We start from the raw sequence: 139,203 nt of genomic DNA, 5'->3' as shown, positions 1-139,203 counted from the left end.
GCACCTCTGTTAGCGACCCCGGGAATCTGGGGGCTCCACGGCCCCTCCTGGGATCCTGCCTGAGCTCCCTGTGAGCGCCTTTCCATCGGGGAACATTGGTAAAGTTACTGCTTTTCTGGGACTGGGCTTTCTTGTCCTGGAGGCTCTCGCCACCCGGCCTTAACCCGGCTCTTCGCAGGGGCCCCTCCCCCTTGGATGCTTTTATTTTTTCCCATCTTCCTACCTTGATAGATACCCGAACTCCTCTCACTGTAGCATTCCAGCTGTTCTCTCTTTAAATCTCAGGCCGAATTTTTAGGTTTTCAGGATGATTTGAAAGTTATCTAGGTAAGTTGGTGGGGACAGGTGACTTGGATCCTACTCTTCCGCAATCTTGCCCCACCTTCCTGAAAACTTCCTTAAACTGGAGAAGGCAATAGACATCCAACTCTAATTCAAACAAGATGAACCCAAAGGAGGTCCACATCACTGCACATAATATTTAAAATGCCAAAGGTTAAGGATAAAAAGAGAATCTAAAATCAGTAAGAGAAAAACAAAAAGTTACCTATGAGGGAAAACCTATAAGGTATCAGAAGAAACTTTGCAGGCCAGAAGAGAATGGCCTGATAATTTCAACGTGCTAAAAGGAAAAAGTCTACAATCAAGATTATTCTACCTAGCAAGTTTATCATTCAGATTCGAAAAAGAGATAAGAAGTTTCCCAGACAAATGAAAAATAAAGGAGTTTATCACCACCTAGCCAGTCTTATGAGAAATGTTAAAGGGACTTAAGTGGAGAAAAATGGCTATAATTAGGCATAAGAAAATCATGAATAAAAAGATGTAAAATATGAAAATATATATGTAAAGCATGGAGGAGGGAGTAAAAGATGGAAAAAGAGAAAGGAAAAAATAAAAATAAAGGTTTTTTCTTTCTTAGAAAATGTATTTGAACTTGAATGACCATTAAGCTAATACAGACTGCTACATAGGATATTATATATGAACCTTATGGTAACCACAAACCCAAAACCTATGATAGATACACAATAAAATAAAGAGAAAGAAAGCCAAACATAGCACTATAGAAACTCATCAATCACAAAGAAAAAGAGCAAAAGAAGAAGAAAGGAAGAACTATATAAATAACCAGAAAACAAATAACAAAATGGCGATAAGTATATACCTGTCAGTAATTACTGTAAATGTAAATGGCCTAAACGCTCCAATCAGAAGACACAAAATGATTGAATGGATAAAAAAAAACATGACTTATCCATATGCTGCCTACAAGAGGATCACCTTAGACCTACAGACATATACAGAATGAAAGCGAAAGGATGAAAAAACATTCACCATGCAAATGAAACTGAAAAAAAAAGCCAGGGTAGCAATACTTATATAAAAGAAAATCAACTTTAAAACAGACTATAACAAGACAAACAAGGACGCTACCCAATGATAAAGGGATAAATCTAACAAGGGGATGGAACAATTGTAATTATCAATGCATCCAACACTGGAGCACCTAAATACATAAATCAAATATTAACAGATATAAAGAGAGAAATTGATGGTAATACAATAATAGTAGAAGACATTAACACTCAATTTTAATCAATACATAGATCATCAAGGCGGAAAATCTATAAGGAAAAAATATATTTGAATAACACATTGAAACAGATGGACATAACACATATGTAAAGAACATTTCATCCCAAAACAATAGAACACACTTTCTATCAAGTGCACAGGGACTATGTTTCAGAATAGATCACATATTAGGTCACAAAACTGTCACCAACAAATTTAGGAAGATTGAAATCATACTATGCAACTTTACTTATCACAACAATATGAAACCAGAAGTAAATCACAAGACAAAACTGGAAAAAAAATGCAAACACTTGGAGACTAAACAACATGATACTAAACAACCAATGAGTCAACAAAACAATCAAAAAGAAATTTAAAAAATACCAAGACACAAGTGAAAATGAAAGTACCAATGGTCCAAAGTCTTTTTTATTTTTTCAAAATCTATTGGACACAGTAAAAGCAGTTCTTTTTTTAAATTTATTTTTATTGGTGTTCAATTTGCCAACATATAAAATAACACCCAGTGCTCATCCCATCAAGTGCCCCCCTCAGTGCCCGCCACCCAGTCACTCCCAACCCCCGCCCACCTCCCTTTCTACCACCCATAGTTCGTTTCCCAGAGATAGAAGTCTCTTATGTTCTGTCTCCCTTTCTGATATTTCACACTAATTTTTTCTCCTTTCCCCTTTATTCCCACTCACTATTTTTTATATTCCCCAAATGAATGAGACGATATAATGTTTGTCCTACTCTGATTGACTTATTTCACTCAGCATAATACCGTTCAGTTCCATCCACGTTGAAGCAAATGGTGGGTATTTGTCATTTCTAATGGCTGAGGAATATTCCATTGTATCCATAGATCACGTCTTCTTTATCCATTCATCTTTCGATGGACACCGAGGCTCCTTCCACAGTTGGGCTATTGTGGACATTGCTGCTAGAAACATCGGGGTGCAGGTGTCCCGGCGTTTCACTGCATCTGTATCTTTGGGGTAAATCCCCAGCAGTGCAATTACTGGGTCGTAGGGCAGACCTATTTTTAACTCTTTGAGGAACCTCCACACAGTTTTCCAGCGTGGCTGCCCCAGTTCACATTCCCACCAACAGTGCAAGAGGGTTCCCCTTTCTCCACATCCTCTCCAACATTTGTTGTTTCCTGCCTTGTTAATTTCCCCCATTCTCACTGGTGTGATGTGGTATCTCCTTGTGGTTTTGATTTGTATTTCCCTGATGGCCAGTGATGCGGAGCATTTTCTCATGTGCTTGTTGGCCTTGTCTATGTCTTCCTCTGTGAGATTTCTCTTCATGTCTTTTGCCCACTTCATGATTGTATTGTTTGTTTCTTTGGTGTTGAGTTTAATAAGTTCTTTATAGATCTTGGATACTAGCCCTTTATCTGATGGGTCATTTGCAAATATCTTCTCCCATTCTGTAGGTTGTCTTTTAGTTTTGTTGACTGTTTCTTTTGCTGTGCAGAAGCTTCTTATTTTGAGGAAGTCCCAATAGTTCATTTTTGCTTTTTTTTCTCTTGCCTTCATGGATGAATCTTGCAAGAAGTTACTGTGGCCAAGTTCAAAAAGGGCGTTGCCTGTGTTCTCCTCTGGGATTTTGATGGAATCTTGTCTCACATTAAGATCTTTCATCCATTTTGAGTTTATCTTTGTGTATGGTGCAAGAGAGTGGTCTAGTTTCATTCTTCTGCATGTGGATGTCCAATTTTCCCAGAACCCTTTATTGAAGAGACTGTCTTTTTTCCAGTGGATAGTCTTTCCTCCTTTGTTGAATATTAGTAGGCCATAAAGTTGAGGGTCGACTTCTGAATTCTCTATTCTGTTCCATTGATCTATGTGTCTGTTTTTGTGCCAGTACCACACTGTCTTGATGACCACAGCTTTGTAGTACAACCTGAAATCTGGCATTGTGATGCCCCCAGCTATGATTTTCTTTTTTAATATTCCCCTGGCTATTCGAGGTCTTTTCTGATTCCACACAAATCTTAAAATAATTTGTTCCAACTCTCTGAAGAAAGTCCATGGTATTTTGATACGGATTACATTAAATGTGTAAATTGCCCTGGTAACATTGACATTTTCTCAATATTAATTCATCCAATCCATGAACATGGAATATTTTTCCATCTCTTTGTGTCTTCCTCAATTTCTTTCAGAAGTGTTCTATAGTTTTTAGGGTATAGATCCTTTACTTCCTTGGTTAGGGTTATTCCTAGGTATCTTATGAGTAAAAGCAGTTCTAAAAGAGAAGTATATAGCAATACAGGCCTAAAAAGAAGGAAAAGCTCAAATAAACAAGGTAGCCATATATCTAAAGGAACTAGAAAAAGAAAAACAATCCCAAGATGAGTACAAGAAAGTAAATAATCTGGATCAGAGCAAAACTAAATGACACAGAGACTAAGAACAATAGAAAAAACCAATGATTCTTTGTGGAAGGGGAGGTGGGTGGGGGGATGGGGTAGCTGTGTGACAGGCACTGAGGAGGGCACTTGATGGGATGAGCACTGGGTGTTATACTATATGTTGGCAAATTGAATTTAAATTAATAATAATATGTATACAATGGAATATTACTCAGCCATTAGAAACGACAAATACCCACCATTTGCTTCAACGTGGATAGAACTGGAGGGTATTATGCTGAGTGAAATAAGTCAGTCGGAGAAGGACAAACATTATATGGTCTCATTCATTTGGGGAATATAAAAATAGTGAAAGGGAATAAAGGGGAAAGGAAAAAAATGAGTGGGAAATATCAGAAAGGGAGACAGAACATGAGAGACTCCTAACTTTGGGAAACGAACTAGGGGTGGTGAAAGGGGAGGTGGGCGGGGGGTGGGGGTGACTGGGTGGCGCGCACTCAGGGGGGCACTTGATGGGATGAGCACTGGGTGTTATTTTATATGTTGGCAAATTGAACACCAATACAAAATAAATTCATAAAAAAATAATTAATAATTATTATTATAATAAATTATCCATAAAAACTGAAAAGCTAAATAAAATTGACAAACTAGACTCATGAAGCAAAAAGGAGAAAGGGTCCACATAAAAGCATTCAGAAAAAAGAGAGAAGTAACAACTGACACCACAGAAAGACAAAGTGTTATAAGAGAATACTATGGGGATCCCTGGGTGGCACAGCAGTTTGGCGCCTGCCTTTGGCCCAGGGCGTGATCTTGGAGACCCGGGATCAGATCCCACGTCGGGCTCCCGGTGCATGGAGCCTGCTTCTCCCTCTGCCTATGTCTCTGCCTCTCTCTCTCTCTCTCTCTCTCTCTCTCTCTCTCTCTCTCTGTGTGTGTGTGTGTGTGACTATCATAAAAAATTTAAAAAAAAATAAAATAAAAAAATTAAAAAAAGAGAATACTATGAAAAATTATCTACCAAGAAATTGGACAACTTTGAAGAGATGGATAAATTCTAGAAACAGGGGATCCCTGGGTGGTGCAGCGGTTTGGCGCCTGCCTTTGGCCCAGGGCGCGATCCTGGAGACCCGGGATCGAGTCCCACGTCGGGCTCCCCGTGCATGGAGCCTGCTTCTCCCTCTGCCTGTGTCTCTGCCTCTCTCTCTCCTCTCTGTGTGTTCTCATGAATAAATAAATAAAATCTTTTAAAAAAAAGTTTAAAAAAAATTCTAGAAACACACAATCTCCCAAAACTGAACCAGGAAAAAATGGAAAATCTAAACAGACTGATTACAAGTAACATAATTTAATCAGTACTCAAAAAACCACCAAAAAAAATAAAAGTCCAGGATGAGAGAGATTCACAGATGAATTCTACCAAACATTTAAAGAAGAGTTAATACCTATTCTCCTCAAACTATTCCAAAAAATAGAAGAGGAAGGAAACATCCTAGGAGGCCAGCATTACCATGATACCAAAACCAAAGACACCACAAAAAAAGAGAACTACAGGCCAATATCTTGATGAACATAGATGCAAAAATCCTCAATAAAATATCAGCAAACCACATACAATACATTAAAAAGATCATTCACCACATTCAGATGGGATTTATTTCAGGGATGCAAGAGTGGTTCAAAATTTGAAAATCAGTCAATGTGATACACATAACAACAAAACCAAGGATAAAAATCACATGATCATCTCAATAGATGCAGAAAAAGCATTTGACAAAATATAGCATCTTTTCATGATAAAAACTCTAAACAAAGTGAAATCAGAAGGAATATATCTCAACATAATAAAGGCCACATATAAAATACCCACAGCTAACATCCTATTCAACAGTGTAAAACTGTGAGCTTCCCTATAAGATCAGAAATAAGACAAGGATGTCCACTCTCACCACTTTTATTCAACATAGTACTAGAAGTCCTAGTCACAGCAATCAGACAAGAAAAAGATATGAGAGGCATCCACATTGGTAAAGAAAAAGCTAATCTATCACTATTTATAGACCACATGATACTATATAGAGAAAATCCTACAGTCCACCAAAATACTATTAGAACTGATAAATGAATTCACTAAAGTTGTAGTATACAAAATTAATACCCAGAAATTGGTAGCATTTCTATATGCTAATAACAAAGTAGCAGAAAGGGAAATCAAGAAAACGATCCCATTTACAACAGCACAGTAAAAAATAAAATACCTAGGAATAAGTCTAACTAAAGATGTGAAAGACCTGTACTCCAAAAACTATAAAACAGTGATGAAAGAAATTGAAGATGATACAACAAATGGAAAGACATTCCATGCTTGTGGATTAGAAGAATTAATATTGTTAAAATGTCTATGCTATCTAAAGCAATCTACAGATTCAGTGCAATTCCTGTCAAAAATATCAACAGCAGGGATGCCTGGGTTGCCCAGTGGTTAAGCGCCTGCCTTCAGCTCAGGACGTGATCTTGGAGTCCCGAGATTGAGTCCCACATCAGGCTCCCTGTATGGAGTCTGATTCTTTCTCTGCCTATGTCATTGCCTCTGTGTGTGTGTGTGTCTCTCCTGAATAAATAAACAAAATCTTTAAAAAATATATATCAACAGCATTTTTCACAAAACCAAAACAAATAATACTAAAATTTGTATGGAACCACAGAAGACTCTAAATAACTGAAGCAATCCTGAGAAAGAACAAAGCCGGAGGTATCACAATCCCTGATTTCAAGATGTACTACAAAGGTATAGTAATCAAAAGAGTATAATACAGGCATAAAATAGAGACATAGATCACTGGAACAGGACAGAGAGCCCAGAAATAAACCCATACTTATATGGTCAATTAATCTATGACAAAATAAGCAAGAATATGCAATGGGGAAAAGAGTCTCTTCAATACATGGTGCTGGGAAAACTGGACGGCTACACATAAAAGAATGAAATTGGACTACTTTTTAACACCATATGCAAAAACAAACTCAAAATGGATTAAAGAACTAAATGTGAAACCTGAAACCATAAAACTCCTAGAAGATTATAGATATGTCTCCTAAGGCAAGGGAAAGAAAAACAAAATTAAACTATTGGGACTTCATCAAAATAAAAAGCTTGCACAGCACAACAAGATAATGTACTAAGTGGGGTTAATATCCAAAATACATAAAAAATATAAGGAACTTATACAACTCAATATTCCCTCAAAATAATGCAATTAAAAAACGGCCAGAAGACCCAAGTAGAAATTTTCCAAGGAAGACATACAGATGACCAACAGATGCATAACAATGTGCTTAACATGAGTATTCATCAGGGAAATGCAAATCAAAACCATAATCACCTTACCACCATATCACCTTACATCTGTCAGAGACAAAAAATGACAAATGTTAGCAAAAATGTGGTAAAAAGGGAACCCTCATGTATTGTTGGTGGAAATGTAAATTGGTACAATCTCTGGGGAAAACAGTATAGAGGCTCCTTAAATAAATAATTTAGGAAATTATTTAGGAAATTATAAATAAAGGAATAATTAAATAAAAAAATTTAGGAAATTATAAATAAAGGAATAATTAAATAAAAAATTTAGGAAATTATAAATAAAGGAATAATTAAGAGGTTCCTTAAATAAAAATACTAAAAATAGAAATACCACAGGATTCAAAAATTTCACTATTGGGTATTTGCCCAAAGAAAACAAAAACACTAATTCAAAGAGATATATGCTCCCTTATGTTTACTGCAAAATTATTTACAATAGCCAAGATATAGAACTAACCTGTGTGTGTGTGTGTGTCCATTAAAAAAGGATGAGATTGTGCCATTTGAGACAGGATGGATGGACTTAGGAAGTAGTCTGCTAAGCGAAAGTCAGTTTGAAAAAGACAAATACCAAATGATTCCATGCATAATTGGAATCTTTAAAAAAAAACAAATGAATGGATAAAATGTGGTTTATGTATACAATGGAATATTACTCAGCCATTAGAAACGACAAATACCCAGCATTTGCTTTGATGTGGAGGGACCTGGAGGGTATTATGCTGAGTGAAATAAGTCAGTCAGAGAAGGACAAACATTATATGGTCTCATTCATTTGGGGAATATAAGTAATAGTGAAAGGGAATAGAGGGGAAGGGAGAAGAAATGGGTAGGAAATATCAGAAAGGGAGACAGAACATGGAAGACTCCTAACTCTGAGAAACGAACTAGGGGTGGTGGAAGGGGAGGAGGGCAGGGGGTGGGGGTGAATGGGTGACGGGCACTGAGGGGGGCACTTGATGGGATGAGCACTGGGTGTTATTCTGTATGTTGGCAAATTGAACACCAATAAAAAATAAATTTATTATTAAAAAATAAATAATAAATAAATAAGCTAAAAATAAAAAAGAAAAAGAAAACAAATGAATAAACCAACAAAAAGGAGAATCAGACCTATAAATACAGAGGACAACTCGTCACTAGAGGACAGGGGGCGGGAGAATGGGCAAAATGGGTGAAAGGGAGTGGGAGATACAGGTTTCGTTATGGAATGAATATGTCATGGGACATCTCACACCTGTCAAAATGATGGCTGAGTAATATTTCATTATGTATATATAATGGCTAAAATCAACAACACAAGAAGCAGAGCGTACTGGCAAGGATATGGAGGAAAAGGAACCCTTGTGCATTGTTGGGAGTGCAAACTAGTGCAGTCACTCTGGAAAACAGTATGAAGTGTCCTCAAGAAGTTAAAAATAGAGCTACCTTACAGTCCAGAAATCCCACTGCTGGGTATTTACCCAAAGAATACAAAAACACTAATTCAAAGGGATACATACACCCCTATGTGTATAGCAGCATTATTTACAATTGCCAAATTATAAATGCCGAATTATGGAAGCAGTCCCAGTGTCCATCAGTTAATGCGTGGATAAAGAAAGTGTGATATATATACATAATGAAATATTACTCAGCCATCAAAAATAATGAAAAATTGCCATTTGCAAGGACATGGGTGGAACTAGAGCAAATAACGCTAAGCAAAATAAATAAGAGAAAGACAAATAGTCTATTATTTCACTCATATGTGAAATTTAAGGAACAAAACAAACGAGCATAGGGGAAAAAAGAGAGAGAGAGAAACCAAGAAATAGCCTCTTAACTACAGAGAACAAACTGATGTTACCAGAGGGAAGGTGGTGGGGGGAATGGGTGAGATAGGTGATGGAGATTAAGGAGTACACTTGTGATGAGCACTGGGTGATGTATGGAAGTTTCAATCACTCTGCTGTACACCTGAAACTAATATAACACTCTATAACTGGAATTTAAATAAAAACTTAAGAAAAATAAAAATCCCAAAACCAAAAAAAAAATGTTATGGAAATAAAAGGCGCAGTGTAAGGAATATATTCAATGATACTATAATAATGATGCAACAGGACAGATGGTAGCTACACTTGTGGGGAGCATAGCATAATGTATAAACTTGTCAGATCACTAGGTTGTACACCCGAAACTTACCTTACATGTGTGTCAACTATGCTCAAAAAATGCTTAAAATTATCATTACTAATTGGTTGCTTTCAAATTCATAAAATTGATAAAAAGAGCACTAAACAAAGTACAAATAGAAGTAAATATTAGTCTCTATGCCTTTCCCACTTCCCTTGAGCCTTACACATAGCCATGGGCTATCTAAGTCACCCTGACCTCCAGGCAGTCTCTGTGTCCATTTATATAGGATCCTGCCATTCACAACCATTTCATGTTCCCTGGAATTGTTGTGTATCACTGTGATGATAGACACCTTCCAGCTCCAAGACTCAGCTAAAGTGGCATTAATTAAGACTTTAATAATATGGTCCCTAGAGCAACACTTTTCCCTGGAGTGCTTCCTAAAAGAGTGAGGACCCTGTAACTCTATTTACTGCTGTCTTCCTTTGTGTATCTCACAAAATACTCACAGAGGAGTAAAGATTGATCTGACACCTCAGCTTCCCCTTCACTCTCTCTTGCAATTCCTCAGTCACAGGGAGATCCCCCAAATAAAAATCTTAGATCTGTGGATCAAAGCATGTTGTTGGTTGCCTCTCCAAGACTCCTAAGTCTTCTGTGACCATCTAATCTTTAACACTAGCTTATTATGTGTATATGGAATTTGTGGCTGACACTTGAAAAGTTAGACTTGGTACTGTACGGGCCTTGTATATCTGCTTTAACAAATTACCACAAACTGGGTTGTGTAAAACAAATTTATTCTACCACAGTTCTGGTGGACAGAAGTCTAAAATTAGTATCACTGGGATGAGTCAACATTGGCAAGTCTAAGCTCTCTCTGGAGGCTCCAGAGGAGGATCCTTCCTTGTCTCTTTCAGCATATGTTGGCTCCCAGCATTCCTTGGCTTCTGTTTACAATACTCCAATCTTGAAGGTCAGTATTTTCTAATCTCTCTCTATTCCTTTTTTAAAAATACCGTATTTATTTATTCATGAGAGACACAGAAAGAGGCAGAGACACAGGGAGAGGGAGAAGCAGGCTCCCTATGGGGATCCCGATGCAGAACTGGATCCTGGGACCCCAGGATCATGACCTGAGCCAAAGACAGACGCTCAACCACTGAGCCACCCAGGTGATCCTCTCTCTACTCCTTCACATCACTTTCTCCCTCCCCTCTCCGGTGTGTGTGTGTGTGTGTGTGTGTGTGTGTGTGTGTAAAAGAGAGAGAGAGAGAGAGAGATGCCTCTCTCTTATAAGGACAGCTGTGATTGGATTTAAGGCCCCCCTGGATAACCCACGATAATCTTTCCATCTCAAAATACTTAATCATACCTGCAAAATCCTTTTTTCAAAAAAAAGGTGATATCTACAAGTTCCAGGAATTAGAACCTGCTATCTTTTGAGGTCTTTATTCAGCCTGCTACAGGTTCCAAATTCATGCACTTGCTCTGGTCCAACCCACTAGGCCCACCACTCTTCTCCTGATATTTTTCTTGGAAAGTTCCCACAGATAATAAATCCACACAATCAAAGTCTTGGGTTTCTGGTTGAAAAATTACTGTTGACTTTTATATACCTCTCTAATCTGGGAGCTTACAATATTTGACTCCAGCTTGGTAGGGAAATGATTTCTACAGATGTCAGTCAGAGAGTCCTGCATAGGAGTGGGCTCAGGTTTTTCACATGCTTATTAGTGGCACACTTGCAAGTCAAACAAGCTTCTCTCTTATTCACATAGATCATGTCACATAACATCATCTCAATGTCATTCTTGATATAATTTATGCAGGAGTGAAAATGGAGAGGAAGAAAGCACATAAAGGAGACAAAGCCAAACCCTGCCATCTTCACCTCTGTATATATTTTGTCTACAGTTTTCATAGTTACATACCAAGCAATAGCAATTTTTGAGGAGAATACTGAAGTTCAGGAAAGGATCAAATAGATTCTTTTGCTTTTTGTTCAACTGTACCATTCGATGTCTACAACACTGAATAAATGTTTTGTTTGTCCAAGTTACAAAAAAGATAAATATATATGACTTACCATTCAAGAGGGAAAACAAGACACCAAACAGTACTTAATAGAATGATCCCACTTAAATAAAATAAAACCAAATTGTATTATGTATACATGTATATGTATAAATGTTAAGGGGTTCTGGAAGGATTCTCACTGAGAGATTGATAGTGCACACCTTTTCTGGAGGGAAGGGAATGGGAGTGGGAGTGTGTATATCTTCAATATGCCTCTTGTTTTTTTTTTTTTTAAGACATATGAATGGATATTTTATTTTTTTTTATTTTTTTTATTTTTTTTATAAATTAATTTTTATTGGTGTTCAATTTACCAACATACAGAATAACACCCAGTGCTCATCCCGTCAAGTGTCCCCCTCCGTGCCCGTCACCCATTCACCCCCACCCCCCGCCCTCCTCCCCTTCCACCACCCCTAGTTCATTTCCCAGAGTTAGAAGTCTTTATGTTCTGTGTCCCTTTCTGATATCTCCCACACATTTCTTCTCCCTTCCCTTATATTCCCCTTCACTATTATTCATATTCCCCAAATGAGTGAGAACATACACTGTTTGTCCTTCTCCGATTGACTTACTTCACTCAGCATAATACCCTCCAGTTCCATCCACGTTGAAGCAAATGGTGGGTATTTGTTGTTTCTAATGGCTGAGTAATATTCCATTGTATACATAAACCACATCTTCTTTATCCATTCATCTTTCGATGGGTACCGAGGCTCCTTCCACAGTTTGGCTATTGTGGACATGGCTGCTAGAAACATCGGGGTGCAGGTGCCCCGGCGTTTCATTGCATCTGAATCTTCGGGGTAAATCCCTAACAGTGCAATTGCTGGGTCGTAGGGCAGGTCTATTTTTAATTCTTTGAGGAACCTCCACACAGTTTTCCAGAGTGGCTGCACCAGTTCACATTCCCACCAACAGTGTAAGAGGGTTCCCTTTTCTCCGCATCCTCTCCAACATTTGTTGTTTCCTGCCTTATTAATTTTCCCCATTCTCACTGGTGTGAGGTGGTATCTCATTGTGCTACAAAGCTGTGGTCATCAAGACAGTGTGGTACTGGCACAAAAACAGACACATAGACCAATGGAACAGAATAGAGAATCCAGAAATGGACCCTGAACTTTATGGTCAACTAATATTCGACAAAGGAGGAAAGACGATCCACTGGAAGAAAGACAGTCTCTTCAATAAATGGTGCTGGGAAAATTGGTCATCCACATGCAGAAGAATGAAACTAGACCACTCTCTTGCACCATACACAAAGATAAACTCAAAATGGATGAAAGATTTAAATGTGAGACAAGACTCCATCAAAATCCTAGAGGAGAACACAGGCAACACCCTTTTTGAACTTGGCCACAGTAACTTCTTGCAAGATACATCCACGAAAACAAAAGAAACAAAAGCAAAAATGAACTATTGGGACTTCATCAAGATAAGAAGCTTTTGCACAGCAAAGGATACAGTCAATGCCTCTTGTTTTAATTCCTTACCATGAAAATATAGTCAGGGAACATGGTGGTTGATTTTATGTGCCAACTTGACTAAGAAATACTGCCCAGTTTCTTGGTGAAACAGCTATACAAATGCTGCTGTGAAGATATTTTTAGGTATGATTCACATTATATTAGTGGACTTTGAATAAAGCAGATTATTCTCCATAATCTGAGTGGACCACATCCAAATGGTTGAAGGCTTTAAGAGAGAAGACCGAGGTTCCTCAAAGAAGAAGAAAATTTTCTCCAAACTGCTTTAAGACTTCAGCTGCAACATTTACATTTCCTGGGTCTCCACCTTCACCACTTCTAAATGTGTTATTTAGCAATTACCCTAAATTTTACAGATTTCTGCTTATCTGTCAGTATAAACAAGAGAAATAATGGAAATGAAACAATAATTTGTATTACTGTGATGTAGTGCCTGGTACATTGAGCATTATCACAACTCAGCAAATGCCACTTGTTATTAACAATGTTATTTATTTTATGCTAAGAAAGCAGTAGGAAACAATTGAAGGTTTTTGAGCAGGGAAATAACATAATCTGATCTGTTTTTAAAAAATAATTCTGGCTGCTATATGAGGAATGCATAATAAGGAGGCAAAGTGGATGCAAGATCAATTTAGGAAGCTATTGCATTAACATATGGAAGTTATGGTTATAATTTGGACTAGGATGATGGTAGAAGAAATGAGGATAAGTGGTAGGGTAACCTATGACCAACAAATGTTCCTATAGAGAACAAGAAAATCACATTAAAATATCACTCATACTTACACCACAAAAAAAGAAATAATTACGTGGCATGATTGAGGTTTAGCCGAGGCTAAGGTGGTAACATATTGCAATATATAAATATATCAAATAAATGCTTTTTAAAATATTTATTTATTTATTTGTTTATTTATTTATTTATTTATTTGAGAAAGAGGGGGGGGCTCAAGCAGGAGGGGCAGGATGAGGGAGAGGGAACCTGAAGCAGATTCCTCACTGACCAATGCATGTCTGATGACACCAAGATCACAACCCAAGCTGAGACCAAGAGGTGGATGCTAAACTGACTGCACGACCTAGGTACCCTTCAAATCAACACTTTTTATACCTTACACTTACAAACTGAGTATATATATACCTTACACTTAACATGAGTCTTTAAAAATAACTGTAATGTAGGATAGTGACATGAATGCGGACTAGAACTGAATATAAATGAACAGGGCCAAGGGAGCTCCATACCTGAAGGTTACCTGCATGGTGGATTCATGGGTGTGTAGTCTTCCATTAGTCTTTAAAGTATATATATATGTTTCTTTTGTATATGTGCTATATTTAACCATAAAAACATTGTTTATTTTTAATTGAAGTATAATTTTCATGTGATACTATATTAGTTCTAGGTGTACAACATTTTGATTCAACAATTCTATACATTACACAGTGATCACCATAAGTGTAGTTACCATCTGTCACCATACAATGTTATTACCATTTTATTGGCTATATTTGCAGTGCTGTACTTTTTTTTAAGATTTTACTTATTTGAGGATCCCTGGGTGGCGCAGCGGTTTGGCGCCTGCCTTTGGCCCAGGGCGTGATCCTGGAAACCCGGGATCGAATCCCACATCGGGCTCCCGGTGCATGGAGCCTGCTTCTCCCTCTGCCTGTGTCTCTGCCTCTCTGTGTGTGTGTGTGTGACTATCACAAATAAATAAAATTTTTTAAAAAAGATTTTACTTATTTGAGAGAGAGAGAGAGAAAGATAGCAAGACAAAGCACAGGCAAAGGAGGGGGAGAGGGAGAGGAAGAAGTAGACTCCCTCCAAAGCGGGGAGCCAGACACAGGGCTCGATCCCAGGAATCTAGGATCATGACCTGAACCGAAGGCAGACACTTAACTGACTGAGCCACCCAGGTTTCCAGTATGCTGTACTTTTCATCCCCATGATTTATTTGTTTTATAAGTGGAATTTGATACCTCTTCATCCCCTTCAAAGCAATCTTGGGAAAGAACAGCAAAGCTGGAGGTATCACCATTCCAAATTTCAAACTATACTATGAAGCCTTAGTAATCATAACAGCATGGTGCTAGTACAAAGATAGATGAATAGATCACTGGAACAGAAAAGAGAGTCCAGTAATAAACCCATGTTTATATTACAAATTAATCTATGACAAAGGAGGATGAATATACAGTGGTGAAAAGACAGTCCCTTCAATAAATGGTGCTAGGAAAACTGGATGGCTATATGCAATAGAATATAATTGGATCATTTTCTAACACCATACACAAAAATTAACTCAAAATGGATTAAAGACCTAAATGTAAGACCTGAAACCACAAAAATCCTAAATTAAAACATAGGGAGCAAATTCTAGGGCATTGGCAACAGCAATATTTTTCTGGATCTGCCTCTTCAGGCAAGGGATAGAAAAGCAAAAATAAACAATTGGGACTACATCAAAATAATAGGCTTTGCACAATGAAGGAAACCAACCAACAAAACTTAAAAAAACCCTACTGAATGGGAGAAGATATCTGCAAATCATATATCAAATAGTTAACATCCAAAACTATATAAAGAACTCATACAACTCAATAGAAAACCAAACAATCTGATTTTAAAATGAGCAGAGGACCTGGTCATTTTCTCCAAAGAAGACATACAAATAGCCAACAGACAAATGAAAAAATATTCAACGTTATTAATCATCAGGGAGATGCATATCAAAATGTTACTTTAAGTAGTAAAAACAAAAAAGAACATGACAAAAAAGATCAGTTTAAAGCTGTTGGAGAGCTACTGAAGTTGTCAAAACTTAAGGGACCAACATGCAGGAGAGGAGAGCCATGGAAAGGTGAAGTGACAGTTTGCAACTTTTTTCCCTGAGGCATTTGCCAATTCTGGGTGCAGAGCAAGAGGCTGAGAACACAGGCTTCACTCAGGTAGATGACCACAGCTGAGAACCAAAAAACCAATAGAATTCTCAGCAGTCTCACTAGGCTAGAAAGACAAAATTGGAAACTTAAAAGGCTAAGATCTTGTTAAGTATTTATCTAAATTCTAGTTAGCTAATATACAGTGCAGTATTAGTTTCAAGTGTACAATATAGTGATTCAACACTTCCATACAACACCTGGTACTCGTTACAAGTGCACTCCTTAATCCCCATCACCTATTTCACCCATCTCCCCACCCACCTCTCCTCTGGTGACCAGTAATTTGTTTTCCATAGTTAGGAGTCTGTTTCTTGGTCTCTCTCTCTCTCTCTCTCTCTCTCTCTCTCTCTCTCTCCCCTATGACCAATTGTTTTGCTTCTTCAATTTCACATACGATTGAAATCATATGGTGTTTATCTCTCTGACTTATTTCACTTAGCATAATACACTCTAGCTCCATCCACAACATTGGAAATGGCAATATTTCATTCTTTTTGATGGCTGAGTAATATTTCATCATATATATGTGACACATCTTCTTTATCCATTCATCTATTGATGGACACTTGGGCTGTTTCCATAATCTGGCTATTGTAGATAATGCTGCTGCTATAAACACCGGGATGTGTGTATTCCTTTGAATTAGCATTTTTGTTTTCTTTGGTTAATACCTAGTAGTGCAATTGCTGGATCATAGGGTTAAAAAATCCAATACTGCAATGAGAAGATAGAGGCAGGTGACTGAGTCTGTCACACTGCAGAATTTCCCCATCAAGATCTCTGCTGAATTCTAAGGTTGTGTGCAATAAGAAGCCAAGGAGCTAAGGAGAAACCCTTTCTAAGACAGAGTAGTTGTTTACTGTGTCTCATGGTAAGAAAAAAAAATAAAAGGCATTCATTATTGGAAAAGAAGTTAAACTGTCTTTATCTGTAGACAACATTTCTATGTAGGAAATATCAGAATTGACCAAAAATAGCTATTCGAAATAATAAGTAAAGTTTAAAGTTTAAACACAAGGAGGGAGGGACTGGAAAGTAATATGAGAAAAGTCTGGGGGGATGGAGATGCTTCTTATCTTGATTGTGATGATGGTTTCATGGGTATATACATATCTCACCATTTGTCAAATTGTCTAATTGTTAAGTCTGTGCATCTGAAATATACCTCAATAAATTCAGTTAGATAAAAAGATCATGTGAAAAATAGGAGAGGTCTGACCCTTTGAAACCTAGAGGATACAATGTATGAAGGTCCTGAAGAGGTTAGAAAATGATCACAGTGGGTTGAGGATCTGTGTTCAGAGAGTGTGATGATTGAATCACTGATTTTCAAGGTGAGGTAGTTATAGGAGATGACAAAGCCTGGGGTGTGACAGTGGGAGAGAGTGGCTTAGGTCAAGGTCACTTTTGTGCTCATTGCATACTCTGTTCTTTCTGCCAGAGCATGACCTCCCTCACCTTTTGACAACTCCTACTCATTCTCCTGGTTTCACCATTTATGTTTCTTCACCGAAGGTGCCTCACCTGCCCTCATCTAACTTAGGTCCATCTCTAACACACTCTTGTATCCTTTGTAAGCAATTAACACAGTGATTACATATGCATTTGTATATTAAGCATTGATTGTACTTAAGCAATTCAAGGTATTATAACAGCAGGGACTACAAGCATCTGAAGCAAGGCATAGCTATTCAGTATTCATAGAATTTGTGGCAGAATATTACAGTGAATGTTGTCTATTTCCAGAGGATTTTAGCCCAAATGTGAGGACAGGAGGCCCTACGTCCCTGCAGTCTCCAGTCTCAGTGTAAACACAACACGATGCTTGGTATGTGAATTAGCCTAAGATAGTCTTTGTGTATTGGCTTCTAGGTATTTTTTATTACTTCACTGCCGTCTGAGACTTGACAGCTCAAAAGCCCACTGGTGCCAAATTCTAATTTTTACCCATTTAATTATTTTAGAAATAGTCCAAACAAGCAGATTTGTAGTTGATTAGGGCCTGCCTGCTTTGCATATTCCAGGATACCTTACCTCACATCTGCTATCCATTGATAAGGTGGAGGCTTGTGATTTTAAGACCCCAAACCACAGCTGCCCTTCAGAATTCTCTGATTCCAAAGACTATGTGTCATCACCAAGACACTTATGTCTCCTCTGTGATCCACTCTGCTTTGGAAGTTACCATAACTTCTTCCCTTTCTGGGTGGTGGCCCTCTAGACCACCCATAAGCTTCTGGATGGTCTTATGCTATGAAGCATGTGCAACCTTGTCTAAGTGCAACCCAGTAAAGCTTGTGTGTGAATGCCTCTCGTGGTAACATGTTTTCCTTTTTCAATCCCCAAATCCCTCAAATGAACCACCTATAGTGCTGAATTTACTAAAAAATGCCAAATCCACTTCAGTAGCATCCTATTAAGTCTAATTGTGAGAAGATCACATATTTCCAATGTAATTTTTAAAGGGAATTTTTAGAAAGAAAGAGTGTGTTGGTATTTCTCCTACTTTTTCCACGAAGGAAGAGAAGGAGGGGTTCTCTCTATCCCTTCCCAATCAAATGTGTCATTTTGGGTCCTCCAGAAAGCCAAAATGGTATTAGAAGTGCAAAAGATTTACTGATAAAGATAAAGGGGAGAGGGCACACGGGACAGCAGGAACAGCCTTAGAATCATAGTGAAGGTCTCACACCTGTGGAAGAAAAGGGAGATGTAAAAAGGACTGGAAGAAAGAACCTGAGACTGTGGTGATACTTAGAGAAAGTGTTTCTGGCCCAACTGGGAGATCTGGTGCAAAGACATAGTCATTCCTGAGGTGGACACAAGCCCTACCTTCACGAGAGGAGTGGCCTCAACGTGTACTTTTTTTTTAGAGAGAGAGAGAAAGCACCCACTCATGGGGTGGAAGGAGGGGCAGAGAGAGAGAGAGGGAGAGAATGTCAAGCAGGTTCCATGCCCAGGGGAAAGTCAGAGTGGGGATCAATCCCACAACCCAAGATCATGACCTGAGCCAAAATCAGTATCAGTGAGGGTGACAAAACATGAGAGACTCCTAACTCTGGGAAACGAACAAGGGGTAGTGGAAGGGGAGGTGGGCGGGGGGTGGGGGTGACTGGGTGATGGGCACCGAGGGGGGCACTTGGTGGGATGAGCACTGGGTGTTATTCTATATGTTGGCAAATTGAACTCCAATAATAATTTTAAAAAGGAGTCCAAGGCTTAACCCACTGAGCCCCCTGCGTTCCCCCAACATTTGCTTTTTATTTTTTCAAAGGTTTTATTTATCCATCTTATAGAGAGAGAGAGTGCAAGAAGGCGGGGGAGGAGAACAGAGGGGGAGGGAGAGAGAATCTCAAGCAAACTCCACGCTGAGCACAGAGCCCCACTGGGGACTCAATTCTACCACCAGGAGATCCCAACCTGAGGTTAAACCAAGAGCCCAACACTTAACGAAATGAGCCACCCAGGCATCCTGCAACATCTGCTTTTATGTTTCATTGTTTCAGTACCTAAGGCACTGGAACTACGAGTTGATGAAGTTGATGAAGTTTGCGATACTAAGTATAGAGTCATTCAGACTGGAAAAACAAAGGGAGATATGATGGGTACCCCACCCCCATATCCTTCAGAATTTAAGAGCAGCTCTAATCTCCACGATCCCTCTTGTGACACTGTTTGTAATTCACCTTCTTGCCTGTCTCTGTAGGGCGGGGAGGAGCAGTAGCATAGACTTTCACATGGCTTTTAACAATGTTGGTTTCTCAAGACAAAAATAGCACCCCACCACCACCATTAAACTTGCTTTGGATATTGAGACTGATGACACAACAAGAGGCTGAAAAGGGGGTTCATTACTTACATAATTGAGGAGCCCCTTTCTTTTTTTTTATAAATTTATTTTTTATTGGTGTTCAATTTGCCAACATACAGAATAACACCCAGTGCTCATCCCGTCAAGTGTCCCCCTCAGTGCCCGTCACCCATTCACCCCCACCCCCCGCCCTCCTCCCCTCCCACCACCCCTAGTTCGTTTCCCAGAGTTAGGAGTCTTTATGTTCTGTCTCCCTTTCTGATATTTCCTACCCACTTCTTCTCCCTTCCCTTCTATTCCCTTTCACTATTATTCATATTCCCCAAATGAATGAGAACATACACTGTTTGTCCTTCGAGGAGCCCCTTTCGGCTCCTAGCGGGCACCCAGCTCGCTCCCTCTCTCCCGCCTCCGCCGGGACTGCGGCGATGGTCCACACAGGGTGAGAGGGGCCTGCTGCAACCCCACGGTCGCTGGCACCACCACAGCTCACCAGGCCAGCGAGGTTCAGGGCAGCCAGAGCCCCAGGCAGCTCCAGACGGACGGTCCGGCCCATTTATGATCCTCGCGCGCCATCTAGCGGCCAGAACCAGCACGGCAGCAGGAGAAACTACACCGAGGCTGTTCTAGTCCCGGGCGGCCATTTCGCTTGAGGAAGGTCGCATTTCCCGATAGGCACTGCGATCTGAGCTCCGCGGTGCAGGAAATGGCGGTAGGCGCAGGCGCAACACAAGCTTCAGCGAGGGAGCTCCCGCCGAGCAGGCGCACAGAAGACGGTGTCGCGCGCAAATCAGGAGCGCCTGCGCAAAAATTAAGGTGTTTTCGCTCTCCTCCCCAGACCCTTGGAAGACTGGTGGAATCTCACCCATTTTTCTTTCCAGTTGAGAATCTAATGTTCATCCACAGTTTCTTGAAGCCTCTATCACAATAGTTGCAGAGACTGAATATATATGACAATAAACTGAGGAGCTATTAAATATATACCCAGGACTCCATCCTGCATATCCTTTGTCCTTCATTCACGGTCTTACCCACTTATTTCCAAGACGTTTCAGTTTATGCCCTACAGGCCCAGCGAGCCATTCTGCTCACACAACAAACTTCTGACTGGCAAAATGCAGCTTGCACAATCCTTCTGCGTGGTGACAAATCTTGCAAATGAGGCAACCCACATCACCTCTTGTACCTTGCCGTGACCATATGTGAAAGCCAACTCTGAGTAACAGGCAACTCTTGGCCCCACTCCGACTTCAGTAGACCATTCCGTCGATGAGCCACAGCCAAGACAAGACCTAGCTGAAACATTCAATGAAATTTATTGAAGAGAAAATGTACTGCGACCATAAAAGACAGTGAATGACAATAGAGAGAGGAACGTCTAACCGTCACTAGAGCCCATAGGTCACGGCCCTCCTCCTCTCAGGGACCTCTGCGTCCCCCACCACCACGGTCCTCCTGCCATAGTCTCTGACATACACGGGCGGGGGGCCCTTCTTCCACTTGGAACTGCTCACCCGTAGCTGGGGCGGCCTCCCACGCCTCGGCCTCGCGGATGAGCCGCAGCATCCCCAGGAAGCCGGGTGGTCTCCTCTCCAGCCGCATCCTCTTCAGCTTGTTCTGGAACATCTCGTTGGAGCGAGCCCGCATCAGCACCTGCCTGGCGCGAACCTGGTCCGCGATGATGGGATGGATGGCCCCCTTCTCCACGGCCGCCTGCAGCAGGCCTTCCAGGCGCATCACGTAGGCAAACAGAGTCTCCTGGGGCCGCTGGGCGCACGTCAGGAACTTCAGCCGTGCGGTCACGCAGGGATCCTTGTCTCCGAACACCTGCACCATTGCGGCCAGGCAATCCTGCGCAAGCATGTTGGGATTTTCGGCCAGGAGGCCGCACATGAACTCGAGCGCGAGGCCCCCCAAGCTTTCCATCAGCCACCGCCTCCTCTCCCCTTCTGGCACGTGGCGCCACATGAACAGCATGTCGTTGGCGTGCTCCAGCCAGACCTCAAAGGACTCTTGGTCTGGATCTTCCATCCCGGAGAAGGTTCTCAATTCCCCATAGGCCGCGTCTTCTGGCACAGGCTGCCAAGCCTGGCCCCACTGCTGGATCCAGGATCCTCCCTCATCTACGGCTCCTGCAGCTCCTTCCTCCTCTGCAGTGCCCGCCTCCCCTGCTGCTCCTGCCATACTCACAGATCCCGGCACACCTGCAATTCCTGTGTCACCTGCGGCTCCCTCCTCATCAGACACTGCCCCTTCATCTTCTGCTCCTGCCACACCGGCAGCTCCTGCCTCACCGGCAGCTCCTGCCTCACCGGCAACTCCTGCCTCACCGGCAACTCCTGCCACACCTGCTGCTCCTGCCTCACCTGCAGCTCCTGCCTCACCTACAGCTCCTGCCACACCTGCAGCTCCTGCCACACCTGCTGCTCCTGCCTCACCTGCAGCTCCTGCCACACCTGCAGCTCCTGCCTCACCTACAGCTCCTGCCACCTACAGCTCCTGCCACACCTGCAGCTCCTGCCACACCCACAGCTCCCTCTTCATCGAGTACTCCTCCATCTTCTCCTACCATACTCACAGCTCCTACCACATCTGCATCTCCTTCATCTAACACTATCCCTTCATTTTCAGTTCCTGCCTCACCTACAGTTCCTACCTCACCTACAGTTCCTTCCACACCTGCAGCTTTTTCCTCACTTTCATGTCCTTTATCACCAGCAGCCCCCACCTCACATGTAGCTTCTTCCTTACCTTTACACCCTTCCTCACCTGCAGCTCCCCCCTCACCTGCAGCTCCTGCCTCACCTGCAGCTCCTGCCTCACCTATAGCTCCATCCTGATCTTCACACCCTCCTTACTTGCAGCTCCTGTGACATCTGCAGCCCTTTCTTTACCTACAGCTCCTGCCTCACCTGCCTGGCCAGACCTTGCTTGCCTCTGGTGCTGGGCGAGGAAATTGGGTCTATCCTGTGACTCTAAATCAGGAGCCTGGGGCAGAAAGACCACAGGCCAGGGTCCTCCCTTGCCTGCTGTTTGTCGGAGGATCAAACTTTGGTTTAAATACTGAGCAAACTCCACTAAGGCGACCCTGGATCTGAGCTCCTTTCTGAACACTTTGCCCAGCACTTGGTATCTGCCCAGGGGCCACAGGGCAGTCTTCACGGCATTCTGGAATTCCTCTTCCTCGCAGTTATCCGGGATGCCCAGGATGAGCAGGAAATGGTGCGTGCTCTCACTTGCACCACTCACGCAGCATTGCCAGTGCCATCATGAATACCTGGCGGGGGAGGGAGCCCGATTGGACAGGGATGCGCACACTGCCGCAGCCTCTGCAGTGGTGGCCTGTGGGTGCAAAGAGGATAGAGGGACATTGGTGCCAGACAGCCCACCCTACCACCCCCCACAGCGACCTGGATCTCCTCCCTGGCCAGTTCACACCCTCCATGCCCTGGCTTAGAACCCCCACCATGTACCCCTCACCTCTGCAGTGAGGAGACCTCCTTTTGCCTTGGCCAACACACCTGATCTGGCCTACGTCCATGATCTGGCCACTGCAGCCAGAACCCCACCCACCATCATCTGCAACCCTGCAGCCAGGAACCCTCCCTTCCTGATCCCCGCAGCCAGGAGCCATCCCGTCCACTCTGACCTAGCACCTGATCCAGAGTGACCCTGGTCTGACCAAACAACCTTGAAACCGGCCCCTCACCCTCCACATCCTGAGTCAGAGCCCCGCCCTCTCCCACCAGCACCTGCCCCTCTGCAGCTGGAGCCTCCCTCCACAGCCAGGAGCCCTTCCCAGGTCCCATCCGAGTAAAGGCCTCGGTCTCCTGCTCACTGTCTCTGACTCTGCAGGCGCTGCCTGGTGTGAAAACACTGCCTGCGGGCTGCGGGGCGACTCTGGGGCCCACTTCAAAGCCCTGGAGTGAGAGAATCACAAGAACATACCTCAGCTCTGCAGTCCGGGGCTGCACAGTCCAAAGGGTCTCCCAAGTCCTCGGTGCTAAGGCCACATGGGCTTCCCAGTACTCCCAGAAGCCCCAAGTAGATGAAGGAGAAAGATCTCAGCATCTCTGTGTGGGGCAAACGTATGGATCAGGAGATCATGGGAGGAGGCATCAGTGTTGCCATGGCAATAAGACCTGCTTGGTATGACAAAGCTTCCAAAAGCAACAGGTATAACTATTGGCCGTCCAGCTACAAAATGGGAGTCCATGGGTGCCTCGGTGGCTCAGCCAATTAAGCATCTGCCTTCAGGTCAGGTCATGGTCCCAGAGTCCTAGGATAGAGTCCCACATCAGGCTCCCTGCTCAGCAGGGAGTCTAGTCTGCTTCTGCCCCTTCCCCTGCTTGTGCATTCCATCTCCCTAATTCTCTTTCAAATAAATAAAATATTTTTTAAAAAAAGAGAGTCCATGGTTAGCTGGGTGCCAATGTCCCTAGTGCCACTCTACATTTACAAGTCAACCCCATCATGCCGGAAATGTCAGTATCTGACACAGGATAGCTGTTCCTAACTCAAAGGCCTAATTACAACTGCTTATGTTGCAAAACCAGCCCTCATTTCTTGGGAAGGTGCTGCAGTGGAGATTGTGAGGTTTGGGATCAAGCAAAGTTGGATTCACCTAGCAGCTGGATGGCCTTGCACAAATTACTGACCATTTCTGTCCATAATCTGTAAATTGGATTATAAACGCTCTTCTTGCAGCATAGTCATGGAGCTTTACCTCCCACTGGACACTTGGTAAACTTTCAGTAATGGCCACAAGGACACAGGAATAAGAAGGATGTGATGAGGCAAGCATTGGTGTGAGTGTTGGAGGCTGGTTGTCGCAGCTAGCTCAGTGGTTCCAAGTCTGAGCCCTGAGGAAAAAGGGTAATATTGGAACTGTTTTCCTGAGGAACACAAAAATTGATTAAGGTGACAGAGTATGACTCTCTGCTTTTACAGACACCTCCCACTCTCCCACCCCCCCTCTACTAGAAACATTAATTTGATATATTATTATCTAACTATGTATTTTTTAAAAACCTATTGGGAGAATCCATAGATTGGGACAACTAGATATGCATTTGGGGTTTCTACAGATTTCACTCTGTCTATACAGGCCCCATAGTCATGACCAGATCTTTATCCCAGCAATTATTTAAGTCCATGACTAGCCCAGTCCTCTCAGTTCCAAGCCAATTCTCACAGGGAGGATAATAGCCACTGGTATGTGTTTGTCTTCTCCAGAATTTAGTTAGTTTAGACCTTATTACATCCAAAACTTTCAAGAATCCTTTAAAAATGTGTAACTTTCTTTTAATATCTGATTTTTTGTAGTTGTTACAGTGGGATTAATGATCTGTCAAGATCTACATTCTAACCAGAAGCCAGAACAAGCTTATTCCAGACCGTGAAAAAGGTACTTACCGCTCTTGAGACATTTTATTTTTATTTTTAAAAATATTTTATTTATTCTTGAGAGACACAGAGAGAGGCAGAGACACAGGCAGAGGGAGAAGAAAGCTCCATGCAGGGAGCCTAACACGGGACTCAATCCTGGGTCTCCAGGATCACACCCTGGGCCGAAGGCAGATACTCAACCGCTGAGCCACCCAGGTATCCCTCTTGAGACATTTTAAATAATATCTCTGAGGAGGGGCAAGATGGCGGGAGGAGGGGCAAGACGGCGGAAGAGCAGGGTCCCCAAATCACCTGTCCCCAACAAATTACCTAGATGACCTTCAAATCATGCTGAAAATCTACGAATTCGGCCTGAGATGTAAAGAGAGACCAGCTGGAACGCTGCAGTGAGAAGAGTTCGCGCTTCTATCAAGGGAGGAAGACGGGGAAAAAGAAATAAAGGAACAAAAGGCCTCCGAGGGGGAGGGGCCCCGCGAGGAGCCGGGCTGAGGCCGGGGCAAGTGTCCCCAGGACAGGAGAGCCCCGTCCCAGAGAAGCAGGAGCTGCACCAACCTTCCCAGGCGGAAAGGGGCCCGCAGAGAGTTAGAGCAGGACCCGGGAGGGCGGGGATGCCCTCGGGCTCCCGGGGACACTAACAGACACCTGCGCCCCGGGAGAGTGCGCCGAGCTCCCTAAGGGCTGCAGCGCGCACGGCGGGGCCGGAGCAGCTCGGAGGGGCTCGGGCGGCGGCTCCGCGGAGGGGGCTGCTGGGCGGGAGCGAGAATCCCACAGCGCAAGCCCCGAGCACAGGGCGCCGGGACACAGCCCAGGATCCGGCCTCCCCCGGGACAGGCAGAGGCCGGGAGGGCCCAGGACAACGAGGACGCTCCTGCCCCGAGCTGAGCAGATCAGCGGCCCCGCCCCGGAGCCTCCAGGCCCTGCGGACGGAGAGCCGAGAGCCCCGAGCCCCGTAGTTCCTGCGGAGGCTGAATCCAGGGCTTCAGAGTTGCCATAGCAACTGCGGCTGTTCCTCCTGGGGCCCCACGGGGTAAACAACCCCCGCTGAGCCCTGCAGCAGGCAGGGGCAGAGCAGCTCCCCCAAGTGCTAACACCTGAAAATCAGCACAACAGGCCCCTCCCCCAGAAGACCAGCTGGACGGACCAGTTCCAGGGGAAGTCAAGGGACTTAAAGTCTACAGATTCAGAAGATACTCCCCCGTGGTTTTTGTTTGTTTTTTTTTCTTTTTTTCTTTTTTCTTTTCTTTTTGATTTCTGATTGCTTCCCCCACCCCCTTTTTTTCACCTTTCTTTCTTTTTCTTTCTCTTTTTTTCTTCCTTTTTTCTTTTTCTCTTTTCTTTCCTTCTTTCTCTCCTCTCTTTTTCTCCTTTTCCCAATACAACTTGTTTTTGGCCACTCTGCACTGAACAAAATGGCTAGAAGGAAAACCTCACCTCAAAAGAAAGAATCAGGGATCCCTGGGTGGCGCAGCGGTTTGGCGCCTGCCTTTGGCTCAGGGCGCGATCCTGGAGACCCTGGATCGAATCCCATATCGGGTTCCCGGTGCATGGAGCCTGCTTCTCCCTCTGCCTGTGTCTCTGCCTCTCTCTCTCTCTCTGTGACTATCATAAATAAATAAATTAAAAAAAAAGAATCAGAAACAGTCCTCTCTCCCACAGAGTTACAAAATCTGGATTACAATTCAATGTCAGAAAGCCAATTCAGAAGCACTATTATACAGCTACTGGTGGCTCTAGAAAAAAGCATAAAGGACTCAAGAGACTTCATGACTGCAGAATTTAGATCTAATCAGGCAGAAATTAAAAATCAATTGAATGAGATGCAACCCAAACTAGAAGTCCTAACGACGAGGGTTAACGAGGTGGAAGAACGACTGAGTGACATAGAAGACAAGTTGATGGCAAAGAGGGAAACTGAGGAAAAAAGAGACAAACCATTAAAAGACCATGAAGATAGATTAAGGTAAATACACGACAGCCTGAGGAAGAAAAACCTACGTTTAATTGGGGCTCCCGAGGGCGCCAAAAGGGACAGAGGGCCAGAATATGTATTTGAACAATTCCTAGCTGAAAACTTTCCTAATGTGGGAAGGGAAACAGGCATTCAGATCCAGGAAATAGAGAGATTCCCCCCGCCCCAAATTCAATAAAAACCATTCAACACCTTGACTTTTAATAGTTAACCTTGCAAATTCCAAAGATAAAGAGAAGATCCTTAAAGCAGCAAGAGACAAGAAATCCCTGATTTTTATGGGGAGCAGTATTAGGGTAACAGCAGACCTCTCCACAGAGACCTGGCAGGCCAGAAAGGGCTGGCAGGATCTATTCAGGGTCCTAAATGAGAAGAACATGCAACCAAGAATACTTTATCCAGCAAGGCTCTCATTCAAAATGGAAGGAGAGAAAAGAGCTTCCAACACAGGCAGGAACTGAAAGAATATGTGGCCTCCAAACCAGCTCTGCAAGAAATTTTAAGGGGGACTCTTAAAATTCCCCTTTAAGAAGAAGTTCAGTGGAACAATCCACAAAAACAAGGACTGAATAGATATCATGATGACACTAAACTCATATCTGTCAATAGTAACTCTGAACGTGAACGGGCTTAATGACCCCATCAAAAGGCGCAGGGTTTCAGACTGGATAAAAAAGCAGGACCCATCTATTTGCTGTCTACAAGAGACTCGTTTTAGACAGGACACCTACAGCCTGAAAACAAAAGGTTGGAAAACCATTTACCATTCAAATGGTTCTCAAAAGAAAGCAGGGGTAGCCATCCTTATATCAGATAAACTAAAATTTACCCCGAAGACAGTAGTGAGAGACGAAGAGGGACACTATATCATACTTAAAGGATCTATCCAACAAGAGGACTTAACAATCCTCAATATATATGCCCCGAATGTGGGAGCTGCCAAATACTTAAACGAATTATTAACCAAAGTGAAGAAATACTTAGATAATAATACACTTATACTTGGTGACTTCAATCTAGCTCTTTCTACCCTCGATAGGTCTTCTAAGCACAACATCTCCAAAGAAACGAGAGCTTTAAATGATACACTGGACCAGATGGATTTCACAGATATCTACAGAACTTTACATCCAAACTCAACTGAATACACATTCTTCTCAAGTGCACATGGAACTTTCTCCAGAATAGACCACATACTGGGTCACAAATCGGGTCTGAACCGATACCAAAAGACTGGGATCGTCCCCTGCATATTCTCAGACCATAACGCCTTGAAATTAGAACTTAATCACAAGAAGAAGTTTGGAAGGACCTCAAACACGTGGAGGTTAAGGACCATCCTGCTAAAAGATAAAAGGGTCAACCAGGAAATTAAGGAAGAATTAAAAAGATTCATGGAAACTAATGAGAATGAAGATACAACTGTTCAAAATCTTTGGGATGCAGCAAAAGCAGTCCTGAGGGGGAAATACATCGCAATACAAGCATCCATTCAAAAACTGGAAAGAACTCAAATACAAAAGATAACCTTACACATAAAGGAGCTAGAGAAGAAGCAGCAAATCGACCCGACACCCAACAGAAGAAGAGAGTTAATAAAGATTCGAGCAGAACTCAATGAAATCAAGACCAGAAGAACTGTGGAACAGATCAACAAAACCAGGAGTTGGTTCTTTGAAAGAATTAATAAGATAGATAAACCATTAGCCAGCCTTATTAAAAAGAAGAGAGAGAAGACTCAAATTAATAAAATCATGAATGAGAAAGGAGAGATCACTACCAACACCAAGGAAATACAAACGATTTTAAAAACATATTATGAACAGCTCTACGCCAATAAATTAGGCAATCTGGAGGAAATAGATGCATTCCTGGAGAGCCACAAACTACCAAAACTGGAACAAGAAGAAATAGAAAACCTGAACAGGCCAATAACCAGGGAGGAAATTGAAGCAGTCATCAAAAACCTCCCAAGACACAAGAGTCCAGGGCCAGATGGCTTCCCAGGGGAATTCTATCAAACGTTTAAAGAAGAAATCATACCTATTCTACTAAAGCTGTTTGGAAAGATAGAAAGAGATGGAGTACTTCCAAATTCATTCTATGAGGCCAGCATCACCTTAATTCCAAAACCAGACAAAGACCCCACCAAAAAGGAGAATTACAGACCAATATCCCTGATGAACATGGATGCAAAAATTCTCAACAAGATACTAGCCAATAGGATCCAACAACACATTAAGAAAATTATTCAGCAAGACCAAGTAGGATTTATCCCCGGGACACAAGGCTGGTTCAACACTCGTAAAACAATCAATGTGATTCATCATATCAGCAAGAGAAAAACCAAGAACCATAGGATCCTCTCATTAGATGCAGAGAAAGCATTTGACAAAATACAGCATCCATTCCTGATCAAAACTCTTCAGAGTGTAGGGGTAGACGGAACTTTCCTCGACATCTGAAAAGCCATGTACGAAAAGCCCACAGCAAATATCATTCTCAATGGGGAAACACTGGGAGCCTTTCCCCTAAGATCAGGAACAAGACAGGGATGTCCACTCTCACCACTGCTATTCAACATAGTACTGGAAGTCCTAGCCTCAGCAATCAGACAACAAAAAGACATTAAAGGCATTCAAATTGGCAAAGAAGAAGTCAAACTCTCCCTCTTCGCCGACGACATGATACTCTACATAGAAAACCCAAAAGCCTCCACCCCAAGATTGCTAGAACTCATACAGCAATTTGGTAGTGTGGCAGGATCCAAAATCAATGCCCAGAAATCAATGGCATTCCTATACACTAACAATGAGACTGAAGAAAGAGAAATTAAGGAGTCAATCCCATTTACAATTGCACCCAAAAGCATAAGATACCTAGGAATAACCCTAACCAAAGACGTAAAGGATCTATACCCTAAAAACTATAGAACATTTCTGAAAGAAATTGAGGAAGACACAAAGAGATGGAAAAATATTCCATGCTCATGGATTGGCAGAATGAATATTGTGAAAATGTCAATGTTACCCAGGGCAATTTACACATTTAATACAATCCCTATCAAAATACCATGGACTTTCTTTAGAGAGTTAGAACAAATTATTTTAAGATTTGTGTGGAATCAGAAAAGACCCCGAATAGCCAGGGGAATTTTAAAAAAGAAAACCATAGCTGGGGGCATCACAATACCAGATTTCAGGCTGTACTACAAAGCTGTGGTCATCAAGACAGTGTGGTACTGGCACAAAAGAGATCAATGGAACAGAATAGAGAATCCAGAAGTGGACCCTCAACATCATGGTCAACTAGTATTTGACAAAGCAAGAAAGACTATCCACTGGAAGAAAGACAGTCTCTTCAATAAATGGTGCTGGGAAAATTGGACATCCACATGCAGAAGAATGAAACTAGACCACTCTCTTTCACCAGACACAAAGATAAACTCAAAACGGATGAAAGATCTAAATGTGAGACATATCATGGCTATTAGAAATTGTAAATAATGCTACAGTAAACATAAGGGTGCAAATATCTTTTTGAATTAATGTTTTCATTTTCTTTGCATAAATACCCAATAGTGGAATTACTGGGTAGTTTGGTATTTCTATTTTCAATTTTCTCAGGAACTTACATACTATTTTCCACAATGGCTGCACCAGCTTGCATTTCACCAAAAGTGCATGAAATTTCCTATTTCTTCACATCCTCACCAACACTTGTTATACTTTGTGCTTGTGATTTTAGCCTTTCTGACAGGTGTGAAGTGATCTCATTGTTTTGATTTGTACTTCCCTGATGATTAGTAATGTTGAGCACCTTTTCATGTGTTTGTTTCCCATCTATTTCCCATAATGTCTATTTATGTCCTCTGTCAATTTTTAATCAGATTATTTGATTTTTGTGGTGTTGAGTTGTATAAGTTCTTTACATATTTTGGATATTAACCCTTTATCAGATATATTACTTGCAAATATCTTCTCCCATTCATTAGGTTGTCTTTTGGGTTTTTTTAAAGACTTTATTTATTTATTTACAGAGACACAGAGAGAGGCAGAGACAGGCAGAGGAAGAAGCAGGCTCCCTGCGGGGAGCCTGGTGCAGAATTTGATCCCAGGACTCCAGAATCACGACCTGAGCTGAAAGCAGATGCTCAACCACTGAGCCACCCAGGTGTCCCGGATTGTCTTTTTGTTTTGTTGATGGTTTCCTTTGCTGTGCAAAAGCTTTTCATTTTGGTGTAGTCCCAATAATTTATTTTAGATAGATTGATAGTATCATGTCATCTTCTTTTGTTTGCCTTGTCTTAGGAGACCTATCTACAAAAATGTCGCTAGGGCTGTTGGCAAAGAAATTACCACCTATGTTTTCTTATAGGATTTTTATGGTTTCAAGTCTCATGTTTAGGTCTTTAATCCACTTTCAGTTTATTTTTGTGTATGGTGTAAGAAAGTGGTCTAGTTTCATTCTTTTGCATGTAACTATCCAGTTTTCCCAACACCATTTGTTGAAGAGATTATCTTTTTCCCATTGCATATTTTTGCCTTGTTATAGGTTAACTGACCATAAAAGTGTGGGTTTATTTCTGGACGCTGTTCTGTTCCATTGATCTATGTGTCTGTTTTTGTGCCAGTACCATACTGCTTTGATTACTATGGTTTTGTAGTATATCTTGAATGCTGGGGCTGTAATACTTCCAGTTTTGTTCTTCTTTTTATTTTTTATTATTTTTAAAAGATTTTATTTATTCATTGAGAGAGAGAGAACAAGAGTTCCAGGGATGAGAGGCAGAAAGAATCTCAAGCAGACTCTGTGCTGAGCACAGAGATGGATGCAGGGCTTGATCTCACAACCCTGAGATCCTGACCTGAGCCAAAACTAAGAGTTGGTCCCTTAACTGACTGAGCCACCCACGTGCCCCCTGGTTCTTTTTTAAGATTGCTTTGGCTATTCAGGGTCTTTTGTAGTTCCATATAAATTTTAGTATTATTTGTTCTAGTTCTGTGGAAAATACTGTTGGTATTTTGATAGGGATGGCATTGCATGGGGAGGTTGCTTTGGGTTGTATTGATATTTAACGATATTCGTTCTTACAATCCATGAGCATGGAATGTCTTTCCATTTCTTTATACCATCTTCAATTTCTTTGATCAGTGTTTTATAGTTTTTAGAGTACAGGTCTTTCATCTCTTTGTTTAGGTTTATTCCTAGGTATCTTATTATTTTGGGTGTAATTGTAACTGGTATTGTCTCCTTAATTTCTCTTTTTGCTACTTCATTATTAGTGTCTAGAGATGAAATAGATTTCTGTATTTAATTTTGTATCCTGTGACTTTACTTAATTCATTTTCACTTCTAGTAGTTTTTTGGTGGTATCTTTTTTATGCATGTAGTTTCATGTCATATGGAAATAGAAGTTGTACTTCTTCCTTACCAATTTTGATTCCTTTTATTTCTTTTTCTTGTCTAGTTGCTGTATCTGGAACTTCCAGTACTATATTCAATAAAAGTAGAAAGAATGGACATTCTGTTCCTGATCTTAGAGGAAAAACTCAGAGTTTTTCACCCTCAGTTGACTATAAATCTTTCATGTATTGCCTTTATCATGTTGAAGTATGTTCCCTCTAAACCTACTTTGTTGAGACCTTTTTTAAAATCATGAATGGATGTTGTATTTCATGAAATGCTTTTTCTGCATCTATTGAAATGTTCATATGATTTGTATCCTTTCTCTTGCTAATATATCAAGTTGATTGCTTTGCAAATATTGAAACACGCTTGCATATTGGAATAAATCTCACTTGATTGTGATAAATGAGTTTTTTAGTGTATTGTTGGATTTGGTTCACTAATATTTTTTTAAAGATTTTATTTATTCATTCATGAGAGACAGGGAGAGAGAGGGAGGGAGGGACGGAGAGAGAGAGAGAGAGAGAGAGAGAGAGGCAGAGGGAGAAGCAGGCTCCATGCAGGGAGCCCGACGTGGGACTCGATCCGAAGACTCCAGAATCACACCCCAAGCAGAAGGCAGACACCCAACCGCTAAGCCACCCAGGCATCCCTATTGCTTGGAATAATTTGAGGAGAATAAATATTAAGTCTTCTTGAAACGTTTAGTAGAATTCACCCATGAATCCATCTTGTTCTGGACTTCGTATGTTGGGAGTTTTTTTATTATTATTACTGATTCCATTTAACTGCCAGTAATCAGTCTGTTCAAGTTTTCTATTTCTTCTTGATTCAGTTTTGAAAGGTTATATGTTTCTAGAAGTTTTTTTTTCTTGTCCTATTTATTGGTATATAATTTTTCATAATATTCTCCTATAATCCTTTGTATTTCTGTGGTATTGGTAGTTACTTCACCTTCTTCATTTCTGATTTTATTTATTCTAATCTTCCCTATTTTCCAAAAAAACCAGGATTTATTTAGCTAAAGATTTATCAATTTTGTTGATTTTTTCAAATAACCAGCTCCTGGTTTCATTGATCTGTTCTATTTTTTTTAGCCTCTATTTCATTTATATCTGCTCTGATCTTTATGATTTCCATCCTTCTACTAGCTTTGAGCTTTGTTTATTCTTCTTCTAGCTTCTTTAAGTGTAAGGTAGTGAGATTTTTCTTGCTTCTGGACATGGCCTGATTGTTGTAATCTTCCCTCTTAGCACAGCTTTTGCTGTATCCCAAAGATTTTGGACTGTCATGTTTTCATTTTCATTTTTCAACATATATTTTTTCATGTCCTGTTTGATTTCTTGGTTGAGCCATTTATTGTTTAGTAGAATGTTATTTAGCTTCCATTTATTTGTGTTATTTCCAGATTTTTTTCTTACGACTGATTTCTTGTTTCATACTGTGGTTGGAAAAGATGCATGAAATCATTTCAATCTTTCTGAATTTGTTGAGACTCATTTTGTGGCCTAACATGATCCATTCTGGAGGATATTTCATGTGCACTTTAAAAGGATGTGTATTCCACTATTTTGGATGGAATGTTCTGAATGTATCTGTTAGATCCATCTGGTCCCATGTGTCATTCAAAGCCACTCTTTCCTTGTTGATTTTCTGTCTGGATTATCTATCCTTTGATGTAAGTGGGCTATTAAAGTCCCCTATTATTATTGTATTACTATAACTTTCTTCCTTTATGTCTGTCAATAGTTGCTTATTATAGTCTTTATTTTAAACTCTATTTTGTCCAATAGAGATATTGCTACCCCAGCTTTTTTGCTTCCATCTACATAATAAATATTTTTTATCCCCTCACTTTCAATCTGCAAGTGTCTTTATGTCTGAAGTGACATAAAGAATGTCTGAATGACTGTCTTTTCTAAACAGCATATAGATGGATCTTGCTTTTTTATCCATTCGATCACCCTATATCTTTTGATTGGAGAATTTAGTCATTTACATTCAAAGTAATTATTAATCAGGATGTACATATTGCAATTTTGTTACTTGTTGTATGGTTGTTTTGTAGTTCTTCTCTGTTCCTTTCTTCACTTGGTATCTTCCCTTGTGGTTTGATGGCTTACTTTGTGATATGCTTGGATTTCTTTCTTTTTATTTTTTGCATATGTATTATAGAGTTTTGACTTGTGGCTACCATTAGGTTGATACCAAACAACCTATATCTGTAGCAGCCTACATTACGTTGATGGTCACTTAAGTTTGAACCCATTCTAAAAGCACTAAATTTTTACTTCCCCTTGCCACATTTTATGTATATGATGTCATTGTTTATATTTTTTAGTTTGTAAATCCCTCAACTGACTTTTATAGATGTAATTGATTTTACTGCTTTTGTGCTTTAACCTTCATACTGGTTTTATTTTATTTTTTTAAAGATTTTTATTTATTTATTTATTCATGAGAGACACAGAGAGAGAGACACAGGCAGAGACATAGGCAGAGGGAGAAGCAGGCTTCCAGCAGGGACCCCAACTTGGGGCTCAATCCCGGGACTCCAGGTTCATGCCCTGGGCCGAAGGCGGGCACTAAACCGCTAAGCCACCTGGGCTGCCCTATACTGGTTTTAAAAAGTGATTACTCGGCCATTAGAAATGACAAATACCCACCATTTGCTTCAACGTGGATGGAACTGAGTCATAACTGAGTTATACTGAGTGAAATGAGTCAATCAGAGAAGGACAAACATTATATGTTCTCATTCATTTGGGGAATATAAATAATAGTGAAAGGGAATAGAAGGGAAGGGAGAAGAAATGGGTAGGAAATATCAGAAAGGGAGAAAGAACATGAAGACTCCTAACTCTGGGAAACGAACTAGGGGTGATGGAAGGGGAGGAGGGCGGGGGTGGGGGTGAATGGATGACGGGCACTGAGGGGGGCACTTGACAGGATGAGCCCTGAGTGTTATTCTGTATGTTGGCAAATTGAACACCAATAAAAAATAAATTTATTATTTAAAAAATAAAAAAAGTGATTAATCTAGTAGTTTTATTACATGTTTGCATTTACCTCTGAAAATTTTCCTTTCCTAATTTTCTCACTCCTGATTATAGCCTTTTCTTTCCATTCAAATAATTCCCTTTACCAATACTTCTAAGGCTGGTTTAGTAGTGATGAACTCTTTTAACTCCTATTTGTATGAGAAACTCTTTATCACTCCTTCTATTCTGAATGACAGACTTGGTGGATAAAATACTCTTCATTGCAGGTTTTTCTCCTTTCAGCATTTTGAATATATCATGCCACTCTCATCTGGCCTGCAAATTTTCTGCTGAAAAATCAACTGATAGCTTTATGGGGTTTCCTCTTGTATGTAACTATATTCCTTTCTCTTGATGCCTTTTAAATTCTCTCTTTATCACTACTTTTTACCATTTTAATTATGTGTCTTAGTGTGGGCACTCCTTGGGTTGATTTTGTTGGGGGCTGTCTGTGCTTCCTGGATCTGGATGTCCATTTCCTTCTCCAGCTTAGAGACGTTGTCAGCTGTTTCTTCGAATAAGTTTTCTGCCCCCCTTTTGTCTCTCTTCTCCTTCTGGAGAAGACACATCCTTGTAATGTGGATGCAGTATGCTTGATGATGTCACTGATTTTCCTTACCTAGTCTCATTGTTTATTCTTTTTTCTTTTTCCTGTTCAGATTGGTTGCTTTCCATTCTCTGGCTTCCAGCTTACTGATCTGTTCTTCTGCTTCTTCTAATCTACTACTGTTCTGTTATGTATTTTTAATTTCATCTATTGAGCTTTCATCTCTGGTTCATTTTTTATATTTTCTCTCTCCTTGTTGAAGATCTCACTAGATCCTCCACTGTTGTCTCAGGTCCAGTATCTTTATGACCATTACTTTGAATTCTTTATCAGGCATATTGCTTATTTCCATTTCACCTAGCTCTTTTGCTGTGATTTTGTCCTGTTCTTTCATTTGGGACATATTCCACTGTCTCCTCATTTTGTATAAGTCTCTGTATTTGTTTCTATGTATTAGAAGAGTTATGTCTCCTGTTCTTAAAAGTAGTGCCCTTACTAGATGTTATACGCAACTGATGAATTATTGAAAACTGCCTTGAAACTAATGATGTACTATATGTTGGCTAATTGAATTTAAGTTTTTAAAAAAGTAGTGCCCCTATTAAGAGGTCCTATAGTGCCCAATAGTGCAATGTCCCCCCATTCACCAGAACCAGGCACTTCAGGAGTGTCTCCTATGCGTGTTGTGTGCACCCTACTATTGTGGCTGAGGCACATTTGCCTTCAGTCCAGGTAGCTAGTGTCCTGCATTGATTTTGTGGGCAGGGTTTGGTCCCTGTGCTGTGAAGGGGCCTGTCTAGAGCTGCCTTGGGCTTGTAGTTGGGTCAGACCAGATACCTGTTTTCAGCCCATTTGCCAGGGTTGTAGTCACATCAAACTGTAGGGCACTCTCCCAGTGCTGTCACCTGAGAGGCTTTCATTGGTGAGTGGAGTTGGCAATCTGATCAGATACCTGCCCCCAGCTCACTGGTGGCTCTGCAGTCAAACCGACATGTGTGGTTACCTTCCCCTCTCTCCAGGGCAGGAATCACTTTGGAGTGAGTGGCACCAGTCCCTTCTAGGGCTGCTTGCAGGACGTGACATGGCAGGAGCTTTGGAGGGAATCCTGCTAAGTGGAGTATATTGGATGAAGCGGGTTCTTAGGGGATCTCAGGGGCAGAGCCCCCAGTGTTAGCAAGATAGGCGGAGGGTGTCCAGGGTAGTTATCTCAAGTGCCAGCTGTCTAAGCTAGTGAAGGAGGAAGAAATGGCATCCACCAGCTCCTTTGTTATTGGAGAAGCCTTTTGAAGATTCTTGCCCCCTTCAGTGCATGTTCTGAGATTAGCAAATAAATCTCCTTCCCATATACCCTGGACACTTTTCAAATTGCTGTTTCTATGCAGCAGAGTGTTATGCTGTCTTTTTAAGGTCAGGAACTCTGGCTCTCCCATAGCCAAGCCTGTTGATTTTTAAAGTACCCAAAGTTAAGCCCCACTGATTTTCAAAAGCAAATGTTATGGGGATTTGTCTTCCTGGTGTAGGTCGCCCCATACTTGGGGTGTCTGCTGTGGGATCTGTTCTCCCTTCTCCTGTACTTGTGGTGTCCCTCCTGTTTATGGTTAGTCTCTCTAGGAGTTTGGTTCTTGACCACACTTCTGCCCCTCCTACCCTATTTGATGTGTCTTCCTCTCTATAATTCACTATGGAGAGTCTGTTCTGCCAGTCTTGTGGTTGTTCTCTGGGTTTCACTGATGTGGCTGTTATCAGGTGTATCCATGGGACAAGATGATCTTAGGATCCCCCTATTCTGCATCTTCCCAGGCCCCTTAACCAATTACATTACTTTAAATTTATTAACATATGTTTTATCACCAAATGGCCTATCCTAGGGAATTTTTTATGTCTACTTGAGAAGAATGTGTATTCTGCTTTTGTTGGCTTGTGTTTTATGAATGTCTATTAAATCTAGTTGATTTCTAACATTGTTCAAGTCTTTTATTTCCTTGTCAATCTTCTATTTGCTCTATCCATTATTGCAAATGAGATGTTGAAGTTTCCAATTATACTTTTGAAACTATTTCTTGCTTCAGTTCTGTCCATTTTTGCTTTATATGTTTTGGGGCTCTGTTTTTAAGTGCATATATATTTATAATTGTGACATTGTCTTGATGTATTTACCCTTTTAGCATTATAAAATATCCTTGTCAATAGTAACAATTTTTGTCTTAAAGCTACTCCAGTTCTCATTTTGGTTAGTTTGCATGGTATATATTTCTTCATCATTTTGCTTTCAACCAGTTTTTGAATCTAAAGTGACTCTCTTGTGTACTGCATATAGTTGGATCATGCTTTTTTTTTAATCCATCCTGCTACTGGGTGTTATATTATATATTGGCAAATTGAACTCAATAAAAAATATACAAAAAAACCTCAGGAAGACTAGACTGTCTGGGTTGATAGTAAGCCACCTTTCCCAACATTTAAAGATAAACTCGGTTCTTAGTGGCATATAAAAAAAATCCATCCTGTTGATTTCTGCATCTTAATTAAGACTTTAATCAATTTGTATTTAATGTAATTGTTGAAAGGTAGGGTTTATATCTGCATTTTGCGATTTGTTTTCTAAGTGTCTTATGACATTTTTGTTTTTTAATTCCACCATTACTACCTTCTTTATATTAAATAGATCTTATCCTATCATTTCAATTTCCCTCTTACTTCTTCCACTACATGTTTTTGTTATTTTCTTTGTGTTTGCCCTTAGGAATTGCCATTAACAACTTGATCTGTAATGATCTAGTTTGGATTCAAACCAACTTAATTTCAATCATATAGAAAAACTTCATTCCTATCAAGCTTCTTCCCCACCCCTGCCTTTATGTTGTTATTGCCACATATTACATTTTTATACATGTTCCCCATCAACATGTGGATTTGAGTTATTCACTGTTACCTTTCATTCCAACCTGAAGAACTCTTTTTACTATTTCTTGTCAGGCAGGTTTATCTAGGAATGGCTTAACATCTCCTCAATTTTCAAAGCAGTGCTTTGCTAGATATAGAACTCTTGCTTGTCAGAGATTTTTCTTTCAGCACTTTGAATATGTCATCTCACTATCTTCTTCTTTACATTTATTCTGATGAGAAAATAGCTGTTAATTTTATTGAGGATCCCTAATAGGGATGAGTCACTTCCCTCTTGCTGCATGCAAAATCCTCTCTTTGTCTTGCGATTTTGGCAGTTTGTTAGTATATCTCAGCGTGGATCTCTTTTGAGTTTATTCTACTTCGGTTTATTCAATGTGTATATTATTATTATTCATCATATTTGGGAAGTTCTCAGCCATTGTTACTTTGAATATTCTTTCTGCCCCTCTCTTTCATCTCCTTTGGGGATTCCCACTATGCATATGTTAGTATGCTTGATGGCATTTGCTATGGAATGAATGTTTGTGTCTTCCCAAAATTCACACGTGATGGTTTTTGGAGGTGAGGTCTTTGTGAGGTAATTAGGTCATGAAGGTAAGCCTCATGAATGGAATTGGTGCCCTTATATGAAGAAACATGAGAAAGATGCTTTCTCTCTACTCTCTCTCTCTCTTTCTCATCTCCTCCTCCTCCTCCTCCTCCTCCTCCTCCTCCTCCTCCTTCTTCTCTCTTTTGCTCTCTCTCTCCCTTTCTCTTCCTCTCCCCCATGTGAGATCACAGACAGGAGATGGCCATTTGCAAGCCAGGAAGAGAATCCTCACCAGAACCTGACCATACTAGCACTCTGAACTCAGACTCCTAAGCTCCATAACTGTGAGAAATATTATTGTTTAAGCCACTAAGTCTATGGTATTCTGTTATAGTAGCCTGGACTGACCAAGAGAGCATCCCACAGGTCTCTAAAGCTCTGTTAATTTTTCTTCTTGTTCATCAAAGTATTTGTTTTCTGCCTGATTAGATCTAAATTCTGCAGTCATGAAGTCTCTTGAATCCTTTATGCTTTTTTCTAGAGCTACCAGTGGCTTTATAATTGTGCTTCTGAATTGGCTTTCTGACATTGAATTGTAATCCAAATTTTGTAACTCTGTGGGAGAGAGGACTGTTTCTTTCTTTTGAGGTGAGTTTCTAGTCATTTTGCTCAGTGCAGAGTGGCCAAAAACAAGTTGTACTGGGAAAAGGAGAAAAAGAGGGAAGAGAAAAAAGAAGAAAGAAGAAGAAGAAGAAGAAGAAGAAGAAGAAGAAGAAGAAAAGAAAAAAGGAAAAAAAGGGGGAAGCAAACAGAAAACAAAAAACAAGGGGAAGTATCCTCTGATTCTATATACTGCAAATCCCTCTTCTTCCCCTGGAACTTTCCAGTGCTGCTTGGTCAATAACTTGCTTTTCCCCTGTCCTTTTAGCGGGTCTTCTGGGGGAGGGGCCTGCTGTGCTAATTCTCAGGTGTACTTGGGGGAGCTGCTCAGCCCCCTGCGTGGTGCATGGCTCAGTGGGAGTTGTTTATCCTGTTTATCCTGTGAGGACACTGTGAGGCTCAGTGGGGGTTGTTTATCCTGTGAGGCCCCCCCCCCCCCCCCCCGCTCAGTCCCAGGTACAAGGTGACACCAGAAGAAACAACCACAGTGGCAGCGGCCAGCTCTCCAGCCCTAGAGTCAGCTCCCGCAGTAACTACCGCAGCTCCCAGTCTGCAGGGGTCTGGATGCTCCGGGGGCAGGGGCCACGGACCTGCTCAGCTCGGGGCCGCCCAGCGGCAGGAATGTCCTTGCTTTCCTGGGCCCTCCTGGCCTCTGCTTGTCCCGGGGGGAGCGCCGGATCCTGGGCTGTGTCCCCCGGCTCCTTGTAGGCCTGCACTGCTGGAATCGCCCTCCCGGCCCGCAGGCCCCTTCGCGCAGAGCCGCTGCCCGAGCCCCTCTGAACTGCTCCCGGGTCCAGCCGGGCGCACGCTGCAGCCCTTTAGGGAGCCCGGCACACTCTCCCCGGGGCACAGGTGCTCTGTTAGTGTCCCAGGGAGCCTGAGGGCATCCCCGCCCCCTCGTGGGATCCTGCTCTAACTCCCTGCGAGCGCCTTTCCAACCAGAAAATTGGTGAAGCTCCTGCTTCTCCAGGATGGGGCTTTCCTGTCCTGGGGGCACTCGCTGCCTGAATTTGTAGGTTTTCAGGATGATTTGAAGGTTATCTAGGTAAATTAGTGCGGACAGGTGACTTGGGGACCCTACTCTTCCGCCATCTTGCTCCCTCCTCAAAGTATTTGTTTTGACCTATGTTCACATTGCTGATCTTTCTTCTGTCTACTCAAATCTAGTTTTGCATCCCTCTAGTGAAAATTTTGCTTCAGTTGTACTTTCTAACTACAAAATTTCTATATGGCTTTTTATTTTTTTTATTTTATTTATTTATGATAGGCACACAGTGAGAGAGAGAGGGGGGCAGAGACACAGGCAGAGGGAGAAGCAGGCTCCATGCACCGGGAGCCCGATGTGGGATTCGATCCCGGGTCTCCAGGATCGCGCCCTGGGCCAAAGGCAGGCGCCAAACCACTGTGCCACCCAGGGATCCTTATATGGCTTTTTAAAATAACCTTTATCTATTTATTATATTCTCTAATGACACCTTGTTCTTATACTTTGCTTTAATTCTCTAGACATGGTTTCCTTTGGCTCTTTGAGCATATTTAAAATACCTGACTCAAGGTCCTTGGTTAGTAATCCAATATCTGGGATTCGCCAGGGCCAGTTTCTATTGATTTCTCTTTCTTCTGGTGTGTAAACCATATTCTCTGGGGTTTTTTGGCAAGTCTCGTACTTTTTATTGAAAACTATAAATTTTGAATATTACACTGTAACAGCTTTGGAAATCAGATATCTTTCCCTCACCAGGGTTTGTTGTTACTGCTGCTCATTTTAGTTTAAGTTCTTTTTAGTGACTTTTCTGAACTAATTGTGTAAAATCTATGTTCTTTGTCATCTGTGCCACTGAAGTATCTGCTTGGTTAGCTTGGTAGCCAACTACTCATTGAACAGAGATTTTCTTCAATGCTTGGAACCAGTAAGTCTCCCAGTCTTTGAAGAGAGATTCCGGGTGCATATTGAGGCATACATTCAACACTCAGCCAGGCAATTTACAACTCCAACTTAGCTTTCACTTCTACTGTACAGAGCCTTAAGGTCAGCCAGTGGTGAAAGCCTTCTAAAATCTTTCTTGAGAGTGCATACAGCCATACAAATGTACATGGCCTCCTGGATTCCCAGGACTATGTCAGAGATTTTCAAAGCCCCTACAGAAATCTGTGGTATAATAAAAAATTATATTTAGTCTTTGCTCCCAGTTCCTAGCACACACTCCTAAATCCTTGTAATTTCCTGAGTGACAGACGTGATAAGAGCATGTTTTGTTCTAATATTTGATCCTTGACCTTGGTTCATGGCACAGAGCTCCTAAATAATTTGTAGTTTTCTGAATAATAAGAGTGATAAGAATGCCTTTTGTTATAATAATATAAATCTTGGTGGGCCTCTAGTTAGTTTCAAGATGATGCTGTTAGTCAGAAACTCCAAGCTTTGATTAGAGGCCTGAGCTTTCAACACCACCTCCCAACCTCCAGGGAGGGGAGAGGGACTGGATATTGAGTTAACAGTTGACCATGATTATGTGATTAAAGTGCCATAAAAAAGCATAAATGATGGAGTTCAGAGAGATTGTATGTTGGTGAAAACATCCATATTCTGGGAAGGAGGCATTCCATGGAACAAAGACTCCTGAACTCAGGACCCTCCCTGATCTTGCCCTGTGTGTCTCATTGGCTGGCTAGTTATTTTTATCCTTTATAATACAGTGGTAAATGTAAGTTAACCATTCCCCTGAGTTCTGTGAGCAGTTCTAGCAAATAATCAAACCCAAAAGTGAGATTGTAGGAACACCTGACTTTGTAGCCAAGTTGGGCTTGCAAATGGTGTCTGATTTGTGGGCAGTCTTTGAGACTGAGCTTTTAAACCTGTAGAGTCTAATGCTAACCCCAGATAGTGTCAGAATTGATTTGAATTGTAGGACACCTATTCAGTCTCGAAATTGGTTGATGTCAGGAGAAAAAAAACCTCTAAACATCTAATTCCTCGACTTTTCCTTTTAAGCATTTTGGTTGATCTATTGTTTGCTCTGGTTGTTATCCATGGCTTTAGGCAGCTATATTAAAACACTCACAAGTAAATGTTTTCAGCAGACATCTCAGTGGAAGAAATTTTAATACTAGTGACCTCCAAGTTAGGTAAAAAAAAGACAATACTTTTGAGTAGGGTGTTCTAGGGAATCACAAGATAGGTTAAATAAGGATAGTTCTTTGGGGCTGAGACTTTAAGAGCTGTAGGGGTGCCTGGGTGGCTGAGTCAGTTAACCATATGACCCTTGGTTTTGGCTTGGGTCCTGATCTCAGGGTTGTGGGATTAAGCCCCATGTTGGGTTCTGCATTCAAGGAGGAGTCTCCTTGAGATTCTTTTCCTGCTCTGCTCCACCCCCTGCTTGCACTCTTGCGCACTCTCTCCCTAAAATAAATAAATAAATAATATTTTTTTTAAAAAAAGAGCTCTAAATCCATTCTTTTCCCTCTGATACCAACAATGTGGGTTGTTCTTTTTCAAGGCATCTAGTAAGATGGAGTGTGAAGGATAAGATTAAGGCAAATTAAAACACCACAAAGCTCACTCTTGTTATTCAGATTAAGCCATTTTTAAAAAACAAATTTACCCCAGGTTGGTACAAGTTTTTGATTAATTTTCAGAGTTCTGAAAAAAGTTAATTCTGACCCTTTTTTGCCAGTCTTCTCATTGCTTTCATGGGTGGGAATATTTTATAGGTCCTTACTTCACTACTTTAGCTAACACCTTCATACCATTTTCTCTCTTTCTGCTGATACCCAGTATCATGGAAACTGGATACTTTTCTGTTGCAGCTTTCCAGATTCCATTCTCCAGCTCTCTAGATACTAAGTGCAATGACTCCTTGTTTTGTTTGTTTGTTTTACCTGGTTCACCACTAATTGCCTCTATTCATGGACCTGGTGCATATTCATCATTTCAACAAAAGATTTTCTCTTACAGGGAGGAATGAATAAACAAGGCTAGAATGAACTGAGTGAGGGAGAAATTCAGTGAAAAGGTGGCATAATAGGATAGTAAATCAAAGAATGTTTTACATTGAGGTCACCTTATTCTTTTTTTAATTTTTTTATTTTTTTTTTATAAATTAATTTTTATTGGTGTTCAATTTACCAACATACAGAATAACACCCAGTGCTCATCCCGTCAAGTGTCCCCCTCCGTGCCCGTCACCCATTCACCCCCACCCCCGCCCTCCTCCCCTTCCACCACCCCTAGTTCATTTCCCAGAGTTAGAAGTCTTTATGTTCTGTGTCCCTTTCTGATATCTCCCACACATTTCTTCTCCCTTCCCTTATATTCCCCTTCACTATTATTCATATTCCCCAAATGAGTGAGAACATATTAATTCTACGGCCCGGCCCGCTGTGCTCCCTCCTGGAGCCTTGCCAAGCTCTTTGCCCATTTGCAGGGCCCATAGGCACGTGTTCGAGTCCGGTTTGAGGCCACCTTATTCTAAGGAAGGTTGTACGTTGCCTCAGACTAAGATCAAAGTTTAGGAGCCTCAGGGAAAGAGAAATACCAAACTAAGTCTAATGAGTATTGTGTGCTCCTTGATCAGTGGGGACAAAACAATTTAGCAAATTATTTATGATGCAAAGAATGGGAATTTGGAGACCCTGTCGGGCTTTGTCACAGATAAGCGGGGCTTTGGCCCCGCTAAGAGGGGTATCCCTAAGTTTTATGTAAGTCATATGGGGAAGGCAAGTTCTTTGAAGTAAGCCATTTCTCAGAACACAAAGAGAGGCTTCTTTAAAAAAAAGATTTTATTTATTTATTCATGAAAAACAGAGAGAGAGAGGTACAGACACAGGCAGAGGGAGAAGCAGGCTCCATGCAGGGAGCCCGACATGGGACTCGATCCCAGGTCTCCAGGATCATGCTCTGGGCTGAAGGTGGTGCTAAACCACTGAGCCACCCAGGCTGCCCCAAAGAGAGGCTTCTTAAACTTTGCTGTTTCCCAGTATCATAGGAATCAGGTAATATTCAAGATATTCAGTATCCCCTCCTTTTGTTCAAGTTGCATGACATTTATCATCACTGAACACCTTAGAGGATCATAGTGTCCTGAATTTGTAGAGTTCTAAGAAATAGTCTCCTGATGACTTTAGTTGGTGTTACTCTTATAAAATTATTTAAACCATCTGCTGAGAGGTGGGGGCAAAGGACAGTGGTTTTAGAGTTTAAAAGAAAGATGTCTAAAATCAAAGAATGAAATATTAATGTAGAAGTTTGTATTAAAGGGGGCACCCTGATGGCTCAGTGGTTTAGTGCCGCCTTCAGCCCAGGGCGTGATCCTGGAGACCCGGGATCGAGTCCCATGTCAGGCTCCCTGCATGGAGCCTGCTTCTCCTTCTGCCTGTGTCTCTGCCTCTCTCTGTGTGCCTCTCATGAATAAATAAATAAGATCTTTAAAAAAAGAAGTTTGTATTAAAATTTAAGGATAGTGCATGAAAATCATTTGATTATGCAGCACTGGTTGTTGAGTTTTTTGATGTTCTCTGGGACATTGTCCACAGTCTTCTCAGTCTTATCTCTCCTAAGAAATATGCATAATCTGAACATTTTCTCCAATATCCTGGAAGGAGGAGGGCAGATTCCCAGGGCCAGACTTGGGGCCACTTGCCCAGGGTCCAGGGCTTCTCCTGTCTCCCGTCCTCCACAGAGGCAGGAAAGTGGCTGTCCCACCCAATCCTAGAAGGAATCAAACCGCACAACCTCTCAACACACTCACACGCTCACCTCACACACATCCACACTCCTGCACGCTCTGCTTGCTCACACACTGACAGTCTCACACACTGGGGTATTGTCACATTCACTCACACACTTACACACTCTCACACATTCATTGACAGTCACATTCACACACAAACACTCACACCTGTTCAGGAAACACACATGCACAAAGACACTCTGAGTGAGGGAGAGACATCGCCCCTCCTCTTGTTATGCCACCCCTCCTCCACCAGATCCCGGCAGGCCAGTGGAAAGCGGCCAGTTGCCATGGCCCCGCTAAGACACCCAGGACAGGTGTGCTTCCGGTGGGGCCTTTCCTGAAGATAACAGAGAACAGAGCCCACCTGAGGAGCTCACCCAATTCCTGTAGCACACCCTGATGGGACACATCCAAGTGCCCCCACAACATGGGGCCAAGGCCACTGGGCCAAGGAGGCTCAGGCATGGCCATGATCACTCCGTTCTCAACCACCTCCTGCAATCCTCCTTCCATCGCCCATGTGTCTCATTACCCAGCATCTCCAGGGGCCCCTCCATTCGCACAGCCCCACTGTCTGAAGCTCTCGCCCCCAGGCCTGGGTCTCCCTAGATGCGTGGTTCCTGCAGGCTGGTTCTTCCTTCAGAAAGTCATGCAGGATGAGCACCAGCCATGCCCTTGTCCATTCTGCCTGCCATCTCCTGGAACTAGGCTCAGGGTCTCCGGGGTGGGGTGGGGGCAGCTGCTCAGATAAGAACACATACACACGTCTCCACAAGAACAATCAGCAGCCAGCCTAAATCTTCACCAAGAAAGCAGAAGTTGAGCTCACAACAGTGGAGGAGAGAGAGCAGAGCCTTGGTGGGCACTGAAGCTCATGGCACCTGTGCTGACAGGTGGGTGCCCCGGGAGTCCAGGACATCCACGGTGAGTTCCTGCACACCTCAAGGCTCTGCACGGGAATGATGGCTAGTGTGTGTAGGGTGAGGGTGTGGATGTGGGTGAGCAGAGGGTGAGAGTGTGGGGAGGGGGATAGCCTGACACATGCGTCATCAAGGAGCCCACAGAGACACTAGTGGGCATCCCATGTGACCCAGAGGACCAGTGGGCATCTTTAACTCAGAGCCCATGGGGTGGGCATTTGGGAGTGGCCAGACAATGGGATTGATGCCTGAGTTCCCAGTTGCACCTTCTTCAGTCTCTGCTGTGTCGGAGTCCTTGTCTGAGGGTAAGGTACCCCTTGTGCTGGGTGTGATGGTCTCTTGCTTGCATTGCTGGCACCTCCCTGAGCCAGTTTGGCTTTGTGGTTGGAGTCCTTTCCAGCTAATGTAGAGGGAGAGTTCTTGGCATGGACCCAGTTGTCCTGCTCCTGTGCCTCGCTCAAGTCCCCTTCTGTTCGTGTGAAGTGCCTTCCCCCTTGTTAAAACCTTTCTGCTAGGGAGACAGAACATGAAGACTCCTAACTCTGGGAAACGAACTAGGGGTGGTGGAAGGGGAGGAGGGCTGGGGGTGGGGGTGAGTGGGTGGCGGGTGCTGAGGGGGGCACTTGATGGGATGAGCACTGGGTGTTATTCTGTATGTTGGCAAATTGAACACCAATAAAAAAATAAATTTATTATTAAAAAATAAATAAATAAAATAAAATAAATTAAAAATCTAGAAAAAATAAATAAAAAATAAAACCTTTCTGCTAAACAAAACAAAACAAAACAAAACAAAAAACCTTTCTGCTCCCTGCTAGGGGAAGAGGTGCCTGGATCTCTAGAGCCTATGTTTCCTAGGGCTTGGGGTAGCTCATGGCTCCAGCCTCTTTGTTGTTTCCTGACTCATCTGCTGGAAGATGAGACTTCTGCTTTAGTAGAGGCTGGTTCTTGTTCCTAGGACATGGTGCCTGGTTGTGGCCTTCCTCCCCACTACTGTAGCAGCATGGCATTGACCTGTGCTTCAACGATAGGCCATAATCTTCTGTGGCCCCTCGACGCTTGCCTTTTCATGGTGGTCTCCCAGTCCTCTTCATCTCAGATGAGATGGTGGTCTCCCAGTCCTCTTTATGTCAGATGAGCAGCCATGGTGGTCTCCCAGTCCTCTTTATCTCAGATGAGCAGCATTAACTCCAGAAAAATGGGAGCACAGCTTCAGTGATCCAGGAGGTCGAGCTTACCCCATAGTGTAGTGGTCATATGGGCTTGAACTAGGATGTGTTTCAGGTGAATCATGTGGGTGCTTTGCACTGACAAGGGGCTGGACTGCAACCCTTCTGTATCGGGGGGCTCTTATCATAGCAAAAAAGCAGAGATTTTCTCTCCAGATTTATGAATAGTCTGAAGGGAGCTAAACTGTAAGGTTCTACAGTCCTCTCTATTCCCAACGATCTGCTTCAGGGCATCCAGGCACTGCTCCACAATCATAGAGTCATTGCTGCCCAAACACTCATGTGATTGATAGTGCAGAGCCATGTACACTTTGCAGCAGATGTCACCTCTTCTCTACCTGAAACACTTGCCACATCTACATCATCTCTGACCTGCTCCAGCTAGATTTCAAACTTTTCTTTGACAGCAGCCTCGCGCAGCTACTGCAGCACTAGGGTGTCAGTTGGTCCTGCCCAGAACACTTGAGTTCTGCTCTGCAAGGATATATAATACCTGATTGGTGTGTCCATTTGATACAAAAAAACCCAAAAAACAGCAAATAGATCCTACACCCAGCAGAAGAAGAGAATTAATAAAGATTGGAACAGCACTCAATGAAATAGAGACCAGAAGAACTGTGGAACAGATTAACAAAACCAGGAGTTGGTTCCTTGAAAGAATTGATAAGATGGATAAACCATTAGCCAGCCTTATTAAAAAGAAGAGAGAAAAGACTCAAATTAATAAAATCATGAATGAGAAAGGAGAGATCACCACCAACACCAAGGAAATACAAATGATTTTAAAAACATATTATGAGCAGCTATATGCCAATAAATTAGGCTATCTAGAAGAAATGGACACATTTCTGGAAAACCACAAACTACCAAAACTGGAACAGGAAGAAAGAAAACCAGAACAGGCCAATAACCAGGGAGGAAATGGAAGCAGTCATCAAAAACCTCCCAAGAAACAAAAGTCCAGGGCCAGATGGCTTCCCAGGGGAATTCTATCAAACGTTTAAAGAAGAAACCTTACCTATTCTACTAAAGCTGTTTAGAAAGATAGAAAGAGATGGAAAACTTCCAAACTCGTTATATGAGGCCAGCGTCACCTTAATTCCAAAACCAAAGACCCCACCAAAACGGAGACTTTTAGACCACTATCCCTGATGAACACGGATGTAAAAATTCTCAACAAGATACTAGCCATTTGGATCCAACAGTACATTTAGAAGATTATTCAGCATGACCAAGTGGGATTTATTCCCGGGATACAAGGCTGGTTCAACACTCGTAAAGCAATCAATGTGATTGATCAGATCAGCAAGAGAAAAAACAAGAACCATATGATCCTCTCAATAGATGCAGAGAAAGCATTTGACAAAATACAGCATCCATTCCTGATCAAAACTCTTCAGAATGTAGGGATAGAGGGAACTTTCCTCGACATCTTAAAAGCCATCTACGAAAAGCCCACAGCAAATATCGTTCTCAAGGGGGAAACACTGGGAGCCTTTCCCCGAAGATCAGGAACAAGACAGGGATGTCCACTCTCACCACTGCTATTCAACATAGTACTGGAAGTCCTAGCCTCAGCAATCAGGCAACAAAAATAAATAAAAAGCATTCAAATTGGCAAAGAAGAAGTCAAACTCTCCCTCTTCGCAGATGACATGACACTGTACATAGAAAACCCAAAAGCCTCCACCCCAAGATTGCTAGAACTCATACAGCAATTCGGCAGTGTGGCAGGATACAAAATCAATGCCCAGATCAGTGGCATTACTATACACTAACAATGAGACTGAAGAAAGAGAAATTAAGGAGTCAACCCCATTTACAATTGCACCCAAAAGCATAAGATACCTAGGAATAAACCTAACCAAAGAGGTAAAGGATCTATACCCTAAAAACTACAGAATACTTCTGAAAGAAATTGAGGAAGACACAAAGAGATGGAAAAAGATTCCATGCTCATGGATTGGAAGAACTAATATTGTGAAAATGTCAATGTTACCCAGGACAATTTACACATTTAACGCAATCCCTATCAAAATACCATGGACTTTCTTCAGAGAGTTGGAACAAATCATCTTAAGATTTGTGTGAAATCAAAAAAGACCCTGAATAGCCAGGGTAATATTAAAAAAGAAAACCATAGCTGGGGGCATCACAATGCCAGATTTCAGGTTGTACTACAAAGCTGTGGTCATCAAGACAGTGTGGTACTGGCACAAAAACAGACAAATAGATCAATGGAACAGAATAGAGAACCCAGAAGTGGACCCTCAACTTCATGGTCAACTAATATTCGACAAAGCAGGAAAGACTATCAACTGGAAGAAAGACAGTCTCTTCAAAAATGGTGCTGGGAAAATTGGACATCCACATGCAGAAGAATGAAACTAGACCACTCTCTTGCACCATACACAAAGATAAACTCGAAATGGATGAAAGATCTAAATGTGAGACAAGATTCCATCAAAATCTAGAGGAGAACACAGGCAACACCCTTTTTGTTTTTGTTTTGTGTTTTTTATAAATTTATTTTTTATTGGTGTTCAATTTGTCAACATGCAAAATAACACTCAGTGCTCATCCCATCAAGTGCCCACCTCAGTGCCCGTCACCCAGTTACCCCTAACCTCAGCCCACCTCCCCTTCCACCACCCCTTGTTCATTTCCCAGAGTTAGGAGTCTTTCATGTTCTGTCTCCCTTTCTGATATTTCCCACTCATTTCTTCTCCTTTCCCCTTTATTCCCTTTCACTATTTTTTATATTCCCCAAATGAATGAGACCATGTAATGTTTGTCCTTCTCCAATTGGCTTATTTCACTCAGCATAATACCCTCCAGTTCCATCCAAGTCGAAGCAAATGGTGGGTATTTGTCGTTTAATGGCTGAGCAATATTCCATTGTATACAGAGCCCACATCTTCTTTATCCATTCATCTTTCAATGGACACCGAGGCTCCTTCCACAGTTTGGCTATTGGCAACACCGTTTTTGAACTTGGTCACAGCAACTTCTTGCAAGATACATCCATTAAGGCAAGATAAACAAAAGCAAAAATGAATTATTGGGACTTCATCAAGATAAGAAGCTTCCGCACAGCAAAAGAAACAGTCAACAAAACTCAAAGACAACCTACAGAATGGGAGAAGATATTTGCAAATAACATCAGATAAAGGACTAGTATCCAAGATCTATAAAGAGCTTATTAAACTCAACACCCAAGAAGCAAACAATCCAATGATGAAATGGGCAAGAGACATGAACGGAAATTTCACAGAGGAAGACATAGACATGGCCAACAAGCACATGAGAAAATGCTCCGCATCACTGGCCATCAGGGAAATACAAATCAAAACCACAATGAGATACCACCTCACACCAGTGAGAATGGGGAAAATCAACAAGACAGGAAACAACAAATGTTGGAGAGGATGTGGAGAAAAGGGAACCCTCTTGCACTGTTGGTGGGAATGTGAACTGGTGCAGCCACGCTGGAAAACTGTGTGGAGGTTCCTCAAAGAGTTAAAAATAGACCTGCCCTAGGACCCAGCAATTGCACTGCTGGGGATTTACCCCAAAGATTCAGATGCAATGAAACGCCGGGACACCTGCACCCCGATGTTTCTAGCAGCAATGTCCACAATAGCCAAACTTTGGAAGGAGCCACGGTGTCCATCGAAAGATGAATGGATAAAGAAGATGTGGTCTATGTATACGATGGAATATTACTCAGCCATTAGAAATGACAAATACCCAACATTTGCTTCGAGGTGGATGGAACTGGAGGGTATTATGCTGAGTGAAATAAGTCAATCAGAGTAGGACAAACATTATATGGTCTCATTCATTTGGGGAATATAAAAAATAGTGAAAGGGAATAAAGGGGAAAGGAGAGAAAATGAGTGGGAAATATCAGAGAGGGTGACAGAACATGAGAGACTCCTAACTCTGGGAAATGAACAAGGGGTGGTGGAAGAGGAGGTGGGCGGGGGGTTGGGGGACTGGGTGACAAGCACTGAGGTGGGCACTTGATGGGATGAGCACTAGGTGTTATGCTATATGTTGGCAAATTGAACTCCAATAAAAAGAAATTTTAAAAAAAGAAGATGTGGTCTATATATACAATGGAATATCCCTCAGCCCTTAGAAACAACAAATACCCACCATTTGCTTCAACATGGATGGAACTGGAGGGTATTATGCTGAGTGAAATAAGTCAATCAGAAGTAGGACAAACATTATATGGTCTCATTCATTTGGGGAATATAAAAATTAGTGAAGGGGAATAAAGGGAAAGGAGAGAAAATAAGTGAAAATATCAGTGAGGGTGACAAAACATGAGAGACACCTAACTCTGGGAAATGAACAAGGGGTAGTGGAAGGGGAAGTGGGCAGGGGGTTTGGGGTGACTGGGTGATGGGCACTGAGGGGGACACTTGGTGGGATGAGCACTGGGTATTATGCTATATGTTGGCAAACTGAACTCCAATAAAAAAAATTTTTTTTTAAACCAAACTTTTCTTTGACTGGGCCTGGGAAAGTGCTACCTGAAAAACACTTTCAGTTTTCAGTACCACATGCTTTCTTTCAAGTGCTGCAAAACTGGTGGTTTGACTTGGGCCAAACCCTCTGGCTCCATGTCCTCAGTGGTTGCTATACCCCAGTGTTTTGCTGACATCTACCATTCTCTGGCTGTTGTCTTTCAGGAAGCAGTGCAGTCTATTGATAAGTTCGTCATCTGGGTTCCAAGGTTTTACTTCCTCTTCCCAGGTACCTCCATTTCCTGGTATTTGAGCATCATAGTGTAATTGACAGAGTCAGCAAATTCAGTGAAGACTGCCTTAGCATTTTCCTCCTTCCTGAACCTCTGAGCAGGAGAAAACATGAGACTATTGCATTCTGCACCCTGGGGCTATACAGGCCCAGGGCACCTGGCACCTCCTTTGCCAGGGCAAAGGTTAAAGAAAGGAAATGTGGAGTTCCCCTTCCTCATAAAATGCCTGACAGATGAGAAAGATGGCTGGAGCTCTCCACAATGCAATGGGTGTGGAAAGCGTGTGACAAGGTGCAGTGTTGCCATGGATACTGAGAACACATGGACCGTGGATTTCTATCACAAAGTGGTATCATATGGTGAAGTTAAGACCATTGAGAAGCAACAGGTGATGTCACTGGCCTCTAACCAGTGAAGTGTCCTAGTGACCGGGTTGTGAGGGAGGGAGGAGAGATGGGGAATGGGCAGCAAGGATCTAGTGCTGAAAAAACAAGAGCTTAAGTATTTGGCAGCTCCCACATTCGGGGCATATATATTGAGGATTGTTAAGTCCTCTTGTTGGATAGATCCTTTAAGTATGATATAGTGTCCCTCTTCGTCTCTCACTACTGTCTTCGGGGTGAATTTTAGTTTATCTGATACAAGGATGGCTACCCCTGCTTTCTTTTGAGAACCATTTGAATGGTAAATGGTTCTCCAACCTTTTATTTTCAGGTTGTAGGTGTCCTTCTGTCTAAAATGAGTCTCTTGTAGACAGCAAATAGATGGGTCCTGCTTTTTTATCCAGTCTGAAACCCTGCGCCTTTTGATGGGGTCATTAAGCCCGTTCACGTTCAGAGTTACTATTGACAGATATGAGTTTAGTGTCATCATGATATCTATTTAGTCCTTGTTTTTGTGGATTGTTCCACTGAACTTCTTCTTAAAGGGGAATTTTAAGAGTCCCCTTTAAAATTTCTTGCAGAGCTGGTTTGGAGGTCACATATTCTTTCAGTTCCTGCCTGTGGCGGGGGGGGGGTGGGGGTGAATGGGTGACGGGCACGGAGGGGGACACTTGACGGGATGAGCACTGGGTGTTATTCTGTATGTTGGTAAATTGAACACCAATAAAAATTAATTTATAAAAAAAAAAACAAGAGCTTATGGTTCAATTGTGTGAAGGCAGAAAAAGGACCTAGAAAGGGTCTAAAGTGTCACACTGCAAGAGATAGACAATTCTTACCCTAGGGGGTGACCTGCCCTGCAGAGAATGTAAATCTTGTCACGCAGCCCCTCCCCTCCTTTGCCAGAGCACAGAAGCCCCTCGCAACATAGGCTCACTTCAGTGTCTCACTTCTAAGGCCCCACTGGCAGTGCAGATTCTGGGATTCCACCAGCACTCAACATGTAATCTGCCCTTTAGTTCCATCCTCAAGAAGGCAGTTTCTGGCCTTGGGGTGAGTACTAATCCACTGGATCTGTCAAAAGTAAGGCAGAAATATCTTGCTATTGTTATGCCTCACATGCCCCTGCTCAGGCTATACCAATTCTGAGTCTGCAGAGGCGTCCACAACTACTCTGGTGCATGGATACAAGAAACTGCTAAACAAGGATCCACTGCTAGAGGATCCACTGCAATCCTGCAGTAAGACTATTGCCACACACCACAAAACTGTGACGCCACTGCCGATTCTCACCCTTTTCCATGCCTCACCCCTGCCTTCAAGTACCACCCCCACTGAAACTCAACTTCTGGCCCAAGGGCCCCTACCAAGCACCACCACTTTACAAGCCCTGCCCTATGTAAAGTCATTTGCACCCACCCAGACCCCATCCCCACCTAAGTCCAAGTCCTGAAGCCAAAGCTGGTGGGGTACCAGACCTGATCTAATGGGATACCACTTCCAGGGGAAACTTACAGCCACCAGTCCCTGGGATGCCAGGGAAGATGGCAAGGGTCATTGGTGGGTATCCTCTAGTTGCTCTCTGTGCCCCAGGTCCTATGCCATACCTGATGGAGATGTGTCCAAGACAGAGAACCTGAGCACCAACCACAGCCACCATGTGTCTCTCCTCACTTCTGCCATAGTGCAGACTGGGCTGGGAGCTGGTGGTGGCAGGAAGACATTCTTGGGTGACAAACCCCCTATGGAGCTGTGCATGGCCTGCTCCCAGCTGCTAAGAAGTATGGCACATACCTACCCCCTCAAAAGGGGGCTTTTCTTCCTGCCTCCTGCCCCTGTCCCTGTTATGCCTGGAATGACTGTTTGATTCAAACTGAGGGCAGCTTACATTAAAGAACTGGATCTAGTGTGGCTTTAGAGTTGCTCAAAAGGGACCAGCAGGCCCATCATGTGCCACGCCAGGCCTAGCAGCCATTGCAGTTCCTGTTGCATGTATCTCTTCTCCCACTGGACGGAAGCCATGCTGTGACAGTCACCAGTTGCTCTCCCCATTTGAATATTCCAGCTATCATTGCTCCTGGGTACAAAAGTAAAGCCCCACTGGGTTGGCAATAAAGGAAAGCTCTTAGCCCTGTTTATTTTTTATTGTGCTGTATTCTAGGGGATGATGGCAAAAATACAGCTGCTTCCTATATTTCACAAGGTTCATGCCCTCTTCACCAAGAGACAGAAAACTATCAAAAGATTGCATTTTGCCATTATTGTCTTGACTTCTTGACCAAGGATTTCTCACCTGATACCCAAACTCCTTCTGGCTCTTTTATGAAGTACGCTTTTTTCCTTATAGGGAAGACGGAATATTCGCCCTGAGACCCACAGGATCCTAAAACACGATTTGGGAAAAGAACATGGGTAGGGCACAGGCAGCATACTGGAAGGTGTGCACAAATCTTGATAAAAATGCTGGTCTGAGTCAGGAGGACTGGAGTGAACTGAGATTTTGCATTTTGCAGTAACTATCGCTTTCAGTACCAAGGTTCTGAAGCCTGTAATTACTTTAGGACCAGAACTTCTGGGGCTTTGCTGACAGAACAGATTTCCTTTGTTTTATTTGGTATTCAAAAGAATAGACTTTTCTATAATGTTTTAACAAAAAATATTTAAAGAAAACAAAATATTGATTCAAAGGTTACCAGGCAAGATATTTGTAGACATTGGGCATCCTGGGTGGCTCAGTGGTTTAGCGCCGCCTTCAGCCCAGGGCCTGATCCTGGAGACCGGGGATCGAGTCCCACGTCGGGCTCCCTGCATGGAGCCTGCTTCTCCCTCTGCCTGTGTCTGTACCTCTCTCTCTGTGTGTGTCTCTCATGAATAAATAAATAAATAAATAAATAAATAAATAAATAAATAAATAAAATCTTTAAAATATATATATATATATATATATATATATATATATATATATATATATATTTGCAGACATCACCTCATTCCCTGTAACTGCAGGTGTTTCTTATGTCTGAGAAGGGGAACACAGACCTCAACAAACCTTAACACACTATTGAGAATCTACTGAATCAATCTCCTTCCACTGCCAAGAAAAAGCTGCTACCTGGTATTGTCAGAGAGTCACAGACCCCAATTGGGACATTTTACCTCAGGGTTCTCATAACACCAGTTCACTGTGACTATGCAGTTACCACTCAGCCGCCTGTTATTACTAGTATCACAAGGTACCTCAAACCCATAGCATGGAAAGAGGTTTTCTGGCTCTGTGATCCTGGAAAACAGCAAAAATTAAGAAATACCCCTGAAAACTTACAACGTTGTATTACTTTTAGGTGTAAAACATAATGATTTGCTGTTTGTATATAGTGCAATATGATCACAATAAAGCAAGTTAACAGCCATTACTACACTTAGTTACACATTTTTTCCTTGTAAGAACTTTTAAGATCTCCCAGCACCTTTCAAAAACACAATATGGTATTAACTATAGTCGCCATGCTGTGCATTACATCCCCAGGAGCTATTTATATGTATGTTTTTGTATATAGGTATGCATATGTAATATTTCCTGCTCCTGATGGTACTGACAAGTTAAATTATAAAATCTCTTTGAGGAACTTGGTTTAGAGATAATTAAGTGTTTTTATAATTGAATACTCTTAACATTCTCAGGAATTAATAAAACAGAACTTTGAAAAACTTTAACAACAGTTAACTATGTTTCATATGTAGTAGTCAGTCCTAAATATGGTTTCCAAGATCTTGGGATAACCTATAACCTCAGACTTATGCTAAATTAAGTATGTAAAGTATGTATAATGTGTTTTTGTTAAGAAAAAAGAGTCATTTCAGTAAAATGACTGGTTTCAGAATGAGAAAGATGGAAATGTAGGGTAACACCTGAATGGGTATGAAAAGTAGAATGTTCACAGATAACAAATTTTACTTCTAGTGGTCAAAGCTGGCTAAAGTTTCATAGGTTATTTATGATATTTTTAAAATGAGCTCTAATATTAAATAGTACACTGATGCAAAACTAGTATTTTATTTTCTCTGTTAAAATTGAAATCTGTTCTTACATTATTGGTCTGCTTTTAATAAGAGTTGGTAAAAGTTTTTCTTTACTTTTTGAATAATCCACCTAAAAAGCAAAGCTTCTGTCTTATCAGAATGATTTTCTTTGCCTCATGTAGATTTTAATATTCTTAATTACTTGAGAAGTCTTCTTAATAACCTTTACAGATTTATTTATTTAAGGGAGCAGCAGTGGGTGAGGGAGACAGGCAAAGGAGGCAGCGAGAGTCTTATGCAGACTCCATCCTGAGCATGGAGCCTGACTCAGGGCTCTATCTCATGACGCTGAGCTCACCACCTGACCTGAAACAAGCAGTGGGACACTTAACCGACTCTGCCATTCCGGCACCCTGAGAAGTTTTACTTTTATTTATTTATTTTTTAAGACTTTATTTATTCATGAGACACACACACACACACACACAGAGAGAGAGAGAGAGAGAGAGAGAGAGAGAGAGAGGAGAGAGAGAGAGGCAGAGACACAGGCAGAGGGAGAAGCAGGCTCCATGCAGGGAGGCCGATGGGGGACTCGATCCCAGGACTCCAGGATCGCGCCCTGGGCCGAAGGCAGGCGCTAAACCGTTGAGCCACCCAGGGATCCCAGTCTTCTCACTTTTGAATAAAAACTAAACAAAACGAAACTAAGGTTCTTTATAATGTATCACCTCCTGTATTTACTTAAATATTTTGCCACTTTGGTTAGATAGCCAGGTTATGTTTCTCAATTACCCATGGTATTATTTAACCAAGTGTTCAAATTTCCTGGCAACTTTGAACTTTTGCCATCTTAAACTCAAATCCTAAGTGATATATATTCTTGATTTCAAGCTTTCTTTTAGTTTTCCCAGAGTGACCCTGGAAAATCACAGAGGATCTTTCACCTTATAAAAACAGATATGTGAGAGACAATTAGATTTATTTGATATACTGAGTTGCATTAGAAGCTTTATCAAATCAGAAGAGATGTCTAATCTTCCCTAGGTTAAATTTGCATAGGTAAGATGTTATTAATATATATTTAAATGGGTAGGAAATATCAGAAAGGGAGACAGAACATAAAGACTCCTAACTCTGGGAAACGAACTAGGGGTGGTGGAAGGGGAGGAGGGCGGGGGGTGGGGGTGAATGGGTGACGGGCACTGAGGGGGGCACTTGACGGGATGAGCACTGGGTGTTATTCTGTATGTTGGCAAATTGAACACCAATAAAAAATAAATTAATTATTATTTAAAAAAAACCTTGTTCTGAGCAGGTAAAGAAAAACAAATATATATATTTTTTTCAGAAATTGTATGAAGTTCCTAGAGATTTGCAAAGCCCTTGCTATCTGTGATATATCCTGGTGCTGCTTTGTACAATATTAAACAATAGTATAGTGTTATCAGTCATCATTTTAGTAATCTTTTAAAATGTTGCATGCCACAGAAACAACCATTTTTCCCTCTCAATTGCATTATTTCTGTAATGAACCCTCATCAAATCTTTAACCATTGCCATGTTAAGTTTTTTGTCATACAAAGTTTTTTGTTTTACACTGAGTTTTCTGTGAAAGCACTTGCTATTAGCTACAAGCCAGAATGCCTCATATGCAAGAAAAAGGGACTTTCTCAAACCCCCATGGAAAAGACTATGGCAGGTGCTCTTAGACATGGGTTTCTGATGGCATGGCTTAAATAACTTTGAGATCCTACCACTAAACTGAGCCATAATTTCCAGAACTCTAATGAAGAAACTGCTGGGTTTATGAAACTGCTAACCCAAGACTGAGCAGGAGAAGAACTGATTACATAGGACTGAATGAATTCATGAAAGATGATTATGGATTTTTTATGGAATATTGCTGATTCTTCAATGTTCTATTTTCTATCTATAAGGACCTTCTTTGTCATTTCTTTTAAGCTATCTACAACTCGTAATGATTCAAAACTATACTTTTAGAAACAGAAATGAAATACTTATCTTTTCTTCCCTGCCCTATCCCTCCAGAATTTGAGAATTCTTTTTATGCATTTTGTGGTAATACAGTTTTTTGCCTGGATTCAACAAGAACCTGCCCTCCTTGTTAATAGGATGTAATTGGAAACACTGATTATATAACCAGGGCTTTGACTAAAATGTTGTATTTGAGAATGATGCTGATAGAAATAAGATATGACCTGATAATTTTGAGTAACTAAGGTTGAGTTCATGAAACCAATGCTTTAAAAACTCTCTTGGGAAAAATAGTCTGGTGCCTGGCCTACAGAGTTCCCAGCCTTACAAATGAATAAGGAAGCTCACTTCCTGGCATGTCCAGGATCCCGAGGGTATTTGAAGGACGTCAAGAATTTGCCAAAATGTCTTCTTAACACTGGGCCCTACCCATGAATGCTGCTTGCAACCCCAGGAATTCCTGTGCAGAAAGTATTTAAAAACAGAGCATAGTGAGGAGGGCCTGGAATATGGGTCTTTCACAGGAGAGACGGTGTGGTAGAAAACATTCATAGGCAGAGTGTATGTTGCAGAGGCCATTCATGTAGAAGAAATTTAGGTGGAGATAGCATTAATAAGGAAGCCCATCAGGAAAGCAGTGCCAGTCTTTCTCAAGCAGGGGGGCTTGAGAACAGGGAATCAGTGGCTTACACAATCAATAGAAGGCTGAAGCAGCAAAGATCAGGGAGGCTGCCTTTGGAACATAAGGGAAAAACCCCAATGATTCCAGCTGCCTAAAGGACTGTCATGGGAGATCCTAGGACATTTTCCACGTGTACCCTATTTTTGACATCCCATAGTGTCCATTGGTGCTGCCAGAAAATAAGGGCTTCCACATCTGGAATAAGTACTTCTCAGAGTACTCGAGTACCTGGAGAACTGAGCCTAGAAGTACTCTAATGAGTGTGAGGTCGGCCTCATCATTGGCACTGGCACTAATGCATGCTACATGGAGGAACTGAGGCACATTGACCTGGTGGAAGGCGATGAGGGGAGGATGTGCATCAACACGGAGTGGGGGGCCTTCGGGGACGACGGGTCCCTGGAAGACATCCGCACCGAGTTCGACCGGGAGATAGACCAGGGCTCTCTCAACCCTGGGAAGCAGCTCTTTGAGAAGATGGTCAGTGGCATGTACCTAGGGGAGCTGGTTCGACTGATCCTGGTCAAGATGGCCAAGGAGAGCCTGTTATTTGAAGGGCGGATCACACCGGAGCTGCTCACCAGGGGAAAGTTGAAGACCAGTGATGTGTCAGCCATTGAGAAGAATAAGGAAGGCCTCCACAATGCCAAAGAAATCCTGACCTGCCTGGGAGTGGAGCCATCTGATGACGACTGTATTTCAGGCCAGCACGTGTGTACCATTGTCTCATTTCGCTCCGCGAACCTGGTGGCTGCAACGCTGGGCGCCATCTTGAACCGCCTTCGAGATAACAAGGGCACACCCCGGCTGCGGACCACGGTTGGTGTCGACGGGTCTCTTTACAAGACGCACCCACAGTATGCCCGGCGTTTCCACAAGAGTCTCAGGTGCTTGGTCCCCGACTCCGATGTGCGCTTCCTCCTCTCTGAGAGCGGCAGCGGCAAGGGGGCCGCCATGGTCACTGCGGTGGCCTACCGCCTGGCCGAGCAGCACCGGCAGATAGAGGAGACCCTGGCTCACTTCCGCCTCACCAAGGATATGCTGCTGGAGGTGAAGAAGAGAATGCGGACCGAGATGGATATGGGCCTGAGGAAGCAGACGCACGAAAAGGCCGTGGTGAAGATGCTGCCCTCCTTTGTCCGGAGCACTCCAGACGGGACGAACACGGTGACTTCTTGGCCCTTGATCTTGGAGGAACAAATTTCCGTGTCCTACTGGTGAAAATCCGCAGTGGGAAAAAGAGAACGGTGGAAACGCACAACAAGATCTATGCCATTCCCATTGAAATCATGCAGGGCACTGGGGAAGAGCTGTTTGACCACATCATCTCCTGCATCTCTGACTTCCTGGACTACATGGGGATCAAAGGACCCAAAATGCCTCTGGGCTTTACATTCTCATTGCCCTGCAAGCAGACAAGCTTGGACACGGGAATCTTGATCACCTGGACGAAGGGTTTTAAGGCAACTGACTGCATGGGGAACGATGTAGCAACGTTACTAAGGGAAGCAATAAAAAGGAGAGAGGAATTTGACCTGGATGTGGTGGCTGTGGTCAATGACACGGTGGGCACCATGATGACCTGTGCTTATGAGGAGCCTACATGCGAGGTTGGGCTCATTGTAGGGACTGGCAGCAATGCTTGCTACATGGAAGAAATGAAGAATGTCGAGATGCTGGAGGGGAATGATGGGCGGATGTGTATCAACATGGAGTGGGGTGCCTTCGGGGACAACGGATGTTAGATGATATCAGAACAATCTATGACAGACTGGTGGATGAATATTCTCTAAACGCTGGGAAACAAAGGTTCGAGAAGATGATTAGTGGTATGTACCTGGGGGAGATTGTCCGCAACATCTTGATTGACTTCACCAAGAAGGGGTTCCTCTTCCGAGGGCAGATCTCTGAGACACTGAAGACTCGGGGCATCTTTCAGACCAAATATCTTTCCCAGATTGAGAGTGACCGATTAGCGCTGCTCCAGGTCCGGGCCATCCTCCAGCAGCTGGGCCTGAACAGCACCTGTGACCACAGTATCCTCGTCAAGACCGTGTGCGGGGTGGTGTCCAAGCGGGCCGCGCAGCTGTGTGGTGCGGGTATGGCTGCCGTGGTGGACAAGATCCGCGAGAACAGAGGGCTGGACCACCTCAACGTGACTGTGGGCGTGGATGGCACACTCTACAAGCTTCATCCGCACTTCTCCAGAATCATGTACCAAACCATGAAGGAACTGTCACCAAAATGTAACGTGTCCTTCCTCCTGTCCGAAGACGGCAGCGGCAAGGGGGCTGCCCTCATCACGGCAGTGGGCGTCCGGCTCCGGGAAGAGACGAGCAGCTAAGAGTACCGGCCCCCAGCCTGCTGCTCTTCCAGCACTTCTCTCTTGGGGCGGTGACCCCGTCCCTCCCAGTGAGCCTTGCGGGGGGAGCCGCCGGCTCCAGAGCCCGCCACCGCCGCAGCGGGGAGGGAAGCCGAGCCAGCTAATGGCGCATAACGTAGGGTACAGAATAGAGCGTGTGCTGTTGATGATCTCTCCACACTCCGGCCCCTCCTCACCTGCCCTGCCACTCTACATGATCTGATTTCAACCTGGTCGTACGCTCCCCACGTGTGAAGTTTAGTGGCGCCCATTTCCAGTCTCTGCATTTGTCTGACAGAGTTATTTATTGGCCCAAGATGAAAGTCACGCCATCCGCCAGGCCTTATGGGGCCTCCGCAGCCCGTCCTTGGGGACACATCGCCTGTGTGAAATGTATTATCACCAGCAGACACTGCCGGGACTCCTCCTCCCAGGGGCATCTTAGCTGCTTCCTCCAGTCCCAGCACCCACTGCTGTCTGGTGTCCCGAGGATCCCATCAGGACGTGTCCGTGCCACTGAGTCGTGTGTCCGTGGAACTGGTCAGAGCCACTTTGTGACAGTCTTGCATTCTGTCTTGGGGGTGGGGGGAGGTGGGCAGTTCTGTGGGAAAGTGTCTTGTCTCCATTTGGGTAAAAGGAACCAAACCAACAAACAGTGCCCTCATTGGAATTCCCCATTGCTTTTGTGAGCCATGTTGTATGATCTAGTAAACTTTGTACCAATTCCAAAAAAACAAAAACAAAAACAAAACAAAAAAATATGCATAGCTTCTAGAACTTTTACTTATGCAGCTAATCATGAGGTTATAGTTGATATTTATAACTTCCTTCCTCAAGCAGTATTTCAAGTTCCCTATGACCTCATTCAGGTGGTTGTGATTATCTACCTGGTGGGAGGATAAAAACCTTTGTTCCTGACCAATCTCAGTGCTTAGTGGTCCTGCCTGCATGAGTTACTGTAGTTTTCCATTAACTTATATTATTGGACAAGGGAGCACTAAGAGATACTCTGAGAGGATCAATATCCTAGGTTGCAGACATGGTCCTTCCTGCCCCCACTGTGTAGCAGCAACCCTATTTCCCCTTGATAATGAGGCAATCAACGAGCCAGTAACTCTCTTTGTTGGTTCAGTGGTATGAGAGGCCCCAAATTTCCAGGTGGCAGTCTCAACTTCCAATTCAATGGAACCAGTGTTGGTTCCCCTAGTGAAACTTTTCCTTCCTTGGGACCTTCACAGGGAGATGATATTGTGCAAAGAAGCATCACTAGAAGAATGTGTTACATGGACACCACATAAGGGTGCATGGATGGGGTGCATATCTATGGGGTTGGAGCAGGAGGAATACAGACTAAGTACTGGGGTCAATCTGCTGGTGGAAACTTAGTATGCAAAGTGATTTTTCAAAATAAGACTATTGTATTTTTTGTGTCATATATTGTCATATACTGTCACCAAAAGAGAGTCCTAGAAATATCTGGTTAGGAGCTACTGCTGTAGTCCTTGTCTTCTAAAGTAGTAAAATCTCTTCTTCTTTTCCCAATTGTACTCATGTAAGCAAAATGGTGACTGAGGTTGGGGTGAAAAGTAGCTCCAGGGACACTAGTTCAATAGCTAAGGAACATTGGGTTCCAAGGTCTCTGCTCAGTAGTGGAAGGATTTCTCTAGCATGTCTGCTATCTTTGGACTAACTTTTTGATTACATTTTTTTTGTCCCTGGGCTGGATCAAGACACAGATAGCATGCAAACCGTAGTTTGGATACAAAACTCAGAAGCATGGATCACTTGACAGGCAGTATGACAATTCAACAGGATTCTGTAGCACTGGCCTTAATAAGCAAGATGAAAGTCTTGACTATTGATGCACATCTGGAGGATGGATGAATGTGTGTGTGCGAGTATCTTTGAGAGGAGTGTTTGAGAGACACATATTTAGAATTACTGTCAAAGAAGAGTTGATGGGTGCAGGGGTGTTTAAGTTGAAGGGAGAACCCCATAAGTATCTTCATCTACTTTAGGGATTGGCATATAGGAGAGGGATGATGTATTACCAGTGGGTAATAAAGAGAAACAGATTTTAACTCAACTGAAGAATGCATTTTCTGAAACTGGACCTGTCCAGAGACAGAACAAGTTTGTACAGGGCTGAGCTGGTCATTGCAAGTGTGCAATAAGGACTAGATGGCCATTTGTCTGCAGTGGTAATGAAGGGGAGGATGGACCCAAAAGAATAAAATATTTTTATTAAGATTTGACCTGTCTAGAATTCCACACATCCTGTGCATGCATGATTTCTACATTTTGCTATTTTTTTTCTTTTTAGATTTGATACTTCTTATTAGCTTTTGTAAACAATGGCTTCAGGCAATAGGAGAAAATAAATTACACAGCCAAACACACCAACTAATTATACTTAAAAAAAAAAGGAAACCTTAACATTGACAACATTGACACATGCAATATCTCAACATTTATTATAATTGTGTACATTAATCTGGGTTAAGCAAATGCGATTAAAACACTAGACAATTAAAAAGAAGCAAAAGTATAATGCAACCATCTCTCTTAAGTCTGGAGAATTCTGTGCCTTTTTAGACATGAAAGAGGCTGTTCTGAATAGAAATCAATATTGATCTTACAAGCTATCAATTTCTTGCATATTGGTTCAAAAACTCCGTTAAAGGCAGAGTGTGTATATTAAAGGTGGAGAAGTCAGCCTATCTTGGACCTCTTTACTCTGTACCCACCAACTGGGTATATACTGACTCAGGGTCAGAATCTCCCATACTCAAGAGCAGCGTTTCTTTCCCTTTTACTCATTCATTTAGCACCTATGTATCAGTGCCTCCCATGTGACAAGTCCTATGCCGTAGACAAGGAATACCAGCTCACATTTAGTGTCGGTACATGACATATTGTACCACTCTCCCCCTCCAGAGCAAATCTAATGCACATCTATGCAAATAAATGCAGTGTTCCTCTCTGATCATTTGGTAGGAAGACAAGTCCACTAGCCAATGTGCATAGGACTCAACCTGGAGAGAGATGGAGACACTTTCTAATTAAATCAATAGAAGAGACCCTCATTTTTCATCAGAAAAACATCTCAGGTTGTTTTCCTCTCAAGGACCTTACACAGTGATGCTGGTCCCAAAGGCAGAGGAGCTTAGTTGAACCTGAACAGAGTACTAGCTTATTGCATGGATGGGCCTGCAATCTGTTTAGACTGCCAACAGGTTTCTGTGTTCCAAGTACTTGCTTGGGAACACAGTTCAGTTGCTGCTATCTTGGGACAGTCTGTAGTGAACAATAAGTTACTGAAGGACCTGGGCTCAGATCAGCTAGCTTACTGAAATTTTCCCTGGGTTGACAAGCTCTTCTCTGGGAAGGTCTGTGAGTCAAATCTCTACTCAGCAGAGAAATCTGAGTTCAGAAGAGCATCTTAGTTCAGAATTGTTCTCATGGAAAGGGGAGGAGAGGGAAGGCGGGCAGTTGGCATTTGTGGTACTTAATGGGAGACCTAGGATGCCCAGAGGAGAGGAATGATTTCCTACTTTCCTCTCTTTGTAAGAGTATTCCTCAGGGGAGGCCTGAGGAGGGCAGTGTTACCTATTAAAATGAGGTAACCTCTACATAGTGCTTGGTACACAGTCAGTGCTAAATCAGTGCTTGGTGTTGTGGTTACTGTTACTGAACCAAACATGGGTTCTGGAGAGAGACAGCAATGGTTCCACACAATGCAATGACCATCTTCTGAGCCTCAATATCTTCTTTGGTAAATTGGGGACAAGAATACCCTCTGCCTAAGATTAGTATGAAGATTAATGCCACCACTCTGTGATAATGCCTGATATGTAGTAAGGCCTTAAGAAATATTAGCTGCTTTTCTCCCTTCTGAATCCTGCTAGAGTCTATGCACCCTAAAACTTACTTTAGAAGATTTCTGTGTAATTATTAGGAATTGAGGGAAAAGGTATTATTCCGCAATCAAGATTCAGACACAGATGTCCCTTTGGTCAGTGGCCTCCTAAGAATTTAAACTTAATTGTATAGATTTTCTAATACATGCCCACATGCCTGCAGGAAAAAAAAAATGTCTCAATTATAGTGAAAAGTGAGGAGAAGATAATTAAAATCTGATATAATTAAATCAAAAGCAACTAACTACTTTTAAATGTGTATGGAAAGTTAAATATATATATATTCATATATATATATATATATATTTCAAATAGACAAGCCGAATATTAGCCTATGCCAATCACTAGCATTCAATGTCTACAATTCACCCACCGGACATCATCAAAAGTCTTCAACTTGGCCCCTCAGAAGCTTTAGGGAATCTCTTGCTTTCAATTCCCAAAGGTACACTTAGAGCTGTGGCCTAGAATGTGGGTTTGCTCTTTGTCCCAAAAGTCAGGACACACTGAAACCCACACTCCTGCCTATCATTCCAGGCCACCTAAATTCATCAGGAGGCCAAGCTGTCTTAGGAAAGCTAAGATTAAATTTTTGTTCAATCCTTTTTTTTTCTTGGGCCTGAAATAAGATCATGGACATAAAGTGCTTTCTAAGCTATAAAAAGCTACACACACAAGTAATTATCATAGCATCATTAAGATACTCTACTGGATGTAAGCAGTTCAACTTGAGGGGAAAAACATGAAGAAATCAAATGGGGAGAGAAAAGAGTGAGGGAAGAAGAGCCAGCAAATTGGGGCAACTGGGGACAGCCAAACTTGTCCAGGAGTCATCAGCTTCTTCTCAGCCTGGAAGAGCTAAAAGAAAACAGTAGTAGCCATGAGATTGGAAACACAGATCCAATCCAATAACCAGTCAGAGGTTCTTGGGGTGGTTGATGTCTCCAAGCATTAGGAGTAATAGTCCAGGTTAATATGTCTTCTAGAGAGAATGCAGAACAGGCTTGTCGCTGGTGGATAGCCTGATTGCTACCCATTCCCACTGCCTTCAAGGTAGATATTCTGCTCTGTGCTTCTAGCTGAGGAGGTGTTAAGGAGGAGGGGCTGCCAGGATCTGGAAAGGCAGTGTCTTATAGGCACTGGGACCCATGCAGCTCAGACACTGGGGTCCATTCTGCTGGTGTTTAGCATTCAAACCTGTCTTCAGGCAGTGTTGAAAATGCAGTCCAGAGGCTGCCCAAGCAGCCCTTCCTGGTTAGGCCAGCTCCAGGATGACACCATCCCCTCCCACATATGCCCACTTATCCTGGCCTTTACCTGCTGCTGGCCACCTACCTGTATCTTGTTTTACTGAACACCCTGGCTTTTGAGTCCTGATCTGATGCTATATAAGCAATGGTGGAGGTGGTCCAAGGGAATGTAGCAGAGAGCCCTGGATTTGAATTCGAAGTCCTGTGTTGAGATCCTGATTCTGTCATCATCCAGCTAGGTGTTTCCCCAAGCCATTTTCCTTGTTAGGTCTTTATTTGCTTGTCCTCAAATGAGGCTAACAGCATAGGCCTGGCCAGCATCCCAACACAGCTGGAGGGCTCACCTAAGGTGGTGCATGGAAGGTGTTTCTTCACAGAAAGAGACCATGACCCCTGTAACTTAGAAGCATCTGTGGAGAGGGTCTTTGTGCCACCTAAAACTTCAAAGTCTCATAGGGTTTCCCTAAATATAAAGGTTAAGACAGCAGTATCCTGGGTTGAGACTTGGGGAGAGACCAGGGCACATTTCCTTTCCCTAATAAGTTTCCTTGCTACTTGGCACCCACCTAGAAGAGCTTCTCATAGCATTTTCCGCAGTGGATGGTGTCATGGTGAAGGAAGATCTGATCCAGGAGCTCACCCATTGGTTTACTGCAAATCCCACACTGAAAGAGAAAGCAAGCTAGAAGTCAACACTGAGCTTATGGCACATCCTGGACTTTGAAGCAGATAATAAAAAAAAAAACAGTAGAAAACAGAGACAAACCTCAAACAAACAAACAAAAACACTCACATAAATTGGCAGGCAGGGTGATCACATCGTAGTTAGGAGCCTAGGCTTCAGAAATGGGCCTGGATTTGAGCCCTAAATCTACTACTTATTATCTGGGTGAGCTTGGGCAAGTTACTGAGGCTCTCTGAGCCTCTGTTTCTTCATATATAAAATAGGCACACTGGCAAGTTATCATGAGGGTCTGGTGAGGTAGTCCACATAGGGTACTCAATCTGAGGTCATACATAAAGTAAGTCATTGCTGTCATAGGAGGGCTGTGGGACTTTAATTGTGATGCATAAGGTCCAAAGAAGGTGATACGAAAATCTAATAAAAAAGGAAGGCTATTACAGGAGTGTAGCTCTGCTGTCCTCATGACTCTTAGACCTGACCCTTTAGTGAACACCTAAAGGACAAGAGTGCCCTGGGCTGAGTCTTCTGGTTTCCAGTTTGCAAAGGATGCTGAGCACAGTGGAGAATGATTGCTGGCATCCTCAACCCCCTCTGCTCATTCAGCTCCCAGTCCTGCGAAGGATCTGATGTGGAGCACAATCACACAGAGATCAAGACTTCTTTACACTCTTTGATCCACGAAGCTCCCTAACTCTGGACAATGTTAGCAGCACCACCCTTCTTCCTTACCTTAAAGCAATAGTCATGGCAGCAGATGCCAAGATGCTCTAGAGTAATCTTTGGACAGTCTCTGATCTCCTGGTTGCAGTAAGTACAGATCCCTCCACTTGGTCTGTGAGATGAAAAACAAGAACCTTGCAGTCAGGCTGGCATGCAGACTACTGATGTGATGCAGCAGGACCTGGCTTGACACAGTGAGGCCTAGATGCCCAGATTCTCAGGCTCCTATCTTTTTCTGTAGTGTGCAATTAATTGCATATCCCTGGGCTGGACTGGGCCTCAGCCCACTATAGACCCTTATGATATTTCCATAAATTGGTCATATGTCTTTACCCTACTCATAATCATATGAGGACCACAGGACCTCCTGGTATGATTCTTATTCCAGACAGCTTGCCTCTCCCTGACCTCTTGCCTAGCATATTGGGGGCACTACTTCCGTCTAGAACAGGAAGACCCATGTCTTCTTCTAAAGGGACATGCCCTTGTATGCCCTATCTGGCCTCCTGTCTTGATAATCCTTCTCTTCACGCATGAGACCACTAAACCCTGCCTCTTACACCCTATACTCTTGGATCCACTCTGCCCTGTGATACTTCAAGGAAAATCACAAAGACAGTCTGGCTGTAGAAACATGGGACCTCATATTGAAGTTCTACACACTGACTTCTAGGTTGAGTATCTCCCCACTTCGAGGATCCCTGCCTTTTTTCCTGAATCACCCCTGATTTTCCTCCTCATAGAGAACCTACTAAAAGTGCCTGCCTGCCCTCATCCTTCAGGTGTAAATTGTAAATTGGGAGTGCTTTCTTCCAGAGATTGGGGTATGCTTTTGACAGGAGCTAGAGGTGGTGCTATCAACCTGGAGTCACACAGGCTCCTCCCTTCAAGGGCCCAGAATTACCATGAGTATCTCAGGTTTAGTCCCTCATCATGCCGTTGGCTCAGGGCTCAATCTCTTGACAATGTTGCTAAAGACTCCGACCTTCATCAAAGCCCTGTTCCCCCCATGTATTTTACCATCATCAGTTTCAGCTCATAGTTAGTCAGATAACACAGTAGAAATATCCCTGACCTAGGAGTAGTCAGGGACCTGGTTTTTTGTCCTGGCTTTTCCACTTTGCAAAGACCCTTTTTAGGTCTTTATTTTCTTGTCCTCAAATGAGGCTAACTCATGAGGGGAGATACTCAACCTAGAAGTCAGCATGTAGAACTTCAACTCACTGTGTAACGTAAGTCACATTATTTATTCCTTCCAGGCTTGTTTCTTCCACTGTGACCTGAGTGAATTGCATCTCTAAGATCTCTTTTTCTTGTGTTTCAAGAATTTTAAAGTAAGACTTTGTGGGATGTCTAGGTGGCTCAGTGGTTGAGTCTGCCTTCAGCTCAGGGCATGATCCTGGGGTCCCAGGATCGAATCCCACATGGGGCTTCCTGCATGGAGCCTGCTTCTCCCTCTCCCTATGTCTCTGCATCTCTCTGTGTGTCTCTCATGAATAAATAAGATCTAAATAAAATAAAATAAGACTTCTTTATCATTAAGACCACCCTATGACCACTGTCATCTAGTGACAGCTTTTGAAACTGCTGAATGGAGCATTCTCTGCATCTTCATTCAATTCCAGTGAATGGCTCTCTCTTGGCTTCTTGATGATAGCAACCCACTTTTCTTCTTTTTCCACTCACCACTCTCTTTCGTAGTTTACTTTTTTTTTCTTTCTGGTCATATGTGCAGGTTCATTAAGTGATCATTTATGTTCAAACCCAAGGGCCTCTCCTGCTAACATGAGCTCCCTGGGCTTTGGGACAAGACCATTTTGCTTCTCAGTAGCCTTCTGAGTTTGCCCTCTGGTCCTAGGTAGGCTCAAAGGTTGCTACAAGTGTGACCTCCCAATAAGGGAAGCACCATCCAAGCAGTGGTTTGACATATTTGCAAGTGGATCAGAAGCAGCCAATGAGAAGACAAAAGCAAATGGATTTAGTGTGGAAATGTCCCTCAGCTGTTTCTTCTCTGTAGACCTGAGAGCTCCCTGGTAAGATAGTAGACTTACCTCTCAGAGTACAGAGAGCTGTCACGTGCAGGTTTCTTCTCCATGTCACATGAGTCCTCAATGCTTCTAACACTGCAGAGAGTATGATGGGGAAGAGGAGGGCAGAAGATGGAGCCAGATGACTACCACAGTCATGAGTGGAAATGCTTTGCTAATATTATTAACCTTGTGGCCACAAGCTGGGACATGATTCTGCATGACCCACCATCGTGTGTTATGCTGAATGGCAGGGGAAGCTTTGAACTTCATGCCAGGAAAGCATAATTCTCTTGGAGAACATCCCTTGCATGGGGAGCAAAGAATACTCTTATGCTGAGGAAGATGAGAAGAGGGATGGTTATGATTCACTGACCAGTAGGAAGGGATCAGGGCTTTTGTTCCCACATATATATCTGGGGTATAGTGTGACAGTCACCAGGAGACCACTCACAGCAGAAATCAGATATTAGAAATGGGAAGAAATAAAAGAACGAAACATTCTGACGTATTACCTGTGCTTGAGTTACAGGGGGATTGAAGGTTTTTTTTTTCCTTTTTGCATCTTCATTTTTCAATAATATGACTTTTGATAATAAACACAAATGTTTTTTTTTAAAAAAAAAAAACCCTATTGCCAGGAAAGGGTGAGTAGCTACAAGCCATGGGACACACTTTAGTGATACTGCCATTCTTGCAGGAGCCATGTGGTGGCCCTTCGAGGTAGCCAGAAAAACTGCTGCTCAAAACAACTCTGTGAGGTGGATACTGTCATTAACAAGTGAGGAAACAGACAGAAACAGATGGAGGGATGTGCCTAAGGTCACAAATGCTTTGGTGCAGGACTTTTTATAAAAATGCTGTAGGTAGGAAAAAGAGACGTAGGAGGCCAGTAGTGGCTCGTGGGGTTGGAGCAGTACACCAGCTTGGCCTACTCCCCCCCCACACCTCCACCCCTGAGTCCAGGGCATAGCTGTATGGCCTGTCCAGGCTGCTAAGGAGGGTGGGAGACCTACAGCGACTGTTTTGCACTTGGGGAGGGAATGTGAAAAGTTGCCTCCTGCCTTTCCAGCTTAAAATCTAGAGTTGGGATGCATCCCTAAAAAATCACCCCCCCAGCCCTAGTTCATCCCTTCAGAGCCAGGCTGCCAGACATTCCTCCTTCCTCCATCCTGCTTCACAAAGCCTTTGCAAGGAAAATCCCACACCTTCTCAGCTGCTCATTGTCATGCCCACCTCATTTTCAGGAAGTTTCCCTTTTATTTTGCTCCAGCCCAGCTCTCTACAGTCTGGTTACTCTTTTAAAATGGAGATGGGGGCAGCCCTGGTAGCTCAGCGGTTTAGCGCTGCCTTCAGCCCAGAGTGTGATCCTGGAGATCCAGGATCGAGTCCCACGTCAGGCTCCCTGCATGGAGCCTGCTTCTCCCTCTGCTTGTGTCTCTGCCTCTCTCTCTCTCTGTGACTCTCGCGAATAAATAAATAAAATCTTTTAAAAATAAATACATAAAATAAAATAAAATGGAGATGGACAGGGAAATACAAATCAAAACCACAATGAGAAAAAAAACCACAATGAGATCCCACCTCACACCAGTGAGAATGAGGAAAATTAACAAGGCAGGAAACCACAGATGTTGGAGAGGATGTGGAGAAAACGGAACCCTCTTGCACTGTTGGTGGGAATGTGAACTGGTGCAGCCACTCTGGAGAACTGTGTGGAGGTTCCTCAAACGGTTAAAAATAGATCTGCCTTACGACCCAGCAATTGCACTGTTGGGGACTTACTCCAAAGATACAGATGCAGTGAAACGCCGGGACACCTGCACCCCGATGTTTCTAGCAGCCATGTCCACAATAGCCCAACTGTGGAAGGAGCCTCGGTGTCCATCGAAAGATGATGGATAAAGAAGCTGTGGTCTATGTATACAATGGAATATTCCTCAGCCATTAGAAACGACAAATACCCACCATTTGCTTCAACGTGGATGGAACTGGAGGGTATTATGCTGAGTGAAATAAGTCAATCGGAGAAGGACAAACATTATATGGTCTCATTCATTTGGGGAATATAAAAAATAGTGAAAGGGAATAAAGGGGAAAGGATAGAAAATGAGTGGGAAATATCAGTGAGGGTGACAAAACATGAGAGACTCCTAACTCTGGGAAACGAACTAGGGGTGGTAGAAAGGGAGGTGGGCAGGGGGTGGAGGTGACTGGGTGGCGGGCGCTGAGGGGGGCACTTGATGGAATGAGCACTGGGTGTTATTCTATATGTTGGCAAATTGAACACTAATAAAAAAATAAATAAATAATCAATCAATAAATAAATATAAAATGGAGATGGAAAATAAATAAAATAAAATAAAATAAAATAAAATAAAATAAAATAGAGATGGGATTGCCTCTCCCCACTTCAGGCAAGAGCCTGGGCTGCATTTCTTTCTCATTTTTTTTGGTCAAACATATGTGTTCTTACATTTTTTCATTAATGGGGGGGTTGACATCTTGAATAGAAATGATAGAAACAAATTAAAGCAGTGGTCATTTTTGAGTGCACCTTTTGCCTTTCTACTCCCTGGGTTCTGAACACTCCTTGGGTGGGCTGTGTGCCTTCCCGCTAAAGACTGCGAGCCTGGAAGATTTCTAGGCTGAGTAACCCCTGCTGTTGCTGCTGCTCCTCGGTGTCATCTTCATCTTCTCTAATCTCACACCTCTCTGGAGCCAAAGCCAGGCCAGGCCAAGGCAGTGCAAAGAGTTGTCCTCCTTGGAGTAGACGCACCACTGGGTGTGTGCATGCTGGTGCATGCTTGAGGTGGCTCAGGATGGCAGCAGGTGCCCTTGTGGGCTGGAGCCCCCCAGGGGTGATTTATTTGGCTCATATGATGTGTAAAACTTTTTAATGGGGAGCTAACATTAAAAACTCAATTTCACATTAAAAAAAAGAAAAAAACTGCAGCTCAGAGGTTAAGTGACCTGCCTAAGGTCATGCTTAGAGTAAGGAGTGAGCTAGAGTTTCAGCCCAGGTTCTGTTTTTTTTTTTTTTTCCTGAGCGTTAAGCTTATTTCTAAACTTCCTGGGAAGGTAAAGCAAAAGGGAAAATCACTTTAGACTACACAATTGTCCAATAAAGAACATTGCTGCTTTTTTTCATAAGATATAACATTTTAACTGAATGTAAAATTCAATTTTAAAATAAATTGTCAGACTGTAAGAATTAAACTTAGCACAGTGGTGAGAATGGGAGAAGAAAAACCAGGAAATAGAGTACAGTCAAATGACACTCATAGAGGCAAATGCTAGATGGCAAGGAGAGTTCCCTTGCATACATTATTTCTAATCTCAAAACCTCCCTGAAAAAGTCATAGAGACAGAAAATAAATCAATGGTGGCCAGGGGCTGTGGCTAGTGGTGTGGAGGGTTGCTAATGGCTATGGAGTTTCCTTTTGGGGTGATGAAAATGTTCTGAAATTGGATGTGGGTGATGGTTGCAAACATGGTGAATGTACTAAATACCACTGAATTATACACTTTAAAGAGTGAATTTTCTGATATGTGAATTATATCTCAATGAAGTTATTGACAGAAACTACCCTAAGGAGTTAAAGATGAAGAAACTGAGGCTCAGAAAGATTGAGTATCAAAAATGACCCAACCAATGGGATCAGGCTAGGGCTCAAACTTGACACCCATGGTCATTATATTCTACTTTCCAGTGAAAACTGGTTCAGAATCCCCAGAGGCCCAATCCTGAAATAAGGCCAGGGTGCTCCCCTCTGTTACTAAAAATCCTCATCCTAGCAGTGAGATGATATGTCATAAAAAAACATTCCCAGAGGAATCCTGTCCCAGTGTGGATTACTTTTTAACTGAGGTGCATGAAGGTATCTTTCCATGTGGCACCAGGAAGCAACCAGATGAAGAGATGATGAGTGAAAAGTGATGCATATATCAGGACCTTCAGTCAAATGTGAGGCACCCTGGCATACTGGAAAGAGCATGGGAGCTTAAGAGAGGAGCCCTGTGCTCTGAAACAGGATGGAATTAACTAGGTAAAAAGTCCCTACGGGCCTCACCAGCTCTGTAAAGAGCAATGCTCACAAAATTATACTAAAGAAAGCTTGTCTACCAAGAAACAAAGCTAGGCAGAAACAGACGGCATGGGAAATGGGATGTAGAATGAATTAACAATAGAGGGGGAACACAAAGGCACTGACTTAGGTAGAACAGCTTGAAATTCATAAATCATATCTGTGAGCAATTACATCATTCATCCATTCAATAAATGATTATATGGAAACAACTCTGGGCCAAGCCCTGGATGAGGTACTGGGGATTCAGGATCATGGAAGAATCTGGGACTTGCTCTTACCTGCCGTAGCATGAAGATGCTGCCTTCCCGGAGGATACCTCACTAGCATTCATGTATTCCTTCACAAAGAGAATCCCTTTGCTGTAGAAGGAACACAGTACAACAGAAAGAGGTATACCGAAAGATTCCAAGGGACTGGGCCTGGCCCAAAAGAGGGGTCCAGGGCTGGAAAGGGTTCCTACCTGGTTTGAAGGAAATGAAGGAGCTAATGGTAAATCCTAGGCGTAGAAATGCTGATGGGCTGTAGCCACTACCAGGCAAGGAAAATGGCAAATAGGAGCTCCTGCACTGCTGAACCCTCTGTAGACTGCACTGGAATTGAACCTGTGGGTTCAGCTTGCTATGTGCAGATTTGATAACCCTAGAAAAAGCTCCCTGGAGCTAATGTCAGTACACCTTCCTTCTTCATGCAGATCTCTGTGTTGTGGGAAGCTTATCCTCCACCTCCCCAGGCTACAGTACAGTGAACTTTCCATCCTCCCCTGACTGCATTTTCTTTCCTTTTACCCAGGCCCAAGAGAGCCTCCAAGCTGCAGCCATAGACTTTTGGTCCTGGTCGCTCTGTATGAATCTCCACCAACAATCTAATCTCTCCTTTCTCAGTCCTAAATAGGTCCCTGGTGACATTGGAAGTCAGCCTCATGTTGCGCTCACTATGCCCTTGGATTTGGCCTTTACCAAGCTGGCTTGATGTTTTCAGAGGGCCCTCTGATCTCTCTGCACCCCCTCCATCTCACTCAGCCTCCCTGCAGCTAATATTTCAGGAGAAGCACTGGTACACCTCTCCTCACAATGAGTAATGTGAGAGAGACAGACCCTGGCCTCAATGGGCTTTCTCTGGCTTTTCCCATACATATTCCTCAAGAGATATTATCAGCAGGATCCTACAGATGGCAGAGCACTAGAGTGCCACCTTAGCTTCTCATTGGGATAAGGGGAAGGGGATATGATGGGACTCTGTCCAGGCCCACAAACAGGACTTTATATTGGGGAGGCTTGGGCTACATCATGTGGCCCCTTGACCAGTGAAATTCTGGAAGTCAGTGGTGGCACCAGAGCTAACATCAGGGAAGTGACATGGGATACAAATCAAGTCCTTTAGCTAAGATATAGCCCAGAGAACATCTCCCAGGTTGTGTCTTCTTACCTGGTTGAACTGGAGTCTAATTCACTTGAGGAGGCTGGGATGTAAACATGAGGCTGCTCAGTAGAGGCAGTGACAGTAACAGTGACCATACAGCTTGAGGGGTTTCTCACCCTGAAGGAAGTAAATGGAGGGGTGGACAGGTAAACATTGAGAGCTGACATCCTCCATGGTCAAACAGGGTTTTGGGGGCCCACTCCTGAGACTGCCACTTCAAAGAGTTTTAAAATATGCCAATGTTTTTAAACAACTCATGCAAATCACCAAGCTTGTGTTTTACAAGGCTCCTGATATCAGTGGGTAGAACCATTACTTTACAGATAAGAAAATCCAGGCTCAGTGACCCAGGTAACACTGTAAGTGAGTAGCAAGACCGTAGTCTTACAGTATCCTCCTCTATTACAGTCAAAGGCTTTGGCCTGTGAGTCACTTGGCTTGAGGAGAGCATGGGGCAACCAGGGACTTGACAGACACAGTTCAGCTCACCTCTTCGCTGGGTGGGACAGCCCCTTGCTAGAATCAGTTCTACCCCCCATCCTCCAGTGAACTCTCTGGAGAACAGAACACCAAGGGAAGAGGAACAAATGAATTTAGGCAGCACCAAAGAAGAGACTTGGATGCACCTCATTCTGGAAGGCATCTGCCATGAGCAGAGGCAAGAAACTGACAGGTATGATGGTTTTTCTGAATATCTACCACTTGGCTGCACATACAGCCCTAGGCCTGGAATATGACCTCCTAGCTGGCTCACAAGGTTTTTCTCTGGCCCAGCCCTTACTTGCTCTCACTTTGCCATTTCTGGGTTACCAGTCCCATACCAAAAGCTGCCACAGCTGCCCGCTGCAGTTGAGGGGATTCTGTTTAGAACTACCACTGCCCCCTCATCTTGTGCCATCCACTTAACATATACCCACTCTCCAGTGGTCTTGGGAAAGCTCTATGAGCGCACACACTGTCCTGAACTGTATTTGCTTTCTCTCCTATATATTGCTGCTCAGACCAAGCTCTGGATGGGGCTGCTTCTACCTGGCCCAGGCTCTGTGGCACCATTCCCTTGTTAAAGAATCTAGTGCCCAAGATTTTAACTAGTTTAAGAGTGGGGGGTGGGGAGAACAATCATGATCTTGCCCTTGCCTAGCTCCCCAGTCTCTTCTTCTCATAATTTGTCATATGTACCTGAATCTCTAGCCATACTGACTGATCTGTCTCATACCTTTGTACATAACACCACCTTCTCCTGTGGGAAGCCCTTCTGGAGTACTTGCTCTCTCATCCCAGGCTGGGTGAAGTATCCTGTTTCAATGTGCCCAGTCATCCTGTGTCTATTCCTATGTCACCCTATGATATAGGAATGAACCACTGAAACTGTAGGAGGTGGACTGTAGGAGATGGACTGTAACAGGTGGACTGCTCCCTCGGCTCTACCATCCCTCTAATTACTGTGCTGAAAGGTTAAAAAAAAAATCCCATGGGGATCCTTCTAGGACTGCCATGTGAGCAATGGCAGACCTCCACTAGGAGGGCTCCTATCCCTGGTCAGGTAACATCCCATATCCCTTCCATAGCCTTCTCCTTCTAGTCTACAAGGTCCAGCCCTGGCCTTGCCCACCTGGTCTCCTTCCCCCTCCTCACCTCACTTCCTACCCTCCAACCACAAAGCCCTCTTTCAGTCTATAAGCTTATCCTTAACTCCCTTTCCCACTGGTCTCTGTACCTGTGTCTTCCCTTATTAGCAGAAAAGCTTTCCCCAACCATCCTAGCTTCAACACCCCCTGTCCTGGCTTCTCTCCATCACAGGACCCAGTTTCCTTCTTTTCTGGGCTTATCACAAATGGAGAGGCAACAGATACAGCACAGTGATAAACAGGCTCTGGACTCTGTCCGCTTTCTAATCCCTGTTAGGCCACTGCCTGGTTGAATGCCTGTTGGCAACCTATTCAACTTCCCTCTGCTTCAGTTTCTATTCTGTAGATCTGAGATAATAACAGTACCTCCGCTAGACGGCTGGGATGAGAATGAAGTGAGTATACATAAGGAGTAAGAATAGTGTCTGCACATTTTTAGTACACAGCAAAAGTTCATGGTTATCATTATGATGTTATTGCTATAGTGTTTATTTGTTAGTGCACCATGTGCTCCCTGAGGGGGAGTGGGCAGGGACCTTGTCTTCTTGTTCAATGTGTTTGTGGGTGCTACCTGCAACTAGCTCACATGAGGTACTTATATATTGTGTCTAGGCCCATAGCTCTTGGTTATTTCCAAACTCATGGCCATCTTGGGGGAAAATCTCCAGAAAGTAAAGGGAACACCCAAATGTTGCCATACAAGGCCACCCCGGCTGGCAGTGTAGCAGTGGAAGAAGAGTTCATCCAACATCATTTATTTGTGGGGAGCTCCCATCCACACCAGGACACACTTTCCTCAGAGACCTTCCATTTCTGTTAATAGCAGAGCTATTCCATATCCTCTCCTGACCTAGGTTTTCAGGCCCCAAATGGCTGCCGTAAAACATGGTACTCTGTGCACTTTTTCTGTTCCAGGCTTGGTCTAACAGATTTGATACTATAGCTCCAAACTGAATCCCATGAAGATCTACCCCTAGGGCATTCATTGCTGGTCACCTTCCCACTACCTCCTAGCCACTCATACTTAAAGAGAGTAACAGGTTTGCCTAACATGTTAGGGTTTGTTCTGGGTGGCAGCCCATGCAAAAAACCCAGGCTGTAGCAGGAGCCCAGCACAGTACAACTCTTACCTGCTGGCCTGGCTGTGCAGTTCCACAAGCTGCTCAGGTCTTCTGGGGCTGCTCTGCAGCTCTGGGGTCCTGGGGGCTTCAGGCTCCTGGGAGGGTGCAGTTGGGTCTTCCTGGCCACTTCTCAGGGATGTAGGCTTTTCCTCCCAGGTCTCTCCCACCTTGGCAGCTCCATTCTTCTCTTCAGAACCAGCCAAGATGCTGAAGAAGAGTAAGTATCCTTATGGAGCAAGTGCTTTGGGACCAGTCCTCCCTGACCCACTGCCTGCTGATGTCACCTCCTACAGCCATAGTGGGCTCCTCTTCCAGAGAATGGCAAGAGAAGAGCCCACCATGACCCCCACCCTGGAGACCAATCTTTCTCCTCTTTGGGAGAACCCCAGCACCACTGCTCCCTTCCCACTTGAGAACACATGATGACTTCAATGAAGTTTTAAAAAACAGATTTTTTTCTAGCTAGAAACAGTGGAATTCATGTCTCCCTATTCCCACTGCCATCTTTCTTTTCTCCAAGTGTTCCCCATCCCAGTCCCTCTGTCCTGACTAAAAAGCCTCAAGCCATCCAGTCTTCGGCCCAGACCCTGGAAGACTTAACACAGCCAGCCCCACAGGGGCCCAGCTCTCTCGGAAGGAGCTTCCCCCCAGACTCCCTTGGCGGGCTAGGTGAAGGTGACAAAAAGGAACACTGCCACATGCTCACTGATTTTCAGAGGCTGGTGACCCCACAAATGAGTCACCAACACCTGAAGACTAACCAGACCAGAAATGTGTGACTTGGCCCATTTGTGATCCTCGTTCGCCATCTGGTGGACAGCACGGGCAAAAGTGCAGCACACTCCAGGCCAAGGTCCATTTTGCCCAAGGCAGCCATTTTCCTTATTGATTGCTACATGTCCCAGTGGGCACTGCAGTCAGAGCTCCAGGCTGCAGGAAATGGTGGCGCATGCCGATGCACACAGGCTGAAATGTGTAGGAGCCCGGCACACGCACAAGCAGGTGCAGACGTATTGTTGTGGCAGCTTTATTTTCACAGTTAGGAGTAATTTGTTCTTTATTGCTAAGTAATCACAGCTATTATTGCGAGGCAATAGCATTTTCATCCCCTTTTTACAGATGAACAATTTGGGATGACAGTCCCTTTGTAGCTCATAAATGGCAGTCAAGATGGAATTTCAACCCCCTCCTGGTGCTCAGTCTGACCATATAGCCAGTTCTACACTTTCCATCAAGTGAAGATGAAAGTGGGGTAGAAGCAGAAGCAAAAGTTCATCCCTTTATTTTTATTTTTTTTAAGATTTTATTTATTTATTCATAAGAGAAACACACACACACACAGAGACAGAGACACAGGCAGAGGGAGAAACAGGCTTCATGCAGGGAGCCTGACATGGGACTCGATCCCAGGTCTCTAGGATCATACCCTGGGCTGAAGCGGCGCTAAACCGCTGAGCCACCCAGGCTGCCCAAGTTCATCCCTTTAATATCCCATTTAAAATAAACAAAAAGGCCCCTTTCAACCTCGGTTTCCTCCCGGACAACAGCCAAACATTAACAAAGAGCTGTCTACACTCACTCTTGTGACTTCTTCACTCCCTTTTCCTTGTTAACTCTCCCCTGAAGCTACTACTGCTTCCCAATACCCCAAATTATCTGTGCCTAGTGCCACTATGTGGTCCTTTAGGCCCCTCTCTCCACTGGGAGCTCTCCAGAATCTTGGGGATCCCAAAAGCAACCACGTGATGCTGAGAAACCTAATTTGAAATGCTCTGGATATTCTATCCAGGTAGATGAACCTTGGAGACACCCCAAGGGCTGTTTCTTCTTGGTCCATCACTCCAAACTTAGTCTACAGTCTCCATACAATTACTATCAGGACAAAAAAATAGTCTTAAAAGCCACCTCCTCTACAAATTAGTAGGAAGCTTTAGTCTTCACATTGAGCAGGTAACCTCAATTTGTCCCATCTGCCAGAAACACAACTCTCATAAAAAAAAATAAAGTGGGGCAACGATGAGAGCCAATGCTTATAAAACCAGTGAGTTCTGTGTTTCTGTGTTTATAACTGACTCATGGCTGAAAATTTAGAATTAAAGCTATGAGATCTCTTTTCATGTCTGTCTGAATGTTTATATATATGTTATATATGTGTAATATTTTCCTATCTCTGGAAAGTATAGCAAGTTCACTTACAAAGCTCCTTATCCTCTATTCCACATGACTTAGAAATAAATAAGCACTTACACAAATTAAATATTACTAAGACTTTCATAAATTAATTTCTAATACTTTGAATGTAAAAAACCAGTATTCTTATAAAAACTATCCCAAATGTTTTAAAAATTCAAGTTCAAAACCTTTAGCTAGATCTTTGGCAAACAAGACTAGTTTAATAAAAACAGCCATGTCCTGTGAGTAACCAACCTTACATATAGTACAAGCACATATTTTTATTTTACTGGAGTATAATCTTACTAAACTTAATGGTTTTACTAGCCAAATAAGCTAGTATTACATCTACTAGATGCTAAGGATTACAAAAATATAAATTAGCTTTTAATCAAACTGAGTCATTATTCTGACAAACTCTATTTCAACAATAATGATGTTTTATAATATGTCAGCTTAAAGACAGTTTCCAAGATCTTTTTGGAAATGTAAAACCTTACATTCATGCTAAATTAAATTAACAGATACTCACTAACTACCTAGATCATTTCTAGGTGAGATAAAATACTGAAACATTAGTTACTAAGCCTAAGTTTAAGTTTATATACTATTTGCTGCTTATTTTTTTATAGTACAGAGGGGCTGTAGATAGATTTGTTAAAAAATTCTTCATTTGCCCACACTGAAAAATTATACTATAAAAAAGTATATAACTATAAAATGGTATGAGATATATTCACAAGCTTTACTAGTCTATTGTAAAATGCCGGTATATGAGAAACATTTCAAAATGATCTACCTCTTAGTTTTCTCTGTAAAATAGAAGTTACTAATAGTTAAAATTGTAATCAATATGTATAAATGACATTACTAAAAGTAATAATGGCAAAGGAAAACAACTTTGTATGTAAAGTATGCAAATAAGTTTGTGTTAAGGAAAAGGAATAGTTTTGTCCTAAAATAAAATAACCAGTGGTTTTAAAAATTTTGCAAGATGAAATATGAACGGATATTTTTTAAATTATAAAAGGTTTACAGAAAAGAAATTTTGTTTTTCCTGGTCAAAATTTATTTAAGTTTATTTAGTGAGATTACTTATAATATTTTCAAAAAGAGCTCTAGTATCAAATATTGTAGTGATACAAAACTAAAATTTGGCTTTCTCTCTGTTAAAATAGCAAGATTTTCTTGGGGCACCTGGGTGACTCTGCTCGATAAGCATCAGACTCTTGATTTTAGCTCAGGTCCTGATCTCAGGGTTGTGAGATCGAGCCCATGTCAGGCTCTGCACTCAGCACGGAGTCTGCTTGGGATTTTCTCTCTCTCCCTTTCCTTCTTCCACTCCTCCCAATAAATAAGTGAAATCTTTAAAAAAAAATTTTTTTTCTTGGCTCATTGGCCTTGTCTTAAATAAAAGGCTAATAGTCTTTCTTTTTTCCTCAGTAATATCTTGTGGAAATTAATAAAGGGAAACTGCACTAAAATGGAGTCAGGAGGCCAGAAGTGGGAGTGCTCATGTCCTACTGTTTCTTCCCACCTTTGAAAAGCAACAGGACGAAGCCTGTATTTTACTACTCCAACAGGAGGAAGATTTCTCCTTGCCTGGCAATAGCCAAACCCATGACAGACTGTCACAACTCAGCCAATGAGAAGCCACTACACTTAGAAGTCGCAGTTTATTCCAATGGAATATATATATATATATATATATATATATATATATATATATACCCTCCCACTATGTTTACCTTTCTTCTATTAAAAAAAAAAGTAGGGACACCTGGGTAGCTCAGCAGTTGAGTGTCTGCCTTCAGCCCAGAGCATGATCCCGAGATCCCGGGATCGAGTCCTGCATCGGGCTCCCTGCATGGAGCCTGTTTCTCCCTCTGCCTATGTCTCTGCCTCTCTCTCTCTCTCTCTCTCATTAACAAATAAATTTTTAAAATCTTTAAAAAAAAAGTGTTCCTCTCCTTTGTTCTCAGTCTTGGTTTTGCTATAGTTTTTGTGTCCCGAATTACAATTCTCTGCTATTCCCAACTAAACCCATTTTGCTGGTAAAATAACTGCTTATTTTATTTTCAAGGTTAACACTATCTAAAAAGCTAAGTTTTCATGTCTTATCAAACTAATGTCCTATCCTTTATGTTGACATTATCATGTCTTCAATTTTTTTAAAGATCTTATTTATTTATTTGAAAGAGAAAGAAAGCACAAGCAGGCAGAGGGGCAGAGTGAGAGGAAGAAGCAGGCTCCCCACTGAGCAGGGAGCCGCACATGGGGCTCCATCCCAGGACCCTGAGATCATGACCTGAGCCAAAGGCAGACACTTAACCCCCAGAGCCGCCCAGGTGCCTCTGTCCTCAATTATTTTTAAAAGGCCTTAATTTTAAAGGAGCTCAGGGTCTTTACAATCATGTTATCTCCTGTTTACTTTAAAATTTTCGTCACTTTGATTTAATAGATAGTATTATTTCTCACTATCCCATAATCTTAATCAAATGTTCAAACCTCCTGATAATATCTGACATTTTGCCTTCTCAAAATCAAGTCTGAAATATTTTTTACACCTAAAACTGACTTTGGGATTTCCCAGAGGGACAGTTTATTTGTTTCTTCACTTTTTAACAAGAGAAATGGTAAAACTAATTAGGTTAATTTAATATTGTATAAATTTTATTGGGAAGCATTGTCAAATCCAAAAATAATAATAATGAGACTTTCCTAAATTAAATTTTAAGGAGTAAAATTTAAACTATATAAATATTTCAGAAATCATATAAAATTCCTAGAGATTTGTTAGTCCCTTCAGTGTCCATGATATGCATCTATTTCTCAGAGTCCTGATGCTGCATTGCCCAACATCAAACAACAATAGCTCAATGTTACCAGTCGTAATTTCAATCATTTTTAAAATGTAACTTAAATATGTTCTTACTACCATATATCTGTTCTCTCACTAGCTTGAAAACTCCCCTTTTAAAAGGGCCACTAGAAGGGGAGGTGGGCAGGGGGTTGGGGTGACTGGGTGATGGGCACTGAGGCGGGCACTTGGCAGGATGAGCACTGGGTGTTATGCTATATGTTGGCAAATTGAACTCCAATAAAAAAATTAAGAATAAATAAATAAATAAAAGGGCCACTAATGTTGCTAAACTTTTGTTAGAACAAGTACACTCACATGGGGGATTTTGGCTCTTTCAACTGACTCAGGAATGCATTTTGTCAGTTAAGTCATCTAAGAAATCCAACAAGTTCTTCCTCTATCTCTCAATTTTGCTGTCCTTATCATTGCTGGTCATCTGAAATGCTAGAGCTAATGAACTCTAAAAATTAAAGCTTGCCAGGGAACCTGACTGGCTCAGTCAGTGGAGCATAAGACTCTTGATCTCGGGGTTGAGAGTTTGAGTCCCATGTTGGGTGGGGAGATCACTTAAAAGTAAAATTTTAAAAAAATTAAAGTTTTGCTAAACTGAAAGAAGAACTCAAACTCCCATGGCCTAAGAGTTTACACTTAGCACTGACTGTCCTCTGATCCTCTTCTGCTGGGTTACACCAACTCTCCCCATGTGAAATAATATCTGGCCTACCCAGGAGAAATTTCTATTCTGTATGGGCTCTGGAAAAGTTTAACCTGGTCAATTCAGACATTCTAAAATACAAGGATTTTTCCAATCCTCTGTCCACTCTTCTTACAATTCTCCTGTTACCATTGCCTACATCCCTGCAGTTCTCCCTCTGCCTCCCTCTGCACTTCCTGGAATCTCATACTAATTAAGCCTTGTCCACTAGTAGGTTTGCAGTGGCTGGCTTTCCTCCTGGTGCATGCCGAGACTGGGGCTGAGGGACTGTTTGCTACTTTGGACTGTTAGCAGTAGTGCTCCTTAATCTCTTGGCCCACAGACTCCAAATGGCACTCTTCCTGATGAGCCTAATCTACTGAGATGCCATAAGTGGTCATACTTAAAGACTGGAAATAAAAAAGCCAGCCAGTTCTAGAAAGAAGACTGTCTATAATTTTACCCAGCACACTCCAGGATTTGGACTACTAGGAGGAAGAAAGGAAGGTCACTTGCAGGGTGTTGCTGTACATCTTGGAAATAAAACAGTGTTGCCAGGGCAACTTGTCCAGGCTGGCCTAGGCAGAACTTTCATCTGCAAGCCAGAGCCTTGCCTCAGGTGCCCTTGTCTGACAATTTGTTTGAGCGTGCTGCCTTGGCTTGGTATCTCCACATACTGGGCATTTGCTCTGTTGGCTCCAGGCAGTAAAGTGGTATCTTGGAAATAACCTGCCCACAACCTGGGCCAGAAGGGGTCACACACTGCACCTTGGCCCATGAACCACAAATACGGCTTTCTGACCTAACACTTCCCTTTCCCTCACTGCTCCCTCAAGTCTTATCAGTTGCCCAATTTTGAGTCCATTATACTTATTTCGTACTTCTGTCTCCATATCCATAGCTAGTAACTGAGTTGGGGCCCTTTCATCTCTTATTTGGTGGGCTGGAACCACTTTGTAGCTCTCTTCCTTGCCTCCACTCTTCCCACTTTCACTCTAAAGCACCACTCTGACCATATCACTCCTCTGCTTAAAACTTTTCTGGCTCTGTATATAAGAATGTAAAATGGTAGAAAACAGCCACTGTGGAAAACAGTAAGGCGGTTCCTCAAAAAATTTAAATATAACAATTACTCTATGATCCAGCAGTTCCACTTCTGGATGTATACCCAAAAGGACTGAAAGCAAGATCTCAAAGAGATATTTGTACACTCATGTTTATTGCAGTATTATTCATAGTTACCAAAAGGTGGATGTAGCCCAAGTATCTATTGGCAAATGAATGGATGAACAAAATGCAATGTGTCTACAATATGCGCATGTTAATTTGCAATACTAATCAGCCTTAAAAAGGAAAGACATATTGACATATGCTACAACATAGATGAACCCCTTGAAGACATTATGATAAATGAAAGATGCTAGTTACAAAAGGATAAATACTGCATGATTTCACTTTTATGAGGAACCTAGAGTAGTCAAAATTCATAGAGACAGGAAGTAGAATGGTGGATGTCAGGGGGTGGGGAGAAGGGGGTGGGGAGTTACTTCATGGGGATAGAGTTTCAATTTTGCAAGACAGGAAGCGTTCTAGAGATTGATCATACAACATGAATGTACTTAATGCCACTGAACTGGACACTTGTAAATGGTTAAGATGCTAATTTTTATGTTCTGTGAATTTTACAACGATTTTTAAAAAAAACTTTCCTGACTTCTCCTTGTTCTCTGCACAAAGCCCAAGTCCTTATTAAGGCATAAAGATCTGACTCTGCCCATCTGTGATCATGTGCCTTTTGTCCTTTATTAGACTGATATGGTGTGTTGTGTCCCTAAGATCACTCCCAGGGTCAGTGATTCACTAGGAGTACTCCCAAGACTCAACATATAGTCATCCTCAAGGCTAAGATTTTATGACCATAAAAGGATGCCAAGCAAAATCAGTGAAAGGAAAAGGCAGTGCTTTCATTCACAGCTCAGGATTATTCGTGGAGACTGGTCACATGGGCACCTTCTGCCTGGCATATACCAAAATTCCCAACTCCCAGGAGGCAAGCAGAGATTCAGCATAAAGTACACTGCACTTTTTTTTTAACTGTTTGTACTCTTACCTTATCTCTTATCATTTAGGGAAAGGTTCATATCAGTGTAGAGAACTGTTTATCTTTGCAAGTTCCCAGAGGCACATATTACAAGCAGCCCTTTCTAAAGAGAACAGCCTCAGGCCTGCTAGCTTAACTATTGCCTGTACACCCTCTGCCCAACATCAACTCTTCCACTGCCTTCTCACCATAAACTACAGCCATATCAAACCACAGGGTGCTTCTCAAGCAGGCAACACTGCCATCTATCCTTTAGTACAGGAAATTCCCATTATTCCTGGGCCCCTCCCCTTCACCTTCTAGCAAAGTTCTTCAAGAGGAACATCAAGTTGTCACCTCTGCAAAGCCTTCTGTGATTCAGTGAAGCCAACCAAGTCACATAGTCCTACTCTGCTGCTATTATACTTTACCCATACCTCCTTGAGGTCAAGGACCAAATCTTATTTGTCAGTATCCCTAATACTTAGTACATGATCTACTAGTCATTAAGTAAAATTTGGTTTAATTACAGATTGTGTGGCTCATTAACTTACAGAAAAAAATCAAGTAGCCCGCATTACTCTGCATATGCCTTCCACTGCCCTCCAACCTACATGTGCACTCATCCTTCCCTCCTGTCTCTAAAATAGAGCCATCTCTTTCCTTCCCAAGGCTCTAGAACATACCACCCTAAGCCCTCACCATAAATTCAGTGACACTTCACCTTTGGGTTTGCTCACTCTTTCTTCAAATACCAAACTCTCTTTACCCAGAGTGTATTTCCTTCCCTGGGCACATAAGCACACACTTTAGAAATGTATCCCCATCATCCTATAACTAATTTATATGGTCACGCACCCAATCTCCATCACTTCCTGGCCAACATTTCAGAAACAGTTGTACTCCTCCACCAACTTCACCACCTCAGTGCCTACTTCTTCAATCAGCTGTAAGTCAACCGTAACCTTTCTGCTCCCCTGACCTGCCTCATGCTTAATGCAGCCATAAAGTCCATTTTAACAAATTTGTGGGCTTATTTAAGGGACCATAGCATATTGGAAAGTTAGTTCAGTCTGCCTTGGTTTCCATGATGGGACTTTTTTCAGGTTCTTCCATTTGTCCAAAACTTTCCTTCTCAATATCCCTTTTCAGGTCCTCTTCTGTTACAAGACCAATCTCTCTCTCTCTCTCTCTCTCTCTCTCTCTGTCTCTGTCTCTCTCCTTTCTCCATCTCTGACAGGACCATTTTATACACACAAATAACCCCCATCCTACTTGGGATGCCCATCCTGGGAAACCTCCTTCCTGCTCCACATGTCAGGAATTAGCCAAGGTTTCTTACATCTGGGTGCATACATATGCTCCTATCATAGGCACTATCCCAGCTATTTGCACCACAGGAAGCCCCTCAACATTGTTTCACATGCAAGGAATCACCATCCTAACTCTACTCATGGGGAAGAAGTTTAAGCATCTGGGTGTGTGAGTGCCAGGCACTGGCATAATCATGGGGTAAAACTGGATCCCACCCAGGGCACCTGTGTGGCTCAGTCAGTTGATCATCCAACTCTTAGTTTCGGCTCAGGTCAAGATCTCATGGATCATGGGATTTTTTTTCTTTTTTTTTTAATAATAAATTTATTTTTTATTGGTGTTCAATTTGCCAACATACAGAATAACACCCAGTACTCATCCCGTCAAGTGTCCCCCTCAGTGCCCATCACCCATTCTGGGTCATGGGATTGAGCCCCACATTGGGATCCACACGCAGTGGAGAGTCTGTTTGGTGATTCTTACCCTTTCCTCTCCTCCACACTCTCTTAAATCAATCAATCAATCAATCAATCAATCAATCATTTAAAACAAAAGTGAGTCCTACCTGGGTCATGGCCCCTGACAATTTCAGCTCAGGCAGGCAAGGGCCCAGAATAGCATTAACCTTACCTGCTGGCCTGGCTGTCGAGTTCCACAAGCTGCTCAGGTCTTCTGGGGCTGCTCTGCAGCTCTGGGGTTCTGGGGGCTTCAGGCTGCTGGGAGAGTGCAGCTGGGTCTCTCTGGCCCCCTCTCAGGGCTATGGGCTTCTCCTCCCAGGTCTCTGCCACCTTGGCAGCCACATTCTTCTCTTCAGAACCAGCCAAGGTGCTGAGGAAGAGTAAGTATAATTATGGAGCAAGTGCTTTGAGATCAGTCCCCCCTCACCTACCACCTGCTGATGCCACCTCCTGTAGTCATCGTGGGCTCCTCTTCCAGAGGATGAGGAAGAGAAGAGCCCAGTATAGCCCCCACATCAGAAATCAGACTTTCTCCTCTTTGGAAGGATCTCAGAATTACTGCTCCCCCTCCCACTGACAAAAGCAGTCCTCATTCATCCTAGAGAAAGCCTGAACTTCTTATTCTTTTGCCATCCCCTGAATCTGGTGAGGAAGAAGTGGCTTCTCAGCTATCCTACATGTCAAGCTCTATGGGAGATCTTTCTTCCTCCCTGGCCTCATGTCACACCTACACTTGCACAGCGTTCTCATCACCATCCCCATCTGAGGTGCCTCCAAGGGCCTTGTTCTTTTTCCTGGTGCCTTCTCCATGACCTCTATGTGTGATGGCGCTGCTGCTGGGAGGCCTTGAGGATGTTATATGCCCACTAGGCCAAGGACATTGAGTCGGGTTATTGACAGCATGAGCCTAGCATTCTAGAAAATAAAAATCTGGGGATCCCTGGGTGGCTCGGTGGTTTGGCACCTCCCTTCAGCTCAGGGTGTGATCCTGGACACCTGGGATCATTTCCCACATCGGGCTCCTTGCATGGAGCCTGTTTCTCCCTCTGCCTGTGTCTCTGCCTCTCTCCCTCTCTCAAAAGCAAAATCTAGTTCACCATCACCTTGATCCTGGCTCAACCTGAACTCAACCCTCTCTACATCAGCAGCATGCCTCCAATCGCTGGTGGGGCTACCCTGAGACAAGAAGATAACACTACCAGTTACCTCTAGCCCTGGAACTCGTTATTCATAGAAGTTAATCCCATAATAGGTATGCTCCCTGCCTTCAAGCTGAAATAACAAGTGAAGCAGTGGCCATGCTTTTGGAGTATGCCCTGGAAGCAATGTGATTCTTCAGCCTCAGCCTCAAGTGACATGAACCTAAATGCCCCAGCAGGGATAATAGACTTATTACCACTTCCAGATGCCCAGGTAGATCTGCAGACAAGTGGGTGTTGTGCCTCTTTGTGATGCTTCTACCATGATGGTCTGCTGCAACCCAGCCAGATACCAAAAGTGGTCTGCTCAGACAATGCTAGTCCCTTAGCCAGTAGGATATCCTGACACACTCACCTCACCCCTACCTGTGACATACATGTTTGAGCCAAAGACAGATCTAGAAAGCCTAAAGAGCTTGTTTCCTGCCTCTGTAAGCCCTGAACTAGCTTTGCCATGGATTTAACCAGAATCCTGTCCAATCCCCTGTCTTATAGAATTATGGTAACAGAGGTTGTCATCAATTTGTGAATCAAGTAAAGGTTTTCTGCAAAGAGTAATGTAGGCATCTGTTGCAACACAGGGACAAGTGAATGAATAAGGTTCCCTTTCCCTAGGCTTCAGAGCAAAGTCATTCCTATTATAGGAGGTATAATCCATGTGACCTATAAAAAGGAAAACTTAGTAAAAGTGTCAGAGGAATCTTACTGAGCAATGTAATACCCAGGAGGCCTTCCATGCCCCTGAGTGATTGCCTGAAAGTCAAGTGTTTAGAGAGAGACAAAGTAATACTTCTGGCTGTACCTCGATCAAAGATTCAGTAGCCTAATACAGCTACTGCCAATTCTGGACACAGTCACACTCTCCACATGGAAGATAACACCCTCTTCCATTCTTACACTACCTCTAAAAGACTCCTCTGCTGGTTGACAATGGTTGTCCACAGCGAATATACATGCTTAAAATTTATCTGTTCCTCATGCATAAAGAACATCAATGTGGATAGCCCAGACATGCAACATAACAAAGAGGAAAACAGTCTATGCTTTAGATGCAAAAATACCAAAAGTGTGGTGGGGAGGGGATGAATTATTCTGTGTCTTATTAAAATAAATCAGGCCAACAAAACTGTAAAGGGGTACAGCAGCCAGCTTTCCAGTGTTTTTGAATAGCTCTAGTAGGAGACAATCCTTTGGGGCTGCTTTATTTAGCTTGAAGTTTTGTTGTTGTTGTTGTTGTTGGTTTTTGTTTTTTTGTGTTTTTTTTTAAATAAAAGGAGAGTTTGACATAGTACTTTGTGCCAGGAAATGTCCTACATGCTTTACACGAAGAAACTCACTTAAACCTTACAACAACCCTGTGTGGTAGGAACTACTATTACCACTATTCTACAGGTAAGAAAATTCCAACAGAGCATAACAGGAAGAAGCTTACCATGTGTGAGTCCATATTGCTTCTATTTTCCTTGCTACTGTGACGTATAGGTTAGAAACTTCTGTTCAGTCCTGCATGTAGGCATCCTACAGCTAAGATTTGCAAAAACTGTTGTTTACTCAAAACTGTGCATACTTAACTCCATCTCCTCTTGGTTCTCCTTTTAGCTAACTTTCTTTTGCTTATTTTTTTTTAATGAAGCTTGAATTCCATTACAAGGGAAGATAGTTCCTTAGAATAACAGTCCACCATATTCTTGGTTTGCTGGCTTTCCTGATAAAGTCACCTTCCTGACCCTAACATTTTGCTTCTCCACATAGTGGCTTATCTTGCAGTAAGCAGAATGAGCCTGGATTTGGCTAGAATAGATGAGAAGATACCCAAGGCCACATAGTGAGTAAGTGAGTTTCCATGTGAGCCCATACACAGGAATACATGTTCTTGATGACCACACGATAGGACTCTTCGTGCACATGTAATGAAGCAAGATCAAGTTAGAATAGGGAAGAGTTCCTCAAGTTTTGGACAGTTTGCTTCACCAGATCTCCTTGCCAACCCCTCTCACCCTTCATCACCCAACTCTTGGGAATTAAGCCATCTTTCTACAGAGCCCTGCCCTGGCAGATCTGCCAGGTGATCCCTCATGGATGGAGAAGGATCAGCTGCCCTCGTCGTGTGTGCACAGCCCCTGCCCCAGGGCAGCTCTGAGATCAGTGGCCAATGGCCAGAGGCCAGAGACTACCAAGTCCAGGTCACCCTGCCTAACAGGAGCCCCTTTCGGCTCCTAGCGGGCACCCAGCTCGCTCCCTCTCTCCCGCCTCCGCCGGGACTGCGGCGATGGTCCACACAGGGTGAGAGGGGCCTGCTGCAACCCCACGGTCGCTGGCACCACCACAGCTCACCAGGCCAGCGCGGTTCAGGGCAGCCAGAGCCCCAGGCAGCGCCAGACGGAAGGTCCGGCCAATTTATGATCCTCGCGCGCCATCTAGCGGCCAGAACCAGCACGGCAGCAGGAGAAGCTACACCGAGGCTGTTCTAGTCCCGGGCGGCCATTTCGCTTGAGGAAGGTCGCATTTCCCGATAGGCACTGCGATCTGAGCTCCGTGGTACAGGAAATGGCGGTAGGCGCAGGCGCAACGCAAGCTTCAGCGAGCGAGCTCCCGCTGCGCAGGCGCGCAGAAGGCGGTATCGCGCTCCACTAGGCGCGCGCCTCTGCGTGTGCCAATCAGAAGCGCATGCGCGAAGCCGACAACGAGTCTCAACCTAGACTGCACGTGAAAATAAACTAATAGCTTTTAAGAAGACATTGATGGCGTAAGCCACCCCACAACAATTAAATGTAAACCTCTGCATGGGGCTCATGACGCTTTTTTTTTTTTTAAACACTTTCCTGGTGATTCTCAAGGGCAGAGTTTTCTCCATTGTCATATTGTATAAGAAGAAGCCAGATCCTGCCCCAGGTTCGGGGAATATTAGATGACATCATGCAGACAGGGTGCTTTACACGTTAACTAGCTATGAGTTACTGGCTCTGGATCTTGAGAATAAGGTTCAAACAACAAATTTCATAAAATCGGTTTTTTAAAAGTTTTTCCTTAAGATTTTTTTTAAGAGGCTCTTGCGTTGTAACTCAGCTTTGCCGCTTGTAAGCACTTGGGTAAGTCACTTAACCTCTCAGTTTCCCCAGCGTATTCATTTCATAGGGTTGCTAGAAAGATTGTAAAGTATCCAGCCAAGCACACTATAGGTGTCCATTATAATTTTCACTCTGTTAACTGCCAATGCAATTTGAACCCAAAAAGCCACATAATAGGACCTCATACCTCATAGCTTACAAAAGCCCTGATCCATTCATGGTCCCTGTCACTGGTTAGGCTCTAGCCACTCTATGCTTTGGAACAAGCTAACATGCTCCCACTTTGAGGGTTGTCTGCAGTTCTGTATCTGCTCTCCTTGCTCATCCTCAAATTGATTCCTTCTCCTCTTTACAAGAGCTTGCCTGAGTTACCACACATAAATAGTAGGCCTCCTGACTGCCACCACTCTACCTCAGCACCCTGGCTATTTCTTCCAGAGCACTGTTCTTCCCAGGAGGTACAGATACCTAGGTTCCAGACTTTTCTTCGTCATTCTAATCAGGTGCGAACCTCACAGAATTGTGGGGGAGCAACGTATAAGACACAGTGAGTAGGGATCCCTGGGTGGCGCAGCGGTTTAGAGCCTGCCTTTGGCCCAGGGCGCGATCCTGGAGACCCGGGATCGAGTCCCACGTCAGGCTTCCGGCATGGGCCTGCTTCTCCCTCCTCCTGTGTCTCTGCCTCTCTCTCTCTCTCTCTCTCTCTCTCTGTGTGTGTGTGTGTGTGTGACTATCGTAAATAAATAAAAATTTAAAAAATATTTAAAAAAAGACACAGTGAGTAGAGGGATTTGCATACATTACCTGAACCAAAGTTAAGTGGTTGTTGTCGTTAACGGTATGTGGTATTTTCTTTAATTATTTTTTTATTGGAGTTCAATTTGTCAACATATAGCATATCACCCAGTCTGGTATTAAAGGCCAATCAACCCCTTCATACCTTGACAAGCCTTCTATTCTACCACTACCCAAGGATCCAAAGTAGTAGCCACCCTCGACAACATACAGTGCCCAGCAAATAGCAGGGTGTTTGGAGTTCTTTGCACATCCTGTTCCTTTTGCTTGAAGGACCTCTATTCACCTTTCAGTATTTGGCTCAAAAGCCACCTACCCTACAAAGCTGTCCTGAGTCTCCCATTTCCCTGCTCCTGCATAATGTATTATTCCAGTCTGGGCCAGGCTATACTTCCTATCAGCCATATCTGTGTGCCTCCAGCACAGGGCACATGCCATTTGAGTGATTGCTGACTAAAAGAATGAGTGACTTCCTGATTATGGAAGACTTCTTGGATGGTGGCAACAAGGCATAGTAGAATGCTTTGTGGCCCCAGAGGCAGAGGCCAGAAGATTCTAGCTGGGGCTCTAGCTCTTGCCACATGCTTCCAGCCAGCTCAAAGGCCTTGTTGGCCTCACCTTCCAAGCCAAAGGCTAATGCATACCTGAGCTGCTCAGCACTGTTGCCTGATGCCTTACCCTTTCAGGTGTGCCTCCCTATCCTCCAGGTCTGCTGGACTGTCACTCTTCCAATCAGCTGGTCCAATAGAGGCCAAAGTCACACTGGAGCTGAGGGAGGAAGCACACATGCCCAATAAGGCCTCAGACAAAAGGATAGTGGGGGCCCTTCCCAGTTGCCTTCTCACAGGAAAGGAAAGGGAAACCTACATCTGCCAGTAAAGGATGGTCTCTCAGTTGTGCTCTTAGTATGGTATAGATGCCACTGTGTATGATAACATCTTGTGACCTGTGGCCTTAGCACCTGAGTTCAAGATCAAGCACTTGGGATTCCTGGGTGGTTCAGCAGTTTAGCGCCTGCCTTCGGCCCAGGGCATGATCCTGGAGTCCCAGGATCCAGTCCCACATCAGGCTTCCTGCAGGGAGCCTGCTTCTCCCTCTGCCTGTGTCTCTGCCTCTTTCTCTGTATCTCTCATGAATAAATAAAATAAAATAAAATAAAATAAAATAAAATAAAATAAAATAAAAAAGATCAAGCACTGCCCCTGATCAGCTTGGAGGTCCCTGGGGGACGTCTTATCTTGGTCTTGGGTCCTAGTATCCTTGCCTGACCTACATCTCCTGGGGCTGTGTGGGAGTACAAGAAGATTGTTCCTTACTAAATGCTCCACACACCCAGAGCAAACTAGCCACTCCTACTGGTGGACTGGTAGGTGAAATAGGACAGAAGCCTGCTGCATAGGACTGTACAACCCCTTCCCATTGCACCTTAGCATCTCTGGAGCCATGTGCCCCTCTCAACCACCTCCCGTGCTGCCTCATAGTGCCATTGGCTGTCCCTGGGATTCCTACTCCTGACTCCTCCTTTGTGGGTTGGGCTGCAGTCCCTATAGGAGCAACCCTTCCCAAGCTCTGCCTCCCAATGGTGTCCCCTCTGCCACTTCAGCTTGGGTCCTTGTAAGTAGGTGCTGGGATTGCAAGGCTGAGAGTTGGCACCATGTGCATCCTGATTACGCAGGAAAGGGGGAAAACAAGTAGCTGAACAGTCTGTAGAATGATCCAAGCCTGGTCTGGGTTCAGAACTTTGTGTCTGTATGTCCATTCCCTCCCAAAAGGATGGCTTCCATCTCCCAACAGATAATGAGAGCTGAAGGTCTGCTCAAACAAAATGCTCAAGGCACAAGACTCACTTAGATCCCACAGCTGCCTGAGACTGGGGCACTCTGTAGGCTCCCTGGAGGCACACTTCCTGGGTTCAAATCAGCACTTTTCTACCTCCCAGCTGTATGACCTTGGACACATCACCTGATTTCTCTGGGCCTCAATTTGGTCATCAGTGAAATGGGGATGATAATTGTGTCTGCCTTGTAAGTGTTCCAAGAAGAGTAAATGAGCTAGTAGACACCAAGTACTTAGAATAATGCCTGAGCCCTTACACGTGCTAAATTTTTCTCGTTATTATTACTGGGGCCTGTGGCCATTTATAGAAGCAGCATCCCTTTGTATTCCATCTGTATCCATCAACTTGATACAGACTGACCGACTGGGCTGCTGTCTTACCCAGTCTTCTCAGGAGTAGGATGCATTCTTTATCTCTCTGTAAATCAGACACACTGATGCTCACAGCATGTTGAGTAGTCACAGTTCATAGAGCACCTCATTGCCTGTGTAAGCTTGCACTTGAGTAGCACACTCACTAAAAACTCCTCATGTTTGTTCCCAAATCTGTTTATCCCCGTTGTACTTGCAACCATTACTACTAAATTCAATTATTAAACTTATAAAAGTGAATGGAAAGGGAGTGGTTGTTTTCTGCATGAGAAATAACATTTTCTGGGGCACCTGGATGGCTCAGTTGGTAGATCACATGACTCTTGATCTCAGGATTGTAAGTTTGAGCCCCACATTGGGTATAGAGATCACTTAAAAATAAAAAATAAGATCTTAAAAAAAGAGACTTTTTTTGGAAATATAATAAATGCCAGTTTCTTAAAGATAAATGTCAAAATAAGAATAGGATAAAAGTCATAAAAATCTAGATTATTTTTCAGATTATTCTGCAACACAATTTGATGTTCTATGTCATTTTAAAGAAACTGAAAGCAGAGAGCAAAGACTTCATTTATGAAGGTGTGTAAGCAAGAAGGATAATCTGGATCAATATTCAAACATGAAGCAGAAGTCTACAACAGCTTCCAGCAAATTCAGTTAATCTGCACAACTGTGCTGACCGGCACACACTGAGGCAGGCTTCAGGTTGGGCTCTCAGTCCTCTCCACTAGTGGCAGCTCAAAGAGCCAAGGTCCTAGCCCAGTGGCCTTTCCTTGCCCCTCCCTGAATCACCTGAGAAAGTGGTCCCTGACTCCACCCAGATCCAGAAACTGAGAGCCCAATCAGACGTGCTTCTTTTCTCAGAGGGACCACTGCTTTTCCTCTCACTGAACCACAGAGAACTGTCCAGGGAAGGCTGGTGGGGCAGGAAAAGGAGCTTTGGGGTTTCTGGAAGGGAAAGGAGAAAACAGGCGAAGGACCTCCTTCAATTTGTCCTTAGAGCTCAACAAAGAAGAAAGAAGGCACAAATTCATCCATCATTTGGTCATTCATTCCTGAGTTTGTCCCTTCACTCATTCCCCACACATTCATCCTACCTCCAAGTGCCTGCCCAGGCAGGGGCTGGGCTTCCAGCTGCAAGTGGGTCATTGTGCATGCTCTGGAGGATCTTGAGAGCCAGTGGCAGAGGGTAAAAGGAGCAAGATTCAAGCATAGGCAATTCCCATAACTGGAAAGCCCAAGGACAAAGGATGTGGTGGAAGCCACTGGAGAAGCAAACTGTAGACAGCACTATGGGAAATGACCAGTGCTCAGTCCCCAGCAACCCAACCAGTTTTGGCAGCTTGACCCTGGCCTGTCACCAGAGACATGAGAGAATCAATAACTTGGGACCACTTGCCTCCCCCAGGCAGCTTACCCTCCTATCTCAGAGCCAATGTCTGTTCCAGTTATGCCTTCAGATGGGAAGCCAATGGCTCTGGATCCCACATTGTCATCACTTGACTGTGCACTTGACCTGTTATGGGAAGAGAAGCATTTGCTGACTCTGATTAGGTTTTAATCTAATATAACTAAGATGTCCTGAGAACAGGGCTCAAGGACTAGAAGCCCAGGCTCTCAGCTGCCACCCTGTGCTGTTCCAACTAAAACCAACCTGACATCAGCAAGTATTTCTGCTCTTCTTCCAAACTTGATGGACTGGGAGCAAGAGTGGAACCAAAAAAATAGAGCAAAGTGGCAACTCAAGAGGAGGCTGGCACAGTGGAGGGATCAATGGCTGACAGAACAAGGGGCAAGGCATTGGGGGCCATTAATAAACCACAGAGCCCAGACATCCTGGGTTGCCTTCTCTTATTTCCATGGCTGAGTCCCCACTGAAGGTCCAGAACTCCACACTGAGAAAATGGTGGCAGGCAGGCAAGGTTGTGGGCTCTTACCCATTACTGGCTACTAGCATCCCATTTAAGAAATATCTAACTCTCAGCCACTGCTCACCACATCCAGGCTTTCACGGTCTAGCTTGGAGGACAACTCAATGAGATGGTCATAGGATGGCTGGGCACAACCATCCCTTCTGGACTCATCATCCCCCACTGGCTCTGCCTCACATCCTTGCCAGCCTCTAACATGTCTTCCTTTAACCACAAGTCATCCTAGAAGTCCATGTTAGATGTTCTGTTGAAACTCATGCATCTTTTGGTCACTGACTTCCCCAAACTGCTCACTTGGCAGCCTTGCCAAGGACTGTGAAAGTTGGGCTAAGGGCTGGGGTGGGGGTGGTCTGGCCTGGAGCTGTGTCCAGCTCTGCAACTGACTCCCTGAGGGATCTTGGGAGGGGCCTGCCCCTCTCCAGGCCTCCTGTATTCCTTCATTTATTCTTTCAACAAATATTCACTGAGGACATGTGCTGCCCCAGGCACTGGGGACACAGTGGGGAACTGAGCAGTCCTGGTCCCAGGTCCATCCACTGACCTTAGACCAAGGGCCACATCAGCTCTATGTCCCTGCATTGAGTTACCTTTCAGGATCTGGATTAGGGCCTTTGCGGATCTCCTCACCAACCGAGTCTCTCTTGGCCTCTCTAGGGCTGGGGGCCTCTTTGTCTTTGGAGCCCAGGGAAGAACTATGGAGAAAAGAAATATAAGTTAACCACCCAGTAGCCACCCACACTCAGATGAAGGCAGTGACCTCATCCCTAAATGCCAACTGTCTCCAAGGAACTTAAAACTTGAGATTGCAGGACTGGCCAATTCTCAAAAATCTCATTACTAAAAGCCACTGTTGATTGAGGGTCAGACTCCATTCCCATAATTCTGCATGCATTAACTCTCCACATAAATCCCAATATATGAGTACTATATTTACCCATGTTTACTTTCCAAATAAGTGAATGAAGGCACAGATATTCCAAGCAATTTGCTCCTAGTTCCTCAGGTAACAAGGGGAAGAGCTAGAATTGGAACCCAAACAGTCTGATTTTAGAGTTCTTGACTATAATCTTCCATATATTAAGACTGCTCTGAACCTCCTAATTCAACCTCCCTCTGTTCTCTCTGACCTAGTGGGCCACTCCAGCCTTCTTTCCCCCACCTGTCTGTCATGACTCTGTGACACCATCTCCTACCTTCTTTGCCATACTTCCCAGTCTCTTTCACCCTTTTCTCCTTTTCTGCCTGGTAATTTTGGTGTTCTCAGCATTCCTTTCCATGTGCATGCTCCACTACCTTGCCCACCCCCTCTGCTCCCATGGCATTGACTACCACCCGCAAACCAGTGACTTTCTTTTCTTTTTTAATTTATTTTATTTATTCATGAGAGGCAGAGAGAGAGAGAGAGAGAGAGAGAGAGAGAGAGAGAGAGGCAAAGACACAGGCAGAGGGAGAAGTACGTTCCATGCAGGGAGCCCAATGTGGGGCTCGATCCCGGGTCTCCAGGATCAGGCCCAGGCCGAAGGCAGCACTAAACCACTAGGCCGCCGGGGGCTGCCCAAGCCAGTGACTTTCGCTTGTTCCCACCTCTCTGTGCTCCTGACCCATACCTCCAATGCCTTTCAGACTGGCCCTCGGGCAGCTCACCCTCAACATGGCTAGAACTGACTGCCATCCCAGACACCTTTAGAGGGCATGACCAGGTAGTTGCTACCTCCACACTGGGGTCTTTGCTCCGCCTGCTGGCCCTTCTCTCCTTCTTCCCTTGATATTGTACCATATGTAAACACTGACATGGAATTCCATTATTTCCCTTTCATCTGTCTGCATATAACATGGACATTTCTGGGAGAGTCCTAACCTCTCTCCCAAACCTTAACTACAAACTCTCAAATGCCTCCTGGGAATGTGCATTTGGCTATCCACAAGTAAACTCATCATATATTCATTAAAAAATACCAAGTATTTATATCACTCCTCCTTGCCCCTTCATCCTGGTCCCCAGTAGTGTACTGAGTTATGGAGCAAAAGGCGCACGGTAGGAGTCAAGCAGCCTGGGTGAGAGTCTTAAATCTGCCTGTTCTTAACCGTATTACCTTGAGCAAGTTACTTGACCATTTAGGATCTTAGTTTCTACACCTGTAAAAAGGATATCTGGGGATATCTGCTAGGCTGTTGGGACAGGAAGCGCTTGGTGAATTCTAGCTTTCCCTCTTTCTTCCTTCTCCAACTTGATTCTCCCACTGGAAAATTGGGGAAGGGCACCCCATGGAATCTCAGTGAGTTGTTGTAGCTTTGCTAGTCCCAGACAAAGTACCAGAAGCCCTGTGGATTCTGAAGACAGGAGACACAGCAGCGATGTTCATTGGAGGCAACTTGGCTTCCTCCTACCTCTCTTGATAGCACTTTCCCTTTGTTTCTCAGAGATCGGTCAAATTAGGGAAATCAGTGAAGCGGCTTCCACTGTTGTCTTATTAAAAACATCATTGCACTGGATGATCCTCAAACATTACAGTAACAAATACTCCCACATTTCTGTTCTGGGCCAAAAGGAACCTACGGAACACTTAGCTGCAGCCTCTGCCCTCCAGGCACTCAGAGTTCTTGGGGAGGACTGATCTATGAATGGACAACTGTGCACAGGTGCCATATGGAAGCCTAGAAGGCTGGGGCTGAGGGCCCAAGGAGGGAGGATATATGAGGGGTAGTGAGTTCAGGCTGCAGAACCCAATCAAGGTAGGGGGCATCTCAGGGTTTTCCCCAGGGGGCTGGCATGACTACTTCTGCCCTTTAGAAATCTCACCCAGATAGAGATGTGGAGTTAAGGGTAGAGAACCCAGGTTCGGGGATCCCTGGGTGGCTCAGTGGTTTAGCATCTGCCTTTGGCCCAGGGCACGATCCTGGAGTCCCGGGATCGAGTCCCACGTCAGGCTCCCGGCATGGGCCTGCTTCTCCCTCCTCCTGTGTCTCTGCCTCTCTCTCTCTCTATCATAAATAATCTTTAAAATAAAAAAAATGACTTAAAAAAAAGAGAGAGAGAACCCAGGTTGACCATGTCTCTCGCCAAGCAGCCCATGGGCCTGATCATTTGCATCCCTTCCCTGCTGACCTCATCTTTAAAATAGTGCAGAAGGAGCCCAGAAGGGCCCCCATACCTCATTCCTTCCAGGTCTGGGGCCATCAGGCGGAGTCCTGCCCCAGGTGTCATGATCTGCAGGCGGACAATCTCCTCACCTCTTGTACTGCAGCTAAGGAAGAGAGCCAGGGAGTTGCTGGTAAGAGAAGCCTCCCTCTTCCCTATCTGTGCCAGGAGTCCAAGGGCATTCTCCCTCAGGAGCCTCCTGGCTAATGCAGTGGGATACTCAGACTCATTACCTTTTTCTTTTCCTCTCGTCTCCTCTTTGGCCATAAACTTTCTTGGTGCTATAGCTGAGCATGGGCCACTGACCTCCAGGCCCCAGAGGAAGGAAGAGTGAAACATCCTTTTACCAGTCCCCCACCCATGAGCCTAGACCCCTTCAGTCACAGCAAGGGGCCTTCTGCATAGAAATGGGATCACCCAGCTCCAGTGCCCTCTCTGTCACTACTGCCATGATGCTGCCATTCACTTGCAAAGGTGAGTCCTGGCTGTGGTCCCACTGGAATGTCCAAAGTGGTTATTTGTGAGGCCAGTGCGATTTCTGGGTATATGGACTGATGGGGACTGATGACAAACAAGATACTCTGGAAACCTACAGACCAAATTGGGGTGAGATAGGATATCAGAGACTTGGGGGAAAGAAAGCAAGTGACCAGGTGCCTGTGAGCTGGAGCCCACAGAGGACCAGAAATTCTCAACACTCAGAGGGTCCCTGTGAGGATTCCTGTGCTCAGAACCTGGCCCACAAGTGTCCACACATATCCCTCCAAGTCTGATGTGCTTTCTGGTTCTACTTCAGGGTCTGATACCTAGCAGGCTTGTGCCATGGTGATGGCCAGAGCCAGAGAGAATCTAGAGCTTTTTGGCTTTGTGGGAGTACTCTTCATCCCAAACCTCCCCAGGTCCACAGGGTGAGGCCCAAGCCATCCTTTAAGACTCAGCACACTTATACGAACTCACTCCTTTCTTCAGCTACCTCTGGGCACTAGGCTGGGCACTGGGGCACAGATGAAGATGAGCCCCAGGCCTGCCCTGGTGAAGTCCCCAATCCAGTGGTGGGCAAAATGTGGACACAGTGGCATGGGTCCTGAATGTACTAAAGTGTAAGACTGTACACAAATCCAGTTCCAAGGACACCTGAGAAGCTTCATGGATATATAGCCTCTGCTGGAGGTGAAGGCAGAGAGATAGCTTTGAGTAAGCCAGAGTAGCTTGGCTGCTCTCCTTGGAAAGTCACCTTGGAGTTGATTCTGACACCTGGCTCCAACCTAAACTAGGAGGCCTTAGAGGACCGAGTTCAGTGGGCTACTTGTCTATGTCCCTTCTGGGACCTGGCTGAGACCTAGCCATTGGAGATGAGGGAAATAGAAGGGCTCACAGGGACAGGGCGTCTGGTGTATAAGGGCAGCTCTGATTTCTGTCTGTGTCTTCCCATGATAGCAATGATGACAGCATAAAGCACCTGGTTGGGACAGACCCCATTTGGGAACATCACAGGCAAGGAAAACATTCTTCTTCACTGGTGTTTTTTGTTATGTCAGAGAGAAAATAAGAACAAGGTGTCACCCAAGTCTGACCAAGCTAGTGTCTCTTCTTTAATGCCATCCTCCTTCTTTGTCACCCCCTTGAGTAATTCTTTCTTGAAGGCCCAGCTCAAATGGCACCTCTTCCAGGGGGCTATTATGGGTGGCATTGTGTTCCCCTAAAAGATATGCCAAAGCCCTAACCGTACCTGTGAATGTGCCCTTATTTGGAAACAGGGCCATTGCAGATGTCATTAACTTAAGATAAGGTCATACTGGAGAAGAGTGGCTCTTAATCCAATATGACCGGTGCCCTTATAAAGAAGGGACATTTGTACACAGACACATGGAAGGAATATAGCCATGTGAAAACAGGGGCAGAGATTGGAATGATGCATCCATAAACTACGAACCAACAAGGATCGCCAGCAATACCAGAAGCTAAGAGAACAGCCCAGAACAGATTCTCCCCCCCAGAGCCTTTGGAGGGAACATTCAGCCCTGCTGACACCTTGATTTAGAACCCCTGGCTTCCAGAACTGTGTGAGTATAAGTTTCTGTTGTTTAATCCACCCACTTTGAGATAACTTGTTACAGCAGCCCCAGCAAATTCATACAGGGGCCTTCTAGCCTCTTCTCCGGCAACAGCCCACCAGCCTCACCCCCTTACCAGACCTTCAACCACAGACAGCTCTAGTACGATCTAGTTCTCAGCTAGGCCGGGAGCTGCTGGAGATCAGGGGCACTCATCTAATGAGGCCCCAGCTGCCTGTGGCAGTACGTCTTTCGCACCCACAACCGCATTTCCTTCAGAGGCTAGCAAGGTGGCAATATTGGTCTCTTCATTTGAAGAAGGCCATGCAGATGAGCAAGCCTATTCATGGGAGCACCCAGGCACTGTACCAATGACTTTATATGCATTATCCCATTTAGAATTTGAGGCAGCCTCAGGAGGTAGGTATCACTATATTCACTATTATATATATGAGGTAACTGAGGCACCAGGGGTAAAGTGGCTTGTTCAAGGCTAGTATAAGGCCTTGTGCCAGAAGCTGTGCTTTTACTCACTGCTCTCCAGCTTAGTGTTCCATACAGCATGCTGGGCTACAGCCCACAGACACTGCCATTACTGGGTGAGGCAGAAAGCCAAGGAAGCTTGGCCAGTGCTGGATGGGGAAGCAGCCAGGCCTGGGGGCCCTTGTTCAGACCAGTCTCTCTGGAAGAGGGTATTTGAATTAGCTCAGTCCACAAGGTGGGTAGGAATTATCCCACAATGAGAGGGTTAAAGACAAGATGAACCCAAGAAATCCAGCCCCACAGTGCATGGAGGCAAGGCCCACGGTTGAACAGGGGGAGATGGAGGGGTGACAGTAGAGATAAGTAGATCAGATGTGGACACTTGGAACTGAAAGGCCTTTGGGATGCCAAGTAGGTCTGGTGTCTAATGGAAAGAAAGTGACAGGTGGACAGACCCAAGGACACAGCCTGTGGATGTCCTTGGGTGGCACTCTTTCCGTCACAAACCTTCAGCCCTCCCTGAAGTCCCTGAAGGGTTCGGCACCTAAGACAGGGGCTTCCCGCCTGATTGGCTTACTTCATGAGATGAAGAACCTGTATCAGACTTGAGTCAAGTGGGGTGGGGCAGGAGCAAACCTAAGGAGCGGGCAGGCTCGGCAGGGTCACGCCTGAGGACAAGGCTGTGATGCTCTCTTGCTCCAGTCTACCATAAACCAGCTTTTTCTGAAGTGCTGTATAACCCAGAATTTGGCCGAGCTCTCCTCAACCACTGCTCCCCACGGGGCTGGGCTCCTTCAAGGCCACAGCCAGGCCAAGAATTCTCAAATAACCAAGCAGACCAAAGCTGGGTGTAGGGAACTGATGGTGGCTGCCTCACCTGATCAGTGTAGGACCTGTCTGATGCAGTGGGGTCAGAGAGGAAGGCCACCCAGGACCAGCCAGCAGCTCACCTGGAAGCTGTCTAGGGGGATTGTAGAGATTTTGTGACTGCAGAATCTGAGGGAAGAAACACTATGAGAAGCATTCTAAGCCTCCCTGACCAGCCTGTTCAACACTTCTGATGAGAACGCCTTCCTTCCCGTTCTGGGCTGCCCTGTTGTGGGCTATCTCTGGTGTCTGGAACATTCCATAATCTCATCCCAGTTCTGCTTTCTGGGGCCTCACAGGCAAGTTTGACCTCAGACTCCTGGCCTCCAAAACTGTAAGACAATATATGTCTGTTGTTCGAGCCACCAGTTTGGGGGACTTTGTTCCTGTTGCCCTAGCAAACCATTGCAGCCACCTTGCTATGACAGCCAGATGATGGGTATTAAACATCCAAAGGAATTTTCTGGAATAAATGTTAAAATGACTCTCAAATACATGATATAGCACGACCTAATTCTTCTATGTTCTCTTTTTAAAAACACCTGAGGGACGCCTGGGTGGCTCAGTGGTTGAACGTCAGCCTTTGGCTCAGGGCATCATCCTGGGTTCCTGGGATCAAGTCCTGCATCAGGCTCCCCGTGAGGAGTCTGCTTCTCCCTCTGCCTGCTATCTCTGCCTCTCTCTGTGTGTCTCTCATGAATAAATAAATAAAATCTTTTTTAAAAAATACAGAAAAAATGATTTAAAAAAACCCATCTGAAACCATTCATTGCTTCCCTCACCTCCCCCCGCACAAAAGACAAATAAGGAGAAATCAGAGATGTGCACTGTTTGGAGATGAATTATGTCCTCTCCAAAACGTATACGTTGCAGACCTAAGTAACCCCGGGACCTCAGAATGTGACCTTATTCGGAAACAGGGTCATTGCAGATGGGATTAGTTAAGATGAGGTTATACTGGAGTGTGGTGGGCCCCTCATCTAAAATGACCGATGTCCTTGTAAGAAGAGGAGATTAGAACACAGACCACACACCCAGAGGGAAGCGCACGTGAAGAGACACAGGGAGAGATGCCCATCCATAAACCAAGGAGAGGCCTCAGAAGGAACCCACCCTGCTTACTCCTTGATGTTGGACTTCTGGCCTCCAGAACTGAGAGACAATACACTTCTGTCCTTTAAGCCACCCAGTTTGTGGTACTTTGTTACAGCTGCCCTAGCAAACTAAGACAGCCTCCATGCCCTATCAGTGCCCAAGTCCCATCAATGCTGCCTTGTGAAGAGCTCTCAAATATTTACATTTGTTTAAAAGTTCTCAAGGACGAAAGTTCACACACACAGGGAGGATCAAGAGAGGAAGGCAGTAAAGAAAAGGGGCAGTCCTGCTGCTGGTGCAATGACCTCAGGCTGGCCTCACACTCCTAGCTCCCTCTGAGCAGAGAAGGTCTGCAGCCTTACTGTCCTCCACCAGACTGCGCTAGGGCAGGCAGCCTTATCTTTCTCCTGGCACAGAGGAGGTGGCCCCAAGGGACCAGGGTCACATACAAATGGTTGTGAGACTTGAATTGGGGAGGGGAGTAGGGGCTCACAGGGCATTACGAGAGCTGGAACAGTCCCTGAGGTCCCTGAAAGTGACCTGTAAGGACAGGCACTCTGCCCCTCTAGCCTCGGGATCTTCCCAGGGTGCCATGGAAACATACCACTTAGAAGACTTGGATTTGGACACAGCTGCCAGGCTAGGCAGGAGCTTTAGACAGCAGCAACAACAGGGAGGTGGCGCTCTCAACAGAACTTAGCTCAATTCACTGTGAAGTACAGGGAGGTGTTGATTGCTCTCCATTTGCAGACAAGTGAGCACCATTATTTGCCCGGACACTCAGGGCTCAGAAATCAGAACAAATCGGGCCAGTCTGCAGTGAGGTCACCAGTGCTCAGCCTGCCCCTGCCCTGTGACCCCAGTCCCAGACCCTCCCAACTGACTGGCTCCCAGGCCAGAGCCAACTCATGGCACCCACCTGGGTTCCCAGCTCCTTGCAGAGCTGGGCAGACTCGGCATGCGCTCAATCCAAATGGCCCGAGACACTTTGGCTCCGCCTCCATCCACACTGGCAAAGAAGGCAGTTGTGAGTGGGGCTGGGGACTGCAGAGCCTCCTTCCCCAACAGGAGGCAGAGGACACAGCTGGCAGGTTGACCTTGGACAACTTACAGCAGAGCTATAAACAAGCCCAAGAACGGCAGGGCTAGGGCTTCAGAGGTTAGGCCTTCTCAGACCCTCTGGTTAGCACATTTTCCTAAGATGTTGTGGCTATAGTTGCATTCACATGACACAGATGAGCATTAAGCAGACAAGAGTGACATACTCTCTCCCTGGAGGCCAGGCTGTTTTGCTCCTTTCAGCCCCAGGACATCCAGCCAGACAGCTCTTACTGCTTTCTGTGCCCCATCTCGTCACTGGGCACATGGGGACACTGACCCTGAGGCCCTGCAAGAAATGACCTGGCAAAGGTTCTACAGTGACAATGACAGTGACAGGGCAAGTCTTGCGACCACCAGCACCAGGCAGAGATGATTGAATAATTACCTGCTTGAGTCAGGAGGGGATCTTGCTAGAGCAGGTGGGTCCTGGCTCTTCTCAGAAGGCCTGTCTTCATCCACCACCTCAACCCTTTGGGCAAGAAGAGAAACAGATGCACTGCCTGTCCCTTGTGGCATGCTCAACTGCCCTAGAGCTGGATGCTCCTGAAGGACATTCAGTGGTATCTATGGCTATGGGGTGGCCCAGTCTGGAGGCTCAGTGATTCCAGTTTGGGAGAAGAACAGCATATCAGGTTGAATAGTGTGCCTCCAAAATTCATGTCTGCCTTGAACCTATGGTGTGAGCTTATTTGCAAACAGGGTCTTGGCAGATGTTATCAAGTTTAGATTCGGTCAGTCACACTGGAGTAGGGTGAGCCCTAAATCCAATGACCAGTGTCCTTATAAGAGGAGGGAAATTTGGACAGAGACACAGAGAAAAGAAGAAAAGAAGGTCATAAGATGGCAGAGGCAGCGGGGAGCCTGGGTGGCTCAGTTCATGAAGAGTCTGCCTTCGGCTCAGGTCATGATCTCAGGGTCCTGGGATTGAACCCCACATCGGGCTCCTTGGTCAGCCGGGAGCCTACTTCTCCCTCTGCCCTTCCCCCTGCTTGTGCTCTCTCTCTCACTAATTCTTGCTCTCTCTCTCAAATAAATAAATAAAATCTTTAAAAATAGATGATAGAGGCAGAGATTGGAGTGATGTGTCTACAAGCCAAGGAATGCCAAGGGTTGCCTGTGGTCACCAGAAGTTGAGAGAGAAGCCTGCAACAGTTTCTCTCTCAACAACTTCCAGAAGGAACTAATCCTGCTAACATCTTGATCTTGGATTTATAGCTTCCAGAACTGAGATACAATACATTTCTGGGGTCAATGCCACGCAGTTTGTGATACTTTGTTACAGCAGCCCCAGGACTGGTTGAACTTAATACAACCAGTAAGAACACACCATTATCTGTCACTTCCTTTGTGCTGCTATTACCCTTTCCTGGCTGGATTCCAGCCTTCAGCTTGCTGTTCCACTTCATGATGGATGTCTTCCTTGTTTACCTCAAGGAATATCCCAAAAATCCTACTTTCCAGTAGTTTCTTATCTCTGTTCCCCAAATATTCTCCTCTCCCAGAAGATGTTCTGTTTCAGCTAATGGTGACACTCCTCCTTGACTCAGCTGGAGTGTCCTAACATCCTGATCATCCTTTGTTGGACCCTGTTCACCCTTTAGGGCCCATCTCCAATGTCACTGTCACCTCCAAGGGCCTGGCCAGGCAGAGGCTCCCAAAGACAAACCTTTGGAGCCCAGCCCAATAATCCCTCCTGCCAAGGCATTGTCCAGCCTGTCCCTGGTAGAGTGGGACGGAAGGGAACAAGTCCTTTTTACCCTGGTAGCTACTTTTGTTTCAAAACCTCAGAGGCCCTTGGAAACACTATCAGGGGTCAGGGGCAGAGCCCTGTTAGCAAATGGAAGTTTCCAGCCACAAGCTATATTCTATCAGCCAGATCCTGCCTAAACAGACCCAGCTGTTGAGGCCACAAGTGCCACCACAGCCACCTAGTTGCTCGCCTGGCCTCCAGACAGAAGCCGCCAGCCCCTCCTAACTTCCCGTGCCTGGGTATGGTGGCCCCTTCCCACTCTGCGCCTGCTTTCCACGGTGCCCATACTCCACCCCTGCCGGCCCTTCCCTGTAACCAGCAAGAGGCTTCCCAGGCTTCCCTTGGTGACACTTACCTCTTCGCAATGAACGGGGCCTGCATCTCTTGAGTAGGGCTGCTGGAAAGGAAGCAGAAAGACAACATGTTGGACAGAACCCATGGACAGGCAACATCACGGCTACTTTGCCTTACAGGGTCCCGGGCTTTTCTCTCATTCCCACTATGTCACTAGTCCTGATGGCCGGAGCCAGACCTCTCTGTCTTGCAGAAGGTGCATGTCCAGATCCCTGAAGGTCCGGCTGCGAGGGTTCTCTCAACCAACCCCTCACTTGCCAAAGGGACACTGGAGCACTGAGGAGAAGTGAGCCACACGGTAGTTGAGCTGGCCTAGACAGCAGGCCCTACTGTGTCTCCTGCTCTACGACTCACCTGGCACTCTTCTTGGCTGCAGACAGAACATACGAGTGCTCCCGGGGAGCCGTCTTCCTCACCACACTGCTTGCAGCCTCTGACCTGCGGTGGCACAGGGAGGGGGAATCTAAAGGCATAAGGCAAGACTCACTCTGCCAGCCCAGCCCAGCAGCTACGGGGCCACCCCAGGGAGGCAAGCACAGGAAGCCAAACGAGCACCTGAGCCCAGAACTATGCAAAGGAAACACAGAGACCAAGGGAAGGGCCGCCCACGTTGACAAGGCCCAGCTGTGTGCTAGACACCGCCAATGCATGCTGAGACACTGAATCCTTACAACCCACGAGGGTGGGTGCTTAGTTTCGCCCACAATTTACAGATGAGGAAACTGAGGCGTGGGGAGCTTTAGTGACTTTAGAGACCACACACTTAGCCAGTGGCAGAGTGGGCAGTCAATGCCCAGCAGCCTGCCTCCAGCGCTTCGGGCTCTTGCCCTGTACCTCCCAGGCTCAGGGACCTCTGCCCTTTGGATGGCCCATCTGCCAGACCTTCAGCACAGGTGCTCCACGGAGTTCCCTAAGGCACAGAGAGCTCGACAGACATTAGCACTAGGGTCAGGCCAAGCCCATGGGACTTTATTTCCTTAGGGCCCAGCTGCTGCCAAAGCACCTGGGCCTCATTTGGGGGGCGAGGGGCACTGGCACGTCCAGACCCTGGCCCTGCCGCCCAAGCACGCAGGCCCTGCCCAGACTCTATACACACAGCATACACAGAGGGCTCCTTCCCGGGGCCTATTTAGGCCCAATTTGCTTAGAATCCTTTTTAAGAAATTGATATGAAGTCCCGAAGCACCTCCCTCCCTATACTCGGTACATTTAGATTTGAGGCTTTCCCCAGACCCTTATTACCTAGGTTCTGCTCCATAAAGTGTTCCTAAGAGGATCCTGTGAGCTGGCCCAGCACTGACTGGGTGGTTCTGGGACTCAACAAATGACACCTGTTGCTGGCAGCCACATCTCCAGTAAACGGGTCAGCACTGACATTATACATGCTGTGAATTTCATCACCCCAACTGGCACAATTCCCATGTCACCAGTGCACGCAAATCTGGGCCCCTGCCCTACCCGTGGGATGCCCAGTGGGCACCGTTACCTCCGTTTCTGCTCGTCCGACGAGAAGGGCACCTCCTCCTCTTCAGCAGCCCCAGATGCTGAGCTGCGCCTGACATTGTAGGGTGCCCTGGGGGAGGGGAGAAGGGTGGAGAATGCTGTTGGTCATGGCCCCCCGCCCCCTATCTCTGACCCTGCTCCCTGTCCCAGGCTGCCACCCTCGGCAGCTTGGCCTCCTGACTTCAACAATAGCACCTGTTGGCATTGTTGCCTCTGAGCCTTTGCTCATGCCACTTTTTCCTCCTCAAGACCAGCCCTCTTCTCTCTCCTTATTCCAACCCTAACTGTCCCCCAAGACCCAGCTCCAGCCTCTCCCCTTCTCCAAAAGATTCCCCAGCTGCTCCATGTCATTGGATGATTGTGACAAGGGATATAAAGCAATATGAAAATGTGGGACCCCTGGGAATTACAGGCACAACCTGCACCTCTGGCCAGGATCCCCCCTCCCTGGGCACATAATGGGGGGGGCTTCTTTGATAGGGCCCAGAAGGGGAGCCCCAAAGGTTTATGTCCAAGGAACAGCTCTGATTTCAGCACAGAATGCCAATAACTGATAGGCTGCCACAGCCATCAGGACACTTAGGGTCATCAGGCCCCAACCCAGCCTAGCCTGAACCCCAGATGGGTGAAGAGGCAGTCCAGGAAACAGAGCCAACCAGCAGCAGCCCCAGAGCCATGACCCATGACCCTTTCTCCAGATCCACCAGCCCCTTCCATAAGCTTCTTACAGTGACTGCTTAGCCTCAGATTGGAAGTGCAATGTGTATGGCTATCTGACTTTCTGGGGTTTGTCACCCTCTTGGTAAGCTCCAGGTCACAGTGGCAACTGGCAGGGATGTCAGGCTGGTGGGACTGGCACTCCAAGGCCACACTCAGAGGCAAGCAAGCAGCTGCCCTCAGCAGGCCTGGTGTTTGGGCTGGTTCTCGGAGAAGAGAACTGAGCTGGATGTGTGATCGCATACTTACAGCTTCTTGTAATCCTCGGTGGTCATCTTATAGCCAGAGGAGGAGGGGCGGGGTGGTCCAGTAGGTGCTGCTCTCAGCAGACCTGTAGCACTGGAGAGGAAAGGAGTCTTCATGTGTCCACTCTCAGGCTCCCTCTTGCTTCCTAATTTGGCCCAGGGGGCCCAGCAAGCATGTGACTGGTGGCCTTTCCTCTTCTCTCTCCAGCTGCCCAGACACCCAGAACATCTGTGCCATCCTAAGCAGGACCCTCCTGGGAGCTCACTGTACCAGCACTGCTCTCCAGGGCCCTGACCTCCACAGAAAGACAGCTGCCATCTACCACCCCTCTTGCCCCCACCTGCCGTGACAGGCAGAGTAATCTCTCTGCCATGAGCTTGGCCTAGGCCCTCAACCCATGGACACATACCTTTTTGAAGCTCCATTGGCCTTGGGGAAGTGCTGCTGGGGTTGACAGGAGCTGTCTATGGGCTTGGTGAACACTCCCCTAAAAGAGAGCCCAGAAGAAGTTATCCAGTGAGCTCCCCTGTGCGGAGGTGGGGAGCAGTGTGGGCAGGCATGGGGAAGTGGGTGGGGTCCTGTGGTCACCTACCGGATGATGTAGCCAGTGGGAGCCCTTGCGCTTGGAGACCTGCCAGGGAAAAGAAGGTATGAAGTGAAGCCAGGGTGCCCTACATTCTCCTGCAGCCAAAGATAGCAAAGTGGATTGGCTGGTGGGTGTCCAAGTGCGGTCAGAATGAGGTGAGCAAGAGTGGCTGGCTACTTCCCAATAGGGGCAGCCACCCCTTCACCCCACAGGGCGTCTCTTCTGCTTTGCCTATCTCTTTCATGCTCCCCAAGAAAGGTACTTATGGCTGATTCTTCCAGGACTCGCTCAATATGGTCCAGGATCACACTAAGTGCCTAGGAAGGTGTAGTCCATGGCTGAGCATTTGCTGAAGAGGAATCTCCTCCAAATCTCAGCTTTCCCCTGGTCTGTCAGGTCCCAGCAGTCCCTTGAGAAAGAGGGCTTTTGGGATTGCTGACAGTCCTCCAACCCTCTACTCTCAGAACTGCAGACTCCATGGTCAGAGGCCCAGGGCTGAGACATGGCAGGGAATGCCCAAGGCCCCTGACCTGACACCTCTACATAGCCTCCTTTGGGGAGGTTCATGAGAGCCCAAGAGGTAGAACTAAAGCCAGCTGCCCCTCCCTTCCTGCTCCTTGGGACCTCCCTCCTCCAGCTCCTGAGATGCCCACATCACAGTCTTGATCAAAGCTTAGGACCAGAGGGCATGGCTGGAAAACAGACCACAGAGACTGGGCGCCTCCTGCTTGGGACAACTGAGGGGGCCCAGAAGAATGGCTGTGAGTTTGGGGAGCAAGAGCAGGAGACAAAGATTTGGTAGATGGCTCTTCTGTCTAGGAACAGAGGAGTTTAGGGCTGGAGCAGGGGGTGCGGGTAGTGGGTCTAAGGGAACCCTACGTAAGCAGGTGGGAGGGGCATCAGAGAACCCCAGTGTTCTCCATGTTGACAGACCCTGTCCTAAATAGGGACAGCCTTCTGGAAGTAGCAAAGTTGCATGAACACTTGGGGTGGGACCTGAGAAAGACAGGTCACTCTCGCCCCATCTGGCCACACAAAAATTTTTGGCTAAAGTACCTGTGCCTAGGAGAGAATGGGAGCCAAAGTCTATGTAGACTTTCAGGTCTCCCTGCTGTGGCCCAAGTCACGGTGCCCCAGGATGTGCTTTCCAAATATACCCCCAAACAGAAGCCCAGGGTGAGAACACCACCCAAAGTAAACAAGCTCCTCGTTGGGTAGCTCAGCTTCCAACCATCCTCAGGTCTTCCCCCAACATCACCAGCTGCAGCAAACACAACCCATGATTCACCCTTCTATGTTCATCTCTCTACTCGGGTCATGCTAACATGACAGTTCCCTGAGGAGTGAGCTGAGTCCTCTGTGCCAAGCCCAGGACCTGGCTGGTAGTGGGTGCTGAATCACCAAATGGTGGCGATGGTCAAGTCCACAGTAACCAGAAGCAGCTCCCGGGACTTAGCGATGAACTTGGACCCCTCCCTTCCAGCTGCTGCTACTGCCTCGACCAACACCCGAGAAAGGCCCTGGTCCTGCACTTGCTGCCAACTGCCAGCTGTGTAACAAGGCTCAAGCAAATGCCGCACTCCTCGACCCTCTTATCAGGAGCCTCAGAGCATCCCATGACACCGCTATGCAAAAGTCCTCAAAATAGAGAGGTGATAGCCTGTTCCCTTTGGCCAGCTGTCAAAAAGGTCATCCTGAACTTAGCAGACAGTTGGAACAAACGTGTGAGTCTCCTGTGACATGCTGATTACCAAGTGTACTCAGCCATCAGGGCTATCTATGGGAGAGGGTCACGCGTGACTCTCAAAGCTGCCTGAAGCACCTCAGAGATGTTGTCTCACCCCCTATGGGGGCTTCTCAATGTCCAGTAGACAACCAGAACCATGGAGGCCCATTAGGCAGTCAGCTTCAAGGTCACACAGCAAGGCCAGGGACCTGAACCCAGCAATTCCTGCATTCCCTTTCCCAAAGAAAACAGAAAAAGAAAAGAGCAGAAAAGCCCGTCCTTCCTGTGGATTCGAAATGACTCACTGCAGTATGAGCCCCACCCACCAGCCATCTGGGTACCACCTCTTACCTGGCCTTCGGGACTTCCCCAGGGGATGAAAAGGATGTGGCACGACTCCGACCAGTGGGCAACTCTCTGGGGAAAAAGGGTCGTGATGACCCAAAGCAGGTGAGGTGGGGTGTTGTAAGTGCACCTCAATAATTTGGCTCACCATTCCCATCTCACCTTCGCCTTCCCTGGCCTGCCTCCATAGTCCACAGGCATGTGTGTACGTGTGCACTCAGCACCCAGGGCTTTCACATCCCATGACCTTGGTTGAGGCTGAGCCTCAGCTGGATTGCCTTCCCATGCTCCGCCCGCCCCAGCTGGCCTGTGGCCACATGGCCTGGCAGAGGTCTGAATGGTAGAAGCCCCTGAGCATCCCTGGGTACTGATGGGCCCCTGTGGGTCGCAGCCCCACTGCACTGCCTTGTCTCTGGCCTCCCAGCCTCCTGCACTCACAAGGTGTGGCCGTCCGATTCATCCTGCTTGATGATCCAGCTCCTGTCTCCCTTCAGTGTGGTTCGAACCTTCATCTGCCTGAGAACATTCTTGCGTTCCTCCTCACCTGGTGGTAGTGGCTTCCCTGGAGGGGGCAGGGCCAGGCAGCCTCAGAAGGGGCACTCAGCCCCAGCACCCTGAGGCCTCCCAGTCCTCCCAGTATGTCACTCTCACTCTGCTGCAGGGCTTGTGGCCTTTGCAGCGCAGGCTACACACCAAACTTGGGACAAGAGGGAGCCCAGGCCTCACCTTTGGTGCCGCCTCCAAGAGCTGAGATACTCATGGTGCTTGCTCTGCAGATCCCTTCTCACTTGATTCAGTGGGGCTCCTGGGGGCAAAGGCAAGGACATGGCTCGTCATTTTATACATTTATAATGGCTCACAGGTCAGCATGTGGTCCCTGACACACCAACAAACACCCAGATTGTGCCAAGCCCAGGCATGGGGAAGCAAGAGTTGGTGGAGTTCTGGGTAGTCGGCAGAGGCTAGGGAGTGAGCATGCGCTGGATCTGCCACTGTCAGGCGGTATATCCACCTGTCTGCCCAGAGCTGCTCACCTGAGGAACACGGCCTGGGCTGCCGGGGCTGTCTGTTCAAGAGATAGCTGATAAGGGCAGACCACAAACCCTCCTAGAGACCTCTGATGGTCAGATTCCAGGACCAGGTGACTGTGGGAGGGACAGTGGCAGCCATGGAGCCTCCACAGGGCAGGCTTCCTAGGGGCCGGCCCTGATGGACTCAGAGAGAGGAACTAGGGGAAGGGGGGTACTGAGGGACCGACTGCTTTGGGTTGGACCATCACTCTCACTCTTGAGTAGCTGTCTGACAGGCCTCGGGCTGGTCAGCTAACTTCTCCAGTTAGCCTCAGTGTCGTCATTTGTAAAATGGGATTTTACAAAGTCTGCCCTTCAGGACTGCTATGAAGGCAGAATGCACCAGGGTTCTTGCAAATGTCTGGCACCACCCGGCACAGCAAAGAGCTCAGGGCAGTTGGACAGGAGCCAAGCAGTGGTGACTCTCAACCTGTCCTCGCTGGGAGAGGGGACCATTGGCGGTCTTCAACCTGAGGGGGTGCAGCTCTGTGTGGCTCAGGGGTTGGTTCCATCTCTGGGGGGGAAAGCCTGGGGTCCCTCTGCCAACTTCTAGCTGTCCTTGGGGACCAGGTGAGGGTGGGGATCTGGTAAGGACCTCCTGCTGTGCTCTGCTTTCTCTTCTTCTCTGTACTCCTGCCCTACTCTCCCTCCCTGCCTCTTCTCTGCCCTTGAGCCATGTGCTTCCCGCCTGTGGCCAGTGAGGGGTGGCCCATCATGGTCAATGAAGGGGCTGGGGCGAGGAAGACAACTCTCCAGGCTGAGATTGGCCCAGCATTTCAGGGAGATGGAAGGTCCATGTGGTGAGTTTAATCCCAGCCCTGGCCTGCCACAGCTGCCCCCCCCCGACCTCAAGAAAAGGGCTGGACATTCAGGCAAGTGGGCACGATGGGAAGGAAGGGCTGTGGCTCTGGCAGCACAGTCCTGAGGCAGAGCGGTCTTCCCCTTAGGAGCTGCCACCCTCTGAGCCCCTCCAGGGCCAGGCCCTGCTTCCAGCTGGCAAGGCTTGCTCATGTTTCCTTAGAGGTCAGGGGCACACTAAAATAGGTAAGGCAAGGGCCAAGAGCAAACCGAATTTGCCGCATCAGCAAGAGCTGGCTTTCCCATAAACCACACTGAATGAGCAGCCCAGGAGGCCCAAGCCTGCTGCATGCCAGGAATGGCACCTCATCACAGCGAATGGCAGCCCCACTGCCCAGCCCCTGACCAAAGCTGCCACGTCAGAATTCGACTGAGCAGAACTCATTCCATAGGTGATCTTTGGACCTCACAGGCCCAACTGTCCCATCCCAGCAGCCCATGGAGTAGCCATACTGGGCAGGGCACACAGACAGAGTTGCCACCTGGGATCTTGGCCCTTTGGTCTCCTAGAGCTTTAGACCGACTGTGAGACCTTGGGCAAGTCCCTCACCTTCTCTGGGCCCCAGCTCAGGGCCTCCTACTGCTGAGTCTCGTTCCTTCAGGAACTCTTCAGTTTCACCCTGACAAATCTGTTGCTCACATTGCCTGGAAGTTTTCTCCTAAATCAGAACCAAAGAAGTCACCTCCAAAATCAGGACATATGCACACACACAGAGAATGACAAAGGCAGAGGGGCCACTGGGAACCCCCTGGCCAAAGGGGTAGATACACACATAAGAGCCCACAGCAAGGGAGGGTGGAGTTGCCTTAAGTCCCATCTTTACAGCTAAGACCTGAGCCGGAAGACTCAAGGCTTATTGCCCCCACATCACCAGGCAAAGAGCAGGGCTGATGCTGCATCTCAGAAGTCAAATGTCCTTTTTAGATGGGACAAGAAATCTGGAAGAGTGAGGAAACAGAGTCTTCCCATTGGACTGCAGAGGCTCTCACCCACCCCCCTGGCTCACAGAGTCTTCCCATTGGATTGAAGAAGGTAGCTCTTGGAACAAGGAGCGTTTAAAATGATGAGCCCCAGGGGATCTCTGAGTGGCTCGGCGGTTTAGCGCCTGCCTTTGGCCCAGGCTGTGATCCTGGGGTCACGGGATCAGGTCCCACATAGGGCTCTTTGCATGGAGCCTGCTTCTCCCTCTGCCTGTGTCTCTGCCTCTCTCTCTCTCTCTCTCTCTCTGTGTGTGTGTGTGTGTGTCTCCATGAATGAATGGATAAAATCTTAAAAATTATTAAAAAATAATAATAATAATAAAATAAAATGATGAGCCCCAGCCAGACAGGTGGACACATGAGGTTTAAATTCATGTCCCAGCTGCACAGTGGGCTTTTCCCTCCTTCACCACTCCCTCCTCTCCCTGCTCCACACAGCCCTGGACCCCTGCTTTTACCTGTGCCTCATTCCTGCAGCTTAGCCCACATCAGCCCTCGCTTCTCACTTAGCTTCTGCTGGATCTCCAGTGTCTCGAAGCCCAGGGGCAAATTTCCAGTCCCCTGACCCAGCTACTTTTCTCACAAATGCCACTCGATGTTGACATTGTGCTCCAAGAAGACCACGTGATTCAACATCCCTGGAAAGTGGCCCTGCCTTGGTAATCCCCATGGCTTTGCTTACGCTGCTCCCCACCCCGCCAGAATGTCCTCCAACCTCTTCTGCTGAGCTAAGCCCTGCCCCTTCCTCAGGGGCCCACTTGTCTTGTCTCTTTCTGCTCCTATTGGGCTCTGCCCTCTTCTGACCTGAGTGCCTTGCACTGTTGATCAAAGTCTTCCCAGACGAGACCTGCTCCCTCTACCAACGTCATCAAGGACAGAAGCCAGGCATCCCCCTCACACTTCCAAATACACCCTGCACTGATTACCTGCACTGGAGGCCACCCCTCCTTGGACCCAGGTCTTTCAGACCCACCATTCCCCCCTTCATCCCCAATCAGGAGATAGCTGGGAAAACCTTCACTACAGACAGGCAGCTCCCATGCACTGCTGGTAGACAGGTCAATGGATTCATCTTTTCGGAAGACAAATCTCTATATGTATTAAAAACCTTAGAGAGGGTAAGACCATTGGTCTTTCAGTTCCCCAATCACAGCATTCTCTCCTAAGGAGACAAATGTGAAAGCAGAAGAAAGTATGCAAGAGGGGAGGCATCCTAGTATTGATACTCAATGGTGAAAATTAGGCAATAATCTAAATTCTTAACAGTCATATTTAAATATATTATGATCCATTATTCAAGCAAATACTATGTAATCATTATAAATGATATTGATATATAGTGCTATTTAACAAGCCTTCGTGTATATGGTTTTCTTATACAATTAAGTGAAAGCTTAAAAAAAAAAGATGTGTAGAGGGGGACCTGAGTGGCTCAGTCAGTTAAGTGTTGACTCTTGCTTTTGGCTCAGGTCATGATCTCAAGAGTTGTGACATCAAGCCCTGAGCCAGGCTTCACACTCAGGGCAGAGTCTGCTTGAGATTCTTTATCTCCCTCTCCCTCTGCACCTCCCCACCCCTGCTCTCTGTCTTTATAAATAAATAAATAAATAAATAAATAAATAAATAAATAAATAAATAAATAAAATCTTTTAAAAAGATGTGTAGGATGGTGCCATTTACTTAAAAAATCTATGTACCAAAAAAAATCTATGTACATTACAATGCACAGGGAAAGAAACATCTGAATGGATAAATACCAAAATATTTTGCTCTTCTGTGTATTCTATTTTTCCTATAATGAATGCGCATTGCCTGTGTGATAAAGACTAAACAAACAGGAGCTTAACCAAATGAAATGGGAGCTGGGGCTGCTTGGAGAGCTAATGATGGATCTCAAAAGTTGATGCCAAGTGAGCCATGCCAAGGAAGGACTGGGAAGTGAGGAGCCAACGGATGCAGTTGGGGAATTCTCTTCCCTCCTCCAGGGTAGACATCCAGGGGGCATATGTGCCCTGGGCCTCTTGAGTCCCTCTGTGCTGCTCTGAGCAGACCCTTGCTACCCATGGGCACACACATGACTTCCTCCAGGATCCTGGGTCCTCTTTGCTCACAGCTCCCATGAGAGGGAGAACAGGCATGTGTTTCAGGTGTGCCTCCCACCCCCTACTTCTAATTTCCCTCTTCTTCTTGGCACTTGGGCTTCTTTCAAACCCTCCTTGCCCCCCCGGGCCTGACAGCTCACATCTTTGCTGTTCATCCCTAAGTGGCTTCACATGGCTGTGACATTGTCCCACTATCTGGGCCTCAATCTCCTCATCTGTAAAGTGGTGCCATGCCACCAAGTCCGTGACCTACTCACTGGGTCCCCTCCTGGTAGGATACCCCTAAGCCTGAGCACGTGTCACTGCCTAGAATTTGGTGCCAGCTCTTTTCCATCTCATAGTTTGGGTATCCTGATGTTGGTGGGTGTCCTCAACTCCAAAATGGTCTGTGAGAGTGCATTTCTAGTCAGGACAGCCTCTCTGTGTACCTTTTTAGTGTACAGCTCCTGTTCCTACTTTGATATGGAGGAGTCTCCTGGTACTTTAGGAATTGCCATATTGCCCTGCTTAGGGGCCTGGCCTGGGCCACCAAAGGAGCAGGTGGCTTATCTGCCACCTTTTATCTTAGCTATGCCTCATAGAACAACTCCTTGTGCCAACTCCAAGCAAGGCCCTACACTCACACTATAGCAGCCTGTCCCAGAGCAGCTCAGGACCAAGTCCAAGTCCTTCTGAGCAGACCAGGCCACCTCAGACACTAGATGGGTGCCTCCAGCCCACTCTCTTGGCTCTTCACACCCTTCTTTCTCCCTCTTTCATTAGCTTGCAGATGTCTCTTGGGGCAGATGGGGGGGCATCCTTAGCAAGAATGAGTGGGGGAGATGGGGACAGGCCCTCCCTAATGGAGATGACCTCCGAATGCACCTTCCTCCCTACTGCCGAAGCCTCTCAAAGGCTTTCCAGCAACTTCCCAGGAAGGGGCCTCCGGCCATGATTAGATAGAGAGGAACAAAGAGCCAATGAGGGAGCACAAGGAGCCTGTTTCCCCCAGGCCACGGCGAGCCTGGTGTGGTCAGAGAGTAGAGCTGGAGCTGATGCCAGCAGGAGCTGATGCAGGCAGATTAGCAGGAGGGAGGGAGCCAGGGAGTTGGAAGACAGTGACGCAAATGCTTGGCTGATGCATGAGGAGACAGAGCTGGAGAGAGAAGCAGCAGGAGGAGGGGTGTCCCATCACCCCACAAGGACAGGGCGTGCTCTGCCTCTAAGATTAGAAGACTAATTCAGAGACAATTTTCCAGAATTTTTACCCTGTTGGACTTACCATGTTTGGCCTGCCCCTTTTCTCGGGCAGGTTTCGCTATCTTTGCCCTTGCAGCTATCTCCTTGCCAAATGACCTCGAGCCTCAGCCCAGGCAGCATCTCCCAGAGGAGCCCTCAAGTCCCACAGCCCCTTGACCAAGGAACACGGCCTGGTCCCATTGTTAGTCATACTGCACTAAAAATGTCTGCATTTTCCACTGGCCTAGAAGGAAAAGGGAACCATAGGAGAAGAAGAAGGTATAGAGGTCAGAGAGCACACACAGCAGGCCTGGAGGGGCATCTACCCTGGTGGCCCTGTCCAGCCCCTGGGTGTCACCCATCCTGGAGCCCTTACTCTAGAGGTGCTGCTGTGCCCATGACGGCCTTCTGCCCCCAGGACTGCAATGCCCTCCCCTGACCCCTCAGGCACAGCTGGGACAGGCTGGCTTCCTCCACACAACTGGGGGAACACCAACCAGATGGCAAGGCAGCTGCGCCTGCGAACACAGGCAGCCCAGCCCTTGGTCCCACCCCCAGTCCCCGGGACCCTGGCCTGGGATCTTCCTGCCAAGAGCTTGTGTGAAAGATGGAAAGTCAAGCAAGTGGGTGGCTGGGGAATGGGGAGTGCTGGGTGCCAGGCAAGGGCCTCCTAGGCAAACCAGGATGGAAGAGGAACAAAACACCCTTAGCTTCACACACGAAGGAGCTGCAGCCAAAGTATACAGGTGTTGGGGCTTGTCTGAATGTGTGTGTGCTGGGCGCTGGCCATAGTGAGCAAGCATGAGTGGGCACACCACAGACAGAAGAGCAAGGGGCAGGACTTCTTTCCCAGAGGTGAGTTTTGACAACCTGTACCCAGAGGGCTGAGAGGGAGCCTAGCTATGTTTCCCTTCGTGTACCAACTTCCTGTGCAGGGATCCCCAGTAGGGATCACATGTAGTTCTGTCTTTTGGAACCCAAGCCCACACTTCAACTCTTGGTTGACCCCTTAGGTGTAAGTCAGGGATTGGTTCAGGAAGCAGTGGGATAGGACAAGAGGGCACAACCCAGAGCATGGCCCATACAGTCAAGCCCAGTGACCAAATACGGATGTGGCAAGTGACATGTAGATAAAGGCATCAAGGCCTTAGGCCACCCAGTGCATGGGCCCATTGCCAGGCCAACTTCAGCCCATGTTTGAGTAAAACTCTGTCCCTGAGCATTTTCATGGGGCTCCAAGGCACGGAGCCCTAACAGAGGCAAAGCCCCAGAATCACTTCAGCAAAAACATGAGTGCTCCCACCTGGGTCATGAGAGAAGAGGCGTAATGAAGAAAAGCCACATGTCTTTCAACAACTTGTTTCTAAGATGGGTAAACCCAGCCAGTTCTGATCCTTCCACTGGGCACTGTCAGGCAGTCTCAGAGAAGACAGCTGCCTTGGCAGAAGGAGACTCCTTGCTCCCATGGAACCTTGGCTCCCCATCATTGGGTGAGGGTGTCAATGACTAAACTATGGAAAGACAAAACCTGCAAGCAAAATCCCAGCTGTCATACCTGTATCCTCTTGCCTTCCTATAACAGCCTGAGTTGGGCTCTACAACCCCAAGGATCTGGGCTGCCAGGGCCCACGTGGCTCCCCGGGCCAGAATCCCTCCATGCTTCCCTTCTGGCACAACTGGTGATGGGGGATTTTGAGCATGGGGATGATGCCCCTGCTCATTCTCACTGTCAATGTTCCCTTTGGACAAACGGCCATCAGTGGCCCCAGGATGTGGGAAAAGATGCAAAGAAAATACCCTGGGCCTTAGATCCACTTTCCAGAATGGGCATCTGGGTCCCTTTTGGGTATGTTCCAGGCAAATGCCTTTGAGCTTCAAGGTAACAGTCCTCCCTTGTGCATAAATGCCCATGAAAGAGCCCCCTCAAACTTCTTCATTTGGGGGTGGTCTGGGTTACCATGGAGGGTAACACGAACGTAGCCAAAGTCTACCTGCTAGAGAACCCTACCTGCTACCTTTTCCCTCTAAGCAGCAGAAACAGAATCTAAGAAGGGGGTAGGAGACAATGCTTGTTCAGAACACTGTAGAGCCAAGCCAGCTGGGCTCATTATCTGTCATTTCATGGGTGGGGCACACTCATGGTGTTAGAGATGAGGAGAACTTGGCCAATGCCAAGAAGGCACACATCCATGATGTCTCTTTCAACTCAGGTGCAAATGAAAGAGAACTAGACAAGGAGTCTGAGTCCTAGTTCTGTTAAAACAAGTCACGGGACATGTGACTTACTCTCTGGCTAAATTTGAAGTCCCTAGTCATGGGCAGGGGAAGGCATGAGATTCAGTGCTCCTCACCAGGGCATGGGACCCCATAGTTTTTTCAGAGCACTTCCCTTCTTGTTCTGTCCTCCCTCTAGAACATCCCCTGGGGTCAAAGGCCCAGTGTCTCAGGGAGTGCCCAGGCCATGGCTGGCACGTACTCTACATGCCAGGCTGAGAAAGGCCTAGACAGAGAGATGAGTGGAGTGAGGCCACAGGCAGGATATAGCACAGAGTGTGAAGGGGCTTCAGACACCAAAAGTCAGGGAATGTGACCTCCCCCACCTGCTTGGGTGCCCTCACCCAATCCTTTCTGAAGGCACTTGGCCTAATCTCTAAGTTTAGACCCAGGCTAACAACACCCAGGCCACCAAGGGCTGGAATGATCAAAGAAGCAGCCTCCTGAGGCCAGACTTCACAAATGAGTACATTCTGATTCCCAGTGTCAGCATCTGGCAAGAGGACAGTACCCAGACAACTTGCTCTTCTCCAGGAGGGGTGGAGCAGGCAGTGCACTGGTGCACTTACGATTCCCAGGATCCAGAGAGTCTTGGCAGCACTCCAGGAGTAGGGGGCCCTGCAGAGGCCCACCAGAGGGATGGCTGAGCATCTGAGTCATGTCAGGCCCCCTGCCCGCTCAGCATGGAGAGTCCAGCAGCCCCAGTGGAGCAGAGCACCTTGACTGCACATGATGCTGCAGTGCCAGGAACTCCGGCATGGAGGCTCCTAGGGCAGGAGGAAGGAGGTGCACCACGTGGAAGAAAGAGCTGGAAGAGACTTGGATGACAGAGGGAAAAATGTAATGTGGAAAAAGAATGCGTGTGTGGGGGGAGAGTATTTGTAAATGTGCTTTACAGGTAAATGACTTCTACATGAAAGTCTGGAATTTCACCTTCCCCCAGCCCACCCCCAACATCCCAGAATCTAGACTTCTCGGCGTCAGTGCTGGAGGGCCCAGGGAGGCAGCTGTCTGAGGGTGTGAGGAGGGCCAGCTCTCTCCAGAGGCAGTGAAGAACTCAAGCCCCAGGGGGGCAAGGGAGCCATGGCCGAGGGGCTGGGATTTGTCCTGGCTCTCCTGTGCCCATCTTCTAGTTCTCTCCAGGCTGGATACAAGTGACTGCTTGGGGTGACTGAGCCGTTTCAGGGGTGGCTTAGCCTCAAGGGCCAGCAAGGGCTTCTGGGCAGGGCCTTCTGAGATGTGGAGGCCAGGGGTCTGGGCAGGGCTAAGATGATGGGGACAGCAGAGCCCATGAGGCCTCACTGCAAATAGAACCCCTTGCCGGAGCCACCCGTATCAACTATTCCCAGTGTTCCCAGGGCCTCCACCTCCCCTGCGGTGGCAGGAGAAGGGACCCCACAGAACCCTGGGCATTCTTCAGGGCCTGGGCTGGCTCTGTCCCCCACTCCTTGCACCCTTGTAGCCTGGGAAGCAAGGTGGTCTGAAGTCCATCCCAGCGGAACAGAGACGGTATCCCTGTCTGCACACAGACACATAAAGGGGTTGGAAGGGACTCAGGAGATGTGGGCCCACTCCCATCCAGCTCGACCAATGGCTTCCTCAGGAACAGCCCTGAACCTTCACTGTGACCACCTCCTCAGCCTTTGGCAGAGCAGGCTCAGAGACCAGAAAGTTCCCCCTGCCCCAACTTGCCTCTGACTAACATTGGCCAAAGATTTCCTTTTGTCCTAGTTACAGGTGATCATGAGTAAAGCTCAAGAGGAAAAGAAGTACCTACCCAGCCCCCTCTCCCCAGCCACCAACACCTCCCACCCGGGCCAACCTCAGACAGGCCTCCTCCCAGCTATTTTCTCCCCTCCTATCCGCCCCAGACCCAGTTTCCCGTACTCCACCCTTACCTATCACCACTGTCCCCATTTTTCTATAAGAATATGGAGACTAAGAGAGGAGAAAGCATTTGCCCAAGGCCACATTTTCATGTATTCAACAACCACTTATGGAAAGTTGGCAGCCAGGCTGGGTGCTGGGCCTACAGATAGACAGACAGAAGGCCAGAGCAGCCCTTCCAGGGCACTGCCAGAGTGCTACATTTCCCAAGGAAGTGCCCTCAGCTCAGGCCTCCCCCAGAGAATGAAAGAATGACTTAGGAGTTCACCAGGCAAAAGCGGTGTAACAAATCCTGGGTTTTTGTTTTGTTTTTTTTTTAGTATAAACCAGGCACTGCCTGATGTAAGCATTTTCACTCGTTCTTGTGATTGGAACCCCTTGCCACGTCAAGCTCTCTGGAAAAATGACCTAGTCATCAGAAAATGGTGTGCTGAGCCAACGATCACAGGAACCAGACTAAGGGGTCCAAGGCCAAGACCACCACCAGTGACAACCTGCAGCAGCATGAGGCCTGTCCACCACTGGCCCCAAAGGCCAGGTCTCCTCTCTGTCCCATGGTATGGCCCTGAGGCTCCACAACCACTTCCACCACCACCACCACCACCACCACCAGCTCCACTTCTTGGCTCTCTCTTGAAGTGGGAAGTGAGCAGACTTCCCACGGGAAAGACCTAAATGGTGTTCCTGAAAGTGGCCTCTGGGTCCCCGTAGAATCCCGCACCTCTGGGACATGTGCTTTAGCTGGAGGCTCCTGCTTCCCCACATTAGACTTTGACAATGAGCCTCTTAACTTTTCATTTGCCAGGCCTCTCCACCCAGACCTGTCCCTCCTGCTCTCTCATCCCCACCCTTCTCAGTTCTCACTCACTGCTGTGCCCCAGAGCCCAACACAGGCCAGCAGTCAGAAAACACTCACTAAATGTGCACATGCTCACCTGTGAGCCAAGGGAAACTGGCTCCATTCCTAATCCTCCAATGAGTCTTGAGCGAGTGCCCCTCTGTGCCTCAGTTTCCCTCTTGGAAAAAAGAACTGACACCAGCCCTGCCCACCCCCAACCCCTCCAATGGCCACTCCTCCACGAACGTTACTGTCACTCAAGTGCCGCCATGTCACCTTCCTCCACAGCAGGGAATCCAGATGCGGCTTTGAGGGAGTTCTTTGTACCATTCTCACAACTTTTTGGTGAGTTTTAAATCGATCCAAGATAAACGGTTAAAAATGAAAACGGCCAATATTAAAAAAGAAAGCAAAGCAGATTTCAGGAGGCATCCAGAAATGATCTACGAATGAAGTGTGCTGTAGCAAATAATTTAACTGTGGGTAGATACCATATGCATCATCAGAACAGACTAGCAGTGATTTTTAAACCATTTTTTGCTAGGTGGGGAGCCCACATCCCTTCCAACCTGGCCCCAACCTCACCCCTGGCCACCATGGCCCTGGAGGAGGACACGGCGGTTCTGGCTCAATCTGTGCCCCTGGCTTCAGCCTCCCTTCTGTAGAGGTGACAAAACCGAGGCCTCCGGATGCTATGTGATGTGCTCGGGTTGCACAACTGGACGATGGCTGAGCTGGGGTGTAAACTCAACCTGACCTCTGAGCTGCTCTCTTACCACTGGGCTGTGAAGGCACCTCCCTGTCCCATCACACAGTCTCCCACCCTTCACCTCCCCGCTCCACAGTCGTGAATCTCCGGCCAGCTCACAGGCCCTCAGAAACAATGATGCCAACCTCTCCTGAGCGTCATGCTCAGGCACGTGGGCCGGCCAGGTGCGCTGCCCCAGTCCTGCCATCAGGCAGCTCTGTGCAGCACAGTATGAATGATGATACAAATGAATGCAGAGTCCTGGGATCCCGGTGGATCCCAACCACAGGAGCCTGGGGCACCGTGGGGGTTGCTGTGCGGAGCTCCGAGTCGTGGCAAACAGCTCTCCTCTCCTCCAGCCACAGTCCTCGCCCACCCTGGGAGGGCCTGGCAGTGGGGGCAACGTCAGAGCCCAGCAAGCAGAAAGCAAGCTGGTGTTATGCATGAGCTGGCACCTTATGGGCTGTGGCTTGAAGCAAGATCCACACCAAAGGGATCAGTCACCCGTGGAGGCTGAGTGGGGAAGGAAGAAGGCAGGCTTCCAGTTCCAGAGTGCACTGAGCCCGGTTTGGGACTTTTCCTGGCATGCGACCAAGGACAGTTCAGGAAGCAGGTGCTGATGATGTCTGCCTGTCCTGCTAGATCTTAGGAGGGCACCCCTGGGATCACTGCCCTCAGGCAGAGGACTGTCTGAAATCTGGACCCCGACTGAAGAGGAAGTGAGGTGGGGACGTTTCGATGCTGGTGGTAGCTCCCTACTGAGTGGCCATCCATGTCCCCAGCTAGACTGTCACTCCCTGGGGCAAGGCCTGCATCTGATTTCTCTCCAGACCCCCACGGCCCAGCTCTGGGTAGAACATAGGTTTAGGAAGAACTGGCTTTGATTGCTTGGGAACAAGAGGGAGGCTAGACTCATGCAGCTCCAAAGGATATGTAGACCTTGACCTGGCAGCCGCTGAGCTCCTCCCCTTACTTCCAACCCCTCCTCCTCCTCCAGGAAGCTTTCCCTGATCCTCCCAGTCAGAGCTGCTCCCTTGCTCCAAGCTCCCACAGCCCCTTGTGTTTATGCCACTCAGAGCTGCAGCACCTGACATGGTCACGGGCCACCTCTGTCACTGACTTGTGAGTCTCCGAAGGGTGGAGATGAACAGATCTGGAGCACCTGCTGTGTGCTGCTCTGGGTACCTTCCATTAGCTTTCCACAGCTGACTATAGAGCCCTCAGGCAGGCTGGGGCATCTGAAGTCCAGGCCAGGAAGGCACAAGCACTGGGGCTGACAATCGATGGAAGGAAGGGGAAGGGCAAGTGAGGTGGATCTGCTCCTGCCCATCCTGGGATGGCCCACAGGTAGTGGGACAAACAGCACAGGTACCAAGGCCAGCCAGCAAGCTGGCCCCTGGCCCATGCATCTATGCCCCGGCTAGATGCTTCTAAGTGGCAAGCAGGGCCTCGGAGCTGGCCTCTGGGCTGCCCCTGATTTTTCAGATGGGGCAGTGGAGGCCTTGGACCGTAGGACCCTCCCCTGCTTGCCCTTCCCCCTAGATTTGCCCTGTAGCATTATGTGAGCTGGTGAGCAGGGAACAAGGAATCCAGAGTCCTTCCCCACAGCCCAGGCTTATCAATCAGCCCAGGGCACCCTGCTTCCTGTCCCCAGCCAGGTACCATGACCAGAAATCTGAAGGACCATGAGAGGAAAGCAAGAGTGGGTCCAGGTGCAGGAGGCCTCAACCACTGCTGGATGGATGGGGTGTGAAGGGCTCTCTCTCAGGGTTCACAGAGCGTGATCCGGAGATGCACAGTGTTCCACAACGTCCAAACTAAGTGCAAACAGCCCAGTGAGAACACAACTCCTACCGCACCTCAGATGTTCCAGAGCCCTGTTGCAGTCACACTGACCTCATCCGAGCCCTAGGTGGGAGGAGGCCCCGTGTGTTATCTCCTTGGACTGATGGAGCTGCCCAGGCGCCCCCCGCCCCCCGCCAGGCTCACAAGTGGCAGAGCAGTCAGAGATGCTGAGCGTTCAGTCTTCCCGAGGCCAGGTATCACTCTGCCTCTCCAAAGAGGACAAGGCTCTCGGCTCCCCTGCCCCCACCAAAACAATTCAGCCACAGAGCCAGCTTGCTGCAGATCCCGTTGATAACACCCAGTGACACTTGATTCGGCGCCTTCTGTCTGGGGCAGCTACCATTCTGGTAGCCCTCCAGGAGGTTGCCCTGTGCCCAGCACATGCTCATCACAAGCAGCCCTCAAGTCCTGTGCTCTGGCCTTCAGGGTGAGCCAGCCTCTGGGTCTCAGTGTTCTTGCCTATAAAATGGACACGGTGAACCAAGCTGATCTGCAGAGCTCTGACTCTTCCCTGCAGTCGATGCTCAGAGCACCCCGGCCCGGGCAGTCACTAACAATCAAACCCCCCTCTTCCAGACAGGTCGAGGAGGCCAGCCTTTTTTGACTCTCTACCTTCTCTCTTGGCTCACAGTGCAAACCAGAAAACCAAGTGCACTGCCTCCTTGCTGGAAACCCAAAAGGAATGCCTAGAGCCGGGGAGGGTCATGGCAGGGGAAACTGAGGCCCTGAGCTGTCCCTGCCGCCTGCCGGGGCAGGGGCCAGGAGCCCCCCACCCCCACCCCGGCCCAATGCCTCTCGGCAGGGCCGCCCCAACGGCGACTCGACAGCCCTACCTGGCACAGGTGCTGGGCTCGCGGGGCGGGCAGGGGATCAGGCGGGCGCGGGGCGCGGGCTCCCTCAGGTGGACAGCGCCCGGTCGGGCCGGGCCGGGCCGGGCCGGGGCGCGGGGCGGCGGGCGGCGGGTGCAGCCGGGAGCGCACAGGGCGGCGAGAAGGCGCGGACTGGGCTCCACCCGCAGGAGAACAAACAGGTTTTCACCGGCGCCCAGTGCCTCGCCCCTCGCCCCTCCCCTCGGCCGGCCCCCTTCCCCTGCCCTCTCTTGGGGTAGGTAGATGCGCCTGGCACATTCCGCACATTCTCCCGCCAGTGTCCTCGGCCCGCCCGCCCCTTCCCAGCCCCGCCCCGCAGGGCTGCTGGAGAAATCAAGGCCGGGGCTCCCCACGCCGAGCCCAGAGCAGGCTCCAGAAGCCTCTGCCGCGGTGGAAAACTTCCAGGCAAATTCCTTCGGGCGCGCGGCCCTGGGCCGGGAGGTCTCGGCCACATGAAGGGCCCCGGCTGCCTATTGCGCACCCGATGCGATCTGGCCTCTGCTCAGGGCCGATGACTTCTACAGATGCTGCGGGTTCATTCTGTTGAGGACTACTGTTCCTAGATCCATTTTACAGATGAAGATCCCAGACAGGGGCGGGGAGGGGGGCCGGGGGGCCAGAGGCTGAGATCATACAGGAAGTCCTAGAGGCTGCGAAGGAGGAGAAGAAAGTGAGGGAGCCCGGGCAGCTCACGGAGGGAAGGAGGGAAGTTCTCACCCTGGGAGGCCACACCAGGAGCACCCTGTCAGCAAGCTGGGCCACCTCACAGTTGACACTTGCAGACCCCTTGGGCCAGTGCAGTTTGACAGGTGTCATTCATTCATGCTCTTTGAGGATGTGTGTCACTGAATCATGCTTACTGACTACCTGCTAGGTGCAAGGCACCAGGGCTACGTACTAGGAAGGAGGGAGCATCAAGGGAAGCCCCCACCCCAGGTGTGGGTCCAGGGAATGCCTCCAATGCGAGGGGCCGCCAAGTCAGTCCTACAGAGGCATAGAGTTGGCCAAAAGTTGGCCTATCAAGCTGACAGGATGGAAAGGATGTGTTCTGGCAGTTCCTCCTTCCTCAAGCCCCATCAAGTCTGTATTCCAAATGGCCCTCTGATCCATAGACTTGTGCGCATGCCCACTGCAACCCCCTAGTCCAGGCCTGCTTACCCTGCCTCTCTCTTGCCTTCCTTCCCATCCAGTCTCCACACAGAAGTCAGTCTCAGGGTTTACATGCTTGCAACTCTTGGATGGCTTCCCATTGCTCTCGGGATAAAAGCCAAACATCAAGGGGGCCCAAGGATAGGTGGCGCCCACCTCTCTTTGCAGATCAGCCACGCTCCCCTCTTGCCTTCCAAATATTTCACGGGTCCTATCTCCTTGGGGCACTTGCTCCTGGCACTCAGACTGCCTACAGTGTCCTTTGTCCCCTTGTCTTAGTTGTTCTCCAAACCTTCACTCAAGTGGCTGTAGCAGCCCCCCGCCCCCGCCAGGGATGTGGATTGCTTCCCCAGTTCCATCCTCTGACATTGATCTAGCATAGTGGTCATGACCCTTTATTGTTCTAGATGGTGAGCTCCAGGAGGGCAGAGCCTGTCTGACTCATCCCTGGGGCACCGGAGACAACACAAGGGGTCAGAGAGGAATTGCAGAAGGAGGGGCCTGAGGGGTGATTGAAACTCTGGAAGCTGTTCTTATTTTCTCTTCCTGGCCTTTGTCAGGTAGGGAGGAGGTGACCCTGTGTCTGTGTGACTATGTGTGGAGGGGTGGGGATGGGGGAATTGTATATAAAGTCTCTTCAGTTCATCTGTCTCTTGCCAGTCAGCATTTTTCTGCTTCCAGTCGGGTGACCAGCATCTAATGCCTTCCCATCCCCCACCTTGGGCTGCTGGTGGCCACGGATTTGGCTTGGCATCCTAACTCCTAAATAACTGTATGACCTAGGGTGTGTCACACCCCCTTTCTGGGCTGCCTTCCCTTTCAAGAACCCCTAGCTTAAAGATGTAGAATGTAGAAGGCATGGTGATGGGTTCGATGGCAGGGTGAGGGAGAGGGTGGCCTTTCCCTCCCAAGGCCACCAGTGGGAAAGGGCAAGCTTGATCCAGACCCTTAAGTGTGGGTGCGCCAGCTGGAGAGTACAAGGAGAATGGGGTCCCAGGACACCAATGGCTAGTCAGGGAGGGCAGCCCTGGGGTGGGCTGCCCTGGGGCCTTGTGCTCTTCCCATGTCCCAGGTGATTCAGCCCTTGCCCAGGCCAGATATGCCACAACAGCGCCAGCCTAAGAGACCAGCCTTCCTCAACTCCTCCCTCCCTCCCAGGCTGCCAGGCCCTGCAGCTGATCTCACCTACAAACGGGTTTGACTCGAATGGTAACTGCCTTGCCCTACCCTGCCCTGCCTTGCCCACCTGTTCACTGCCCCAACAGAACCCCCGACTCCTGCCAGGGCCACCCCTAGCCACCTCAGCCAGGCTTCAAGGCCCAACTTCATCAGCATCTTCTTTGACTGCTTGTTGTCAGACACCCAGGACCAGACACACCAAGTGCTTTCATACCACTGAGCCCCCTGCACAAGGTGTCCCCTTGGTGGTGACCTTCCACTCACTCTCAGCCACAACATTGGCTCCTTCATGAACTTCACCTTGGCCTACAGCTTGAGGGTCAAGACCCCGTGGCTACCCCTGCCTGGCCTGAGCTTGGCCCTGTCCCTCTCTGTTCTCAGCTCAAGCCTCCAACTAGGGTGGGCTTGAGAGCAGGGTTAGGCTGGGCTGTTTGGGTAGGCAAAAGGCCTGGAAGGTAGAGGCAGGAGAACGCAGGTGACAACCCCTCTGGAGGGTGTGGGGATCACAGCCCATGGGCAGGGAAGAAGACAAATTCTCTAGGAGAGCAGGTTGAAGTAAGCAGATGAGTAGGGGGTGAGTGGCTGTTTGGAAAGAACTGGCCAGCAGAGCTCCAAAGCTCTCGGGAGGCTCCAGGGCTCAGAACAAAACTCAGGCAAGCCAGTGTAGCCAAAGAGTTCCCAGGCTAGGAAGGGGAGTAATGGGTGGGGCTCCGAAGGCTGTCAGGCTCCAGAACCAACCAGCCCCCCCAGCAGAGTGTCCTCATATTGGAGGGGACTGGAGACGATACACTGACACAAACTCTTGCCATTGTACAAATGGGGAAATAGGCCCAGACGGGGATGGCATCTAGCTGGGGCCACGCAGCCAGTCTGTGGCAAAACTAGGACTAAAGCTAGGTCTCTAGTTACTCTGCAGGGAGCCCTTGTCCAGGTAGGGTGCTCAGGTTCCCGTGTGGAGAGGGCAGGGTTCCCGTTTGCACCCTAATCCCCTTCTTCCCTCCCTCCTTCCACGATCACTGTGCTGCCTCAGTCTTCTAAGCTCTTCAACCAGTTTCCACTTGCTGGGTGACTCTGTCGGCTCCAAGCAGGGTGGGTTGCCTGGGGGCAGGGGTCCCCAGGTGGGGCTGCACCCACGGCAGCCCCTACAGAGCTCAGAACCTGCAGGACCAGACCTCTGAATCTGGACCCAACTCTCCAGGTTGCTGGGAACCGGTCCGATCTGTCCGTGAGACCCTGCTGGCCCAGCCTTGCCTTCAGCGGGCGGGGGGGGGGGGTGTGTTGGTGGGGAGACCGCCCTGCCCTCAGCCTGCATTCTGAGGGGCTGGTCCCCTTCCCTGGCACGAATGCATACTCTCCCTCACCAAGTGTCCCCTTTGGGCCTCCCATTCCCCACCACACTGCCACACCCTCCACCCACTTAGACACCAGTCAGACCCAGTCCTGGCTTGGAGCAGCTCCCAGTCCCATGGGAAAGCCAAACCAGTTCAGCTCCAAGGGGCAGAATCCATGCCTTGGGGTTTCTTGCTCTGTGAACAGTGGCCCCAGTGGGAGCAGGGAAGTCAGGTCATGCAGGCAGGCCTCCGTAGGTCAGGTTGACATCCCTCCCCCCCAGGGTGACTCTCTACCGCCTTTTGGATCTACTATTTTGAATGAGTCCGGGAAACAGTTTGCCATCAGTTCTGGCCTATGTGACCTGATGCCCCAGAACTCAGACTGCTTCTCGTCTCTGGCTCTGAGGCAGCCCCAGGCCAGGCCTCCAGAGCACGAGTGCACAAGCTGAGCCAAGGCCTCGCTGGCAGATAATCCCCGCATGCCCTGAAGAATGGCTTTTTGCTGCTGTAAGAATCATCCACAGATCGGAAAAAGAATGTTCTAATTGGAAAACCTCCCCGCCATGGTTTTCCGGAGTTTTAGTACAGTTGGCCGGCAAGGAGGCTCCTGGGATGAGGAGGAAGGGAAGTCATGAGGAGGAGACAGTGGGCTCCCTGCCCAGCGCCCCCTCATCCCCAGGCTCAGCCGCTCTGGGCAAGGGGCCATGCTGAGGGTCCCAGTGACAGGGGAATGTGGAAGCTGTCTGGCCCTGCTGGGAGCCCCTCCCCCAGGCCAGTTCCAAGCCCTGCCCCCTAGAGGCCCCGCTGGCTGCCACAGAAGCAGCCCAGTCTCCCAGGACCCTCTTGAAAGACTAATTCCCACTGGACATTGTGAGCACTGACCCAGAAGAGAAAAGGTGTGGAAGCTAAAAATAAATAAATAAATAACCCGAGAAGGCCAGAGTCGGTGTTGGGGTGCATGTAGTGCCCCTGACCTGACTGGTGCCCTGCGCTGGGAGACCTGGCAGCAGGGGATGCAGGCTGCAAGGGAAGGGAAGACTGACTTCTGAGCAGCTCGATCTGTGGGAGGGATGGGAGCTCTCCCTCAGGGACTCTGCTAAGGCTGGCCTGGCTAAACCCCTGGCCAGTAGAGCTGAGGCCACAGCAACCTGAGGGCCTGGCTGGGTGCAGGAGTTTCCAACTTGTTCCTTTTGGTTAAGCATGGGCTTGCACTTGGGAAATGCCCACCTGGGAAGGGAAAGTACAGTGGATCCTTGAAGGTCTTTTACACAGGAGAGCCAGGTTACTGCGATTCATCTCTTTCAGGATGTCTGCTTCTCTAGTAAGGTTTCTTTTCTGGAAACCTTCCTGGGTGCTCAGCTGCCTTGATCTCCTCAAGGGGACCAGCCTTTGAGAGATTGGAGGGAACAGTTCAGAGGCTGTCTCCTCATCTATCTGAGCAGGATCAAGGGGCCACTGGCCAAAGCCCCCTTTGGTGGAGACCCACATCTTCTCAGCATAGTGGGAAGGGTCTGGCTCTCATCACAACGGGATCAGAAAAGCCAGGATGTGGGGCATACCTGTCCCCTGTCCATTCCACTTGGGCCCAGTAACCTCCACCTGTACCTTGACCAAATGGCTCTAGGCTCCCCGGCATAGTGTCCTGTGCCCCTGCTCATCCTCCCCAACCTGCCCAGTTGTGACCTTGAGGACTGCAGCTCCCTAAGCAGCACATTTGTCTAGAGCTCTTCTAGCCATTACAGTGGCCCCTGGCTGCATGTGGCTATTCAGATTCAAGTATTTGCAATTAAATAAAATCGAGAATTCAACTCCTCAGTCACAATAGCCACATTTCAGGTGCTCAATAGCCACATGTGGCTAACAGCTCCTGTAGAGAAAGTGTTTCCAGCATGGCAGAAAGTTCTATTGTACAGAGCCACTCTAGCTGCTCCGCTTCTACTTAGAGAGAACCTCTCCACTTCCTCCTTAACTGAAATAAGTGTCCCTGCAGCCCAGTTCTGTGGGAGCTCTTCCTTCCCCCACACCCCCTCTACCTCTAGATACTAGTCTGCCCTCGGATAAAAAGTTCTCCTGCACGGTTCAGGCCAACGGGCTAACACATCATCCAACATGTAGGCAAGTGTTTGCACCTGGCTCATCCTGATTTCCCACCCAGATCACATGGATGTGCGAAGGTGACTGGGACGTGGAATAATAAAGCGTGTGCCTCCAGCATCCATGCCTGTGGACCATTCATCACCCCCTTTCAGGCCTCCCAGGCCTTTGACCTTGACATCTCTGAAGGTCCTGTCAATTCCACTGCAGCCACTTCTTCAAACAGGCACAGTCTCCATCCTGTTACCTCTGGAATCTTCCACTTTCTGATCCCTACCTCCTCTCTAACAGGCTTGTTGCTCGACTTTCAATGAAAGATAGCAATGACTACCTTTCCAGGTCACGGATACCTCCCATCTGTTTGCTCCTTTACTTTTTCCCCCATCTGTTAGCCTTTTCCTCTGTTCACTTCTCTCCCTATACAGCTCAGAGACAATGGCCCAGCTCTTTGACGACTCTCTTGTCAACATCTGAATATCCTTTACTGCACTGTCCAATTCAGACAAATGTAAACATTTGCTTTCTTCATGCCTTCCTGAAGACAATGATGGTGCTGGCACAGGTCACACAAATCTGCAGAATAGTATCAATATAAATTTCTGGATCCTACCACTTGTCACAGTCACAAGGACTCCCCTCTTTGTAATTATCCCATTGTCTCTTTCATCATTTGGACCATTCTCATCAGCATTTAAAGATAAAAGAAGAATCTCACTTAACACACTCCCACCCCCAGTTTGTGCCCCTTTTCTCTGCTCACTGAGCAAAACTATGGAAGAGGTATCTACACTCGCTGTCTCTACTTCTCCAACTGTCTCATAAACCTATTTCCATTAGGATTTCAAACGTAACACTCCCTTAAAGCATTGTCAAGGCTACAAATGATCTTCATGTTGTCAGACCCAGTACTCACATCTCTGTCCTTGCTTAACCTCTTAGCCATAGTTGATCACGCCTTCATTCTGGATGATGATGCTCATGGCCTCCCTGGCACTCCACTTATCTGGCGGCATTAAAGATTAGGAGCACAGGCTCTGGAACTAGACTGTCTGGGTGCAAATCATGGCTGTGCCAATTAACAGCAGTGAGACCTTAGGCAGATTATTTGCCCTCTCTGGGTTTCCATTTGTAACCTGTACAAGAGATATGAGAATACCCACATCTGCCTCCTGGGGTTGCTGGAAAGATTACATAGAAAGTACTAAGAATAGAGCCCATTACATGGAGAGATGCTCAATGAAATCATATGGCCATGCACAGGATTCAGGACATGCTACCCCAAAACACAGCGCCTTGGTATATTGGATATTTTAAGATGAAAGAGTTTGGGAAAACAGCAGAAGCAAGCTTTCCCACCTTCTCCCTCTCCTCCCCACCCTTCCTCCACTGAAGCAGATCTTAAGACCCTCATGTGAGAGGTACCCTCCCTATACCCTGGGGAAAAGAACATCCAAGGGGCAGGGGAACACCAAGAAGAACGTGAACAAACAGGCCTTGCTAAGTTCCCCCCAGTTTACTACACTTAGCTCAAACCCTTTATCCTATGCTATCTTTTCACAACTTTCCATTCTTCACCAAACCTAGAGTGAAAACACTCAGGTTTAATCATTTCTTTGGGTACTCACTTCCTTAGGAGGGCTCCCATGTCACATGAAACTTATATTAAATAAATGTGTATGTTTCTCTCTTATTAATCTGTACATGCCAGTCTGTTTCAAACCCAACCAAAGACCCTAAAAGAGTCCAGGAAACCTGTCTGTTCTTGGCGTTCTCCCTGAGCACGTCTGCCCACTTCTATTGCCACCACCATGCAGTCCAAGCCAGTGTCCTTCCTCACTTCCTCCATGTCTCCCAGCTTGCCCTGTGGCATCTACTCTCCACAAGTCAGCCAGAGCCATGGCCCTCTAGGCTCTCAGTCTGAGTGATAAGGTAACCCCATTCACCCAGCTGGTTAAGCTGGAAAGTGGGGTTCCCATCGAGACTCCTCTTTCCTTCTGCCATTCCAAGACCCATTTAAGTATCTCTTCCTGGGCTGCCCTTCTGCCCCAGCACTCACTACTCTGCAAAGTCGCTGTCTCCTGTCTCTTTCCTTCCTTCCTCCTTGATGTGATAGGAAACTCATCTCCTGCTTGCCCACTGACCCAAACACCTGGTACAGTGTCTGATGCGTACACCAGAAATCTCTGCCAAATGAACGAAGGAAGCGATAAAGGTTCATTTCAAATGCAGTGTATCATCAAGGTGGCATTTCCTATCAGTGGATAAAAATTGTATCATTCAATAGATGATGTTGGAACAACTGGCCATGTGGAAAAACAAGCTGGATTTCCTACCTCGCTCTCCCCACTGAAATAAACTCCAGATGGCTCAGAAATTTAACATAAAAAAATTGAAACCATAAAAGTACTAGAAGGAATCCTAGGGTGTGGACGGCCTTTCTAAGTATGTCATGAAAACCAGAAATCATAAAAGAAAAGACAGAAATTGAAAACTTCTGTATGGCAAAACCCACTAGAACGGTCATTAGACAAATGACAAATGAGGAAGAGTTATTTGCTATTTGTACCACACAAGACAGGGAAAGGCTTAATCTTCCTAGAATAAAAAAGGGCTCCTTTCAAATCAAGCAAGAGGAATACAAGCAGCAAAGAAGGGAGCAAACCATTCACAAAAGAGGTTCATTAACATATGAAGGAAATGCAAATGCAGTCAGAAATTCCAATCCTTCCCTCAGATATGAAAAAGGGAAAATGGGGTATGGGAAACTGGTCCCTATCAGGACCTAGGGGCCCTAGGGCTGAGAGGATTAATTGCTGCAACCTTTTTGGAATGGCCATCTAGAAATATCTAACAAAATGAACAATGGAGACTTCCTTTGACCCAGCAATACTAACATTTAAAAATTCCTTTTATTATCTAATATATAAAATGGTAATATGTAAACTATATGAAATGTGATGCTGATAAACATCTACCCACTAGCCAGCATCATTATCTATGCCTTCTGCCCTCAATCCTGGTACTAACGATGACCTATCCTGGCTAAAAATGAAAGGCCAACTGCTTGAGCTCTTGATCCCATCTCCTACCACCCACTCAGGAACATCCCACTAACATTTCACCTTTGCTCTTGGGTCATCAATTATTTCCTTCTGGCTGGATCATTCAGATCAGTATGCAAGCATGCTATAATTTTTCCCACCATAAAAAAAGCGATTTCTTAGGGCACCTGGGAGACTCAATGGTTGAGGTCTGCCTTCAGCTCAGGTCATGATCCTGGGGTCCTGCAGAAGCCTGCTTCTCTCTCTGCTTATGTCTCTGCCTCTCTCTCTGTATCTCTCATGAATAAATAAAGTCTTTTTTTTTTAGTTTTTTTCTTGATCGCATCTTTCTTTTCAGCTACTCTCCATTTATTGCCTTTCTCCCCTTCTTAGTAAGAATCCTGGAGAGAAGCCTCCACATTCCCTGTGCCTGATTCCCTTCTATCTCACTCCCAGCACTGAACAGAGGTGGCTTTTGTCAAAGCTACCAGTGCTTCCCACGTTGCTAAATCAAATGGTTTTCACTTTTTAAAAGATTTTATTTATTTTTTTATTCATGAGAGACACACACACACACACACACACACACAGAGAGAGAGAGAGAGAGAGAGAGAGAGAGAGGCAGAGACACAGGCAGAGGGAGAAGCAGGCTTCATGCAGGAAGCCCGATGCAGGACCCGATCCTGGGACTCTGGGATCAGGCCCTGAGCTGAAGGCAAACGCTCAACCGCTGAGCCACCCAGGCTTTCCAATCCAATGGTTTGTAATTCTCATTTTACCAGACAAGTCAGCAGCATTTGATATAGACACTCTTTCTGTAAACACTTTCTTTTGGCTTCCAGGATACCTTACTCCCCTGGTTTCCCTTCTACCTCATTGGCTCTTTTTAAGTTTCCTTTGACGTCTTTTCATTGCCCCTACCTTGTTCAACTTAACTTTGGAGGGACCCAGAACCCTCATGTCTTTAAAGAGCATCTGAAGGCTGGTTACTCCCATATTTACATCTCCAGTTCAGCCTTTCCCCCTGAATTCCAGGTTCCTATATCACAAGACCTATGCAATATCTCTACTTGCATATCTCTTAGGCATTGTACTTGGTGTCCCAAGCCAAACTCCTTATCAGTCTTTCCTTCCAAACCCACTCTTCTCACAGCTAACCCCACAAAGTTGGTGGTAACACTACCCTTCTCGTGGCTTGGGCCGAAAACTTTTTTTGTTTAATAATAAATTATTTTTTATTGGTGTACAATTTTCCAACATACAGAATAACACCCAGTGCTCATCCTTGGGCCGAAAACCTTGATGTGATCTTTGACTCCTCACTTTCTCTAACCCCTCACATCCAATCCATTAAGAAATCCTTCAGCCCTACCTTCCCAATAGATCCAGAAATCCACTCACTTTTCCCCATCTCTACCACTTGGTAAGTTTCTGGTTGTCCTGATGTTAAGAACAACACTGCTCTAAACATTCTTGTACATATCTGATCACCCAGGCAAGACATTCTGTAGATGAGCAGTTCTCAAGCTTGGGTGGACATCAGAATCCTCTGGAGGGTTTATTAAAACCCAGAGTTCTGGACCTTACCCCCAGAGTTCCTGATTTGGTTTGGGATCCATCTGCATTTCTTTTTTTTTTTTTAAGATTTCATTTATTTATTTATGAGAGACGGGGGCGGGCAGAGACACAGGCAGAGGGAGAAGCAGGATTCATGCCAGGAGCCCAATGCGGAACTCAATTCTGGGACCCCAGGATCACGCCCTGAGCCAA

General features: G+C 45.9%; 3 protein-coding genes across 14 annotated transcripts; 1 reads left to right on the top strand and 2 right to left on the bottom strand.

Annotated features, from left to right (window-relative positions):
• Positions 1 to 20,401: 20,401 nt before the first annotated feature.
• LOC129518137 (paraneoplastic antigen Ma6E-like) lies at positions 20,402 to 46,491 on the bottom strand. Its single transcript, XM_055338145.1, has 7 exons — positions 46,343 to 46,491; positions 46,050 to 46,143; positions 23,485 to 23,695; positions 23,025 to 23,117; positions 22,284 to 22,481; positions 21,252 to 22,249; positions 20,402 to 20,575 (listed from the first exon to the last, which is right to left on the bottom strand). Exons 1-7 carry the CDS (start codon positions 46,489 to 46,491, stop codon positions 20,402 to 20,404), a joined length of 1,917 nt encoding a protein of 638 aa, XP_055194120.1.
• Positions 46,492 to 53,202: 6,711 nt separating this feature from the next.
• On the top strand, positions 53,203 to 62,359 carry LOC129518136 (hexokinase-1-like). The gene is given in 4 exon segments (XM_055338144.1): positions 53,203 to 53,286; positions 60,225 to 61,140; positions 61,143 to 61,718; positions 61,721 to 62,359. Coding segments are annotated over 4 exon segments (2,178 nt in total). The 3' UTR covers positions 62,323 to 62,359.
• A 2,428-nt stretch (positions 62,360 to 64,787) lies between these two features.
• Positions 64,788 to 128,761, bottom strand: ZNF185 (zinc finger protein 185 with LIM domain). 12 transcript variants are annotated; one of them, XM_055337593.1, is made up of 25 exons: positions 128,604 to 128,761; positions 116,428 to 116,536; positions 114,676 to 114,754; positions 114,388 to 114,511; positions 113,956 to 114,021; positions 111,885 to 111,923; positions 111,702 to 111,779; positions 111,296 to 111,385; positions 110,313 to 110,399; positions 109,181 to 109,264; positions 108,828 to 108,869; positions 107,108 to 107,191; positions 106,541 to 106,630; positions 101,136 to 101,228; positions 98,571 to 98,675; positions 97,470 to 97,568; positions 94,523 to 94,612; positions 88,955 to 89,152; positions 79,211 to 79,408; positions 76,459 to 76,569; positions 75,312 to 75,392; positions 70,967 to 71,038; positions 68,925 to 69,027; positions 68,077 to 68,175; positions 64,788 to 67,118 (listed from the first exon to the last, which is right to left on the bottom strand). In XM_055337593.1, the coding sequence occupies exons 3-24, from the start codon at positions 114,707 to 114,709 to the stop codon at positions 68,077 to 68,079; spliced, it is 2,067 nt and encodes a 688-aa protein (XP_055193568.1). In that variant the 5' UTR covers positions 114,710 to 114,754; positions 116,428 to 116,536; positions 128,604 to 128,761; the 3' UTR covers positions 64,788 to 67,118. The 12 variants fall into 12 exon arrangements, with proteins under 12 accessions (XP_055193568.1, XP_055193567.1, XP_055193569.1 ...); XM_055337592.1 differs by lacking the exon at positions 116,428 to 116,536; XM_055337594.1 differs by lacking the exon at positions 116,428 to 116,536 and having other exon boundaries at positions 108,828 to 108,866.
• Between the last annotated feature and the right edge of the window lie 10,442 nt (positions 128,762 to 139,203).

Source organism: Nyctereutes procyonoides, unplaced genomic scaffold (genome assembly GCF_905146905.1).
Source record: "Nyctereutes procyonoides isolate TBG_1078 unplaced genomic scaffold, NYPRO_anot_genome, whole genome shotgun sequence".
NCBI lineage: Eukaryota > Metazoa > Chordata > Mammalia > Carnivora > Canidae > Nyctereutes > Nyctereutes procyonoides.
The sequence above is the reverse complement of the archived record's forward strand: the minus strand, read 5'-3'. Positions and strand labels throughout refer to the sequence as shown.

Bases quoted from the DNA above. Each gene is read 5' to 3' on its own strand.
- LOC129518137 (XM_055338145.1), bottom strand. From the start codon at position 46,491: ATGGAAGGAGGATTGCAGGAGGTGGTTGAGAACGGAGTGATCATGGCC. The intron at 46,144-46,342 runs GTGGGCTCTGTT...TTTCCTGAACAG, and splicing joins GAATTGGGTGAGCTCCTCAG to GTGTGAGTGTTTGTGTGTGA. The intron at 22,482-23,024 runs GTGAGTGGTGCA...CTGGTGATAAAG, and splicing joins GATGGCACTGGCAATGCTGC to GACATGAAAGTGAGGAAAAA.
- ZNF185 (XM_055337593.1), bottom strand. From the start codon at position 114,709: ATGAGTATCTCAGCTCTTGGAGGCGGCACCAAAG. The intron at 111,924-113,955 runs GTAAGAGGTGGT...TTTCCCTGGCAG, and splicing joins GGGGAAGTCCCGAAGGCCAG to GTCTCCAAGCGCAAGGGCTC. The intron at 79,409-88,954 runs GTAAGGTTAATG...ACTCTTCTTCAG, and splicing joins CTCGACAGCCAGGCCAGCAG to CATCTTGGCTGGTTCTGAAG.